At 37.4% G+C, this 139,736-nt stretch overlaps 19 protein-coding genes, 1 long non-coding RNA gene, 1 other non-coding gene and 3 pseudogenes across 26 annotated transcripts in view; 12 read left to right on the top strand and 12 right to left on the bottom strand.

Annotated features, from left to right (window-relative positions):
* LOC141821523 (putative disease resistance RPP13-like protein 1) overlaps positions 1-7,484 on the top strand; it is an 8,940-nt gene extending 1,456 nt beyond the window's left edge. Inside the window, exons 1-3 of the mRNA XM_074708925.1 lie at positions 1-1,298; positions 5,808-5,954; positions 7,344-7,484. The exon at positions 1-1,298 is cut by the window's left edge and continues 1,456 nt beyond it. Coding sequence (XP_074565026.1) covers positions 1-1,298; positions 5,808-5,954; positions 7,344-7,484 — 1,586 coding nt within the window. The remainder of the gene's footprint in view (positions 1,299-5,807; positions 5,955-7,343) is intronic.
* LOC141818151 (polyamine oxidase 5-like) lies at positions 2,689-3,897 on the bottom strand (annotated as a pseudogene).
* A 7,882-nt stretch (positions 7,485-15,366) lies between the features above and the next one.
* Positions 15,367-18,894, top strand: LOC141822003 (putative disease resistance RPP13-like protein 1). The gene is given in 4 exon segments (XM_074709412.1): positions 15,367-17,938; positions 17,941-18,398; positions 18,501-18,547; positions 18,625-18,894. Coding segments are annotated over 3 exon segments (3,039 nt in total). The 5' UTR covers positions 15,367-15,381; the 3' UTR covers positions 18,525-18,547; positions 18,625-18,894.
* Positions 18,895-19,726: 832 nt separating this feature from the next.
* LOC141822155 (polyamine oxidase 5-like) lies at positions 19,727-20,934 on the bottom strand (annotated as a pseudogene).
* Positions 20,935-42,618: 21,684 nt separating this feature from the next.
* LOC141822156 (uncharacterized) lies at positions 42,619-43,937 on the top strand. Its single transcript, XR_012601241.1, has 4 exons — positions 42,619-42,765; positions 42,841-42,936; positions 43,025-43,124; positions 43,863-43,937. It is a non-coding gene; the product is annotated as an uncharacterized LOC141822156 (long non-coding RNA).
* A 6,120-nt stretch (positions 43,938-50,057) lies between these two features.
* LOC141822154 (putative disease resistance RPP13-like protein 1) lies at positions 50,058-53,218 on the top strand. The gene is made up of 2 exons (XM_074709590.1): positions 50,058-53,075; positions 53,167-53,218. Exons 1-2 carry the CDS (start codon positions 50,058-50,060, stop codon positions 53,191-53,193), a joined length of 3,045 nt encoding a protein of 1,014 aa, XP_074565691.1. The 3' UTR covers positions 53,194-53,218.
* Positions 53,219-55,722: 2,504 nt separating this feature from the next.
* Positions 55,723-56,968, bottom strand: LOC141822418 (UPF0496 protein 4-like). Its single transcript, XM_074709863.1, has one exon. The coding sequence runs from the start codon at positions 56,867-56,869 to the stop codon at positions 55,928-55,930; it is 942 nt and encodes a 313-aa protein (XP_074565964.1). The 5' UTR covers positions 56,870-56,968; the 3' UTR covers positions 55,723-55,927.
* A 3,455-nt stretch (positions 56,969-60,423) lies between these two features.
* On the top strand, positions 60,424-62,681 carry LOC141822413 (tRNA dimethylallyltransferase 9). Its single transcript, XM_074709858.1, is given in 3 exon segments — positions 60,424-60,512; positions 61,061-62,100; positions 62,103-62,681. Coding segments are annotated over 2 exon segments (1,314 nt in total). The 5' UTR covers positions 60,424-60,512; positions 61,061-61,094; the 3' UTR covers positions 62,411-62,681.
* Positions 62,546-64,321, bottom strand: LOC141822411 (pentatricopeptide repeat-containing protein At4g33170-like). Its single transcript, XM_074709857.1, has one exon. It carries the CDS (start codon positions 64,319-64,321, stop codon positions 62,546-62,548), a length of 1,776 nt encoding a protein of 591 aa, XP_074565958.1.
* Positions 64,322-65,343: 1,022 nt separating this feature from the next.
* On the top strand, positions 65,344-66,822 carry LOC141821909 (uncharacterized). 2 transcript variants are annotated; one of them, XR_012601227.1, is made up of 2 exons: positions 65,344-66,452; positions 66,533-66,822. XR_012601227.1 is itself a non-coding variant. In XM_074709289.1 (2 exons), the coding sequence occupies exon 2, from the start codon at positions 65,542-65,544 to the stop codon at positions 66,307-66,309; it is 768 nt and encodes a 255-aa protein (XP_074565390.1). In that variant the 5' UTR covers positions 65,344-65,451; positions 65,525-65,541; the 3' UTR covers positions 66,310-66,822. The 2 variants fall into 2 exon arrangements, 1 of the variants encoding a protein (XP_074565390.1); XM_074709289.1 differs by having other exon boundaries at positions 65,344-65,451; positions 65,525-66,822.
* A 3,000-nt stretch (positions 66,823-69,822) lies between these two features.
* Positions 69,823-72,297, top strand: LOC141817958 (uncharacterized). 2 transcript variants are annotated; one of them, XM_074705565.1, is made up of 6 exons: positions 69,823-69,979; positions 70,178-70,329; positions 70,450-71,310; positions 71,388-71,493; positions 71,585-71,790; positions 71,866-72,297. In XM_074705565.1, exons 3-6 carry the CDS (start codon positions 70,625-70,627, stop codon positions 72,128-72,130), a joined length of 1,263 nt encoding a protein of 420 aa, XP_074561666.1. In that variant the 5' UTR covers positions 69,823-69,979; positions 70,178-70,329; positions 70,450-70,624; the 3' UTR covers positions 72,131-72,297. The 2 variants fall into 2 exon arrangements, with proteins under 2 accessions (XP_074561666.1, XP_074561672.1); XM_074705571.1 differs by having other exon boundaries at positions 70,178-71,310.
* A 1,656-nt stretch (positions 72,298-73,953) lies between these two features.
* On the bottom strand, positions 73,954-79,939 carry LOC141817947 (putative apyrase 7). Its single transcript, XM_074705557.1, has 3 exons — positions 79,752-79,939; positions 75,203-77,159; positions 73,954-74,591 (listed from the first exon to the last, which is right to left on the bottom strand). Exons 2-3 carry the CDS (start codon positions 76,995-76,997, stop codon positions 74,302-74,304), a joined length of 2,085 nt encoding a protein of 694 aa, XP_074561658.1. The 5' UTR covers positions 76,998-77,159; positions 79,752-79,939; the 3' UTR covers positions 73,954-74,301.
* Positions 79,940-83,134: 3,195 nt separating this feature from the next.
* Positions 83,135-89,869, top strand: LOC141821252 (fimbrin-3-like). Its single transcript, XM_074708657.1, has 14 exons — positions 83,135-83,376; positions 83,462-83,632; positions 83,715-83,953; positions 84,151-84,322; positions 85,139-85,177; positions 85,378-85,446; positions 85,533-85,649; positions 86,613-86,824; positions 87,336-87,491; positions 87,563-87,762; positions 88,908-89,065; positions 89,155-89,251; positions 89,357-89,448; positions 89,635-89,869. The coding sequence occupies exons 1-14, from the start codon at positions 83,290-83,292 to the stop codon at positions 89,866-89,868; spliced, it is 2,043 nt and encodes a 680-aa protein (XP_074564758.1). The 5' UTR covers positions 83,135-83,289; the 3' UTR covers position 89,869.
* A 1,015-nt stretch (positions 89,870-90,884) lies between these two features.
* Positions 90,885-93,873, bottom strand: LOC141822092 (uncharacterized). The gene is made up of 8 exons (XM_074709518.1): positions 93,468-93,873; positions 92,838-93,382; positions 92,470-92,586; positions 92,195-92,373; positions 92,013-92,106; positions 91,654-91,731; positions 91,435-91,536; positions 90,885-91,263 (listed from the first exon to the last, which is right to left on the bottom strand). The coding sequence occupies exons 1-8, from the start codon at positions 93,490-93,492 to the stop codon at positions 91,132-91,134; spliced, it is 1,272 nt and encodes a 423-aa protein (XP_074565619.1). The 5' UTR covers positions 93,493-93,873; the 3' UTR covers positions 90,885-91,131.
* Positions 93,874-95,875: 2,002 nt separating this feature from the next.
* Positions 95,876-97,341, top strand: LOC141816261 (protein IQ-DOMAIN 33). The gene is made up of 6 exons (XM_074704079.1): positions 95,876-95,966; positions 96,040-96,255; positions 96,334-96,516; positions 96,591-96,704; positions 96,783-97,151; positions 97,237-97,341. The coding sequence occupies exons 1-6, from the start codon at positions 95,892-95,894 to the stop codon at positions 97,339-97,341; spliced, it is 1,062 nt and encodes a 353-aa protein (XP_074560180.1). The 5' UTR covers positions 95,876-95,891.
* A 703-nt stretch (positions 97,342-98,044) lies between these two features.
* On the bottom strand, positions 98,045-98,172 carry LOC141822559 (U11 spliceosomal RNA). The gene has a single exon (XR_012601291.1). It is a non-coding gene; the product is annotated as a U11 spliceosomal RNA (small nuclear RNA).
* A 547-nt stretch (positions 98,173-98,719) lies between these two features.
* On the bottom strand, positions 98,720-103,944 carry LOC141817772 (calcineurin B-like protein 2). The gene is made up of 9 exons (XM_074705403.1): positions 103,769-103,944; positions 102,764-102,919; positions 102,359-102,441; positions 101,942-101,998; positions 100,845-100,953; positions 100,046-100,098; positions 99,496-99,576; positions 99,162-99,274; positions 98,720-98,934 (listed from the first exon to the last, which is right to left on the bottom strand). Exons 2-9 carry the CDS (start codon positions 102,885-102,887, stop codon positions 98,877-98,879), a joined length of 678 nt encoding a protein of 225 aa, XP_074561504.1. The 5' UTR covers positions 102,888-102,919; positions 103,769-103,944; the 3' UTR covers positions 98,720-98,876.
* Positions 103,945-107,193: 3,249 nt separating this feature from the next.
* On the bottom strand, positions 107,194-110,840 carry LOC141821153 (uncharacterized). Its single transcript, XM_074708535.1, has 4 exons — positions 110,671-110,840; positions 108,581-108,698; positions 108,287-108,494; positions 107,194-107,471 (listed from the first exon to the last, which is right to left on the bottom strand). The coding sequence occupies exons 1-4, from the start codon at positions 110,820-110,822 to the stop codon at positions 107,443-107,445; spliced, it is 507 nt and encodes a 168-aa protein (XP_074564636.1). The 5' UTR covers positions 110,823-110,840; the 3' UTR covers positions 107,194-107,442.
* A 545-nt stretch (positions 110,841-111,385) lies between these two features.
* On the bottom strand, positions 111,386-114,509 carry LOC141821157 (uncharacterized; annotated as a pseudogene).
* Positions 114,510-115,871: 1,362 nt separating this feature from the next.
* On the bottom strand, positions 115,872-120,239 carry LOC141821154 (ubiquitin-conjugating enzyme E2-17 kDa-like). Its single transcript, XM_074708536.1, has 3 exons — positions 120,155-120,239; positions 117,958-118,204; positions 115,872-116,287 (listed from the first exon to the last, which is right to left on the bottom strand). Exons 2-3 carry the CDS (start codon positions 118,171-118,173, stop codon positions 116,057-116,059), a joined length of 447 nt encoding a protein of 148 aa, XP_074564637.1. The 5' UTR covers positions 118,174-118,204; positions 120,155-120,239; the 3' UTR covers positions 115,872-116,056.
* An 817-nt stretch (positions 120,240-121,056) lies between these two features.
* LOC141822339 (putative calcium-binding protein CML21) lies at positions 121,057-124,223 on the top strand. Its single transcript, XM_074709781.1, has 5 exons — positions 121,057-121,123; positions 121,241-121,459; positions 122,047-122,246; positions 123,579-123,753; positions 123,929-124,223. The coding sequence occupies exons 2-5, from the start codon at positions 121,267-121,269 to the stop codon at positions 124,033-124,035; spliced, it is 675 nt and encodes a 224-aa protein (XP_074565882.1). The 5' UTR covers positions 121,057-121,123; positions 121,241-121,266; the 3' UTR covers positions 124,036-124,223.
* Positions 124,224-125,676: 1,453 nt separating this feature from the next.
* Positions 125,677-128,012, top strand: LOC141821156 (large ribosomal subunit protein uL14x/uL14z/uL14y). Its single transcript, XM_074708537.1, has 4 exons — positions 125,677-125,789; positions 125,878-126,162; positions 127,031-127,072; positions 127,754-128,012. The coding sequence occupies exons 1-4, from the start codon at positions 125,777-125,779 to the stop codon at positions 127,834-127,836; spliced, it is 423 nt and encodes a 140-aa protein (XP_074564638.1). The 5' UTR covers positions 125,677-125,776; the 3' UTR covers positions 127,837-128,012.
* Positions 128,013-128,972: 960 nt separating this feature from the next.
* Positions 128,973-135,242, top strand: LOC141821852 (uncharacterized). 4 transcript variants are annotated; one of them, XR_012601222.1, is made up of 3 exons: positions 128,973-129,081; positions 129,213-131,517; positions 134,848-135,242. XR_012601222.1 is itself a non-coding variant. In XM_074709225.1 (3 exons), exon 2 carries the CDS (start codon positions 129,277-129,279, stop codon positions 131,197-131,199), a length of 1,923 nt encoding a protein of 640 aa, XP_074565326.1. In that variant the 5' UTR covers positions 128,973-129,081; positions 129,213-129,276; the 3' UTR covers positions 131,200-131,210; positions 131,309-131,753. The 4 variants fall into 4 exon arrangements, 2 of the variants coding, with proteins under 2 accessions (XP_074565326.1, XP_074565325.1); XR_012601223.1 differs by lacking the exon at positions 134,848-135,242 and adding an exon at positions 133,738-133,996; XM_074709225.1 differs by lacking the exon at positions 134,848-135,242 and having other exon boundaries at positions 129,213-131,210; positions 131,309-131,753.
* Positions 135,243-136,833: 1,591 nt separating this feature from the next.
* LOC141822488 (disease resistance protein Pik-1-like) lies at positions 136,834-138,117 on the bottom strand. The gene is made up of 3 exons (XM_074709936.1): positions 138,095-138,117; positions 137,938-138,016; positions 136,834-137,262 (listed from the first exon to the last, which is right to left on the bottom strand). Exons 1-3 carry the CDS (start codon positions 138,101-138,103, stop codon positions 136,928-136,930), a joined length of 423 nt encoding a protein of 140 aa, XP_074566037.1. The 5' UTR covers positions 138,104-138,117; the 3' UTR covers positions 136,834-136,927.
* Positions 138,118-139,736: the final 1,619 nt, after the last annotated feature.

Here is a 139,736-nt window from a genome sequence, read left to right as displayed (position 1 = left end):
CAAATGCTTATGAATTTGGTATGCATGATGTTTTACGATCTTTTGGGCAAAAGCTTATGGAAGATGAAGGGATTCTCGTTAATGATGTTCAATTCACAAGTACAAAATCTTTGACAAAGATTCGTCGTTTGTCCATCTCAACCCAAGGTGATGTGTTATCTCTTCCCAATGTGATAATAGAGCAAAAGTGTTTAAGAGCCCTACACCTCTTTAATTGTCCTCAAATCAAGCGAATAGAGAATCATGCATTTGAAAGTTTAAAATGTCTCAGAGTCTTGCATTTGTGTGATACATCCATAGAGAGCCTCCCAAATTCTCTTATGAAATTATTTCATCTAAAATACTTGGATCTTGATCGAACAAAGATTAGAAGGCTTCCTGAATCCATTGGGTGTCTTGCAAACCTGCAAACTTTGAGTCTCTCGTGGTGTAAATCACTGCATGAACTTCCAAAGGGCATCACAAGGTTGAGCAATTTGAGGTGCCTTCGAATTGAGGATACTCCGCTCACCCATGTTCCAAAGGGAGTTGGGAAGTTGAAAAATCTCAACAATCTTGAAGGATTTTTGGCCGGCCATTGTGACTCCATGAACAGGATGGATGGAGGTTGTGACTTGGACGAGTTGCAATACTTGTGCAACCTAATTAATCTGTTTATTGATAAATTGGAAAGGGCAACAACGAGAGGAAACAGAAACTTTGTCCTTGAGAACAAAACATTTCTTAGGAGATTCGCTCTTCGATGGACAATGAATTATAATGAAAATAATGAGGAGCAAAACACTGAGGCGGAGAGGATATCCAACCAACTTAGTCCTCCACCGACCCTAGAAGTGCTAGGGATTGAAAATTTCCCTGGTCAACAGTTTCCAGCATGGATGGTTTCTACTTCTATACATGATTCATTGGCTGACCTAACAAGATTGAGGCTTTGCAATTTCCCATCATGTGTGGTGCTCCCTCCATTGGGCCAACTGCCCAATCTTAAATTCCTACAAATTGAAGGAGGAGAAGCAATCAAAAATATTGGGCCTGAATTCCTCGGCTGCAGAACGCCTGCTTTCCCAAAACTTGAGTATCTAGAATTCAATAACATGCCCAAATGGGAAGCATGGGTATTGCGTGAGGCACAGGATGTTATGGAACCTAACGAAGATGTTCATGCAACCAACCTCAATTTGTTTCCTAATCTGGAAAATTGTTTCCTCATCCACTGCCCAAAGCTGGAAAATTGCATCCTTCCGCCAACGAGGTTTTTGCAAATTGATGACTGTCCAAATTTGGAATATGGGAAGAAGGTCGGCATGTTGCAGAAATTGGAAGATATTGGCATACTTTGCATCCTTCCACAGATAGTTGCATGCTTGGCATACTTTGCATACATTTATCATGGAATGCAAATATGAAAGAGATAAAGGATGAGTTTGGAAGTTTCATCACCCTTGTAAGTCCTCTTATCATCTATTTTCTTACCATTGCTTATTGCATATCTTTCAATTTGTTAGGAAAAAAATAAAACTTGTACAACTATTTTATTCTATGGACAGGATCAACCAAGCTTCAATGGCTAATTGTTTCCTCTATTATGATCAAGGTTAGTAACTAATTAATGGTGGATTTTATAATATCATCACCAATAAAATATATATACTTGGTTCTTTATTTCTACTTGAAGGTAGCTTGTCGGAATTGGTATAATTTGATCAAGACATGCATATTTCCACTATATCATATTGATGTTTGGCGACACACTGCTTCTATCTATATATTATTTATCCTCGGATTCTAATATTTGTAGGCTTGCATCTTTGTCTTTTATTTGTCTAAAGCTAATCTGTTGTGGAAAAAGATTATTTATCTATGTATTTAAAATAAATATTTTGAATTATATATTGTAACCTGTAAGCTACTTATTTGTGCCTGCTTTCTCATATAAGCATTGAATGGTACATTGTAAGTTATGAGTTATTTATTATTTGAATGATATAAATTATTATTTGTGCTCTCTATCTATATTGAAATGTTACCATTCATTCTATTTCTTTAAAATTATACAGAACTCCTTTTTCATATGTTTATAACATGGAAGTTCCAATCTTATTGCTTTTGGATTCATGATGAGTTATCATAGTTTGTGAAGTTTAAGAAGAGAGAGAATGATAGAGATAAAAAAAAAGTTATATTTTTTCCTCTTTCCTCAAATTCTTTCACTCTTTTCTTCTTATCATCAAAAATATATATAATTTTTCTCTTCTCTTCCCAGCTACTTTCCCTCCCTCCCTTCAGCTCTTTCTCTCTTACAAAGCTTGAAAAATAGAGGGGGCACCAACCAGAGATAGGAATATAAATGAAATCCAAATGACAAACATTTGAATACAGGTTAATTATATTGAAAAGGATGCTAATTAAGATTGTACACATGCTCAAGCATGTAGTGTATTTGGCATTTCCTTTTAGCATAAGAGTGGTAGTTTTGTTCTGATTGAAAATTGCCAATGGATGGTTATCTTTGGAAAATCAGAAGACAGTACAAATATACAACCATAAACATTGCAAGTAAATAAGGCAGGTAAAAGAAATTGACAAAGAAAGATGAAATAGCGATACTTAATAAGTTCTAAGGAATGATAATAGATGGCATACCGTCCGTCATATCATAGCAATTGTGATGGTATGAGGTACATTGGTTTACATCCTAGAAATTTGAAGAGTAACCACAGCTTTCACAAAATCCTTTCTCATTACGAGTTGAAAGAGATCCGATACACCATGCTGAAGTGCTAGACGCCTTCGACAAACTCTAGCAGTCATTATTCAAGAGGTGCTAGTTCCATGGACAGGCCTAGAGTGATCATCACTTGCTACTTTACCAGCAAAATACAAATTGTGAACGAGAGCACAAAATCTCTCATACGGATCGGTTGGTTTCCCAACTAAATCACAAGAATAGGCCCTAAGAGAATCTAGATAGGTACCTCGATATGAAATCAAATGTTGAAGAATTTGTTACTAAGTTTCCATTTTGATGTTTTGAGAACTAAACTAGTGAGGGACAAATAAGATGGAAGCAAAGAAATTAAACAAACCGATTTTGTTGCATTTGGTATCATTTTCTCACAAATTCAACAGCTTCTTCGTCAGAAAATTTCTCTATATTATAAACAAATCTTCCAACAGTCATGTAGACAAGAACAAGATGTCCTATAGCTTTGTGAAGATTTAGGAAATAGCCTAAGGCATATGATGTCTGTGACACCAGTCCTTAACACTTCCACGTTAGGCCAAAATACAGTGTTAAAGCGAAGAGCGACCTTATTTCCAATGCCAACACCAAGATGATCAGATTGCATAGAGTTTCCACTCTAAAGCCTAGGCTCAAACTCTATAAGATTTCCATCCTGCACTATAACGTAACTACTATCCTATTGCCATGTTGAGTAATCCTCTTGATCCTGATCCAAAATATGGGAATTGGTCATGCATATACATTCATTAAAATTGAGCCAAAAGAAATAATAAATAGAAGGCATATCACATACTCAAGTGACTTATTCTTCTCAAATAAAATATGATGAGCCGAGATGCTAAAGATTGTTTCTGAATTAGCGAGAGAATAAATAAATTTAGAAGTTTAGGTATCAAAAAATGCATACACATGAAGACAATGTTAATATGAGAGCATATCTACAGTCAAAGGACAAAGTTATACATCACTATAAGAAGCATGATGAGATGATAAACATAAGCTAAATCCGACAATTACACCTAGAAGTTTAGTGTGTCAAAACCATACCTATGATTCAAGCGAATATCAATGTTCTTTGCAAGTGCCTGTACAATAGGATGATAGCCTTTCACCATAATTCCATGACCACCAGAAAGAACATGCTCCTTCATCCAGAAGAAGCTTAGTTTAAAAACATGTTCTCCAGACTTTCCATTTCAAGTTACAAAGAGGCCATCTAAACATTACTGGCAAAATTAAGGAAAACAAGATGATACCTCTAAAAGAGTGAAAGTACTGATAAAATTCGTATTTGTCATGAAACGATATCAAACAATATCACTGAACTCCTCTACCCTAATATAGCATAGGGATGACTCGGGTCGTCTCTCAATAAATATAACAACTGAATGATAATTTGTGGGATCGATTTATTCATAAATGAGTTTAGGGATGGATTTTAAACTGTAAATGCTAAAAGCAAACAACGAGAGACAACTTAACCTATCCTAAACTACGATCGCAACAAATCATAAAAGCACAAAGCAATTAAAGGAACCTAAGCTAACCTAACATATTTGCATCAAATAGAAATTAAAGAAAACTCAGCTAGGAATTCAACCCATGAAATCAAAAAGCAACAATGTTACTTAATCTAATCTATTGACATAGTATCAACATGGGCATCCAAGCTTAACTGATTGAAAATTAAACTAAACAATATGGAAGAGAGGAATCAACAACTAGGGAATTCCCTAAGCTTGTATCAGTCGGATCTACAATGGTGCTCGGTTGATGGCTAATCGATGATTATCTGCCTGCTGGTGAGGCTGGAGTTGATCTGGATGTGAAAGGGAATGGAATTAGGGTTCTGGCAAAGGTTGGGAATCCCCAATCTCTTTAGTCGGCTTTGGTGAATGGCGGCTTTGGGTATGCGCAGGGAGATGACTCTCGGGTTTGAATGAAGGTAGATAACCAACCGATGAAGAAGAGAATCTTCTTAACCCCCTCGGAAGACCAATTCTTGCCGCTTTCCGGCAATGGGAATCCCCATGCTCCGGTTGAGTTTAAAATTCCCGGTGGTGATTGAAGAGCTAGCGAACGACGATGGGTGAAAGAGCCTCGGTGGATTGCGTTGATGGATGAAGGTTGGAGGATGAATCTGGAATAGAGAAGGGAACCCCTTGACCCTGTTCCGGCGGTGCCTGGATCTCGGAGATGGCGGTAGAATTCCGGTCGAAGAAGAAGACGACTGTGTTCCACGCCTCTACCTTTAAATCGCGATCTGGGCACTGTAGCATTCAGATCTAATCCATCCCATGGGAGTCGATCTAATCCAACGGCTTAGACCTAGCTAAATCAATGACGATCTATTCTCTCTTAATTTGGATGGATTTGATATTTGATGGATGACTTAGATAAGATCTAAATAGATTGTTTTTCTAATTAATCTCATAATTAAGATCAATTTTGATTGATCCGACTCTTCTGCAAAAAAGGTGGATCCGCCACCATTAGCGGCCCCACACGGTCGGTCCCACGATCATATGCGATCTGGAGGTAAATCGAGAAACTGCAGTTGGTCAGGATATTGTCTGGCTTCGTCAGGATTCGAACCCTTGTCCTCATAATCTACAGATCCGACTCGATTCATGTTCCCTTCGTTGTCTACAAAGATCACAACATTCAAATGATCAATCATAATTTGAGTCTTTGCAATTTTCCAACATGTGTGGTGCTCCCTCCATTGGGCCAAATACCCAATCTTAAAATCCAACGCATTGTAGGAGGAGAAGCAATCAGGAGTATTGAGTCTGAATTCCTTGGCTGCACAATGCTTGCATTCCCAAAACTTGAATATCTAGAATTCAATAACATGCCCAATTGGGAAGCGTGGGTATCGCGTGAGGCACAGGATGTTGTGGAACCTAATGAGGATATTCATGCAAGAAGCAACCTCAATTTGTTTCCCAATATGAAAGAATGTTACTTCCTCCACTGCCCAAAGTTGAAAAATAGCATCCTTCCCTCAAATAAGCTTTTGCAAATTACTGATTGTCCAAATTTGGAATATGTGAAGAAGGTTGGCATGTTGCAGGAATTCCGAGTTGCTTTACCCTTGGAAATAAAACAGCTTCCGCAGTGGGTATCAAGGCTGATTAATGCGAATTTGCATACTTTGCAGACATTTTCCATGGAATGCAATTCACTTCTACTAGAGTTGCTTTCAGTCTTGCATTTAGTTAAGTCTTTGCTAACTTTGACAATGAGAAAAATTATATGAATTCATTCACACAAAAGAAAAGACAGAATGTACTGCATTGCCTTCCCTTGTTTACTCTCAAAAAATAAAATATAAATTGTCATACAACTTATGAGGATTTCACGGAGACATTTTGAGGTTAATTTATTTAATTAGAAAAAAAATAAAATTATCCAATTCATTCTCTTCTCATTTATTTTTGTATCCAACATACGTCAACATAACCTTCTTTACCGTCTCGCTTTACATTCAACATCCACTAAGCTGAATGTCTCTCTCATGGATCGAGAAGAGGCTTCTGTTCAGAAAGCAAAAGTCGAGAAGCATTCCAAATTTTCTTAATTGGTTCATAGCAGAATGGACGACGCTGCGCTTACAGTTACGAGTAGCAAATCCTGTATTCTTACTAGTCCACTTCTTGGTAGATGGATCTGAAAAATTCTCACCCCACAGCCTCTCCATCGATATCTTAGACTCATCGACTCCAAATTTGGAAGCATACATATATTTTAGCAAAGTTGGTCAGAGTAAAAACCCAACCATGCAGACCTGCAAAGAATGTCATAGCTAGTACCCTTCTCTGGATACACTTGGACGTCACCAAGAAGAGCATCTTCATAGGTTACCATGATAACATTGACATTCTCAATGGCACGTTGGAATGTTTGATAGGCTTCCTCAATTGAATACATGTAGGATCTTCAAACGCTTAGTTTTTGTCTACAACTTCCAAATCATCTGCCGCAAGACCATTGTCCTCCTTAGCATTAGAGAGGACCTCCTGCGAGGTCTCATTGACAGAGAAAAGGTCAAGTTGGGAACCATCGCGCTTGTTGAAGAACTTGTTGCCAACCTGCTGAAATGATAATGTCCCACGAGTAGATAGATCGTGGAGCGCACATGAGCACAGCGAGGATGACGTCGGTGGCGAAAACACTGAGCTTGTTGTCGGTTGCGAGGCTGTGAGCCTGTGACTGTCCTCGAGTTGCCTATCGCCAAAGATCAGTTTTTGCTACTCGGGAGGGATCCGTCCTGGATCCTGGCCTTTACATTGTTGATCATGCCGAGGATTCCACCTCAAAGGGTGATAGTCTTGCAGTAAGGGTTTTAAAACAGATTTGCATCTTGATCAAAGAGGAAGCAAACAGAGTGGATGCACAGTATACCAAAAGCTTTGAGCAGGTGGAGATAAAATCCACGTACATCTTCAAGTATGTTATTGTCCATTTTAAATCTAAGCTCTCAAAATTTTTATTTTTAAACTTAAATCAAAAGGTCTCATATCAATACAAATATCTTCTATCTTATAATTCCATAATTTTTTAATGTGAATTTTGATTGTATCCCAATTCCAAGCTGCTTCTGAACCTCGACCTCCTTGTCGCGACGCTGTGGCTGCTGTTGGAAGCACCAGTGGGGGCTGAACTTGGGCATGCATGGTGGGGACTTGCTGCCGACCAGGCGGAAAGAGGAGTCATCACCAGCGCCAACGGATAGGGTAGAGAACTCATTGTGAGCAAAGACAAAGACAACAACACACAACCTCCACTAACGGCCAATCAAGCAACGTTGAAGCCAAAGTTAGGGTTGAGGCTCCACTCAGCTAGCCCGCTTGCTTATCACATCTTCCTTCCTCTATGTTGTTTGGTTAATGTTACTATCCCACTAGATTGAGTTGCCACCTTAGTAATAATGCTAGATAAATATGTTACAGTAGTGGCTAGAAATAGATCCATGATAGAAATGCTTTCATTAGCGAAAGAATCAGGCTGGCTTGTTGTTGCATCATGATTGTGATAGAGTTTTGTAAAAGTAAAATCTGAATTAAGATATAGGAATTTACAATCTTTATGGTCTTGCGACGCTAGACACTGAGATAATTTCTTGATTTGTCAGATTTATTAAATATCTTATTTCGAACTACAATCACGATATGAGGTTTCCTCAATCAAAATTTGTCTGTCATGATCATGATCATTACCATGATGACTATCTATGAGATTTAAAGGCTCTGATACTAACTGACGTCAGAAAAAATAATAATTATCCTACGGGCAATATTGATTCTATCAGTTCAGTTCGAATGTGAACGTTGTAAATAATCTTCTAAAATTTATTAATTCAGAAGAATATTAGGATATAAAAAAGGAAATAGTCAACAAGATTGAAAATATTATTCATCCACCCTTAACATTCGCTAAACAATTGTTTAAATGGATCAAAAAACCTAAGATGCAAAAAGAAAAAAATCTTAACAAAAAGAAAAAAATTCTAATAGAAAGAAATTTTTTTAACAGATTTAAAATCCTAAACTGACTCAAAATTTGAATGGATTTTAAACTTGGATTTGATTAGCAGATCAATTAGATTTTTGATCGGATCAGGTGTGGAATCTTGGTTCGGCAACAAGCAAGAAGAAGAAGAGGAGATAGGTTCTTGCTATTGAATTGACATTAAGAAGCTCCCTTGCATTCGTTTAATTTTGGTTGATGTATTGAGTAGTGATTTGACTAGAGGGATTAATCGATTCAAACAGAGGGGGGTTTACTGTTATATTGGTTTGAGGTGGGGATTCTGTTGAGAAGACTTTTATCTATTCGGTTAGGTTGGTCCATTGATGAAGATGATCACTTTGTAATGGAGGGATCAATTGGTAAGAGTTGATAAATTGGGTTGATTTGTTCAGAGTTCTTAGATCTGTTGGGATATGATAATGGATTAAATTGATTGGTTAACTAAGGTTGAGCTTATCCCTTAGATTAAGTTATGGATAACCTAAACTCGGAATTCCTAGATTAACCACGATTAGTTTGATTAGGTTATGACTATTCAATCTAACGTGGGTTAATTTAGGATTGATTAAATAGAGAATTAACTATATTAATTGATTAATAAAATTAATTAATTAATTAGTTAATCCCTGTTAGTATCAACCTAAAGATTGGATTAGTCTAATCTAAGATGGATTGATTAGCTTAGGTTTGATTAAACATGAAGTTAGTGATATTGATCAATTTGATTAGTACAACTAATTGATTGATTAGTTAAACCTTTGTTAATATCGACCTAAAGATTAGATTAGTCTAAACTGAGTTAAGGTTAGTTAAAGAGGGTTAAAGTAACCCTTAGAGTTCCTTGGTTGGATTAGGATTTCTTTGATGTATCATTGCATTTAGAGTTGTTATTACTCTTTTCTGCAGGACTCTGAGCGATTGTAGGACTTCGATACGATACGAGAGTGTTTTCTGGAGGTTCTATTCGACGTGCGGTTACAGGTGGATAGTCTACTGTATTTAGTCAATACAGTTCCTTTTTCTTCTTTACAGTACATGCTTTCTTTCATTTCTAGTGATTAGAATACTTATCACGCTCTTATACTCGTTATAGATTAGATACTTTCGATACTCTTGTTTATCACATGCTTGATCATATTTCTTTGACCTTATTATCAGTTCTGTTTATACTTCTGATGCTAGAGATTATTGCTATCCATGTTTTGATTACTGTCTTTATTTTAGTGATGTTATCAGCATGTTGATACCTGTGATTAGTAGGACCTTTCATTAGTACCTACACATGTTAATTAACACGGTGTTGATTAACATGGTAGAGGATGATTATGCTGATTTGATCATGTCATCATTACGCATGAGCTTGATTGTAAATCCCGAAGATGTGGATACCCTGCCGTAGTTGGCCTATAGTGATATAGGTGGTTATTACCCTTCCATCATGGTGATGGGGACTGTATGGCCTGTACGCAGCCGAGTCAGTGGCCTGATCTCGACACCGCGATGGGGTGGTACTCAGTCTGGCTATATGGCCTGTACGTAGCCCGGCTGTATGGCCTGTACGCAGCCGAGAGTTATTCTCTGGACGAGTATTGAGGACAGCACTGGCCATAGGTATTGTACGTAGTTCTTGTCGGGACTACCTACTGAGGGTGCTACCAGGTTACTTTGTTGTAGTGCTGGATTCATAGCCCCGCTATTGTCTTACACCTCCGACTCATTAGACATGAGGCGCTGGAGTCAGTGTAGACTGATGCATTACATGCACATATTGCATTATGAGATTTATATACATGCATTGGACCGTATGTGTGTGCATTACATTATGAAGTGATTGTGTACTTGTATTGATACTTGGTTGATACATTGCATAATATGATCATGCATATGGATTACTACGTGTACCTGAGATATGACATTGCTTGTATGATACCTGTAGGAGTTACGATACCTTACATTGTTCTCCTGATTACTTCCCGTTATGCTTATTTCATATCTGCTTTATTATGATTTACCCTATTGAGCATGTACTTCTTTCTGATTATCCACTGAGTATATTTGTACTCACCCTTTGGACTCTGGGATTTTTCTGTCTTCCCAAATATCAGGTAGGAGACTACAGCTGATGCCGAGGAGATTTTGCCAGTCATGCTACCTCACAGCAGTTTGTGATTGTTTTGTGTTTGTGGACTTGGGATTGCATGTGTCTATGTAATGGTTTTGTTTTCTTACAGTTCGAGTTTATACATCGTATTGCTACTGTGGACTTTATTACACTGCTTTCATGGTATATGTGGTTACGGATTTTATTCTCCGTTTGAAATTTTAGTATATTATCTTTTCTGCTGCGTATTATCTCTTTTGCGAAGAATTAACGAGTTTTATTCGTTAATATTTTTACGGATGCATTGCATATATAGTAGGATGTGTTGAGTGGTCGTGTGGGTCACATTTAGATTTATTTTACTTGTATAAATCCATAGCCTGTTATGGATTGGCCGTGTGGGCCTTATATATGTGTATGTATCCAGGGAATTATCATAGATACAGGGGAGATGTTGCCGAAATTTTTCGGACGGTCGTCTCCCGGGTCGTGACATTTGCACCATTCTGCAACTTGGTCTTTAGTCTTGACATACTCCATATGTACTTATTTTCTCCATGTAAATTAAGCTTTCTCTCGTGCAAAGTGACAATGCACCTCTACATGTTTAGTCCTCATAATCTAGCCCATATTTTTGTAAGAGTCCTCAGACCACTGATCTTGCCTTATACTTCTCAATTGATCCTTCAAAATGACTCTACTTTATAATTCCATTTACAGATTATTGGCTTCATATCTTTCGGCGTTAGTATCAAATCCCATATTTCATTATATGCTTCAAACTATCTATTTTTGCTTCATAAATTTTCTCCATTAATTCTTTGCTTGAGAATGCCTCTTTATATATACTAGCTAGGTTTTGTTACTTAAGATTGAAGGATGTTTTCACTCAATCTTTTGTTTAATTAAGAATGTCTCTTTGTATATATCGTTATTTAAGAATGAATGATGTCTTTTCTCAATTCTTTGCGTGTGTATCTACTTCTTATACAGCATGCAGCCTCCTAGCAAGAAAGGTCAAAATGATGTTAAAGCAAAACCTACTTAACTACATCTCTCATATACATGCCATTTTGTCTATCAATATATGGATGAACGATTAGGAGATGATGCAGCAACTCTATCCATAACTTATGCTTCATCTTCAATCTTTAGTTAGTGAGGTATGTAATTACTTCAACTTCAATTCCTCTTCCTTATGCTGGATTATTGTTACTTCTCTTATATATATTGATCAGTTCAATCTGGTATGCATAAATTAATTTGGGCATTGGTAGATAATTAATTAAGGGAAATAGCTAGTTTGGCTAGAAAAATAAGGAACATATGCAAACTCTTTTTCTTTAACTCTGGAATAATTAATATGAGAAACTTTCTTCCTTAGTTTTAAGGTCCGACCATATTTCAAAATTTATGCCAAATATTTTAAATGAACAAACTCAACTACTGTTAAGCTATTCTGGGGATCCTCTTCCTTACATTTGGTATCTACATATTTGTCTTATCAAACAACTATAGAGTAATTGCTATAATGTATTAAAATAAATTATTTTTTTTAACATCAACTTAACAAATTAAAATACTATATAAAAAATTTTATTAATAAACTTGGTTAAAATTGCTTATAAGTGATTTTAGACCTTGATAAAGTGATTTTAATAAGTTTAACTAATTTTAAGTGTCGACTCGAGCTTGGTTAGCATGGTCAACCTTAATGACAGGTCAATTGCACCAATACTATTACTCAAGTTGTTCAATCAAGTTCAAATAATGTGTTTGTTGCAACGATGCCATAAGTTGATTGCTCAAACCCCATAGTCGACTCATGATAGGTAGCAACCCCCTCATACCTCTCAAATCCTTAATTCAAGATATAAGACTTCATTAATTTATTGCTTTTCCTTAGCAGTTGACTGATACCTCTGTTTATTCTTACCATGGATTCACACTTTCTTTCATATATCATGGATTTATAAAATGGAAGATATCTCTATTGGAATGAAGTTTTTTGAGTTGAGCTCAAAAATAAAATCATGAGGATTTAGGCCCAAAGTGAATAATATCATACCATTGTGGAAATATTTTGATTTCATCGATACTAACAAGTGATATCAGAGTCATGTGAAGATCCTCAGGAAAAATGAAAGAGGTAGGGGAGGTTCAGACAATGAGGATAATGATAGCTCTCAGTAGAGGGAGTTTGGACCTAGACCATGGGGATAATGGTAGGGGAGCTCTCAGTGATACTTTATTTGAGGGGAGGATTGTTGGAATATAATCGAACCCAAAATAAAATCATGAGAGCTTAGATCTAAAGTGGATAATATTCATATCATTGTTGAGATATTAAGATTGCATCAATACTAACAATTAAGACTTCTTTTATTCAACATACAATCAACTTTAACCTGTTGAGACTTTTTATTATTTAATTAGCATTGGTCCACCTTAACTAATTGAGACTTCACCATTACCTAAGATGATTTGGTCAACCTTGACATGTTGAAACTTTACCACTACCTAGCATCTAGTCAACCTTAACCTGTTAGGACTTTACCGCTATCAAACATCATCCTCCTTGACTTGTTTAGATTTTCCTTATTATCAAGTGTTCGACCAACCTTGATCTATTTAGATTTCGTGTCTCATATTAAGTGTCCGATCTTATATGACCACTCACTTGAACTTCACTTTACATGTCAAGTGTTTGATTCTCCATGACCGACTTGGATTTTACTTCTCATATCAAGTATCCGATTAATCATGATCCACTTGAAATTCACCCTTGTCGTACTTCTTGTTGGACTTCTAATCGCTAAGTGTCCGGTCCTCCATGGTCCATTTGGATTTTACTTCTCATGTGAACTCTTTGTTGGATTTCGGAGTGTTAAATATTTAATCAATCGTGACTTATACTTTGGAAGCCATCATTTTGGTTAGGACACAAGTTCTCCCTTTCTCCTTGATTTTCTTTAGATACGTCTTCTGAGAAATGGGATAATGGCAAAGTTATCGTATTATTTTCTTCCTTGTAGACATCTGTAGAATCATGAGAAGAAATCTCATCAAAGATAACATCACGAGAAACAACACATTTATTAGTCGTAGGATCCATACACCGCCAGCCCTTTCTTTGTTCGTCATAACCGACGAAAATGCATTTAATTGCTTTAGCATCTAACTTACTCCTTTGAGAATCAGAGACATGAATGTAGCAGATTGAACCAAAGACTCAAAGATATTTCACATTTGGTTTATGACCACAACTGTTTGATCAACTGTGACCCACTTCGACTTCTCTCTTGTCAATTATTTATTGGACTTCTGACTATCAAGTGTTCAATCAATCGTAAACCACTTAGACTTCTCTATTGTCAAGTATTCAACCAATCTTGACCTACTTAACTTCACACTCAACCATCCATCTTGGTCAATTTGACTCGAGGTCGATTGCACCAATAATAACTTTTTATCAAACGTTTTTGTTATTTGATGCCTCACTCTTATCAATAAACATATTGATCAAATATCAAAACTCAACTCGAGTCAACTAAGATTAATTAAATTGATCAATCATTACTTGAGGTCGATTGCATTAATACTTTCAATATAAGAAATATGGTGGGATGCTATTTTATCTTTTTATAATAAAAAAGATGTAAGTGTCCTTTTAATTTTTGCTCTTAGATTTTTCACAAATGACTTTTCTAAAATCTAGAAAATAAATTGGTCGATTGGTTGCTCCAAATCATAAAAAAAAATTAATTTTATAAAATCCTCATGTCAGATTAGTTTAAAAAATTATTTTCATTAAATGAAATATAAATATATTCATTCAAGTATAAATTTCATTTAAGCTTATAAAAGAAAAAAATGTAAAATATTTAATAATGTAAAATTATCACATCCATTAAAATATAAAAAATAAATTCATATGAAAATAATTTATAATTTTATAAAAATATTTAACACAATAAAGAAATAACTAGAACCAAAAAGTTAAAAAAAAGAGGAGAGTAAATTTGTAGAAAAATAATTTGACAATTGACTAATTTAAATTTATAAAATAAAATTAACCATATCCATATAAATATATAAATTTATAAAATATTTTATAATTTTATTTATTAAAAAATAATCTTCAACCATCCATTAAACAAAAGTATATGTAAGCTCCAAAAGAAATTTTCTGTTTTTCCTTAGGAGAAAAAAATTAAACAAAAACCACCCCTTTTTGGGAAGTGTCATTTTAATTTAATTTTTTTTTGCTTGATTAGAAAATTTGCAAAACTGAAAATAAATAGTACATCAATTGCATTTTCAATTAGTCATTTATTTGGTCAATAATAATATAATATTTAGTTAATTAGTTATCGTCGTACAAGTTTGGCTAGTCACTATTCCAACTCTGATTTTTGTGCAAGTTTGGTTTTCAATCATCTCAATTATATTCTTACTAACTGTTACAAAAATTTCTTTGACTTTAAGAAGTTTTCTTTTACATCCTTTGTATATATCTTATGTTGAAAAAGATATATCCTAAGTGGTTTTTTTATTGCCTCTATATTCTGTTTTTTTATATATTTCTTTCACATAAAAGCCATTTTAAAACAATCTTGTGCATTCATAAATTTATTCAATTAAATTTATTTATAGTTTTATTTAATTAAAAAATAATCCTGTGCATTCATTAAACAAATATAAGATCAATAATATTTGGTTAATGAGGTATTGTTGTGTAAGTTTGGCTAGCTACCATCCCAATTCTTATTGAATGTCAACAAATATTTCTAAGATTTGAGAAATTTAAATTTTCTTTTACATCCTTCGTATATTTTTATAAGTTTTTCTCAATCAATATGATCTTTCCCCCATAACTTCTTCTTCTGGTATTTCTTTCGCATAGAAGTTGATAAGAATGCAAGCATATATAAGCAGTAAGTGTTCTGGTACAAATTCAGATCTGATCTTGAACAGGTTGATTCATCCGTCTCAAGAAATGGCAGTGGTCCTAGACTTTTTTGTTAATAGATACCTTGGCAAACTATCAGATTTTATTGAAGGAGAGATAGGCAAAGTGATAGGGGTTGAAGAAGAACTTAAGAAGATTCGTGACAAATTATTAAGAATCAGTCCCTATATTCAAGATGCAGAAAAAAAAAGACGTAGAAATCCTGTGATCGACAGTTGGGTGAAGGAATTAAAAGACATCATGTATGATGCAGAAGACATACTTGAACTTTGCTTGATTGAAGATGGGAGATTATTGGCGGCCCACCCATGTTCTTGTTCGGGGGTACACTCTCCGATCAGTTTGCTTGCATCTTGCTTCCAGCGTTGTAAGTTCCGCAGAGACATTTGGAATAAAATAAAGAAAGTTAATGATAGACTTGAAGCAATCAAAGAGGTCAATACATTGGTACCCGGTGGGTTAGTAGCTGCCCAAAATAACTCAGTAAGGACGTTATCTTCTACCTCACCTGCATTTGTGGCGACAGATATTGTAGGGACACAAATTGAAGAAGCTGCCCAAAACTTAATTTCGAAGATGGAGCATAGCAAAAAAAATTGTAGTGTGTTTGGAATTTCTGGGATGGGCGGAATGGGCAAGACCACTCTAGCAAAAAAAATATTCGATAATGATGAAATGGTGAAAAAACAATTTAAAAAACAAGTGTGGTTACATGTATCCAAGGATTACTCTCAGATTGACATACTCAAACAGGTATTGAGAGGTATAGGAGGACATGATGATGGAGTTCAAAGTAAAGCAGAAATTGAAGGTAGAATTGTTCCTCTTCTTTCAGAAAGTTTGCTTCTTGTACTAGATGATATATGGAGTGCAAATGTATGGATGGATTTGCTCAGAAATGTCATTTTGAAGGGGTCCGGTAGGAGTGTTATCTTATTTACCACTAGGCATGAAAATGTGGCAAGAGCAATGAGAGCAGATTTTGTCCACCATGTTGAGAAAATGCACGAAGACAGTGGTTGGGAATTAATTAGAAAGATTGTTTTTGGAGACGAGGAGGATGTAATAATTTCTGAATTGGAAGAAGTTGGTATGGAAATTGTTAGAAAATGTGATGGTCTTCCTCTGGCAATTAAAGTGATGGCTGGTGTTTTATTGCACAAGGAAAGGACTAAGAGGGAGTGGAAAAAAGTTGTTGAAAGTGATTTATGGTCTATAGAAGAGAGTGATGCTCAACTATCCAATGCTTTATACTTGAGCTATGAGGATTTACCCAGTCACCTCAAACAATGTTTTCTTAGTTGTGCTTTCTACCGTGACATATCATTTCGACTGGACATAATCCGATTGTGGGTGAGTGAAGGATTTGTGATTGAACAATCAGAAAATTTGATGGAAAATATTGCAGAAGACTACTACAGAGAACTTATTGCAAGAAACCTTTTGCAAATTACTCAGAGATTTGTAGATGATTATGAATTTGTTATGCATGATGTTTTACGATCTTTTGGGCAAAAGCTTATGGAAGAGGAAGGGATTATCATTAATAATGCTCAATGCACAAGTACAAAATCTTTGACAAAGATTCGTCGTTTGTCCATCTCAACCCAAGGTGATGTGTTATCTCTTCCCAATGTGATAATAGAGCAAAAGTGTTTAAGAGCCCTACACCTCGTTAATTGCCCTCAAATCAAGCGAATAGAGAATCATGCATTTGAAAGTTTAAAATGTCTCAGAGTCTTGCATTTGTGTGATACATCCATAGAGAGCCTCCCAAATTCTCTTATGAAATTATTTCATCTAAAATACTTGGATCTTGATCGAACAAAGATTAGAAGGCTTCCTGAATCCATTGGGTGTCTTGCAAACCTGCAAACTTTGAGTCTCTCGTGGTGTAAATCACTGCATGAACTTCCAAAGGGCATCACAAGGTTGAGCAATTTGAGGTGCCTTCGAATTGAGGGTACTCCGCTCACCCATGTTCCAAAGGGAGTTGGGAAGTTGAAAAATCTCAACAATCTTGATGGATTTTTGGTCGGCCATTGTGACTCCATGAACAGGATGGATGGAGGTTGTGACTTGGACGAGTTGCAATACTTGTGCAACCTAATTACTCTGTTTATTGATAAATTGGAAAGGGCAACAACGAGAGGAAACAGAAACTTTGTGCTTGAGAACAAAACATTTCTTAGGAGATTCTTTCTTGCATGGACAATGAATAATAATGAAAATAATGAGGAGCAAAGCACTGAGGCGGAGAGGATATCCAACCAACTTAGTCCTCCACCGACCCTAGAACATCTTGGGATCAAAAATTTCCCTGGTCAACAGTTTCCAGCATGGATGGTTTCTACTTCTATACATGATTCATTGGCTGACCTAACAACTTTGGGGCTTTGGAATTTCCCATCATGTGTGGTGCTCCCTCCATTGGGTCAACTACCCAATCTTAAATACCTACAAATTGAAGGAGGAGAAGCAATCAAAAATATTGGGCCTGAATTCCTCGGTTGCAGAACGCCTGCTTTCCCAAAACTTGACTATCTAGAATTCAAGAACATGCCCAATTGGGAAGCATGGGTATTGCTGTGGCACATGATGAACCTAACGAGGATGTTCATGCAGCCAACCTCAATTTGTTTCCTAATCTGGAAAAATGTTTCCTCATCCACTGCCCAAAGCTGAAAAATAGCATCCTTCCGCCAACGAGGTTTTTGCAAATTGAACTCTGTCCAAATTTGGAATATGTGAAGAAGGTTGGCATGTTGCAGAAATTGGAAGTTATTTTCCCCTCAGAGATACAACAGCTTCCACAGTGGGTATCAAGCCTGATTAATGCGACTTTGCATACTTTGCAAATATTTTCCATGGAATGCAATTCACTTCTACTAGATAGTTGCAGTAAAGGGAAGCAAAATTGGCACATCATTCAACAAATTCCAAAAGTTATTATTTATAGCATTGATGGTGAAAGGCGCTTATTGCTCAGTAAGGACTCATACAAATACGAAATAAAGGATGAGTTTGGAAGTTTCATCACCCTTGTAAGTCCTCTTATCATCTATTTTCTTACCATTGCTTATTGCATATCTTTCAATTTGTTAGGAAAAAATAAAACTTGTACAACTATTTTATTCTATGGACAGGATCAACCAAGCTTCAATGGCTAATTGTTTCCTCCATTATGATCAAGGTTAGTAACTAATTAATGGTGGATTTTATAATATCATCACCAATAAAATATACTTGTTTCTTTATTTCTACTTGAAGGTAGCTTGTCGGAATTGGTATAATTTGATCAAGGCGTGCATATTTCCACTAGATCATATTGATGTTTGGTGACACACTGCTTCTATCTATATATTATTTATCCTCGGATTCTAATGTTTGTAGGCTTGCATCTCTGTCTTTTATTTGTCTAAAGCTACTCTGTCGTGGAAAAAGATTATTTGTCTATGTATTTAGAATCAATATTTTGGATTGTATATTGTAACCTGTAATCTACTTATTTGTGTCTGCTTTCTCATATAATGCTTTGAATGGTACATTGTAAGTTATGAGTTATTTATTGTTTGAATGATATAAATTATTATTTGTGCTCTCTATCTATATTGAAATGTTACCATTCATTCTATTTCTTTAAAATTATACAGAACTCCTTTTTCATATGTTTATAACATGGAAGTTCGAATCTTATTGCTTTTGGATTCATGATGAGTTATCATAGTTTGTGAAGTTTAAGAAGAGACAGAATGATAGAGATAAAAAAAACATTATATTTTTTCCTCTTTCCTCAAATTCTTTCACTCTTTTCTTCTCATCATCAAAATAAATATAATTTTTCTCTTCTCTTCCCAGCTACTTTCCCTCCCTCCCTTCAGCTCTTTCTCTCTTCAGGAGTAGACAAAGCTTGAAAAGTAGAGGGGGCACCAACCAGAGATAGGAATATAAATGAAATCCAAATGAGATCGGACCTACAACGCTACATGGTTGCTCAAACAAACACAAGCTCAAGCCAAAGAAACATGAACGTATGGTACACCATGACAAACATTTGAATACAGGTTAATTGAAAAGGATGCTAATTAAGATTGTACACATGCTCAAGCATGTAGTAGTGTATTTGGCATTTCCTTTTAGCATAAGAGTGGTAGTTTTGTTCTGATTGAAAATTGCCAATGGATGGTTATCTTTGGAAAATCAGAAGAAAGTACAAATTAATATACAACAATAAACATTGCAAGTAAATAAGGCAGGTAAAAGAAATTGACAAAGAAAGATGAAATAGCAATACTTAATAAGTTCTAAGGAATGATAATAGATGGTGTACTGTCCATCATATCATAGCAATTGTGATGGTATGAGGTACATAGTTTTACATCCTAGAAATTTGAAGAGGAACCATAGCTTTCACAAAATCCTCTCTCATTACGAGCTGAAAGAGATCCGATACACCATGCTGAAGTGCTAAATGCCTTCGACAAACTTTAGCAGTCATTATTCAAGAGGTGTTAGCTCCATGGACAGACCCAGAGTGATCATCGCTTGCTGCTTTACCAGCAAAATACAAATTGTCAACGAGAACACAAAATCTCTCATACGGATCAGTTGGTTTCCCAACTAAATCACAAGAATAGGCCCCAAGAGAATCTCGATCAGTACCCCAATGTGAAATCAAATGTTGAAGAATTTGTTACTAAACCATTTTGATGTTTTGAGAACTAAACTAGTGAGGGACAAATAAGATGGAAGCAAAGAAATAAATCAGTTATGTTGCATTTGGTATCATTTTCTCACAAATTCAACAGCTTCTTTGTTGGAAAGTTTCTCTATATCATAACTAAATCTTCCAGCAGTCATGTAGACAAGAACAAGATGTCTTGTAGCTTTGTGAAGGTTTAGGAAATTGCCACAGGCATATGATGTCTGTGACACCAGTCCTAACACTTCCACGTTAGGTCAAAATACAGTGTTAAAGCGAAGAGCGACCTTATTTTCAATGCCAACACCAAGATGATCAGATTGCAGAGAGTTTCCACTCTAAAAGCTAGGCTTAAACTCTATAAGATTTCCATCCTGCACTATAACTATTATCCTATTGCCACGTTGAGTAATCTTCTTCATCCTGATCCAAAATATGGGAATTGGTCATGCATGTAAATTCATTAAAATTGAGCCAAAAAGAAATAATAAATAGAAGGCATATCACATACTCAAGTTGCTAATTCTTTCCAAATAAAATGTAATGAGCAGAGATGCTAAAGATTGTTTCTGAATTAGCGAGAGAAGAAATAAATTTAGAAGTTTAGGTATCAAAAAATGCATACACATGAAGACAATGTTAATATGAGAGCATTTCTACAGTCAAAGGACAAAGTTATACATCACTATAAGAAGCATGATGAGATGATAAACGTAAGCTAAATCCGAGAATATTCAGAGTTACACCTAGAAGTTTAGTGTGTCACAACCATACCTATGATTCAAGCGAATATCAATGTTCTTTGCAAGTGCCTGTACAATAGGATGATAGCCTTTCACCATAATTCCATGACCACCAGAAAGAACATGCTCCTTCATCCAGAAGAAGCTTGGTTTAAAAACATGTTCTCCAGACTTTCCATTTCAAGTTACAAAGAGGTCATCTAAACATTACAGGCAAAATTACGGAAAACAAGACGATGCCTCTGAAAGAGTGAAAGTACTGATAAAACTCGTATTTGTCGTGATATAATATCAAACAATATCACTGAACCCCTCTACACTAATATAGCATAGGGATGACTCGGGTCGTCTCTCAATGAATGTAACGACCGAATGATAATTTATAGGATCGATTTATTCATAAATGAGTTTAGGGATGGATTATAAATTATAAATGCTCAAGGCGAACAATGAGAGACAACTTAACCTATCCTAAACTACGATCACAACAAATCATAAAAGCACAAAGCAATTAAAGGAACCTAAGCTAACCTAACATATTTGCATCAAATAGAAATTAAAGAAAACTCAGCTAGGAATGCAACCCATGAAATCAAAAAGCAGCAATATTACTTAATCTAATCTATTGACATAGTATCGACATGGGCATCCAAGCTTAAACTGATTGAAAATTAAACTAAACAATATGGAAGAGAGGAATTAACAACTAGGGAATTCCCTAAGCTTGTATCAGTCGGATCTACATTGGTGCTCGGTTGATGGCTAATCGATGATTATCTGCTTGCTGGTGAGGCTGGGGTTGAACTTGATGTGAAAGGGAATGGAATTAGGGTTCCGGAAAAGGTTGGGAATCCCCAATCTCTTTGGTCGGCCATGGTGAATGGCGGCTTTGGGTATGCGCAGGGAGATGACTCTCGGGTTTGAATGAAGGTAGATAACCAACCGATGAAGAAGAGAATCTTCTTATCCCCCTCGGAAGACCAATTCTTGCCGCTTTCCGGCAATGGGAATCCCCATGCTTGTTAACAGGGCATTCTCGGCATCAAGCCCCTTTGGCGTAGACTAACTGTATATAAGATAAGATAAGTACCTCTGCTACGCAGAGGCAGAGAAATAGCCAAAGGGGCTATTTCTCACTTGCGCTTGAAAGCCGCTAGAAGGAAAGAAAAGAGATTGGACAGAGCGAAGGCATTGGCACTGAGAACAGGGAGACAGGCTACTTTCTAACTGTCAAATTGGATAGTCCATTAGAACTACTAACCAGGGTGTAGATCCATTCAAGGCGATTTCCTATCCCTATCTGTCTCAAGACCTGGAAGGGAAACCTTAGTCTCGAAAACATAGCAAGAATTTACTCAGTCTTACATTCGTGGAATGAATAAGGGCAGATACCTTCGGATCCTAACACTAATTAATGGCAGTCAATCGGACATTCGGATTACAAGGTTGATTCTCAAGCTGGGGCAGTGAGGTGGCTGTTAAAGCATTGGTTTTTGGTATCTGCATTCAAAGATTCCCCTTCTGGAGAGAGATCTTTCAACCACAAGGCATAAGGACGATACAATAACAATAGGAACTAACACCCGACAGTGAGAGAGCAGCTCAACAATAAAGTCTATTTCTACTGCTGCAGCTGGGCAAAGAACCCATTCTTCAAAGAGAGATCGCTCCTACCCGAGAGGCTATCGCTTTCAGACAGAAAACCCTTTCAGAAAAAGACCGAAGTCGGGTTCGGGTTGCACCCTAAATTCTATGATTTGAAACTCCATCTGAGGAGCTTTCTTTGTCAGAATCTTTAGCCGGGTAAGTCAGTTCTGGAACAGCCAGTCAGTGATCCATGAAAGGCTGCTTAAAAGAGCCGGCGCTCGGGAAAGATCTTTCTATTTCTTCTTATCCAAATTCTCAAGAGCTCTCTTCTTAGAGCTCTAAAGACCGAATAGATCCTGCTCTCTTTCTAGTAGATGTTTCCGTTGTGGTTTGGAACCCGCCACTAAAAGAGAGATTTTGAATATTGCTTTTTACGCCACTTCGGATAAAGTCTTCGGTACAACTCTTTTTTTCTCCGTTTACTCCTCTCCTAACGCGGGCAAGGCAAGTAAATGATTGATAGCCGAATCGTTGGACTGCTCGGCTCCTGCTTCTTCTCTCTTTTCTCTATTGAATTATGGAAAGTACTTATATTATAGTAGTGACACGAATTCACCACTACTTATGACTTTGCCAATGGGGCAAACGAAGGCTAACCCGTTCTGGTTGTTATGACTGGCAAGAATCAGTAGGTTCTTTCAGTCTTGCTTGTGCGCTTTGGTCCTTCTTACAGAGACTATCCTTTGCATCAGTTCTGATCCATCCAAGGAATAAGCTTCCCCAGATAAACCCATGGACTACAAGGAAAAGATAGAACCTTGCCCGGCAACAGCAGCTGATTCAATAGCAGATGGTCTTGGAAAGAACCTTTCATTCGATGCTTCTGATTCAACTTCCAGACAACCAAGCAAGGATGTATGCACATAGGGTTAGCCCCTGCGGCAAGCATTCTCCGGGAACGATTATCCAGGAACTGGAAGAAGGTTGGCCGCCTAAAATCCCCCACAATCAATTCACAACGCTTCAGGCGAAGAGATAGCAGTTTCCGCTTGAACCCTTCAATCAAGGAATACCAACAATCAACTAAGTAGCTGACCTCTTACACGTTCGTGGGTATTCCAATTCATACATAATCTTCTCCGAAATGAGATAGATATAGTGAGAGGGCCTATTCTATAGAACAAACTCAGCAAAGAAGAATCCGTATTCTACCTCAGTGGTAGAAGGCTCAGCCTTGTCTTTCTCTTTGGGCTAGGAACCCAGAAAGTGCTCAAAACGCTGTCCTCCAACGGAATCAATGGTATTCCTTTCTTACTAGTCCTTACAAACTATTGCTTACACGGTTGAATAGCAGAAACCTTAGCTACGAATGACTGAGGTATGGCTCTCCTTTGCTCATATTCGAGCAAGGAAAAGGTATTCTAATGACTTGTTTGCAAAAAATGAAAAATCTCTTACTTAGATAAATGCAGATTCCTGCCCAAAATCAACTGCTATTGAATTGTTGCTAATTGAATTGAATCAGATCATCTGGTATGTTGGGTGTCATCCTATCCAGTACTGGATGCAGTAGAAGGGGCGAATTCCCTTTTTGAAAGGCTCAAAAGCACACTGAGTTAGGCGAGAATTATCTCAAGACTGACAGATTGACTTAGGGGAATTAGGAGTTGTTTGGAGGTGGGTACCATGGAAGAGGTAGATTATCCCTGAAAGAGGGACTCGGATAGGAATAGAGACTAGAAGCTCTTAGTCTTGGCTTCTTCTTCCTTTATGGAGACTGGGCAAGAGCCCGGGTCACTAATTCGTAGATGGACAACCTCTAGAAAGGGCCTTTTTCCCACTTCTTTTAGAAAGATTCCTAATCGAATTTCGTTGCTCTCGCTTTCAGTACAAATTCACCATGGAATTGGATCCTCGGAGAATAGAGCAACTGAGTATCTTTTCCTGGTCTCACTAGGTATGAAAACCGCCCAAAGCCTTTGGATGAATCTCTTTCGAAAGCTGAATTAGGCTCATCCGACGCCATTGACACAGGTCGATTCGATTCTTTTTTATTTATGGTACAACCGAGCTCCTTGTAGGTCTTCCAACTCGAGCAATCAGAAGCAAACGCATCCCCCCTACGGGCATTCTTTTGAAGCTTAAAAACGAAGTGTTTTTTTCTCAATCTTTTACGCACATCTAATCTCCAAGGACATGTTGATGGCTCTCTTCCTCCAGATTTTGAACTTCTGAAAGTAAGAGTCTCTCTTCTAATCCTGCTTACTCTCTCTGGACTCAGCTTGAGAATGAGAATCTAGTCATCTCATAGCTCAACTCCACTATCTTTTTTGAGGTTCTGTAACATGTTTATGATCCTTTGGGAGCTGCTACTGCCAAACACACTTGGGATGTCATTCCTGCTTCCTTAGGTACTTCGAGTTTACTTTCTTTTCCGCTTCTTGTTTGTTTTTTTGTCATGTTGTGGAATGCCCGGATTAGGCTATCTGTTAACGTAGTTAAATGCCTAGCTTTCTCTTCCACTTGATTAAATCTCGCTGATCCTAAGCTGTCCCGTTTTCTCCTTTTGATCTAGCTATATCCTTTCGAACATTCCTATTTCCAAAAGAAGAAAGGTGAAAAGCTCATTTTCGCCCTCTTCTTTCGTTGGGACAGGCCCCGCTTGCTGGCTTCTTATTAATGGTGGGACCGGCCGTGGCAATGGCAAGATCCGATTCAACTCCTTCCTGGGAAGACGAGGGTATAATTGCCGAAAGCTCCGACTTCTATTTAAGGCGAACTTCCCCTTTACAGACATCAAAAGTGAGCAGCCCCTATTTTCGGCCTGTCCAAATGATGTTCAGTGGTCTCTACCCAAGTAGCTATGGCCCATGTTGTGGAAATTCCACCCAGAGGGTATAGTTTCTATAACTAATAAGAAGCATAGTCAAGTCAGTGTAGAATATCTCTTATTAGCTTATGAAGGATTTTCTGCTGTTAAAAGCGCTATCCCATCTGTCAATTCTTTTCTTACGTCTGATAAAACTCAATTCCCCCCCCCCCCTACTGTTGGAACCGAGCGAAGTATGGTTTTCTGCTCTTACTAGTCCTATTTAGAATGGAAATAAAAAAACTGATCCTCCCTTACTGAAGGAGCATTCCCGTCTTGCTTGACTCGAGTGCTAGCTTTCTTCTTCTGTCAGAGACGGATCTTGGGCTACCGCGGCCAGTAGGCAGGGCGGTCTTAATCCACTAACTGACTTGGGAAGATAGCAAGAACTCAGAGCCTTCACATCCACCCTTTGAAAGAAGCATCTTAGAGCGATCAGCGGCTCTACGAGCTCCTGGGCCCACGCCTTCTCGATGCTACTTGCAAAGAACAGATGCACAAAAGCAGGATCAGAAAGAAATCTTCCTTTCGATCTTGTACTCTAGGGGGGGGCGTAGCGAAACACCAACCCAATCTCGATGTTTGAAAGATGTTCTGTTCACATACTCGTTTTCACACATAGGAACAGATAGGCAGGAAAAACTACCCTTTCTAGAAAGAAGGAGCCTTCTTATATACATGAGAAACGAGTCCCTCCTCTCACTCAGAACGACTAACTAGGTCGATGCCTACTCCTCCTTCCTATTAATCTAATCGACTCATCCTTCCGTTCATTCTTATTCTGACTTACCATAATAATTTTTCAATGAAAGATGAAAAAAACCTCACTCGAGTGTCACTCTTTAGGGAAAAGTGACTATAACTGATATATCATGTGCCAGTTCTTTCTCTACTATGAGAGTACAGTGTTTTGTACTTGTTCAATGGGAACACTCATCACGTTAGAGATTGGGAGTTTACTAGACTTCTTTGGGTTGCGGCTCCAGTTTGGCTAGGTTGTACACTACCCACATAGATAATGAAAACCATGATTGATCTTTTCTTTAAATTCACTTCACAATGAGATACGAAAACAACCAACATATATGATTAATCCCACTGTTCAAAATCTACCAGCATGGGCTCAAGTATTAGGTACAGACAAGTTAACTAGGTTTTGGATACGTACTGCTAAACATAAAAGGGATCTCATGTCATTCATGCAGAATGATACACAGGGTGTAAAGATGGTTCAATGTAATTTGACTCCGGGGTGTGGTGTTCTATATACATTTGCACAATGGAAACCTTTGACTGCTAAAATGCTACTTCCTTCCAATTTAGATTTCAATAGGTTACCCATACTGCGATCACCGAATAGTCAGATTGGACTACCTGATATATGCCGCGAGTAGAATCAAATTAAACTCTCAGATGCTATATTATACTCGTTTTGCAGAGATGTTCGCTTTGTTCTCTTGATTACAATCTTGTTTGGGTTTACATTATGGATGTTCATAGCCCCCGACCCCCTTTTGAATAAACCATTAGCACAGTGCTCACCCAATATCAAATTGATAATAAATGCGATCCAAGATACTTATGTTAACCATACTTGTAGCGAGCACATTGGAATAAGTAGCCCATGCGAATGCGGGGAGCCACTCAATAAGGAAACAATGGATCTATTTCCGTTAACTTCCTTTGACCCACTCGATATAGATAATATACAAAGCGGTAAGCTAAAAACAGTGGGAGTAATGGTTGCAACTATTATTATATCTCTTGCACTAACAGAGTCCATTTCGGAGTATGGTATATACACAACATTATGAGAAAAGAATACGGCATTCAATTTATACCTGGCAATGTTACGTATAGATCATATACAGATGGTAGGACGTGGGATGATATAAGTTCAAACAGTACTCTAGAAGATGTTAGAAAATGTTCTATTCATAGTCTGGTATATGAAATAAACGAGGTTTACGCTGTCTTTAAGCAGAATAGTGATGACTATGAACTTACAGATGTAGATATTCTAGGTATACAAAACCAACTTCTATCTGGTGATTACCATCTTTCCCCACTTCGCTTAGTTTGCGGATATGATGCATTCCCCAGGAAGAATTCGACCTTCAAGTTTAGCTTAGAAATCGACTCTAGCTGACGAAGTGGTTCTTGGTGGACTTGGTGGTATCTTAGTCAAAGAGTTGGGCCAATCTTCCTATTTTCGTCAATCGTGCTATAGTTCTTATAGAAAAGATAGATCATTGATCCATTACCTCGATACTATTTCAAGAATGGAGGGATATGGATGCTCTTCTTAAGCTAAATTGCTCGAATTCTATAAACATGTTCTCCAGGTCACGACTTATAGAAAAAGTACGCCCTATTGTTCACAATGATGATAACTTAGTCAAGTTGATCTCTTCTTTTTGCAACTTACCCATTGTTGATAATATGGGCAGGAACTTTTCGATCTGCTCCTCTGACTTTCATAGCTTAAATTCTATTTAATATCATTTTGGACGATATTAGATTGATTTTAGATTGTTTCTCTCAACTCTATTTTGTAATTAAGCTCAATTTAATTGATCTGACTCAATCCATGGCTCTGTCATTGTCTACAGATTAAGACCACATTCAATTGATTAATCATAATTTCATAATTCAAAGATAAATTATATTAAATTTAAAAATGAGTCCAACTATGGAAACACTATGTAAATGTGAATTTAGCACCAAAAAGATAAAAAAAATTATAAATATAGAAGCATAAATAATGTGATAAAATGATAGTTATTAAATCTCTCACATTTATTTTTGCACGTCTTAGACAAATAAATAAAATTAAAAAATAAAATAAAACTCATCTCCCTAAGAATTTCCCTAACAATACCTCAAAGATAATAAAAGATATTATTAACACTATCTAAAAATTAAACATTTATGAATTCAATTCGTACAATAATCAATGAGAATGGTGATTTCAATCCATTTAAAAAATTAAGAAAGATGCAACTCACAAAAGTAGGTATTCATTCTACTCACATAATCATTTCACTTTCACTCATAATATTTCACTACCATGAGCTTGTTCATTTTCTAATTCTTCATCATCATAAAAACATAAACATAATCAAAAGAATTTATTGAAAATTGAGATGGAGTCAAAAGAAACTAAAGAAAACAAATAGTATGATTTAAAGAAAAGAAAATAATGAAAGATTGAGAGAATTAGAGGAATAAACTTGATGAATTACCCAACTCGTTCGTGCATCAAAAAATAAATCTTGGTAGATCATGAACACTCAAAAAATCAAGAACATCATTTGTCAATGATAGAACAAGAAATCTAGTTAATCTTTCTCTGATAATTAGATAACTACTCAAAGAATCTAGCACACTGTAGCATAATCTTGATACACTTTCCTTGTGTAACTGTTCTTAAGATGGAATCAATATTTGCATTTTGTGAAATCAAAAACCAAATTCAGTGCATGCCTACATCATGGAGCACCATTCTTTGTTCTTGTTTCATGTTCAGCCATCTTCTGGATGCAACTCAGAGTGTCAAAGTTCAACAGGAACTTCAATTAAAATTGTCAGTGCTGCAGTCATACAGTTCTTATATCGCTAAATCTAAGAGATGTTGGGCACTTGATGCGCTTCCCGATTTACCCTGTGGTAAAACTTCCGTGGCTGAGATGTAAGAAACACTTGATGTTGCTGTTAAGTGGCTGATGTGAACGTCCTTATTCATATTTTTCTATATATCCAACAGGAGCTTCAATTAAAATGAACTCTTCTGTTTTTTAGAAATTATCAAAACAACATCCTTATCCATATTTTTCTATCCAAAAATACTCTTAAAGCTATTTAATTAAACTAAAATATCTCCATTTTAAAATTACTTTGACTAAGTATAATTAATTAGCTCTAAGGTGGGCTTTCGGTGCACAAGAAAAAACATTGTCTGGCCGGATAATTCAATGCTAGACGACGTCTCGTTCACGCCATATATACATAACTACCATTGACAAATTAAATTAAATGAACGGATCGAGTTCGTTCATGAGAAAATCAACTTGAGATCGATTTTTCAATTGAATTCCAACTTGTCCTTTTGTTGCCAATTTAATTAATAGCAGAAGAAGTCAAAAATAGCTGCCTGTAAATTAATCAGTTATTTGCAGATGAATTAAATAACCAACCGAAGATTGAAGTCAAGAGAGGGACTATCGATGCAAAGACATATACAAAGACAATAGAAGTTGGAGAAGAGGGAGGATTATAGAGATAATGAGAAGTTGATAATTTTCTCTTTTTCTCATATCCTTTCCCTTTTTCTTTCTCTCCTCAGGAGTAAACCAAGCCTGAAAATTAAGTATGATCTTTTTTTTTTCTCTAACTCTTAAACAAGAGAAATTTTGCTAAAGTTTGGTTGATAGTGAATTGAGAAACAGTTTAAAAGGAAATATGAGGAGATTTAACCATGACAAACCTAGCTATGAGAAGATCCAAACACAAATATGAGAGATTATAAAAAGATTTATTAACTAGACAACAAATTTTGTTCCATACAAAATATATATACCAACTGGTGGTAGGAATAAAAGAGGAATCCAAACGAGATCCGACCAACAATTCTATTGTTGCTCAGACAAACAAAGCCTAGCTCAAACCAAAGAAGCATGAACCCGTGTAATTTCTCACTGATGCAAATCCCTCCTTGCTAACGATCAATTGCTGATAGTTCATCTTGAAAACTAAAATAGGATCATGTATTTGAAAGCCTCGACAAAGATTCGTGTTATCCATACAAAGCCTCGGAAATACTTAAATTTATAAAATTGACAAACCTTAAGGCTTTTTTTTTATAGATTTATTAGAGTTTTTGGGTAAAAAGTAAAATTTTCAATAAAATAATTCATAAGAATCATTTAAAAAAAATTTTAATCATCTTCATAAAAGAATAATTTTTTTTAATTTATAAAAGAATAATTTTATAAAATATTTAATAATTTAAAAAATATCACATTCATAATTTCATAAGAAAATTATTTATAATTTGAAACAACATTTAACACACAAAAAAATTGCAACCAATTAAAGTAAAAAAAAAAAATTTAAATTTATAAAAAAAATAATTTGACAATCTCCATTGATAAAATTTTGAATTTATAAAATAAAATTAATCGTATCTTTTAAAATAATTTATAATTTTATTCAATTAAAAATAATGGATTTTTGTCGATAATATTTGATTAATTAGTAATTGTTGTGCAAGTGCGGCTAAAACAATGGGCTTTTCTCAAAAAGATATATCCAACATGATTGCATAAAAGTCATTTAAGATGTTTACTGTTGACAAGTATGCTTGTTACTTCTTCACAATTAATTAGGAGCTCTCTTTTTCTCGTAAGGGCAAACAGAAGTTTAAGAATGCTCTGAGACATTCAAAAATAATATGTTCATTTCTGATTACAAAGAAGACAACATAGATACAATCACTTGAATCTAAACCATTGACGATTACCCACTTTAAGAGAGTTGGCACTCACCTTTCATAAATTTCAAAGCATGATTAGGACAAGCATTTTTATTGAAGTACAACTGTGGTTGGTCTTAGAATAATAATGAAAGAAGTTGTCGCCTTGCTAGGAAATTTCCTTGCAGTTTCGTAGTGAAGGAAAAAGAAAAAGAAAAAATTGCAAGACCATGATTTCCCTACGAATACAATTCTATTCAACTTGCAAAAGGAATTCCAAAGATAAAAAGCAACAAAGATTAGAACACTGCATATTCCACAGATAAGGGATAATACTGTGCACAAGTTTGAGCATGATTCATGTTTCTTTTGCAGGTTGTTGCGTGAAGTTCATTCTTTGGTTCTTTGCAGATTTCAACTTTGTCATGCAACTAAACCACGAAGGTGATTGTACGTCAAAGGATGAGCAAGTATACAATAAATGAGGTTGCAAAAATTCTCAACAAAATGTGATGATGCAACATCATCTCTCTAGATTCATCTGTAGGATTCAACTTGTGGCAGTTGATCGAGGGAATCTGAAGTGGATTGCTTGACTTAGCTTCTCCTCTTCTAACAACTGGCAAACGGGATGTAGCATATGATCCTTCAAATATTCTTCAGCGCAATTGGTAACTCGCTCTAGTTTCTCCTTTTCTAGCAACTGAAAGAACGATGATTTGTGAAAGATTTGTTGGTGCTCCAGCTTGTGATTCCAGTAGTAAATCTTTGTTTAAATTGACTAAATTGTCTAACTTGCAAACAATACTTATTCTGAAAATTGAACTTTTAAATTCTAAGAACCTAAACTTAAAAAACAAAAACAAAAAATTAACTTTGTTGCACAACTTTGTTCAAGTGTGTGGGAAACCACGTTGGTCAGCAGCAATGAAGCGTAATGATGCCTCGTTTCTATCTTTGCTCCCTTAATTTGAATTGAGAGCTTGTGCAAAGTGATGTGATGCCTCGTTTCTATCTTACCTTCCTTCGCGTGTTAGCTACACTAAGCTTATTTCAAACAGATCAGTATGGTCGACCTCAAGGAGGCCCGGAGGACATTCCGCGACTATCAATTTCATAATTTGATCCTTATCTAATAGTATAAATCTATACCATAAGAACCAACTCGACTACATCATGAGAGTCATGTTAGCTCCACAAGAACCTAATAGGACTACAGCTAAGCTGATAAATCAAACTCTTTTTGATGCAGGAGCATTTGGCAGCACAAGTTAGTTTATGTTCTCCGATATAATTATATTCTCCTCTGAATTGTAACAAGAAGAACTTGAGACTACCAATCTCCTTTTAGATCTTGAAGAAGGACTGTTAGGACTACCGCCAAAGGAAAATGACCAATTCATGAATTAATAAATTTTGAAAAATTATTTTCGACGTTCGTAATCGAATTAACGGATTTAATATTACCCCTGAGATAATCGTTGTCTCATCCAATGTCACTTTCTAACAACTTGCCCAATTGGTCTGACCATTCGGTGCACAAGGAAAAACATTGTTTGGCCGGATAATTCAAAGCCAGACGCCGTGTCGTTGATGCCATGCCTACCATTGACTAACGAACGGTTCACGTTCACAAGAAATCAACTTGAGATTTTTCTATTAAATTCCAACTTGTCCTTTTGTTGCCAATTTTAATAGCAGAAGAAGTCAAAAACCTACTGCCCGTAAAGAAAATTAGGGCATGTTTGGTATGGGGTAATCAGGCTTGTAATGTAATCAGGATTACATTACAAGATGATTTACTTTGTTTGGTAACATTTTAGAGATATAATGTAATGTAATTGGATTACAAAAAAGGAGCCAAGATATGTAATCTGGATTACAAAGGAAATAGTATGTAATCCGATTACATTACAGATTCTATTTTTATCGTACCAAATATACCCTTCCACTTTATTAATAAAATTAATAATTTTATAAAATCAATAATTTATTAATTATAATTAATAATTAATTATTAATAAACTTAATTAAAATAATTAATAAAGTATTAATAAAATAATAATTATTAATTATTAAAATAAGTATTAATAATTATAATTAATAAAATAATTAAAATAATAAAATTAATAATAATAATTATTAATAATTTAAATAAAAATTATTTATTATTATTATTAATTAATAAAATATTTATTAATTATTTTAATTATTTTTATTTTATAATTTTAATTAATAATTAATTATTAATAAAATTAATTAAAATAATTAATAAAAGTATTAATAAAATAATTATTATTAATTATTAAAATAAGTATTAATAATTATAATTAATAAAATAATAAAATTATTAATAATAATAATTATTAATAAAATAATAATTATTAATTATTAAAATAAGTATTAATAATTATAATTAATAAAATAATAAAATTAATAATAATATTTATTAATAATTTAAATATAAATTATTTATTATTATTATTAATTAATAAAATATTTATTAATTATTTTAATAATTTTTATTTTATAATTTTAATTAATTATTATTTAAACTAATTAATTATTTTAAAAATAAAAATAATTAATTAATTATTAATAATTAATTTTAAAAATTAATAGATAATAATAAATTATTAATTATTAAAAATTATTAATTAATTTTAATTAGTAATTAATAAATATTTTAATAATTTTTATTTTTTATAATTAATAAAATTATTAAATAATTATTAATTTTATTAATAAAAATTATTAATTTTATTAATAATAAAATTAATAATTATTAATAAAATAATTTATTTTAAAAATAATAAAAATAATCTTTATTATTACATTTATTTTTATTTTATTTTAAAAATTAAGAGGGTATTATTGGTATTTTATAATAATAAAAATTAGATTCTTTATTGAAAATAATGTACACCAAACACTGTAATGTAATCATTCTTGTAATCAAAGATTACATGCATTCCTTCAACCAAACGTAGTAATGTAATCAAGATTATATTACATTACATTACAAACTTGATTACATTACAAGCGTGATTACATTACGTCGTACCAAACGTAGCCTTAGTGTAATGCCGTCACGCCAAACATTGCAGACGAATCAATTAACCAACCAACCGAATATTGAAGAGACAAAAGATACACGATAGGATTAACAGGCAATATATTTGCATAACAATTTTCTTCATGGAGCTCCAGACATGCGAACTTATATACAAATATACTTGCCCATCTGTTACAAGTACCTAATAAAAGGTAAACAAGAAAAAAAAAAGAAAACACATACAAACTTTCGTAATTAAGACTAAACTAATTCTTTTTTTTCTTTATGATCTTTGATATTTTGATTTTGCATATCGCCGCGGTGAGATCGTGGTACTCCTTCGCCCAGGGCAGGTCGGAAGGGACACGGACGGCGGCGAGCGGCTCGCTGCCGCCAAGGGCGGCCACGAGGCCGCCGACGATCAGAGAGGAAACTGCCTCGAAGCCGTAGATCGCTCTCCGGGCGACGGAGATCTTGCCTTTCGGAGGGTTCGTCGGGGCCAGGGATTTCACTAGGTCGACAGCGGATGGCTCGGCAGGAACGCAATGAGTTTGTGAAAATAATTATATATGCAACCTTTTGGGTAGGTTGGTTCTTCTAGACAAATGTCTTGAAGGCGAACATAGTCGAAGTCAAGAAGCTCTACCTCAGAATTGAAGGAACTCATTCCGATTCCTTTGGCTTAATTAGTACTTTGAAAAAGACCATATATTCAGGTCAACTATTTGGTACTTTGCCTTTAAGATTAGAGAGCTACTTGAATCTGTTTCATTGTTTGGGTGTCTTGCAGACCTGCAAGTTTTTCGTGGATAGATGAATTGGAATAGGCAACGGCGATAGGACACGCTGTGCTTGCGTTTAATTTGTTTGTTTGTTTCTTCAATGGAGGAAGGCTGATGAAAACAATGAGGAGCAAATCAGATATATATGCAACAAACTCAGGAGTCATCCAGGGATGCTACAATCTCTTTCTATCGCGCTGACTGTGGAACTTGTGTGCTTGATTCTTTTGTTGACCTGAAACGTCTCTTCTCCACCACTGCCCAGACCTGAAACGTCGATCCCTCACAGAATAATGTTAAATGATAACCCAATAGAAAGATCATCTAATATTAACGCAGCAAAAGTGAGGGGACTGCAATTTGTTGTTATTGTAAGATAAAGCTGATCAAGTTTTGTTTTCATAGGTTTAAATTCACCATATAAAATCTGGTTCAGAATGTCAGCTGATGCTTTGTAGACTGTGCAAACCATTTGCTCAAGCAGCTGATATGGTTTCAAAGTTTCAAGGTAATGGCGTATCTTTTCTCTTTCTCGGATTGGATCAAGAAGAGGCTTCTGTTCAGAAAGCAAAAGTGGAGAAACATTCCAAATTTGCTTAATCGGTTCATAGCAGAATGGACGACGCTACGCTTACAGGTAGCAAATCCTGCATTCTTACTAGTCCGCTTCTTGGTAGATGGATCGAAAATATTCTCACCTCACAGCCTCTCCATCATCTTAGACTCAATCGACTCCAAATTTGGCAGCATACATTTTAGCAAAGTTGGTCAGAGTAAAAACCCAATCATGCAGACCTGCAAAGAATGCCATAGCTAGTACCCTTCTCTGGATACACTTGGACGTCACCAAGAAGAACATCTTCGTAGGTTGCCATGATACACTAGCATTCTTACAAAAGGTGAAATCTGTCACCTCAGCAGGATCACATGATCGGCTCCAGAGGAAGTAAATCGAAAAACTACAGTTGGTCACGATGGAGGAGAGTATTGTTTGGGCTTCACTGAGATTCAAACTCGTGCTTTCTTCTGCAACTCTGTTCCGTCGTAACCAACTCAGCTATGTCCGGGAGCTACATTAGCATTCTCGATGACACGTTGGAATGTTTGATAGACTTTCTCTTCTTATGCAAAAAGATAGAATCTGCCACTCCAACGGCCCTACACGGTCGGCTCCACGACTTTGATAGGCTTCCTCAATTGAATATATGTAGGATCTTCAAATGCTTGGTTTTTGTCTACAATTTCTAAATCATCTGCAGCAAGAGCAGTGTCATCCTTAGCATTAGGGAGGACCTCCTGCGAAGTCTCATTGACAGAGAGAAGGTCAAGTTGGGAACCATCGCGCTTGTTGAAGAACTTGTTGCCAACCTGCTGAAATGATAATGCCCCACGAGTACATAGATCGTGGAGCGCACATGAGCACAGTGAGGATGACGTCGGTGGTGAAAACACTGAGCTTTTTAACGGATTCAAAATCCGTTAAATCCTAAACAAACTCAAAATTTCAAAAAAAAACAATAAAAAATAACTCTAAAAAAATAAAATCTTTGAATCCTCCTACATCAATAGTTGAAACGTTTGGTGTAGGCATGAGGGAGGGAGTATGCTAGCTTATTGCGGACTGAAGGGATGTGACACGAACTAACACACCCCGGAATTCGTCGAATGACTTTCTTAAGACTATAATAAAATTTTCACAGCGGAAATAAACAATCAAAGACAAGAATCAACACCGAGATTTAACGTGGAAACCTCCTCAATGTGAGGAGTAAAACCACGGCCTGAGGCACCACCAAAAACTTCCACTAAATCAACAAAGAAGTGGGTACACAAGTGTTCTTCTCTAGCCACCAACAACCAGCACATAAACTTCTTCTTCTACTCAGCGTAACATCAAGAACTCGTCTTGGTAATCATACGCTTAACAACACAAATAGAAGAAGTTAAAATCAAGAATACCGAATCTGACAGTTTCGAAACAGGGACGAAATCACCAGCTAGAAGACTCCAATGACGATCTCCACCGTTCAGAATGAAGAACCTCAAGTTGGGAATACTCTCTCAAAATTTCAGGAAGATCCAACGGTGCAATTGGCGGCAACACCCGGTTAAGTGAACGTCGCGCAGGCTGAAACAGTGCTGCACGAAATCTGTTTTTCGGCTCTTGCTTGGCTGCGTTTTTCTCTCTTATATCATCTAAAGATAACCCTAGATGACCCCTTAATATAGATGAGGGCTTGGGCTTCATCCGTGTAAAGAAACACGGGCTTGGGCCGCTCTCACATAGGAGAGACCAACCCAACAAATCTCCCCCTCTCGACTATGTGGAGGAGCTCGCCGAAACACCGGCGACTTGACGACAAGCAATAATCCTTTCTCTTGAAAGCGCCTTCGTCATCATATCCGATCCATTATCATCGGTGTGGATCTTCTCAATATGCACCGCCTTAGAATTCACAACATCTCGAATCCAATGATATCTCATATCTATATGCTTCGACTTCGCATGGAAGGTTGAATTCTTCGCAAGATATATAGCACTTTGATTATCACAAAAGAGGACGTACCGTTCTTGATTGAATCCAAGCTCTTGGAGAAAATTCTTCAACCACAATAGTTCTTTGCACGCTTCCGTGGCAGCAATGAATTCCGCCTCGGTGGTAGATAGTGCAACACATTTCTGAAGCCTAGATTGCCAAGAAACAGCTCCCCCTGCAAAGGTAATCAGATAACCTGATGTCGACTTACGAGTATCAATATCTCCAGCCATATCTGCATCTGCATAGCCAATCAACTTTGGCTCACCACCTCCGAAACATATACCATAGTGTGCGGTACCACGCAAATACCTCATAATCCATTTCACCACATTCCAATGCTCTTTTCCAGGATCAGATAAGAATCGACTCACCACGCTAATAGCATGCGCTATATCAGGTCTCGTGCACACCATCGCATACATCAAACTACCAACAGCAGAACTATAAGGAACCTTTTGCATGTACTGTCTATGCTCATCAGAAGAAGGACAATGATCGTGGCTCAACTTAACACCAGAAGGAAAAGGAGAACTTACTGCTTTAGCATTTCCAATATTGAACCTTTCCAACACTTTGTGAATATACCTCTCTTGTGATAAGAAGATCTTCTTCTCTTCTCTTCTTCTGATAATTCTCATGGCAAGAATCTGTTCTGCAGGACCTAAGTCTTTCATAGCAAAAGACTTGTTCAATTGCTTCTTCAACTGATTAATGCGTGAAATATTCTTGCCAACAAGGAGCATATCATCCACATATAACAGAAGAATAATGAAGTCATTATCACCAAACCTCTGAAAGAAGACACAATGGTCTGTATTGGTTCTGGTGTAGCCATGCTCCCCCATAAAGGACTCAAATTTCATATACCATTGCCTTGGGGCTTGTTTCAAACCGTAGAGACTTTTGTTGAGCTTGCACACAAACTCTTCTTTTCCTTTTACTATGAAACCTTCAGGTTGCTCCATGTAAATCTCTTCGTGCAAGTCACCATGAAGAAAGGCAGTCTTGACATCCATTTGCTCAATCTCCAAGTCAAGGCTGGCAGCTAAACCCATCACAACTCGAATGGATGACATCTTCACAACCGGAGAGAAAATCTCATCAAAATCAACTCCTTTCCTCTGACTGAAGCCCTTTACTACCAATCTTGCTTTGTATCGTGGCTTAGAGTTGAGTTCATGCTTTATCCTGAATATCCACCTGTTCTTCAAAGCACGCTTACCCTTAGGCAACTTCACTAAATCATAAGTATCATTATCATGAAGTGATTTCATCTCATCATCCATGGCACGAACCCATTCTACCTTTTGCTCACTCTCCATGGCTTCTTCAAAATATTCGGGCTCTCCCCCATCAGTCAACAGAATATACTCATTAACTGGATACCTGGTGGATGGTTGTCGTTCTCTCAACGACCTTCTGAGTGGCATATCACTTGGAGTTTCAGTTGTTGGTATATCCTCAACAACTTCGGTTTCTATTTCATCTGTCTCATGTTCATCATCTTGAACTTCACTCTGCGATGAAATTGACATAGGAGGAACAATACTCATATCCAAGTTCTCACTACTAGAAACAAAGGAAGATTTCACCTTGTCAATGTCCTCTATAGTATGATCCTCTGCAAAAATTGCATCTCGACTTCGAACAAGCTTCTTTGAGATAGGATCATAAAATCTATAGCCAAACTCATCCTGACCATATCCGATAAAAACACACTGCTTTGACTTCAAATCAAGTTTACTTCTCTCATCACTAGGAATATGCACAGAAGCTTTGCATCCAAAAACTTTTAAGTGATCATAAGAGGGATCCTTACCACTCCAAACTCGATTTGGAATATCAAACTTCAAGGGAACACACGGTGTAAGATTTAACACGTGAACAACAGTGTTAAGAGCTTCACCCCAGAAAGACTTTGGTAACTTGGCATGTGAAAGTAGACATCTTACTCGTTCAACGAGTGTTCTATTCATTCTCTCTGCTAACCCATTTAACTGAGGTGTCTTGGGTGGCGTCTTTTGATGTCGAATGCCCTGCTGTATACAATACTCATCAAATGGCCCCAAATACTCACCTCCATTATCTGATCGAATGCACTTGAGCTTTCTTCCAGTTTCCCTCTCAACTGAAACATGAAACTGTTTGAACACATCTATAACCTCGCTCTTGTGCCTCAGAGTATAAACCCAAGTCTTTCTCGAATGATCATCAATGAAAGTAACAAAATAAAGAGATCCACCCATAGTCTGAGTCTTCATAGGACCACATAAATCAGAGTGCACTAGGTCAAGAATATTTTCTTTTCTACCAGGCGATGAAGACTTAAATGAAATACGATTCTGCTTTCCTGCCAAACAATGATCACACCTCTGCAAACTGACATTCTTTAAACCAGATAAGACATTTTTCCTGCCTAAGAGAGAAAGACCTTTTTCACTGATATGACCAAGCCTTTTATGCCACAACTCAGATATAGCCACATTTTCTACCACATTCACTGCATGATTCACAATCTTAGCATGCAACATGTATAAGGCCGAAGATCTCTCACCTCTGGCCACAATCATCGAGCCTTTGGTAAGCTTCCATCTTCCATCTGCAAAGGTACTACAATAACCATCATCATCTAGCTTTCCAGTCGAAATCAAGTTCAACCTAATGTCTGGGACATGCTTCACATCTCTTAGAATCAACTTAGAACCAGTACTAGTCTCCAAGCATATATCGCCAATGCCAACAACCTTTGCTTCACCATCATTTCCCATCTTCACAAAACCAAAACTACCTGGCGTGTAAGAAGTGAAGAAATCCTTCCGAGAGGTAGTATGAGTAGAAGCACCACTGTCAATCACCCAACTGATATCATGATTAGTTAAATTAACCACATCATAGTCATAGACAATCAGGAAATCTTCAGTGGTAGTGGCAGCGCGTTCCGTATCACTACTTTCGCCTGATTTCTTGTCTTTGCCCTTCTCTTTATATCTTTGCTTATTCTCCTTCTTCAATAGCCTACAGAAAGGCTTGATATGTCCCTTCTTACCACAATGATGACATTCAACATCAGTAAATTTTCCTCGAGACTTACTTCTGCCATTGCCATCTCTACTCTTCGGTCCACGGTTATAATTTCTCCCTCGTGACTCGGTAACCAAAATATCTGACTTTGAAGAAGAATTAGAATCAAGAGACTTTCTCCTCACCTCTTCATTCATGCAGCTAGCCTTCGCCATATCATATGTAATCACTCCTTTTGGAGCTGAATTCGAAACTGATGTTCTGAAAGTATCCCAAGTGTGCGGCAAACTACCAAACAACCACAAACCAAGCAACTCGTCTTCAAATTTAAGACCCATGGAAGACAACTGATTAATATGACCCTGAAAGTTGTTGATATGATCCGCCATTGAAGAACCATCCTTATACTTCAATCCCAACAGCTGATTCATCACATACATCTTGTTGCTTCCTGTATTGCTTGCATAAAGCTCCTCAAGTTTACTCCAGAGAGTCCGAGCATGGTTGATTCCACTGACATGATTTAGCACATTATCCTCAACCCACTGTCTGATAAATCCACACACTTGCCTATGAAAGATAGTCCACTGCTCCTCTGTCTTATCCTCTGGTTTTTCTGTAGAGAAAACAGGCATGTAGTAATTCTTTACATAAAGCAGATCTTCCATCCGAGACTTCCAAGAAGAATAATTCGAACCAGTCAACATAATCATCTTGCTCGTATTAGCCTCCATCACTCGACACAAATCACAACCTGGCTCTGATACCACTTGAAGGGATGTGACACGAACTAACACACCCCGAAATTCGTCGAATGACTTTCTTAAGACTATAATAAAATTTTCACAGCGGAAATAAACAATCAAAGAAAGAAATAACACCGAGATTTAACGTGGAAACCTCCTCAATGTGAGGAGTAAAACCACGGCCTAAGGCACCACCAAAAACCTTCCACTAAATCAACAAAGAAGTGGGTACACAAGTGTTCTTCTCTAGCCACCAACAACCAGCACATAAACTTCTTCTTCTACTCAGCGTAACATCAAGAACTCGTCTTGGTAATCATACGCTTAACAACACAAATAGAAGAAGTTAAAATCAAGAATACCGAATCTGACAGTTTTGAAACAGGGACGAAATCACCAGCTAGAAGACTCCAATGACGATCTCCACCGTTCAGAATGAAGAACCTCAAGTTGGGAATACTCTCTCAAAATTTCAGGAAGATCCAACGGTGCAATTGGCGGCAACACCCGGTTAAGTGAACGTCGCGCAGGCTGAAACAGTGCTGCACGAAATCTGTTTTTGCGGCTCCCCCTTGGCTGCGTTTTTCTCTCTTATCATCTAAAGATAACCCTAGATGACCCCTTAATATAGATGAGGGCTTGGGCTTCATCCGTGTAAAGAAACACGGGCTTGGGCCGCTCTCACATAGGAGAGACCAACCCAACAGGCAACTAGGTTTAGCTAGAAAAGTAGGGATCATATAAATGCAAACTCTTCTTCTTTTAAAACATTATGCATAACTAATACGCTCGACCATCTACAAATATATGTTCTATTGATTATAGGAAGAAGTTGAAAGAAGAACTTTTACTATAGTAAATGCAATTTGTACGGAGGTATATGATCATATTTATGATCAATCAATACTCTTGTTTTTGATAAATTGATAACATGATTCAATTTAAACTCTAACACAACTTAATTTAAACTGGAACATATACTACTAGATTTTTCTTTAAAAAATATTTTTAAATTTATCCAATAAAAATTCTAATTGATTTTTTTTCTAAAATTTATCGTAATAAAACTCTAGTTCTCTATAAAAACCTTAAAGAGTGTTAGAGAGATGGCGATTCTGTAATGCTTCTCGTCACTGACTACTCTCTCTTGGTGTATGTTTGCTTATCATACGAAATTATTTTTTTAAGTTTTTGAACTTTTGCTGTAAGATACCGAAACTTTTAAGGGTTAAATTGTAAATAATTTAATTCTAATTGGGTATGATTAGAAATTTTATTAGTGGAAGGGAATGAATTCATCGTATGAAGACGAAATAAACGAAAGTGATTTCGTTCAAATTAGAGGTCATTTAGTTGGTGAACTAAATGAACCGATTTTGAACCAAATTGAACCAACTTAGTTTGGTTCGCAATGGAAGAGGTTTTGACAAAATAAAAGGGATGAGAAGATTCGTCTTGCGAAGACGAATTAAACAAAATTAGTTTGGGTCAAATCGGAATTCGATTGGTTAGTGAACCGAGCAAACCAAGATTAATCCGATTTACTACCGTAATAATCTGAACCGAACCAAGATCAGTCTGGTCTGAACCCAAATATTAATAGGTTATTGGGTTTGATTGATAGAATCCGGTTATCCAATCCATTAACAAAGATCCACCCGTTAAGAAAAGCACAGTGGCCGCGATAATCCTCACGAGTTTCCTCTGTTTCTCTCCTCGGTTTTCTTCGATCTCGGCAGACGACGGCAGAAGACGAGAGTGTAGTTGGTTCTGAGGTCGCCGGCGAAGAGAGGAGATGCTGTGGATCGAGATCTGAGGAGCTAATGGCAGGAGATCAAGCTGACGGCGATCGGTGACGCGAGCAACCTAGATCGGAGGGAAGAGTTGGAAAAGGTAAGATTCGGTCGGATGCTTGGATTCCTAGGTTCTCTTTCTCGAGGTTTTCTTGTGATTTCGAATTAATTCCAGATCTGTGATCGGAGATCATAGCTTGATGTGGAATTTGAGTTGATTCCCTGATCCAGCTGTGAGTGAAGAAGAAGAAGAAGAAACCGAATCTGTAAGGTAAGGGATCGGCTTAGATTTCTAGGGTTTAGATCCTTGTTTAGGGATTTCTTCTTGAATGGATTTTAAACTTGGATTTGATTAGCAGATCAATTAGATTTTTGATCGGATCAGGTGTGGAATCTTGGTTCGGCAACAAGCAAGAAGAAGAAGAGGAGATAGGTTCTTGCTATTGAATTGACATTAAGGTAAGCTCCCTTGCATTCGTTTAATTTTGGTTGATGTATTGAGTAGTGATTTGACTAGAGGGATTAATCGATTCAAACAGAGGGGGGTTTACTGTTATATTGGTTTGAGGTGGGGATTCTGTTGAGAAGACTTTTATCTATTCGGTTAGGTTGGTCCATTGATGAAGATGATCACTTTGTAATGGAGGGATCAATTGGTAAGAGTTGATAAATTGGGTTGATTTGTTCAGAGTTCTTAGATCTGTTGGGATATGATAATGGATTAAATTGATTGGTTAACTAAGGTTGAGCTTATCCCTTAGATTAAGTTATGGATAACCTAAACTCGGATCTAATTAACCACGATTAGTTTGATTAGGTTATGACTATTCAATCTAACGTGGGTTAATTTAGGATTGATTAAATAGAGAATTAACTATATTAATTGATTAATAAAATTAATTAATTAATTAGTTAATCCCTGTTAGTATCAACCTAAAGATTGGATTAGTCTAATCTAAGATGGATTGATTAGCTTAGGTTTGATTAAACATGAAGTTAGTGATATTGATCAATTTGATTAGTACAACTAATTGATTGATTAGTTAAACCTTTGTTAATATCGACCTAAAGATTAGATTAGTCTAAACTGAGTTAAGGTTAGTTAAAGAGGGTTAAAGTAACCCTTAGAGTTCCTTGGTTGGATTAGGATTTCTTTGATGTATCATTGCATTTAGAGTTGTTATTACTCTTTTGCAGGACTCTGAGCGATTGTAGGACTTCGATACGATACGAGAGTGTTTTCTGGAGGTTCTATTCGACGTGCGGTTACAGGTGGATAGTCTACTGTATTTAGTCAATACAGTTCCTTTCTTCTTTACAGTACATGCTTTCTTTCATTTCTAGTGATTAGAATACTTATCACGCTCTTATACTCGTTATAGATTAGATACTTTCGATACTCTTGTTTATCACATGCTTGATCATATTTCTTTGACCTTATTATCAGTTCTGTTTATACTTCTGATGCTAGAGATTATTGCTATCCATGTTTTGATTACTGTCTTTATTTTAGTGATGTTATCAGCATGTTGATACCTGTGATTAGTAGGACCTTTCATTAGTACCTACACATGTTAATTAACACGGTGTTGATTAACATGGTAGAGGATGATTATGCTGATTTGATCATGTCATCATTACGCATGAGCTTGATTGTAAATCCCAAAGATGTGGGTGTATCTTGCCCGTAGTTGGCCTATAGTGATATAGGTGATTATTACCCTTCCATCATGGTGATGGGGACTGTATGGCCTGTACGCAGCCGAGTCAGTGGCCTGATCTCGACACCGCGATGGGGTGGTACTCAGTCTGGCTATATGGCTTGTACGTAGCCCGGCTGTATTGCCTGTACGCAGCCGAGAGTTATTCTCTGGACGAGTATTGAGGACAACACTGGCCATAGGTATTGTACGTAGTTCTTGTCGGGACTACCTACTGAGGGTGCTACCAGGTTACTTTGTTGTAGTGCTGGATCCATAGCCCCGCTATTGTCTTACACCTCCGACTCATTAGACATGAGGCGCTGGAGTCAGTGTAGACTGATGCATTACATGCACATATTGCATTATGAGATTTATATACATGCATTGGACCGTATGTGTGTGCATTACATTATGAAGTGATTGTGTACTTGTATTGATACTTGGTTGATACATTGCATAATATGATCATGCATATGGATTACTACGTGTACCTGAGATATGACATTGCTTGTATGATACCTGTAGGAGTTACGATACCTTACATTGTTCTCCTGATTACTTCCCGTTATGCTTATTTCATATCTGCTTTATTATGATTTACCCTATTGAGCATGTACTTCTTTCTGATTATCCACTGAGTATATTTGTACTCACCCTTTGGACTCTGGGATTTTTCTGTCTTCCCAAATATCAGGTAGGAGACTACAGCTGATGCCGAGGAGATTTTGCCAGTCATGCTACCTCACAGCAGTTTGTGATTGTTTTGTGTTTGTGGACTTGGGATTGCATGTGTCTATGTAATGGTTTTGTTTTCTTACAGTTCGAGTTTATACATCGTATTGCTACTGTGGACTTTATTACACTGCTTTCATGGTATATGTGGTTACGGATTTTATTCTCCGTTTGAAATTTTAGTATATTATCTTTTCTGCTGCGTATTATCTCTTTTGCGAAGAATTAACGAGTTTTATTCGTTAATATTTTTACGGATGCATTGCATATATAGTAGGATGTGTTGAGTGGTCGTGTGGGTCACATTTAGATTTATTTTACTTGTATAAATCCATAGCCTGTTATGGATTGGCCGTGTGGGCCTTATATATGTGTATGTATCCAGGGAATTATCATAGATACAGGGGAGATGTTGCCGAAATTTTTCGGACGGTCGTCTCCCGGGTCGTGACATTTGCACCATTCTGCAACTTGGTCTTTAGTCTTGACATACTCCATATGTACTTATTTTCTCCATGTAAATTAAGCTTTCTCTCGTGCAAAGTGACAATGCACCTCTACATGTTTAGTCCTCATAATCTAGCCCATATTTTTGTAAGAGTCCTCAGACCACTGATCTTGCCTTATACTTCTCAATTGATCCTTCAAAATGACTCTACTTTATAATTCCATTTACAGATTATTGGCTTCATATCTTTCGGCGTTAGTATCAAATCCCATATTTCATTATATGCTTCAAACTATCTATTTTTGCTTCATAAATTTTCTCCATTAATTCTTTGCTTGAGAATGCCTCTTTATATATACTAGCTAGGTTTTGTTACTTAAGATTGAAGGATGTTTTCACTCAATCTTTTGTTTAATTAAGAATGTCTCTTTGTATATATCGTTATTTAAGAATGAATGATGTCTTTTCTCAATTCTTTGCGTGTGTATCTACTTCTTATACAGCATGCAGCCTCCTAGCAAGAAAGGTCAAAATGATGTTAAAGCAAAACCTACTTAACTACATCTCTCATATACATGCCATTTTGTCTATCAATATATGGATGAACGATTAGGAGATGATGCAGCAACTCTATCCATAACTTATGCTTCATCTTCAATCTTTAGTTAGTGAGGTATGTAATTACTTCAACTTCAATTCCTCTTCCTTATGCTGGATTATTGTTACTTCTCTTATATATATTGATCAGTTCAATCTGGTATGCATAAATTAATTTGGGCATTGGTAGATAATTAATTAAGGGAAATAGCTAGTTTGGCTAGAAAAATAAGGAACATATGCAAACTCTTTTTCTTTTAACTCTGGAATAATTAATATGAGAAACTTTCTTCCTTAGTTTTAAGGTCCGACCATATTTCAAAATTTATGCCAAATATTTTAAATGAACAAACTCAACTACTGTTAAGCTATTCTGGGGATCCTCTTCCTTACATTTGGTATCTACATATTTGTCTTATCAAACAACTATAGAGTAATTGCTATAATGTATTAAAATAAATTATTTTTTTTAACATCAACTTAACAAATTAAAATACTATATAAAAAATTTTATTAATAAACTTGGTTAAAATTGCTTATAAGTGATTTTAGACCTTGATAAAGTGATTTTAATAAGTTTAACTAATTTTAAGTGTCGACTCGAGCTTGGTTAGCATGGTCAACCTTAATGACAGGTCAATTGCACCAATACTATTACTCAAGTTGTTCAATCAAGTTCAAATAATGTGTTTGTTGCAACGATGCCATAAGTTGATTGCTCAAACCCCATAGTCGACTCATGATAGGTAGCAACCCCCTCATACCTCTCAAATCCTTAATTCAAGATATAAGACTTCATTAATCTATTGCTTTTCCTTAGCAGTTGACTGATACCTCTGTTTATTCTTACCATGAATTCACGCCTTCTTTCATATATCATGGATTTATAAAATGGAAGATATCTCTATTGGAATGAAGTTTTTTGAGTTGAGCTCAAAAATAAAATCATGAGGATTTAGACCCAAAGTGAATAATATCATACCATTGTGGAAATATTTTGATTTCATCGATACTAACAAGTGATATCAGAGTCATGTGAAGATCCTCAGGAAAAATGAAAGAGGTAGGGGAGGTTCAGACAATGAGGATAATGATAGCTCTCAGTAGAGAGAGTTTGGACCCGGACCATGGGGATAATGGTAGGGGAGCTCTCAGTGATACTTTATTTGAGGGGAGGATTGTTGGAATATAATCGAACCCAAAATAAAATCATGAGAGCTTAGATCTAAAGTGGATAATATTCATATCATTGTTGAGATATTAAGATTGCATCAATACTAACAATTAAGACTTCTTTTATTCAACATACAATTAACTTTGACCTGTTGAGACTTTCCATTATTTAATTAGCATTGGTCCACCTTAACTAATCGAGACTTCACCATTACCTAAGATGATTTGGTCAACCTTGACATGTTGAAACTTTACCACTACCTAGCATCTAGTCAACCTTAACCTGTTAGGACTTTACCGCTATCAAACATCATCCTCCTTGACTTGTTTAGATTTTCCTTATTATCAAGTGTTCGACCAACCTTGATCTATTTAGATTTCGTGTCTCATATTAAGTGTCCGATCTTATATGACCACTCACTTGAACTTCACTTTACATGTCAAGTGTTTGATTCTCCATGACCGACTTGGATTTTACTTCTCATATCAAGTATCCGATTAATCATGATCCACTTGAAATTCACCCTTGTCGTACTTCTTGTTGGACTTCTAATCGCTAAGTGTCCGGTCCTCCATGGTCCATTTGGATTTTACTTCTCATGTGAACTCTTTGTTGGATTTCGGAGTGTTAAATATTTAATCAATCGTGACTTATACTTTGGAAGCCATCATTTTGGTTAGGACACAAGTTCTCCCTTTCTCCTTGATTTTCTTTAGATACGTCTTCTGAGAAATGGGATAATGGCAAAGTTATCGTATTATTTTCTTCCTTGTAGACATCTGTAGAATCATGAGAAGAAATCTCATCAAAGATAACATCACGAGAAACAACACATTTATTAGTCGTAGGATCCATACACCGCCAGCCCTTTCTTTGTTCGTCATAACCGACGAAAATGCATTTAATTGCTTTAGCATCTAACTTACTCCTTTGAGAATCAGAGACATGAATGTAGCAGATTGAACCAAAGACTCAAAGATATTTCACATTTGGTTTATGACCACAACTGTTTGATCAACTGTGACCCACTTCGACTTCTCTCTTGTCAATTATTTATTGGACTTCTGACTATCAAGTGTTCAATCAATCGTAAACCACTTAGACTTCTCTATTGTCAAGTATTCAATCAATCTTGACCTACTTAACTTCACACTCAACCATCCATCTTGGTCAATTTGACTCGAGGTCGATTGCACCAATAATAACTTTTTATCAAACGTTTTTGTATTTGATGCCTCACTCTTATCAATAAACATATTGATCAAATATCAAAACTCAACTCGAGTCAACTAAGATTAATTAAATTGATCAATCATTACTTGAGGTCGATTGCATTAATACTTTCAATATAAGAAATATGGTGGGATTCTATTTTATCTTTTTATAATAAAAAAGATGTAAGTGTCCTTTTAATTTTTGCTCTTAGATTTTTCACAAATGACTTTTCTAAAATCTAGAAAATAAATTGGTCGATTGGTTGCTCCAAATCATAAAAAAAAAATTAATTTTATAAAATCCTCATGTCAGATTAGTTTAAAAAATTATTTTCATTAAATGAAATATAAATATATTCATTCAAGTATAAATTTCATTTAAGCTTATAAAAGAAAAAAATATAAATTATTTAATAATGTAAAATTATCACATCCACAAAAATATAAAAAATAAATTCTTATGAAAATAATTTACAATTTTATAAAAATATTTAACACAATAAAGAAATAACTAGAGCCAAAAAGTTTTAAAAAAAAGGAGAGTAGATTTGTAGAAAAAGAATTTGACAATTGACTAATTTAAATTTATAAAATAAAATTAACTATGTCCATATAAATATAAATATAAATTTATAAAATATTTTATAATTTTATTCATTAAAAAATAATCTTCAACCATCCATTAAACAAAAGTATATGTAAGCTCCAAAAGAAAATTTCTGTTTTCCCTTAGGAGAAAATTTTTTTAAAAAAAAATCACCCCATTTTGGAAGTGTCATTTTAATTTTTTTTTTCTTGATTAGAAAATTTGCAAAACTGAAAATAAATAGTACACCAATTGCATTTTCCATTAGTCATTTATTTGGTCAATAATAATATAATATGTAGTTAATTAGTTATCATCGTACAAGTTTGGCTAGTCACTATTCCAACTCTGATTTTTGTGCAAGTTTGGTTTTCAATCATCTCAATTATATTCTTACTAACTGTTACAAAAATTTCTTTGACTTTAAGAAGTTTTCTTTTACATCCTTTGTATATATCTTATGTTGAAAAAGATATATCCTAAGTGGTTTTTTTATTGCCTCTATATTCTGTTTTTTTATATATTTCTTTCACATAAAAGCCATTTTAAAACAATCCTGTGCATTCATAAATTTATTCAATTAAATTTATTTATAGTTTTATTTAATTAAAAAATAATCCTGTGCATTCATTAAACAAATATAAGATCAATAATATTTGGTTAATGAGGTATTGTTGTGTAAGTTTGGCTAGCTACCATCCCAACTCTTATTGAATGTCAACAAATATTTCTAAGATTTGAGAAATTTAAATTTTCTTTTACATCCTTCGTATATTTTTATAAAATTTTCTCAATCAATATGATCTTTCCCCCATAACTACTTCTTTTGGTATTTCTTTCGCATAGAAGTTGATAAGAATGCAAGCATATATAAGCAGTAAGTGTTCTGGTACAAATTCAGATCTGATCTTGAACAGTTGATTCATCCGTCTCAAGAAATGGCAATGGTCCTAGAATTTTTTGTTAATAGATACCTTGGCAAACTATCAGATTTTATCGAAGGAGAGGTAGGCAAAGTGATAGGGGTTGAAGAAGAACTTAAGAAGATTCGTGACAAATTATTAAGAATCAGTCCCTATATTCAAGATGCAGAAAAAAAAAGACGTAGAAATCCTGTGATCGACAGTTGGGTGAAGGAATTAAAAGACATCATGTATGATGCAGAAGACATACTTGAACTTTGCTTTATCGAAGATGGGAGATTATTGGCGGCCCACCCATGTTCTTGTTCGGGGGTACACTCTCCGATCAGTTTGCTTGCATCTTGCTTCCAGCGTTGCAAGTTCCGCAGAGACATTTGGAGCAAAATAAAGAAAGTTAATGATAGACTTGAAGCAATCAAAGAGGTCAATACATTGGTACCCGGTGGGTTAGTAGCTGCCCAAAATAACTCAGCAAAGACGTCATCTTCTACCTCACCTGCATTTGTGGCGACAGATATTGTAGGGACACAAATTGATGAAGCTGCTCAAAACTTAATTTCACAGATGGAGAATAGCAAAAAAAATTGTAGTGTGTTTGGAATTTCTGGGATGGGTGGAATGGGCAAGACCACTCTAGCAAAAAAAATATTCGATAATGATGAAATGGTGAAAAAACAATTTAAGAAACAAGTGTGGTTACATGTATCCAAGGAATACTCTGAGATTGACATACTCAAACAGGTATTGAGAGGTATAGGAGGACATGATGATGGAGTTCAAAGCAAAGCAGAAATTGAAGTTAGAATTGCTCCTCTTCTTTCAGAAAGTTTGCTTCTTGTACTAGATGATATATGGAGTGCAAATGTATGGATAGATTTGCTCAGAAATGTCATTTTGAACGGGTCTGGTAGGAGTGTTATCTTATTTACCACTAGGCATGAAAATGTGGCAACAGAAATGACAGCAGATTTTGTCCACCATGTTGAGAAAATGCATGAAGACAGTGGTTGGGAATTAATTAGAAAGATTGTTTTTAGAGACAAGGAGGATTTAATAATTTCTGAATTGAAAGAAGTTGGTATGGAAATTGTTAAAAAATGTGATGGTCTTCCTCTTGCAATTAAAGTGATGGCTGGTGTTTTATTGCACAAAGAAAGGACTAAGAGGGAGTGGGGAAAAGTTGTTGAAAGTAATTTATGGTCTACAGAAGAGAGTGGTGCTAAACTATCCAATGTTTTATACTTGAGCTATGAGGATTTACCCAGTCACCTCAAACAATGTTTTCTTAGTTGTGCTTTCTACCGTGACATATCATTTCGACAGGACATAATCCGACTATGGGTGGCCGAAGGATTTGTAATTGAACAAGCAAATAGTTTGATGGAAGATATAGCAGAAAACTACTACAAAGAACTTATTGCAAGAAACCTTTTGCAAATTACTGAGGGATCTATAGCTGATTATATATTTGTTATGCATGATGTTTTACGATCTTTTGGGCAAAAGCTTATGGAAGAGGAAGGGATTATCGTTAATAATGCTCAATGCACAAGTACAAAATCTTTGACAAAGATTCGTCGTTTGTCCATCTCAACCCAAGGTGATGTGTTATCCCTTCCCAATGTGATAATAAAGCAAAAGTGTTTAAGAGCCCTAGACCTCGTTAATTGTCCTCAAATCAAGCGAATAGAGAATCATGCATTTGAAAGTTTAAAATATCTCAGAGTCTTGAATTTGTGTGATACATCCATAGACAGCCTCCCAGACTCTCTTGTGAAATTATTTCATCTAAAATACTTGGATCTTAATGGAACAAAGATTAGAAGGCTTCCTGAATCCATTGGGTGTCTTGCAAACCTGCAAACTTTGAGTCTCTCGTGGTGTAAATCACTGCATGAACTTCCAAAGGGCATCACAAGGTTGAGCAATTTGAGGTGCCTTCGAATTCTGGATACTCCGCTCACCCATGTTCCAAAGGGAGTTGGGAAGTTGAAAAATCTCAACAATCTTGAAGGATTTTTGGCCGGCCATTGTGACTCCATGAACAGGATGGATGGAGGTTGTGACTTGGACGAGTTGCAAGACTTGTGCAACCTAATTACTCTGTTTATTGATAAATTGGAAAGGGCAACAACGAGAGGAAACAGAAACTTTGTGCTTGAGAAAAAAACATTTCTTAGGAGATTCTTTCTTGCATGGACAATGAATGATAATGAAAATAATGAGGAGCAAAGCATTGAGGCGGAGAGGATATCCAACCAACTTAGTCCTCCACCGACCCTAGAATTGCTTATGATCGAAAATTTCCCTGGTCAACAGTTTCCAGCATGGATGGTTTCTACTTCTATACATGATTCATTGGCTGACCTAACAACTTTGATGCTTCAGAATTTCCCATCATGTGTGGTGCTCCCTCCATTGGGCCAACTACCCAATCTTAAATTCCTAAAAATTGAAGGAGGAGAAGCAATCAAAAATATTGGGCCTGAATTCCTCGGCTACAAAACGCCTGCATTCCCAAAACTTGAGTGTCTAGAATTCAAGAACATGCCCAATTGGGAAGCATGGGTATTGCGTGTGGCACATGATGAACCTAACGAGGATGTTCAGGCAACCAACCTAAATTTGTTTCCTAATCTGAAAAAATGTTTCCTCTTGCACTGCCCAAAGCTGAAACATAGCATCCTTCCGCCAACGAGGTTTTTACAAATTGATCTCTGTCCAAATTTGGAATATGTGGAGAAGGTTGGCATGTTGCAGGAATTTGAAGTTGCTTTTCCCTCAGAATTAAAACAGCTTCCACAATGGGTGTCAAGCCTGGTTAATGCGACTTTGAATAGTTTACAGAAATTTACTATGCTATGCAATTCACTTCTGCTTGATAGTTGCAGTGAGGGGAAGCAAAATTGGCACATCATTAAACAAATTTCAAAAGTTAGTATTTATAGCATTGATGGTAAAACACGCTTGTTGCTTAGTAAAGACTCATACAAATACGAAATAAAGGATGACTTTGGAAGTTTCGTCGCCCTGGTAAGTTATCTGATCATCTATTTTCTTACCATACCTTTCAATATTGTCAGGAAGAAAAAAAACTTGTACAACCATTTTATTCTATGGGCAGGATCAACCAGCAAGCTTCCATGGCTAATTGTTTCCTCCATTATGATCAAGGTTAGTAACTAATTAATGGTGGATTTTATAATATCATCACAAATAAAATATACTTATTTCTCTATTTCTACTTGAAGGTCGCTTGTTGGATTTGGTATAATTTGGCCAAGGCACATATTTCCACTAAATCGCATTGGTGTTTAGTGATGCACTGCTTCTATATATATATATATATATATATAATTTAATACTACTCTTTTGTGGAAAAAGATTATTTGTCTTTGTATTTAGAATAAATATTTTGGATTGTGTATTGTAACCTGTAAGCTACTTATTTGTGTTTGCTTCTTCAGAGATACTTTGAATGATACATTGTAAGTCATGAGCTATTTATTTGTTTCCTCTTGTATATATTGTTTGAATGATATTTGACAAACCTTAAGTTTGGATTTTTGTCCAAAACAATGGAAATAGATTGCAAGAGAGACATATCAGGAGCAATTTGAACTCTTACTTTCTCTGTCTGAGACATTCAAAAATAATGTGTTCATTTCTGATTACAAAGAAGACAACATAGATACAATCACTTGAATCTAAACCATTGACAATTACCCACTTTAAGAGAGTTGGCACTCACCTTTCATAAATTTCAAAGCATGATTAGGACAAGCATTTTTATTGAAGTACAACTGTGGTTGGTCTTAGAATAATAATGAAAGAAGTTGTCGCCTTGCTAGGAAATTTCCTTGCAGTTTCGTAGTGAAGGAGAAAAGAAAAGCAGAAAATTGCAAGATCATGATTTCCCTACGAATACAATTCTATTGAACTTGCAAAAGGAATTCCAAAAGAGTAGAAAAGAAAGGATAAAAAGCAACATAGGTTAGAACACTGCATATTCCAAAGATAAGGGATAATACTCTGCTGCACAACTTTGAGCATGATTCATCTGCAAAAGGTTGGAACCGCCATGATAAGGGGGAGGTTCATCACGGTGAATGCGGGCCCAGCCAGGACACGGGGGCGAAGGGCAATTTGCATAGCGGAGATTGATATTATCGCAACTGCCGCTAGGGACCTTCGAACCCACGACCTCAGCTGCAAGTTACCGTGTCCTGACCGGCTGCTCCCGCCCGTGAGGGCCAACTTTGAGCATGATTCATGTTTCTTTTGCAGGTTGTTGCGTGAAGTTCATTCTTTTGTTCTTGGCAGATTTCAACTTTGTCATGCAACTAAACCACCAAGGTGATTGTACGTCAAAGGATGAGCAAGTTTACAAAAAATGAGGTTGCAAAAATTCTCAACAAAATGTGATGATGCCACATCATCTCTCTAGATTCATCTGTAGGATTCAACTTGTGGCAGTTGATCGAGGGAATCTGATGTGGATTGCTTGACTTAGCTTCTCCTCTTCTAGCAACTGGCAACTGAAAGAACGATGATTTGTGAAAGATTTGTTGGTGCTCCAGCTTGTGATTCCAGTAGTAAATCTTTGTTTAAATTGACTAAATTGTCTAACTTGCAAACAATACTTATTCTGAAAATTGAAAATTTAAATTCTCAGAACCTAAACTTAAAAAAAAAAACAAAAAATTAAAACTTTGTTGCACAACTTTGTTCAAGTGTGTGGGAAACCACGTCGGTCAGCAGCAATGAAGCGTAATGATGCCTCGTTTCTATCTTTGCTCCCTTAATTTGAATTGAGAGCTTGTGCAAAGTGATGTGATGCCTCGTTTCTATCTCAGCTTCCTTCGCGTGTTAGCTACACTATGCTTATTTCAAACAGATCGTCGATCTCAAGGAGGCGCCGAGAACATTCCGCGACTATCAATCTCATAATTCGATCCTTATCCAATAGTATAAATCTATACCATAAGAACCAACTCGATTACATCCTGAGAGTCATGTTAGCTCCACAAGAAGCTAAGGACTACAGTTGAGATGATAGATCAAACTCTTTTTGATGCAGGAGCATTTGGCAGCACAAGTAATTTATGTTCTCTGATATAATAACTATAACAAGAAAAACTTAGACTACCAATCTCCTTAAAAAAAAATGATAATTCCAGTAGTCATATCTCTGTGGTAGCCTGATCAACCAATCTCCTTTAAATATTTATGAATGATGTTTAGAGAGAAGATATTTTTAATTTAATAATATTTTTTGACATAGCAGTTTATTTTCTTATCTTTTAATATTTTTTAAATTAATAAATTTAAAAAAATTATTTTTAACGTCCATAATCAAATTATTATCTCATCCAATATCACTTTCTAACAACTTGCCCAAGTGGTCTGACCTTTCGGTGGCCGGATAATTCAAAGCCAGACGCCGTGTCGTTGATGCCATGCCTACCATTGACTAACGAACGGTTCACGTTCACAAGAAATCCAACTTGAGATTTTTCTATTAAATTCCAACTTGTCCTTTTGTTGCCAATTTAATTAACAGCAGAAGAGAAGTCAAAAACCTACTGCCCGTAAAGAAAATTAGTGTAATGCCGTCACGCCAAACATTGCAGACGAATCAATTAACCAACCAAATATTGAAGAGAAAAGATACACGATAGGATTAACAGGCAATATATTTGCATAATAATTTTCTTCATGGAGCTCCAGACATGTGAACTTATATACAAATATACTTGCCCATCTGTTACAAATACCTACTAAAAAACACATACAAACTTTCGTAATTAAGACTAAACTAATTCTTTTTTTTTCTTTATGATCTTTGATATCTTGATTTTGCATATTGGTCCTCGGACAAATGACTATTTGCAAGAGCCGACGCGGAATCCTTGCAGCGCCGCGTTCCGCAAACCTAACGCCGAGTGAAAAAGGCCGTTAACGGCGTTAGATAACTCGTCCAGACCCTCCGTCAAAGCACCCGTCGCTTTCTTGGTGTCTTCCATGGACTTCCGTAACGTCTCCGTCTTGTCTTCGCTGTTTTCTGAGATAACGTCCGTCAAATTTTTAACGGCCGCTTCGGCCGCGTCCAGCTCCGCGGCGAACCAGTCGCCGACGAGCTTGTGCGACATCGCCGCGGTGAGATCGTGGTACTCCTTCGCCCAGGGCAGGTCGGAAGGGACGCGGACGGCAGCGAGCGGCTCGCTGCCGCCAAGGGCGGCCACGAGGCCGCCGACGATCAGAGAGGAAACTGCCTCGACGGCGTAGATCGCTCTCCGGGCGACGGAGATCTTGCCTTTCGGAGGGTTGGTCGGGGCCAGGGATTTCACTAGGTCGACAGCGGATGGCTTGATGGCGCGGCGGGGACCCACGGTCCACTCCTCCAGGGAGCCCCGCGCCTTACGCAGCCTCTCAGCGTCGCGGCCTCCATCGGAGGACGCGAGGACGTGGAGGGCGAAGCGGAGGTGGAGGCGCCGACGAAGGAGGCGGTCGATCTCGGCGGAGGCGGCGTTGCAGGCGTCAAGGAGGGCAACGCCCGAGTCGAGGTGGCCGGCGAGGGCGTCGCGGTCGGAAGAGGAAACGGGGGCGTCAGCCAGGAGGGCGGCCGCGTCATCGAGGATGAGAGCGAGGACGCGGACGGCGCGGGTGAGCCAGGAGAGGGAGGCGGTGTCTCGGAGCAGATCGGCCAGGCGGGCGGCGAGGGCGACTTCGAAGGGGCGCGCTAAGGAGGCCGGCGGCGATTTCGGCGGAGACGAGGCGAAGAAGGGGAACCGGTGGGCGGAGGCATCCTTGTGCACGAACAACATGGTGGAGGACTTGTCGGTGGAAGATTTGAGATGAAGAAGAAGAAGAAGAAGAAGAAGAAGAAGAATTTTATTCGTGCCTCAAATCACTACGAGGAGAGAGAAGAAAGAGGGCGAATATAAATGGAGAAATAGGCGAAAGGAAAGAGGCGAGAAATAGGAGGGAAGTGACGTGGACAGCTCATCCACCGCTTGGAATTGTCCGCTCCAGACCTGCGTCGCGAGTCGAGTCGCGAATTAAGGAACGGGTTGATGTGCAAGCACATGGTTTTGGCGGACGGTGTCCGGAATCGCGACTAAAGTAGCGTGAGGAGCCGTTGCGTGGTCAACGCAGCATCAATTTTTAGTAAAAATTTGATAAAAATAGTTCGACAAATTTCCAAAAAGGTGCACATGGAATTTCTGAATTTCTAAAAGAAATACCGAATTTTCATTATACTCTTTTCTCTTTGCGCTTAAATTAAATTAAACTAATTTAAATCATTTAAATTTTAATAAATAATCCTCTAAATCAATACAAGAATGAAAATTAAAAAAAAAATGCGTTTTTAATTCTTATCAAAAGAAAGATTAACACGCAAGAACAATCAGAAGCCCAACCTAAAGCTACCCGTGCAGATTTTGTACGTTGCTATCACGGAACTCGCGCATACAGTGTAGCAGGTACAGTTTGAGTAACCGCCTTTTAGGGGTTCGTATTTTTATATAATTTTATTTTTACCCAGAAAAACTTTCCACTCCCCTTTTTTAAAAATACATTATTCAATTATAAATATTTTTTCTAAAAATTGAATCGTTCGATGAGATATATTTATAAAACATAAATTTACTCATTTAATGGGAACATGGCCTCCAACGACTTGTATGAGAAAGCCAGCCAAGTCTCCTCTCTTTGTTATTGGAGCACGATGTGGGTCCGGTAGTGGGTGAGTTTAATCATATAATTTTCTGTACATCGATTCAATCCATAGAACCCATCGGTTCGCTATCATGCGCGTGAGGTGGTGGGTCCAAGCGGGCCGGCAGTGAAGAAAAAGCCGAAATAGACCGGGTTATTCAGACCATTAATTTAACACGAATGACGACATGGAGCGACCGACCGTGTGGGCCCGCGCTCGCGTTTGGCTCCGTGCTGGAAATCAATAGCCACCGAAGCCACGTGGAACGTTTTGGTTGGCGGAGGCAGCTAATGCCGGTGCGTCGTGATAAGGACGAAAAGGAAAAGGAAAACAAAAACCACGTGATCGGTTCCACAGTTTGAAAGTTGGATTGGATTGAATCCGCAGTGACGGAGCAAATAGCTCATCTCCCGGTTTGACTTTTAAACGATTCTAGTGCCGTTGACCAAGGAATTGGTCAAAACGCCACTCCGTCGAAAATCAAAGACCGCGTTGAAGGAGCATCATGCATGGCGCGTTTGGAGTTGGACGAAGGTCGCGAAGCAAATAGCAATGGAAATTACTGCTGCTCTAAGTTCTAATTATTTTTCATGATCTTGTTTGTTCTCTGTAAAGAGAAAGAAAAGAAAATGCATTTCATGATCTGGAGCTGCTGGCTTGGTACGGAGAGAAAGCAGCCCATTTCAAGTGCTCGATTGAGGTGTCGTAAATTAATCCACGAATTAAATTAGTTTCTGTGTGGGAAAAGATGCCTTCGACTTTTGGCTGGCCCTGGCGCATGGCTTCTCATAACAGGCTTCGAGTGCTAAGTGAATGGAACAGAGAAGAAAGCTGCAGGGTCAATGAATCGACGCCTGAGACACTGTGTTTCATCTTCGTCTTCCTCTCTTCATGCAAAAAGAAGGTGGCGGCTTTATAATCTCCTCCTGCAGCCACCAATTGCTGCACATTTTGAAGCGTAATGCTTTGGCAGATGCGTTTTCAATGCAAGTGAATTCAGAATAATGAGTTTAAGAGTGATATATATCGACAATAATAATATGAAGAACATTTGCAATTCTTCTAAACATTTGCAATCTCTCTCTATGTATATATATGTTGACATCTATTTAAGCCGGCAGTGGTCCGGCCTTCTCCCACTGCTTTACTTCTTCTCCACCTATTTTTTTTTCTTGAGCTGTCGTTCTTCCATCTGAAGTTGCAGCTGATAAAATCTATGAGATTGTGGGAATGTTCTCCACAGGCTTTCTTGAACTGTGAACACTTTAGCTCTCTTGTTTTCAGTATGCCAAGTTTCAAGGAGTTGATAGTTCAAGAAAGCCCTTGGAGAACATGACCAATCTTTTCAAGTTCAAGTCCTTTCCCCTCCTTCTTGTTCATAATTCAACCCTTTTGCTCATTTTGTTTTTCAGAAAAAGAAAAAAAGAGGAGGATCTGAGTGCTTCATGAAGATTTTAACTGAATTGGACAAGTTCAGTTCCTTTTCTTTCATTCCCTTTTTCTTAGCAATGAAAACACTGAGAAAGAATAATAATAAGAAGGAAACAGAGATACAAAATCCAGTCTTCGAATCATTGCTGATGTTTTCCTAATTCTAAATTTTGACTTGTGCAGAATTCTTCTTCAAAAACTTAATGGAACTAATTAATGAATGACATTAAATTTTGATGGCAGTAAAAAAATGTGCAATTTCAGTGTAAGTTGATAATCAATTGCCTGCTGTCTGTTAATTAATTATATGCTAAATTTACACATGAATTTCTGAAAACACTCTTTGATGATTTTCATACATGAAAAAACTATATATTTTCTGAATCTGAAATTATCAGATTGATCAAGAGAAACCATTAGAACAATGCATCCACAAACATATGATGTTTTCTATCAAAATTCTAAACTGTAGCCTGAAAACTTAAAAAGAATACTTTTCCTTCCATTTTTCATTTAGTCAGATTCGTCAAATAAAACCAATTGGAAAAAGAAATGCTGGATTGTTTTCTCTGAATTAGTAGTATTCAGATTGATCATCACAAATATGAGTCTCATTAACTTTTCTAACTACACCTTATTACTAGTATTCAGATTTATCAACATAAAGAAATGCTGGAGAATATGAAGGCATTCATGTGTCATCTACTTACACAAATATGTGAGAAAATTTTTTCTTGCTCAGTTTGGTTATTTATGAAGTCTCTGCATATTGCTGGCAAACCGTTAATAAGCTTATGCAGCCTTTGAAGTAATCAAGGCAAGAGTAATCGTATATTTAATGAAGAATTTATTCAAATCATACTATTTACAAATGTTTGCAGTGCTTTAGTAGAGCAGAGACCTGCATCTTCCTTGAGTGAAAACTTAGACAATCAGTTGAAATGGATTCTATTTGAAGGAAACTGATTCAAAGGTTTAGCTCCAGGAGAGAAAACAGGAGCAGTAGAATAGGAAGAAGAAGAAGAAGAAGAAGAAGAGGCATGAACAGAGCACTGAGTTGTGTGTGTATTGTTCCAGTTGAGAAATTTCATAGAATAAGAAGGTCCTATTTGAACATTGTGAAATGTCGTAGTGGAATATCAAAAGAAGTGAGGGCCTTTTTAAATCTTTTGCCTGATTTTTAACGTAAAAATAAATTAATTATTTAATATTCCTACCGCCGTCTCAATCACCGGCCGATTCATAGTCTCCTGCTGAATCCTTTCCGAACCAAGACGGTCGCCGCCGCCGATCTCCGAGCGCCGCCCACGGCGACGGTAAGTAGTTCGTATGGTTTCGTTAGCTGTTTTTACGGCCATTACCGGCGCAATTCTTTCCCGCCTCTCTATAATCGATTTGAGCGGATACCGAAATGCCCTGCCTTTCCAAAAGCAAGGTACCAAAATCGTGTACTGTTTCTTCTGCTCGCTCTGTATTGGTATGCAAAATCAAAGAAAATCTATCCAAACGAACATGGATTATGGATATGGTTCTTGTGCTCAGTTCCTGCTTTCTCTCTCTCTCTCTCTCAAAAAAAAAGGGGAAAAAAATGGATTTTGGCATCAATTTGTTGTTTTCCTGCAACAAGAGTCGATAGATTTTACAGAGTCATTCTCTTCCTCCTCCATCAGGTTCGATTCTAGGTTTTTGCTTCCAACAGTATTGTTTGCTCACAAATTTTTTATCCGCCTACCAATTGTTTGACGGAATGCCTAAACATTTCACAGAGTTATTATCTAATTTCGTTCATGTTCAGTTTTAGTACTACAATTTGATCCTCGTTGCTCAATCTTCTGAAAATATTTCATTTGTCAATTTGCTGTAGATTAGCTTAGTGGGCTGTGAGGGTGGCATCAAGCATGAAGAAGATGAGTCTTCCTATTTGGTCATCACCAAAACTAACTCCAATATCTCTTTTTACAAGAAGGAATGCTTTGAGGACTACTTGCTCCATCTCTGAATCAATGAAGAAGAAGGTCATTGTAATCTCTGGTCCTACGGGAGCAGGAAAGAGTAGGCTTGCGCTGGAGCTTGCGAAGAGGCTGGACGGAGAGATTATTAGTGCTGATTCCGTGCAAGTGTATCGCGGACTTGATGTGGGATCAGCTAAACCTTCAGCTTCTGAGAGAAATGAGGTGCCTCATCACCTGCTCGACATCTTGCACCCTTACGAAGATTATTCTGCAGGGCAGTTCTTTGAGGATGCAAGAAAGGCAACACAATCTGTTCTGGAGAAAAGCAGAGTGCCAATTGTTGCTGGGGGAACTGGATTATACTTGAGATGGTATTTGTATGGAAAGCCTGATGTCCCAAAGGCGTCATCGGAGATAACTTCCAAAGTATTTTCAGAGCTCATGGAGTTGCAGAAGAACAATCAATGGGATGCAGCTGTGGATTTGGTGGTTAAGTCTGGCGACCCCAAAGCTCAGTTTTTTTCTACCAACAACTGGTATCGATTACGACGCAGCCTTGAAATTATCAGATCATCTGGATCGCCTCCTTCAGCTTTTAGTGTACCCTACGATTCATTTCGTCAGGCGGACACTTCAGTTGCTAATCACTCTTACGATGAGAACGACAGCCATCATCATCCAAAGAATCTGGACTATGACTTCATTTGTTTCTTCCTTACAGTTCCAAGAGTTGATCTGTACAGGGCTATCGACTTGAGGTGCGAAAATATGCTCATGGAAACTGAAGGACTACTCTCAGAAGCATCATGGCTTCTTGACATCGGTCTTCGTCCCGACATGAACTCTGCGACCCGGTCAATTGGATACAGGCAAGCCATGGAATATCTGTTAAGCTGTAGGCAACAAGGAGGAAGTTCTCCCGAAGATTTGTATGCTTTTTTGTCTCGATTTCAAAAGCATCTCGAAATTTTGCAAAGAGGCAGACAACTTGGTTTAGGAATGAACAAATCTACCATTGGCTTGATGCTTCAAAACCATTTGAAGAAATTACTGATTTTATTTGCAGTGCGTACCACACTGAAACAAGGAAATTGGCAGTGCCTGAGTCACTTCAAATGAAGAAAGAAATCACTCAGAGAAGGGAAGCCTATGAATTGAAGTCCTATCAAGCGCAAGTGAAGCTGTTTTTGCATGATGAAGATTGTAATCATGTTTTAGATTGGATAAGGAGTACCCAGCATCAGCCAGCCATGGCTGTCTGAAATATGCATGCTATACAGTTTGCCTTCATCTATCAGCAAATTTAGAGTTGTCTAGAGAGGTTGTTTTGCCATTTAAACTTGATGTTAGCGTTTCCAGTGATTATTGAAAGGTTCCATCTTTCACAATGGAAACCTTCATGATCTTATCCAACTAGATCCGAGCATTTTCCTGACTTCCCTTTCCTCCATTAATTCTCGAATCCTTGCTGCTGTATCCCAATTTCTTGCATCAGCATACATGTTAGAAAGCAAAACATAAGTTGATGGATCCTTCTTCTCCAGAGCTAATGCTTTCTCGGCCGCCCTCTTGCCGATCTCTACATTGCCGTGAAGTTGACAAGCACCCAGCAATGTCTGCCAAACAAGCAAACCTGGTTCGAAAGGCATGGTTTGTATCAACTCCTCTGCCTCTGCAACATGCCCTGCCTTCCCAAGGAGATCCACCATGCATGCATAGTGATCCTCTTCAGGGAGAATGCCATGCTCGCGCACCATTGAATCGAAATAGCTTCTCCCTTCATCCACGAGTCCACCCTGAACACACGCATACAAGACACAGATCATCGTGATGAAATTTGGCTTCACGTTCTCAGAGACCATTTGATCGAATGCCTTCACGGCTTCTCGAGCAAGACCATGTTTTGCAAATCCGATGATCATTGAAGTCCATGAGATAACTGATCTATCCTTCATCCATTTGAAAACCTGCTTTGCGCTGCTCATGGAACCACATTTCGCATACATGTCGATGAGTGAATTATCGACACACTTGTCTACATTGCTGCCCATCTTAATCCTGAAGCCATGGGCTTTCTTCCCTTCTTCCAGTGAAGCCAAGCTAGAACAAGCATTGAACCATGTTGCCATGGTGAACTTGTTCGGCATCACACCGGCCAACTTCATCTGCTCCACGATCCTCAGTGACTTCGCCGGGCAGCAGCAATCTAAGCAACCGGCGGCCATCTGCGTCCATGAGACCACATCATGGCGAGGCATCTCTTCAAAGGCTTTGATGCTGGAAGCCAAAGATTTGTTCTTGGAGTACATTTCAACCAGTGAATTCCCCACGCAGAGATCGTCGCCATGGCCGTGCCTTATGACTTGGCCATGGACCTGCACGCCGCACCTCAAGCTCGAAGCTTTTGCCAGTCCCGAGAGAACGCTGCTGAAAGAGAACTCATCCGGCCTTAAACCTGCTTGAATCATCCGGCACCAGAATCTCCAGATCTCCGAGCATGAGGACTGCAAGTAACCAGCGAGCATCGAGTTCCAAGTGACAACATTGCTGCCCCCGATTTTACCAAAAACCTCCGCCGCTTCCTCCATCTTCCCACTCCTAATGAAGGACATGAGGAACGCGTTCATGAGGAACTCGTTGGACCCGAAGCCGAGACGAAGAACCAGAGAGTATATTTGTTGAGCCAGAGCGGCGCCGCAACCGGCGAGCGAGCTCGCGTTGAGCGCACTCACGAGGGCGAACTCGTTAGGCCGGGCATCGCCCTCGCGAAGCATGGCGGAGAAGACGGAGAGCGCGCGATGGGGGCGGCCGGACTGGATGAGGCCGGCGATGGCGGCGGACCAGCTGACGGCGTTTCGGCGGGGCATGCAGTCGAACAGGCGGAGGCCAAGTGATGGATCGGGGAAGCACTTGAAGTACATGTTGAGGAGGTGGTTTTGGAGGAAAAGGGAGGAAGGAAGGAAGGGGAGAATAAGGCATCGCCGGAGGAGGCGGGAATGAACGGCGGCGCCGAGGCGGAGGTCGGAGGTTAAGGCGCATCGACGGAGGAGGCGAGCGTAGTGGTCCTCTAGGGTTTGGAGGTCCGGCGAAGGGAAGAGAACGGTCGAAGAGAAAAGCCGATGACGAACCGCCCGGTCGATTGAACCGACGAGGGGTCGCAGGACCCGAGTCATTTGGGTTGAACGGATATCGCGTGGTCCCGTCTCATTTATAGGACACAGACCCGATCCGATATGGTTCGATACAATTCGAAATAAATCGATTTACCATTTTTTAATTAAATTTAATATCTCTCTTCATTTAGAAATTTGATATACTGCACGCCGTGCCTACGCGACTTTTCCCACCCAAGCCCATTGTCGCCGCGATTTCATCGCCGTCCGGTCATCTCCGACCGTCGGACCAGGCCCGATCGATACGTCACTTGCCGGATCGGACCCGATCGACGCGCCAAATTCCGGTCGGAGACCGACCAGGGAAGGATCGCTGGCGACTGCCGGTCCTTCCCCGGTCGGAATTTGATCGGATTCCTACTGCGATTTGGTCGGAATCCGCACCAGTCACTGTGGTCTTGGATTTCGGCCAAATTCACCGTCATCCCGCCATCTCCAGCCGCAGGACCGACTCCGATCGATGCGTCGGCGAGTGGCGCGTCGATCGGGCCCGGTCCGGCGGGCGGAGGTGGTCGGACGGCGATGAAACCCGGCGGTAGTGGGCGTGGGTGGGAGAGCGGCAGATTCTGACCGAATTCGCTGTCGTCCGGCCACCGGCGGCCGTCTGACCGACGCCGATCGACGCACCGGCGAGTAGCACGTAGATCGGGACCGGTCCGGCGGCCGGAGGTGGTCGGACGGCGAAACGGGAGTGATGGCAGTGGGCATGGGTCGGATGTCACGCATGGGTCGCCGATGGGGATATCGTGCAGTACATCACTTCTCTCTTAATTTAATACAAATAAATAAGGTGCCGTGTTAGTTGTGATTTTCTTATCGATATATTTTCATTTTTAATGTTTTTTAATTATTAGTTAGCGTTTGATTATGACGTAACAATAAACTTGTCATCAAATCGTATTAAATAGATATATCTTAATATTAAATATTTTTTAAAAACAAGAAATATCCAGAGCTTCTCCCTCTTCCACTCCACGTTAAATAATCGAACACTCTGCTTCGAATTCAAGCCACCACTTTTCTCCTCTCTCTCTCTCTCTCTCTCTCTCTCTCTCTCTCTGCTCCAGAGAATTTCTAGAAGCGGTGTCTACTTTCCAATCTACTGCTCTAATGGCGACCCTTTAGATTTGGTATAGTGTTCTTCGTTTCTCTTTCTGGTTGTCTATGCTTTGGATTCGAGTTGAAGGTTGGTTCTAGTTGAAGGTTGGTTGTTGCTGGAAATGGCGAATCCGGGACCGAGTTCTTGGACCAGGGGAGACGAAACCCTGATTAGGGCATCAAAGATCGGTTTTTTGCTGCTTTGCGTCCTCTCAGCTGGCGCGGCCGGCAGAGTGGCGGTTCCCGCCGCCGCGGAGGCTCTGGCCGTTGCCTTGCCCGGCTACCGGGCCGCTCTCCGTTCCTGGCTCGCGCCGCCGTACCTCTTCGTCGCCGTCCATCTCATCATCTTTGTCATCTGGAAGCTCTCCGATCAGAAGCAGCAAGACCGAGAGCAATGGGCGGCGGAGGCGAGGATGGTGGACTCCGGGAAGCCTAAAAGCTCCAATTTTTTGGGATCTCCGCCTGTCTCTGGGCTTTTGGGGAAACCCTCCCCGTACACCTGGCGCCCCGAGATGCCTCCGTCCTCGACGGCGGCCGCAGTTCTGGCGCCGGATCCCGTCGAGAGTTCTCCATCGGACGCGTCTTGCCTCACAACAGACTCCGACGAGGTGCGTGCAGTCTCGTCGGCGGTCACGGGCAAAAAGGCCTCCGAAGAGGAGGACGAGGCGGCGGCAGGGGAGATAGCGAACGAGTCGATGGAGGCCGCCTGGAAAGCTATCACAGAGAACACTCCTCGTTCTCCGGCGATGTCCCGCCGCAAAGCCAGTCAACCAGCGGAGGCTCCCTCGTCGTCGGCGACCCCTGACGAATTCAACCAGCGAATCGATGATTTCATCAAGAAGACCCACGAGCAGCTCCGTCTTCTTAATGGCCGCGGCCGGCGGCCCTAGGAGATCCATCGATGAACAAATAAAAACCTAATCTTTATCCTTATCTTCTTCATATCCCTTCAAAACCCTTCTGTCGAAAGCTTCCAACGGAGGAAGAAGGCAGACAAAATCAACACTGCTCACAGACAAAATGACTTGATCTGGTAGATGAATCTTCTGATACCCCTCTACTGCGCATGTAGTTTCTTTGCTGTGCTACTGATCTGCTTCTTTGTTCGATCAGGATCGTTCTATCTTTCTCCTTTCTGCTCCACGGTAACAATTCTTGGCACAATTTGGTAAAGTTTTTTTTCCCCAGAAGTTGTTTCATGTCGAGCACGCTTTTCCTGCTCACTGTCCTCATCATGCAGAAGGGCAGTTGCAATTACCTATCAAAGAGAAGAAGAAGGGCAGTTGCAGTTTGCTAGGACTGTAAACCACAGCTTATATTTATGTTCATATTATTCAGAAGTTTATCATTGTGTCTGGATCCAAGTAAGTAATTCCAAGGTTCCTTCTACTTGTTTGATAGAACATGTCTGTTGAAAGGTCACCATCTTGTTTGTGACAAGCAACACAAGGCATCTCAACATCATGCCCATGCTAAAAAAAAACAACAAAACATTTTTGTGGCATCCATTCCTAGTGCCCCTGGAATATCCTCTTGGATGGTCCTAATCTCTCGACCCAGATTAGGGTTCTTACAGACTCTGATTGTCCTGATTCACCTACTCTAAAGACTTGCAGCTGTCCTATGACTTTCTGGTATGCTACAGATGATCTTGTTCTTGACTTTCACAAACATGCATAAACAACTCGAGTTGGGTTGCATTGCTGTCTCCACTGGTCGATCGATCGATGTTTAATCGACAAGTTATTCTTTCAATAATTGGTGCCTTTAAATGGAGCTGCAAGAATCATGGCTGATGATGAACTTAGCTTGTGGCTGTCTGCTAGTTTTGAGACTGAAACTGATTGATAGATGCATAGAACAATAGCATAGCAACATTCAACAATTAATATGATCGATCAGTGGCTTGTTGTGTTGATGGTGAGAGACCTTGAAAGGTACTCTCCAACAGGAGAAGATATGGAGCTTGTGATCTCTGCATCTACAAGTGTAACTTGGTTTTCTTCGCGAACAGGGTGGGCAATTTCCGGCCACTGGAAAGTATAATATATTCGTGTTATCTTAATCTACCACATAATTATCTCTATTCTGGCCGGATATCGTGGACGGTTAAGTCATCAGTCAATAATATGTCACCTCACACATGATCGCCCTTACCGGTGAAGGGACCTGAAGAAAAGCTAAGCAAACGGATTAGTAAGGTGTCAGGAATTTCCGACAGACCACTTCAACACTTAAGTTAGTACAGAAAGAAGAAGCAAGAAATGTATGAAGTTGCTGGAAATCAAGAGAGATATCTTTATACATGCGGGAGAGATTTATATCCATGAAAAAGAATATCCACGTCGGCATAGGAGCAAACTCATGTCGTGTTTGAGGGTGCAAGTTCTGAACATTACTATCATGTGACACCAATATGCGATATCTAAGGGACCGGATCTGTCAACCTCGTAACCGCCCTATGGCTCGGCAGTGTGGATTCTTCTTACCTTTTAGTCGTAGGCACAAACACGAGGGGATGCAGGGGATCAAGCCTGACAACCTCGTAACCGCACTGATCCTCCGGCATGGCTCGCACGCTTGAGAATTTTTGGCATCTTTTGGAATTGGAATGGCTGAGATGAGGATCGAGTGACCGAGATGGTCGAGGTCGGAATGACCGAGACAAGGACCGAATGACCCAAATAGTCGAGGTCGGAATGATCGAGACGAGGACCGAGTGGCCGAAATGGTCAATGTCGGAATGATTGAGATAATCCACCTATGGTTGACTATTGACTCTCTGACTCACCACATCGTTCGACTTCTTAACCTTCGCTGCCACGTAAGACTATTCAGGATCTGCCACATCAATCTCTAATTCGAATATGGTTTCTCTGATAAAACTGTTGAATTGAGATTATTTGAACTTAATACTGAAGTTTAAGTTGTTTTTAATATCATACTTATTATCGCTAAGTATGGCCTTATGTTAAATTGAGATTAATTAAACTAATTTGGGATCAACTTAGGGTAATTGGAGTTTGTTGTAGCTGTTTTTTCGGATCAAATTGGGCAAGACCATTTCGGATTGGGTTCATTAGTGTGATTGGTGTCAACATTCATTGCATTAGGATCATATTAGTCAATAATTCAATATTTGATTCGATAAGAGTTTATTTATGGTTTTAGATATTGAAAATAAATAAACTTAAACTATGAATTAAAAGTCATTAAATGATTAATTGAATTAAAAATAAGAAAAACAACTTCTAAAACACAACAAACATTAATAACTTGAATTTAAAATTAATTTGAATTCGTCTTATTCTATTCTAGGTTGAGTTTTAACTTATAGTATTTAATTTTGATAAATTTATTAAAATAATATGTTTTAACTTCCTTGATAGATATCATCTAATTGATCATTTTTTAGTTATTTATGAATTATATTAAAGCTACATCGTTAGCAATCAATATAAAACTCTTTGTTGATTGCTCAAATTCAAATTCTTTATTATAATAATAATAATTATTATTATTATTAAAACCACATGCTCCTACATTAAATAAATATTGATCGAGTTTGGTCAACTTTTAACGACACAAATTTTATTTTAATTTAGTTCCTACTACCATATATTTTTATAATTTTCTTCCATGCATTTTTTTTTTTAATATTCTCCATTTGTTTTCTTAAGGCAAACTTGCGCAATTAGTCTTAAACAGCCTCAACTTTTTGACCAAATACCCCAAAGCGTACTACCATTGACCTAATCCTTAAATATTAATATAGAATTAGTAGATAAATAAATCGATCTGTGATTCTTTTCAATCTTTTGAGTTAAATATTAGATAATTAGAAACTAGGCACTAAGTTTTAGTTAACTTGGTTTTATATTATTAATTTTCTTAAATAAATTATGCCAGAGGCAATAATATCCTTCCTGATGGCAGCTTGCTATTCCAGCCGTCCATTTAAGATCGAACGAGTAGGAGAGCACTCACGACGATCTCCCGGCGGCGCGGTCGCTTGTCGCTCCAATTTAAATCTCCTCCGTCCGATCAACATCGAACGGCTTATCCAGCTTTACCCTAATCTAGCTCCGCGGTGGCGCCGTCGTGGTCGGCTCCTCCTCGATTCGTGGAAAATCTAGATAGATTCGGTCCCTGACCAAAATTCCCATGATCTTAATTCGGAAATTCGAAAATAATCTGAGGTATTTATTGATTAAAATATTATAAAAGAACAATTTTTAAGAAAACGCTCCAGAAAATTCCCACCGTTTATTATTTATTATTATTTTTTATTTTCACTTTCCCAAAATAAATTATATTCTTCTCGTTTAAAAATGGCATATACCAGGGATCTAGCAGAGGTCGCGTGTGTTTTTATACCTGTAAATGAGACGGATTCGGCGAAACCACATTCGCGGAGACGCAACGCTATCTCTTCCTCCTCGCTTTGCGCCGCCCGCATCTTCTTCCCCAAATCCAGACGCCTTTTCCTATTTATAGGCCTTCCCGTTTCGTCGGAGCTCCTCGAGCACCTCCTGTTCCAGCCACCTGAACAAAAGAGAGGTCCGTTTCTCTCATCGAAAGTTGGGTTTTTTTTTTTCTGTTTGTGTTTCCTTGCGTTGTCGTCGTCTTCGATCCAGTTTTGGGGGAATGCTATGATTTTGATGATAGGATACGTGATTCTTTTTCGTCGATTGAAGCTGCGTAAAACGCTAATCGTCTTGAAATCCTGTATCTAAACCTCCGATGGCTGGTTTGCAGATCGAATCAAGAGGAACAATCAAGAAAGGAGAAGAAAGAGAAGCCGACTCTATTTCTTGAGTTGTCGTCGACGAAAGTATAGGGCTTGGCTGTCAGCCAAAGGGATTTGACAGCCAGCCCTTTCTCTTTCCCCCAAAGCTCCTATTTCTCACGTAAGAATCGCATTTCCCCTTGTTTGTTGGGATTAAAAGCCCTAATTTCTTACTTGACAACGACGCCCTGGTCAATGGATTCGACCGAACATTTATTGTTCTCTTCGCTGTGTCCTCCAGTTTGACTTCGCTTCCTGTCCGTGTTCATCGTGTTCAATTCAATTCAATTCCAACGCGTATCCGAGTAGCCGGCCGCGTCCTTATCCTGCAAAAGGAGCCCCTTTTTAATACCTGCAACGCCCAGAAGTTGGAGCAATTCTTCTTCTTCTTCTTCTTCTTCATTGATACAGTTCCAATGGCTTCCTTCTCGGGTCTTCTGCACCGGCCTCTCTCCGCCGCCGCCGTAGTCGCCATCACCGCAGTATCATCTGCCTTCCCGGAGCACGTATCTTCTCCGTCACAACCCGATCTTGCTGACTCTGTTGCCGCCGCCGCCGCTGTTGCACCTCGCCCTGTCTCATTCTTGCCTGCGGACAAGATCAAGCCTTTATCTCATGTGCCTGCTTCAGTCTTTGGCGCCTCCGCTTTCCCCATTGCCTCCCCCGCCGCCCTCTTCGCCCCTTATCAGTACGCCAAGCTCAGCGGCCCTCGGAAAAATGTCGAATTGCCGCCGCCGCCGCCGGCGGCCATTGCATCTTCGCAATCTGATGTGCTGTACCGGTGGCATTTGCCGCATCCGAATGCTTACGATATCGGCGGAGCCGATCCGAGCTCGAAAGCCAAGTCTCAGACGGTGGTGGTGCTGCTTGGGTGGCTCGGAGCGAGGCAGAAGCACCTCAAGAGATATGCAGAATGGTACACCTCGAGGGGGTACCATGTTGTGACTTTCACATTCCCCATGGCCGATGTGGTTAGCTACAAGGTCGGAGGGAAAGTCGAAAGGGATGTCGAGTCGTTGGCTGAGCATTTGGTGGATTGGGTGGCGGAAGAGGAGGGGAAGAACTTGGTCTTCCACACTTTCAGTAACACAGGATGGCTGACGTGAGCTTTCTTTCTTCTTGCTCGAGTCTTTTATGGTTTTTGGGGAATTCAGGTGTGACATTTGCATCTCTCTACAGATATGGAGTACTGCTCGAGAAGTTCAGGGAGCAGGATTCTTCTGCCATTGCCAAGATCAAAGGTTGCATTGTGGATTCAGCTCCTGTTGCGGTGCCCGATCCTCAGGTAAAGGCGTCATTTTGCATTTATGATTCAGTAGCTTCTGGGGTATCACTTGATCTCGAACTAAAACTAATCCGACTTTCGAATGTTGCAGGTTTGGGCTTCAGGTTTCTCTGCTGCTCTTCTCAAAAAGCAAAGTGTGGCGGCAAAGGGCAACACAAGATCAATTGTTTCAGGGTTAAATGTAGGGGACTCTGAAACCATATGCGCCGGTCCCAAACCGGCAGTCGCCGAGAGTGCCTTGTTAGTTGTCTTGGAGAAGTTCTTCAAAGTGGTCTTGAACTTGCCTACTATCAACAGGTAGAAACCTCATTCATCAACTGTTTTCCCCCTGACAGTTATAACTGAAATATATCTTGTGGAAAACTCTTGCAGGAGACTGTCTGATGTCTTGGATCTACTAACTTCAGAGCAACCCAACTGCCCTCAATTGTACATATACAGCTCGGCTGACCAAGTTATTCCGGCAAAGTCGGTCGAGTCGTTCATAGAAAGGCAAAGGAGAGCTGGCCATGAGGTCAGGGCATGTGATTTCTTGTCATCACCTCATGTGGATCACTTCAGAAACCACCCAGCTCTTTACGATACTCAACTTGCTAGCTTTCTGGATGACTGTGTTCTTTGCAACAAAAACTCCTAGTTGCAAAGACACCTCCTGAGATTTTTTTTTTCCCTTCCTACATTGCTGTCATTCTTTTCTCTGGCTGTTGTTTTACAAGTGCCATGAATATAGGTTTCTCTTTATTGTCTTGAAACTGTGTAATGACTGCAAAGGCATATACAGAAAAGTAATTGATCAGACAATTATACCGATTTGTCGGTATATTTGGCTTAGATTGAATAAATGCACCTCCATTCTTCTAATTATAGGTCACCAAAATTGCCCTAAACTACGGTAATCAAAATACTATAGTACTATCAGCTCAAGGGCTTGAGCAATGCTTGTAAATCAAACCTTCACCGTGTGGGCTCCTGTTTCTGAAGAACTGAGATCTCCTGCTTGAAAGATTTCTCTGACCGTCTGTGGGGTGTCCAGGAGGATCCCACACCATTGATAAACTGCAGTTGGCCTAAGCTAACAGATGAATAACTATGATAACTGAAGGTTCTTTAAGTTGAGTGTTACTGCCTCCCAAGGCATGTCCCATCCTAAGTGGGTGCTACTCAGGAGCATCAATTGTAGGACTGAGTGGTGCTTTTATCTTTCCTTCATCTGCAGTTTAAAAATACAAAATGAGAAGGCTTAATATTCTTTCATCAACCCATGAGTTAATTGAAGGCTAGCAACGTGTCAATGAACCATAAGTTAATTAAAATTGGCCATTCCAATATTTCAACTGAAAAGTTTATAGGCAAAACTAAACTGTAACATGGATGCAAAAATGGAAAAGAGGAATCACATGGATGCAAAACGGAAGAAATTGAGGTGAAGTGACACCAAAGAAACTATACTCACATCAGTAACAAGGCTTCAAATGGATGCACAAGGAAAAGAAATGAAATAGACAGCATCAGCCCAGGCGTACAACTTGAAGCTTCCTCCAGAAGGTGCTCAATTCTGTTGCACAATCAATCAAAAAGATTAAACTAATTTCAACCGTTCAAAATGAAATGGAGGTCAAAAACCAATCCAAATCAATATTGGATCTGGATTAACTAAAAGGAACCATCAAACTGGATGAAAACTAGTCAAACCAGAATGCAAAACTTCATCCTTAGAAACACCAGCACCATCATCACTAGGATCAAGCTGAAGTTGATAGCTGAGTTTTGATCTTCTGCTGAACTGAACTCCATTAAATAATCTGTGAATTTATTAGTTGCACAAGGAAGATTTGATCATAAAAATTCCTTAACCAAGGCATGACATTTCTCTGGCAAACTCAACCACCATATAGTTGGAAGAATATTTAAAGAAAATCCATTAGTTGTGAAAGTTTCTGAATTTAGGAAATTCTATGATTTCATGAATCTCCATAACAAAGGTATAAAAATTTCTATGAGAATACAACAAACCACTAACTCTTAACAATATAAATCGCGATGCTTATTGAACTGGCTGAAAATGTTTGAACCAGCTAGCTTAGCAGCAGAATTGTTGACTACAGTGTTTGCAGTAAAAAAAGAATTAAGTTTTAAAAGTGACAAAACTCTATTCATCAGAAGGGAAATTGATCCCCCACCTCATTCATGTCACTACGTGACAACAATTTGACTGTTTTTCCACATGCGTTAAACACGTTAGTATAACCTTGATAGTTGGAGGACTGAGCTGAATTTCACATTCACATGTGTAAAAGCATAAAGAATATTATTTGCAGATTAAACACTGTCAGTGCATGAGTTTCGAACAAGTCAGCAACTGCAATTTTATTCAGTAAATTTTCTTAAATAGAATGAAAAGCAATCTAATTGATTCTCCGGAGTTAGAAAACAATGTGGCAATGTGACAAGGCAACAGACTTATGGTAAACGAATACTACAGATATATAAATTGGCAAATCATTGGGGATCCAATTTATTACATAAGAACTGAAACCTTTGGATACAGAACAATGTGTATAGTTTCCTGTGTATAGCTCCCCAGGATTTAGGAAATATGAAAGTGATTCTCATGTTAATTCGAAAATCATCTATTTCTCCCCAGTACCCTTCAGTTGTTAAATCTGAGAGACAATTGGATAATCCCCTTTTTTTACGTTGAAGGTATTCTTTATAAGGAAAGGCTTTTACACTGAAGGTATTCTTTATAAGGAAGGCAATCAAATACAAATAGTACTATCAGTCTCAGGGATTGTAGCATGCTTGTAGTCAAACCTTCACTGCGTGGACTTCTGCTACTGAAGAACTGAGATCTTCTCTTGACTGAGATCTCCTGCTTGAAAGTTTTCTCTGACTCCCATGGGGTGTCCAGGACGATCCAGCACCATTGATAAACAGTAGTTGGCCTAAGCTATCAGATGAATAACTATGAGCACCGGCTAATGGATTCACTGAAGGTTCTTGAGTGTTACTGCTTCCCAATACATGTCCCGTGCTAAATGAATGCTGCTCAGAAGCATCACTTGTAGGACGGAGTGGTGCTTTTATCTTTCCCTCGACTGCAGTTTACAAATACAAATTGAAAAGCCTCAATATTCTTTCATCAACCCATGTGTCAATTGAAGGCTAGCAACATGACAATAAACCATAAATTAATTAAAATTGGCCATTCCTTTACTGCAACTGAAAAGAATGCCAAACATTAAAATCTATATGTAAACCATCCTCAGACAAGTTCTTGTTGTAGAAATGTTGGTATTCATTGATTGACTATTGAATCAACAAGCATGCAAGTCAATGAAATGCACCCACACAATTCAACCAGACTTCCTGGACATATTAAAGATAGAAAAATCTATGGACAAAAAGATAGGATAAAAATATTTGAAATGAACTAGCAACCAACTATGCAAGAGCTGATAGAGCAAATATCATATCAAATATATCTATTGGGATAGTTTGAAATGTCATAGCAAAATTTTGCTAAAGAAAAAATGGCATTGGATCGAAGGGAAAGAGACCAAAATAGATTCATGATTTGTTATCTGTGCAGTTCAGAACTATCAGATGTATATCAGTGTCTAAACCATGATACTATTCACTCTGACATAACCAATTTTTCCAACTAAAGCATGGGAGATGGTAAAGCCATTGAAATGGAGACTCTTACCAGAATTAATAGGACTCCACCTCTGGAAGGGGATGCTAAGAACAGAGCTCGGCACACTATTGTGCCTGTGGAGTGGGAGATATGATCGTCGGAAAAATTTTGGAATCATTTTTCTTATGCAGTATAGTGCATAGCAAAGAAATAAAACAAAAAACAAAAGCATTGCCACAAGGAAAGCTGGATGTATGTCTGTTGGCACAATGTTATATCCATGCACTTCAGATAAATTTGAAAATGTCTGTCCAGCCTCCAACAGGGCTACTGCCAATGTCCAAGTAATACTACCAGAGCCAATAATCACCTGACTATCATTGATATGCAACCCATCTCTCAAAAGGGATATGACATAAGGAGCCCTAAAACAATATTGCTCTATGTATGGTTGTGGTGCAACACTATTCATTGCAGCTTTCCATGGTTTAGCACAAAACTCCTGACCCTTTTTAAGTACATCTTCAAGAGAAGCCTCAGAAGATAAACCAAAAAACTGGAAAACCACAAAGAAACCTGACATGGCATAAAATTTCCCATGAGGATGCGGTAAGTCGTCACTGAGAGCACATGGTTTAAGTTCACAATCAACTGTAGAACTTGAATGCGTCCATGCTGAGAGATTAACAGCTAATTTTGCAAGGGCATTACACTCCTCCCACTGAGGAGTGCCAAGTAATTCGACAACTGTTCCAGTTCTCATTCCAAACCCAGGGGTTCCTTCTAGGTTAGGGGTACAGCGTGAACATGTATATTCTTCCTTATAGCCACTATTTAAGCAAGGATGTCTAAGTTGGAATTTCTCATTGCTGAAACCATCTGAACTACCAACAACCTTTCTGAAAAGATGAGCCACAGATTTGTCAAATGCTTCATTCAATCCAAAACCTGACAGAGAATAGGCACTAAGATAGTGGCTAGTAGATGCAATCCTCAAACTTATACTTGTATCATGATGTGTTAGTGTCTCTGTCTCAAATGTAACTTGTAATGATGAACCCCCAAGATCCAGTGAACCATAAGTCTTCCCAACTGGCAATGAACCCAATAGACCCATGTGATAGTTAAGAGCTATCCACCCATAGTATGCTTCCTCCATACCAGATATAATCTTAACCCAATCTCTCCTGCATAAAAATGATGAGTTCTTCAAAACATCCCATGCTTTGTTTAGAAGCCAATCTGAATCAGATCCAGGCAACCTGCGTACTCCAGCAGTAGCAAGTAGAAACACAGATGTGCCTCTGTGAGCATGCTTTGGTATTTGTTTCTCAGCCCACTGAAGGAGTGGATGCAAAGCAACCCTTATGCCTGATTCATTATGAACAAGTTTATCAAAGCCAGGCTCAGTTTCCATACGCTGGTAAGCACGGCCACTTTGCATTCTAGGATTTCTTCCAGGATCTTCAGGCAAAGATTTCAATGCAATAGGAAAGTTTTTATCGCCTTTTTGGTCAATCAACCACTTATAGACATAAGCACGAGTACCAGTACTGCCACAATCAAGAACAACATAATACCTAGATGCCTCTTGTGACAAATAAGAATGAACAAATTTGGAACATACAAATACCAATGATAGCAATAATAGAAGCATGGTGATGCCTAGAGTTGCCCGTACCCATTTTTTTGGTTTAGGTGGAGTTGGTGGTAAAGATTTCTCCTTCACTAGGCTAGATGGGATAATTCCATTTTGAAGAGCATGAAAAGGTTTTGAACGCCCATAACTCCAGTCATTTTCATGTTCATCTGAATTTAGTTTAGAGAATGATTTCAGATCTTGGAGAGACAAGGAAAGCCGCATAATGCTTGTCTTTTCAGGAGATCCAGCACTGCAATGCAACCAGATTTTGCAGATAAAAAAAGAGGTAGTGCAGTGAACTTAAATATTCATTCATTCAACTCCACTTTGATGCCAACACTAGATAGAAGCAATTTGTAAATTTCTCTGTATATGGTTATGCACCTGAAAATAAATTTGGCAGCAACTGTTGTGAATGAAATTGGATTATTGTATCACTAATAACAAGACAAAGAACAAGCATCTTATGTGAATGTATTATTTACCAAATAGACATACTTAATGAAGTGGATAAATGTAATGGCTCTGGAGTGAATGTAGTAGGCGTAGTGATTATGCATTGGCTGCAGTGGAATTTAAAGATTGCATATAAAGTGTATCATGACAGAAGGAATCAAATAGTGAATAAGTTTTTTTTTTTTTTTCTAATCTCAGGCATATTGATGAGTTCTTTCTTTACCTTATGAAACCATAGGCAACATAGGAAGAGGAAAAGGAAGAATAATAAGTTGACATAGTAATGTCTTATAAGTGGTTAAAGTAGACACATATTCACTAGAACAGTATATGCATATGTAGTGCTTCACCTCATCATATATGCATGGTATGTGATGCAATCACTTTGATTAGCTCATCTAGACCAAGCTAGTCTATAAGTTTCACCTTAGAATATTTAGGAATAAAGTTAATAGATTACACATGAAGTAGATGATTTATCTACTTTATGTTTTATTTCTCCTGATACAAAAAAAAAAACAAAACAAAAGAGAAAAGATCCTTAGAATGAAGGGATATAATAAGTGAAAATAACTAACTCTCTGATGGCTTAAACCAAAGGAGGTCAAATTTGTATCTTTTAAGGTTATTAGAGGATTAAGATCTTACCCACGAATGATCCAACCTAGGAACAATGAAAGGTACATAGTATGATTAAATTGTAAGATTGTAAGATCCTATGATTTAATATTTTTTGAAATTGTATTTAAATTTTACAATTTATTTTATTATATATATTATTATTATGAACAATTTAAAATTTGTATCATTTGATATTATAAAATATACTATTCACGTAGAAAATAAATGAATAATGTAATATGATTGTGAGGCATTGAAAGCTAGTTGACTCTCGTACTACTTTGTAAATTTAACTAAATCATTTTTTAATTTTTTTATAAAATATATGATAATGAAAAGGACTATTTGTTCTACTTGGAAGTTATACATGCTTCTCATGTAACTTAATTGGATGGTATGGTATGAAAGAGCTGCCTACTTTTTATTGAATGTCAAATAATATGAATGTCTTTATTAGATTAGAATTGTGCGGATCAAGATCCTACCTAAGAATGGCAAGAAAACATAGAATCGGATTGTAGGTTCGCAAAATCCTGGTCCAATTAAAATCCAACTTGAGATTTGGATCATATTTTCCAATTTGAATGTAATAAGATCCTAACATGCAATATGGACAAGCATAATGCGGAGAGTTAATGAGCCATATTGACCAAGAAAAATATTCAAAATTTACTTACATCTCAAAGTAGAAACTAATGGATCACAAAATAGTAGATATGAGGAGAGAAAGGAGTGTGGTGATTAAGAGGAATTCAATGACTACTTAAGGAAGATTATTAATTGTACCTACTAATGTTTTGATTTTTTATACAATCAGTTCATATGTTTCTTTGGTCTAAATAGTAAGTTCATATTTAACTTATTACATATGAAAAGAGAAGGAGGGTGATGATTAAGAGGAAATCAATGACAATCACATTTCTTAAAGAAGATTATTGTTGCACCTGTCAATGTTAGTAAATTTTTTGTATAATCAGTACATATTCTGCCTATTGATACTTGCTAGAAACATTGATCTTATTTATGTTTTGTTATCCAAAGCAAGTGTAGATTATTATTTGGGATGTCTTATCAAGTCTTTAACAATCTTTTAATTATTGATGAGTATGCACTATATATACGCAGCCCACTGCATCTTACCTGAATTTGCAATCTAAACCTTCCATCAGAGTACTCATTTGTGATATTGTCTAGGATCATCCAGAATAGTAGTTCCATGATACTTGAAATTAGACTTCCCACATTATTGTGAATTCAAAATTGGCTCGACCAATATTGACAACTTCTGTCAACAGTATTTGACAAGCAAGAGAAGTAGAATTTTTCAACCTCATGATGATGTGTACTTATAATTCTTAAAGTTTGATGTCAATCAAATTGAACTTATCTCGGGAAGACTTCGAGAACTATTACAACCTAAACTTGAGGATAACAAACCCGGAAACTGTTGAAATTCAAGGAATTATTAGGAGGCTAATATGCCGACTGCCAATACCAATTTAGAGCCCCTTGGCTTGGACAACAGTGCAGGTATCTCGTTCACCGACTAAGAAATTAATTTTGGCAGAACACCATATTAAAGGTGAAGATCAAAGCCCATCAACCATGGGATCTGATAGATTCCATAGATCGTGCTCGATCATAGAAACAGTTGCAGAAGTAGCACAGGCGAACCTCAGTAGTATTAATCATACCACATGAGACCCACTTTCGCATCAAACTGAGACAATCAATCCCAGATCTACAAGGTAGTAAACAAGGATGGTGGGTGCTTCTTATGCGACACATTTAACACTTGAATACGATACGACAATGCAAGTGGTTGGGTGTGCCTGAAGATTCCATGTCTGCATACTAGTCCACGTTCATATCAAACCAGAAAAGAGATCTAAATAATACCTGTCCGAAGACGATGCGTGTCCACGGCGTCGACTCCCGCCGGTTGCAGCCCGCGGAGAGACGAAGATCGATGAAGACTACCACGGCTAGAGGTGGAGCTGCGAGCGTCGAACGGACCCCGTGCACCACTCGCCGATCGCCGATCGCCGATCGGCAGAGACAGCGCGGGAGGACGGCTACGGATGCAATTGGTGGGCAGGCGTCGTCGGAGTGGGGGAAGTAGAAATAGGGGATCTGGGCGTGGGTTCGTGAAATCGGCCGTAATTTGAGTCTCGAATAATTAATATTGAAATTTACGAGGTTATTAAAGAAAAAATAAGAAGGACAACAAATAAGAAGATATTTTTTCCCATTTTTATAAAAAAAAAAAACACTTCACTCCCATATAACATTATGTTTTTTTTAATCATCTGAGAGACACCTATTTTAATTTTTTATTAAAAATAATACTCTACTCTTAATTGTAAAATAACACAATTATCCTTTAATACTATTTTTATTATTATCTAATTTATATTTCCTATTTAAATCATGAATCAATTAGATGTATCGTAGTAGCTACGAAATATATAATTGCTACACATATTATAGTAATTACAATTTTATAATTATTATAATATAATAGTTGATATCAATTATGAAATAGTAACTATTACTATATGAAAAATAATATTAAATAAAGAGTATTAAAATTCTTTAAAACTTTTAAAAAATCTTTAAATAATATTTTTTTATCTAAGGTTGAAGTCATTATTGGTTCTAACTCAATATTTAGATGAAAAATTTAAGAGAATTAATAATGAGAATAATATAATGAAAAATAATTAAATAATTATATATAAATTGAAACACGTTTTTGATAAAATATCAAAGTGAGACGTCTGATTCCACCTTCTTCACCATCAGGGAAAATTTGATTCTGCTGCCGGATTTGTTAATAATTTTATTTCACCCTCTAAATTTTGTCCATTTTATCGCTATTTTTATCTCGAAGAATAAAGAGAGAAAAATAGAATTGAACAAGAGTCAAGCTAACGTTCTTTATTTACTCGAAAAAAATTTATGAAAATGATATATTTTAAATTAGTTTGTAAATCAATTTTAGTTATATATTTTTTTCTTGCATTTAAAATTAAGTGAAAGAACTTTTATTTGCAAAACTCTCCGAAGCCAACACATCAAACTCATTGAGCTTATATATGGTGTGCTTGTGGGAAGCTAGCAGCTATAAGCTCACAACTAGCCGCGAGCTCGCAACTTAAGATTGGCCGCGAGCTTACACGGACCGGTCATGACTCGCGGCTACAAGTTTGTTTGCCGAAATGTGAAGGTAGCAAACAAGGGATGAGCTTGGAAAAGTATATTGCTCGTAGACAAGATCACAATACCAAAAGCAGTACAATGGGTCAAGCACGACTTGTGGATCAAACTAGCCGAATTGAAAAAGACTAAAATACTTTTCAACTTAGAAAATATATTGAAGCCAACTTTTAACTTAAAATTACTAAATTAGTCTTCAGGAATATTTAAAAATTCTCTATAAATTCTATATTAATAAATTTAAAAGTATTACTTTTATATATTTATATAATTTTTCTTATTTTTCATTTTATAAATTGTTTGCTTTGTTTTTATTTTGCTTATTTTTAAATATATTTTTATTTTATTATTATTTAATTTATTATTGTTATTTTAAATAAGTTTTACCTAAATGACTACATTCTATGCTTAAGAAACTAAGCATAATTCATTAACACCACTAGAAAGCAATGCTAAGTATCAGAAGAAATTTAATATAATGGATGTAGTTTAATTGGTACAATGTGTAACAATTTGATACAAAAAGTCCCCTTAGCTGACCGGCCCTGCCCACCGCCTTCAATGAGATTCCCCACAATTACCAGCAAAAATAAATAAATTATTCTTTCTCATTGGAATTATCAAAAGACATCATTTTTTTCGATGCCACGCCCCATTATTAAAATAATATTTCATATCAGTATATTTTTATTTTAAAGTTTATGGAGAGGGAATGATTATTATAGTAGCTACAAATTTAAATTAATATAATATAATTAGTTATCAATCAAAATTATTATTACAATTATATAATTATTATAACTATAATAATATCAATATTAATTAAAAAATAAACTATCTACTTTATAGTAACTAAATTTATAACTATTATAATATAATATTAACATGATAAAGAGAAAATGCTCGTATTATAACAATTATGACATGTAAGTGTTATAATATAGTATTATTAATGTTATCAAAATTGAAATATCTATGTTGTAATAATTAGAGAACATTTTTATAAAAAAAATGATAATCCCAGTTAATTGTGATTTTATAGTTATATCAACCTAGTATAAAAAATAAGAATATTTTCATAAAGAAAATACCTTTAGGTGGGTTGAAATGATATACTATTTTGATAATAAATAAAAAATAAATGCTCTTTTAATTTTTGCCGTCCGTAAATAGTTTAAACTTTAACTGCTGAAAACCACCTAAAATAGTTTCAACCTATAAATAGTTTCATTAAGTTAAAAAAAAAACATTCAGTAATTCATGAATTAACAGTATAATAGTTTACAAATTAATATAACAAGATTTGTAGAACTTCAAGGATTATTTCAACAATTCTAAAATTTAAAAAGATATTTCAAAAATAACAATACAGTATAATTTAAACTAGTATATATTTAATAAAAAAATTAAAAAAATGTCATAATACAATTTAAATATACAATGTGCTACCGACTTACCTTAATTATTAAGTTAAATTATTTATCTCAGATTGAAAATATTGTCATCCTTATTGAAATATGTAATTTTGAGGGAGCTAGACAAAATATCCCTTTATTTTAATAATAAATTAATAAAGAGACAAAAATTGCCACGTTTCGATTTAGGAATCATGATTCATCATTTTGTATACGTGTGCAAGCTCGCAGACGGACGCGTGGCAGCGAAGAGGAGGAGGCGCCGCTTCGTCCTCGGCGCGTTAAACTGACGGCATCCGAATGCGCGGCACCACGCAACCACAGCGCAGCACCATCGTTCGTTCTCTTTCCACCACCACAAACCAACAACGCAAGCCTCCTCCATGATCTCCTTAATTGTCTCCATCTCCTCCCCTCGGCGCCAGATTCCAACGAGGAGGTCACTTTCCATCTCCTCCTCCTCCGCCATCGGCCACGCCGGTCCACAGATCCCCAATCTTGGCGAAAGAGGGAAATTTAACAGGAGCCGAGAGGGAGAGAGAAAAAAGAAAGAACTTGAATCCGATGCCGAGCAATGTTGCCAGTGGCGGAGCATAGGCAGCCTCATTGAACCCCAGCCGCTCGGAAATCCCTAATTCCCTGTTCTTTCGCGTTGATTGTCTGAGATTTCTTCGCTCAAGCGAGAGAAAGTTTGCAGATTTACAGTTGTGTAGGATTCGATGTGGAAATTGATCGTTTGGTAATTTAAAGTGAAGAACTTTGTACCATTGCCAATTGAGTAATCGCGATTTAAGGAGGAGGAGATGTCGGGCTACGTCGGCGTTATCGTTTCCGATGCCGGGCTTCAGAGCCAATTCACCCAGGTCGAGCTACGAGGCCTTAAATCCAAAGTAAGCATTTTGAACCCAGTTCCCATTTTTTCCATAGCGAAAATGTCGTTTCTTAGCAATGAGTCTTGGATCTGGGATCGTCTAGTACCTTTCAGCAAAGAAGGATTCGGGGCATGTCACAGCTGCAAATTTGCCGCCTGTTTTGGCCAAGTTGAAGGCTCTCCGTGGTGCTTTTACGGTGGAAGAGATATCTGAAATCCTGAAAGCTTCCGATCTAGATGAAAACCATGAGTTGGACTTCGAGGCATTCTTGCGGGTACACTCTGTTGGCTGCAATCGTGTATCTTGCGTCTTACTTTGGCATTTGTTTACCTGAATGGCATTCTTTCATTGCGCAGACTTATTTGGAATTGCAAGCGCGGGCTTCCAACAAAGACGGCAGCGTGAAGACTTCCTCATCGTTCTTGAAGGACAGTACCACTACACTTCGTCACACCATCATAGAATCTGAGCAAGCTTTTGCTGTAGCACATATTAATGGTTATCTTGGAGATGACCCGTTTTTGAAGAACTATTTGCCACTTGATCCAGCTTCGAATGATTTGTTTGACTTGGCGAAAGATGGCGTCCTTCTTTGGTGAGCTGTAGCCATTTTAGGCTATTGTATTATTGAAAGATTTGAGTCTGGGTCTTGGGCTATGAGTGACCTATTTTCATATGAATTTTTCCTACATTGCACTGTATTTAGGACAATCACTAAATGTTGAATTGGAGTTCCTACTTTTTTAAATATATGTATATATCTATTGATGTTTTTTTGTTGATTTTGGTTAGTAAATTAATCAATGCGGCTGTTCCGGGTACAATAGATGAAAGGGCAATCAACACAAAACGAGTGCTGAACCCATGGGAGAGGAATGAAAACCATACTCTCTGCTTAAACTCTGCAAAAGCAATTGGATGCACAGTCGTTAACATTGGCACACAAGACCTTATTGAAGGGAGGGTATGTCAGATTCTTTCTGGTTAAATCAAGTTATAGTATTGTTCTTTTTCGTTTATCAATTAGGAAAACAAGGAATGCTTAAAATTGGAACATATCATCTTTAAGGTTTTGTGGAAATCCCTTTCTATAGGAACCATGGACTAGTAGTTGTGCTGACACACGATCATAATTTTAGTTATAACTTGAATCATTCTTTGTTATAGTATATAAATAATTCACACATGTATTCCATGTAGACTCGTAAGGTACATAAATATTGGTCTTCGATCCTCTCCCTATCAATGTAATTGCATTAGATTCATATTTTGAATCATGCATACTCACTTTATGGTATGCTGCAGAGAAACATGATTGAGATTTCTGACCTGGCCATCTAACAGAGAAATGCTAAGTTATACACTACAGAAATTTGTTTCTCTAGTGAAGTTAAAGACAAAAGCTTCACTTTGTGTTTTCGAAGAGGTCACAAGAAAAATAACTTACTCTAGCTTTTATAGTCTTGAGAAAAAAGAACTACTGCTTTCTGTAGACCAAATGAAAAAAAATGCTTTGAATCTTAACCTTTCTTTTTGCACAAAGGCAAGAGAGTTTATACATAATGCAAAAAAAGATGTAATTGTGCTAGTCTATCCTCATTAGAAATTTGTAATTGTTAGGTTCAATCTTATTAATTTTTCAAAAGAAAAATGCAAAATGAGTACCCTTCGTCAAGTATAAAGCTCCCCATACATTCATGTCCCTCTTACTTTTAACTTGATTTTGATCTATTTTGCAAAACTAATTGAATTTTCTGACATACTAATTTTTCCAATGCAGCCTCATCTTGTGCTTGCTTTGATATCGCAGATCATAAAGGTAGTTTCTTGATCCCTCTTTATTCTTCTTTACCATTTGCAATTAGATTAGAGCCAAAAAAAATTGAGACCTCTATGTCGATGCTTTGATCCATTTGCCACCTGTGTTCTTCAGGTAATATTAATTTTATCAGGTTCAGGCACTGGTTTCTATATGCACAGGCTATGCATACTTAATTTGTTACGTGGATCTCTTCTCAGATACAACTATTAGCAGATCTTACCCTGAAGAAGACACCTGAACTTCTGGAGTTAGTAGATGAGAACCAGGTATGCCCTTCTTGGTGTTGATTAGCTTGTTTGCTGATTTATTGCAAAGGGTAACATTGCTTTATTGATATCTTCGTCTGACACAGGATGTGGAGGAACTCTTAAATTTATCACCAGAAAAAATGCTGCTCAAATGGATGAATTTTCACCTCAAGAGAGGAGGATACACAAAAACTATAACAAATTTTTCTTCGGATCTGAAGGTATTATGCTTGGTAAATAAAATAGCAGATATAGTCCTGAGTTCATGTTTCTACTTCAAAACGAAGTAGTTCATGCTGTATTGATATAATGAGATTGACATTCACTATTCTATTCTAGCTGTGTTTTTGTTTTCTGCCTGTAGCCTATTAAAAGTAATTCTCACATCTCAGATATTTCAGATTTCTATTGTTCCTTGAACTGAATGCATCGTCTGCCATACTGCTAATGCATAATCCAATCCAACTGTAATTCAAAACAAGGCTTATCTTGAATGTTTCTTATGAGGGTAGATTTTACGTAATAAAGCTAAACCTTTTCCTGCAATAAGGCAACAAAGTGGTATTCATCTGCCACTTTGCCAGCTGATTTATATCAACTCCAAGTCAAAACACAACTAGGACATAACCATCTTCCATTTTAATTCCTGCATTGCCAATAGTTCCTCTCTGCTTGCACCCTAATACAACAAATCCAACTTCTCAGGATGCCCCTCCCAATAGTCTTCCGCACATGCCTGCTCACTTAATAGCTAACACATTGCATATTTTCTGAAGGAGAATGCAGTCATTGTTAAGGTAGTGTCCTTCCAGAGTTGTTATAGTTTGAGGCTAATTTATGCTTATATATACACCTATATGTACCATGTGTAATTGCGTGGATAATTTTACACAGCTCCTATCAGGGACAAAAGCAGAACTTGTTAAAAAGTTCAGTAATACCAGTTAACTTGCAATTCATGCTACCTTCCTGCCAATTTTGTTATGAGGGTAAATTATGAGTTATTTTATCAAACAAACATGGATGTCTATGAAATACTTTAACTGAAATTTTGAGCAAGTTCAGTCCAAGTATACCTTTTCTTGATGCAAAATTCATTGTGTTTGAGAAGACCACAAGTTGATTTCCAAATACTGTAAGGTGAAATGTGCAGTAACTGAACTTGCACTTGGAATCATTACTAGGATGCAGTGGCTTACGTATATCTGCTTAATGTTCTTGCACCTGAGCATTGTAACCCTGCAACACTAGATGTCACTGATCCAGCAGAAAGGGCTAAAATGGTGCTTGAGCATGCGGACAAAATTGGATGCAAAAGATACTTGACATTTGAGGATATTCTAGAAGGCATCTCTAATCTCAATCTTGGGTTTGTTGCACAGATATTTCATTATAGGTATGAATTTATAAATCAGTTATCTTGTTTTTTTGCATGCACTTCTTTTAATCTGAAATCTCAACCTTTCTGGATAAATTTAACTTTGTTTTTACTTAGTGTTACCTTGCACTTATTTTCTATGGTGTAACAACAATATTAAAAATTTCTTCTTTTTTTTTGTAAAATGGAAATTTATCTCCTATGTTATTTTAAGGAAGTTTTGGTTTCTCAGATAATATAACCATTCAACTGTATTACTTGGCGAGTCTATGTCACTATGGAAGCTGCTAAAATTTGACAGGATGTGCTAAGCTTTTAACTTGAATTTCGTGATGTCTAGCCATGAGGAAGATGCACATCACAAGTATGGTTTCAAAAATAAATAAAAAAGAAAAAATGGTGGACCCTTGTGATTTCATTTAATGATTTCCCTTGATTAACTTGCATGCTTCCATTGCCTTTTTAATTTCTCTTAGCCACTAACTCCTGCATTACCTGAAGGTAATAATCCTGTGATTGTGCCATGCAGGAATGGTCTGTCAATAGACAGCAAGAAGATTTCATTCGCTGAAATGATGCCGGATGATGTGCAAGTGTCTAGAGAAGAAAGAGTTTTCAGGCTGTGGATCAATAGTCTTGGAATACCTACCTTTGTTAACAATGTTTTTGAAGATGTTAGAAATGGGTAAGCATCTAACTTTATGTGAAATGACATTTCGTTTCGGTGTTGTTCTTTGCTAAATTTTGACTCTCCAGGTGGGTTCTTCTGGAAGTTCTTGACAGGGTCTATCCTGGGTCAGTGAACTGGAAGCAGGCGACAAAGCCACCCATCAAGATGCCTTTTAGAAAAGTGGAAAATTGCAATCAAGTAATACAGATTGGTGAACAACTGAGATTTTCCCTCGTAAATGTCGAGGGCCATGACTTTGTTCAAGGAAATAAAAAACTAATTCTAGGTGAGTAGGCTTCTTGTGATGAGACAGTTTGATGACATTATCTTCAATTCAGTTTCAATCTAAATCTGCTACAGCATCAGTCTTGCCTCTTCTTTTTGGCTTCTGTATGAACTTTTACATGCTAAGCTTAGTCCTAAGAAATATACGCTTTCTAACTTGGTTATTGAAGTCTCTACTAGAGATCTGTCTTCTGATGAAATCAAATCATCTAAACATTGTAATTTTAATTTTTAATTATTTTTGGCAATCTGTTCTTTGAAGCTTTCTGACCATTAGGGTTTCCTGATTTTTGTTGTATTTTTACATTTTTATCATTGCAGTCATTCCATGCCAACTTTCTTCTTGTAGGGGTCAATAGAGTCATAATTCTATTGTTGAGCAGAAGCTCTAGGACAAATGTTACTGAGTCATTCATTCTTGTTTTGCTTCATTTGATATGCTTCATCATGACAGTTCATCTGCTTAATTTACTGATTTTTGTCACTGAAGAAAAATATCATATATTCATAAAAAAGACATGCAGTGCGAATTCTTTCAGAGTGCTCCTCACGACTAATGATCCAAAATCTTGTTGGGAAACTAAACCCTACAAATCTTCAAGTATTCTTTGTTTTATCACCACTTTATAGGCTTGACATTATCAGAGTTTTTTTGTTGGATAAGATTACACAGTTATGTGTAGCCTTCTCCATAAAATGGTTTTCCAAAAAGTTGTCAAAACACTGAGAAGGAAGAAGAAGAAGAGAGCAATTGGAGCTTATCGGAAACTTATGTAGGAATTTTAATCCCACGTCTAGTTGGAGGGAGTTTGGGATTTTAGATATAAATGTACCCATCAAGTTATATGTTAGAAAAAGTGGAGTTAACAGTGTCACACATGAAAAATTGCCAGGTAGGAAGTTTCTCTGCCTGGCTGCCATCCAGGCGACTAGTCCACTAACAGGTTGCAAAAGAGTAAATGATAGCATTGTATCCTAAACAAAATTCATTGAACACCTATTGCAAACCCTTGGTAGAGGGGATTAGTTTTTTGGCATGAGTTGATCTATTTGATCAGAATGCTATGATGACATTTTTTTAGTGTGATGTTATTAGAATTATTTGCTCATGAACCTGATTTTCCTTCATTATTCCTTTTGTTATAGCTTTTATGTGGCAGTTGATGAGATTTGATATATTGCAACTACTCAAGAACTTGAGATCTCAATCTCAAGGAAGAGAAATCAAAGACGCTGATATCCTGAAATGGGCAAACACCAAAGTGAGGAGCGTTGGAAGACGGTCTCAAATGCAGAGTTTCAAGGTTTAACATATTCTTCAGATTGTAGAACATCATACCCTAATGGCTTTCATCATAAGGTCTCTTAGCTTGCTTTTCCCTGAGTCTGGCAGGATCCCAGCCTTGCAAATGGCATGTTTTTCCTGGAACTTTTAAGTTCTGTGGAGCCGCGGGTTGTCAACTGGAATCTTGTTAAGAGGGGTGACAGTGGTATGCAATTGTCTGTTTGTGTTCATTTTGTTCCTCTTGACAATCATTCCTTTTCTAAGTGTAGACAAGTGAAACACTTTTGTTTCTCTTGTCATTTGTTTGCAGACGATGAGAAGCGCCTGAATGCTACATACATAATAAGTGTTGCAAGAAAGCTTGGATGCTCCATCTTTTTATTGCCTGAAGATATCATGGAGGTAATATCACTATGAACATCCCAAACAGTTAATAAAAGTTTATTCTGTCGTTGAGCTCCACTTTGAAGCTACAAGATGATATTTTTCGTTTGATAAAAATACACCAACTATTTGTCTTTGAACACCTTTTTGTTTAAGTCGTTTAACTTGTATTCTCTAACATGGCTAGCATCTTTGGTTCTCCAGGTAAATCCAAAGATGACCCTCGTCCTCACAGCCGCCATCATGTATTGGAGCTTGATCCAACTGCTGGAGAACTCGGATGACGATTCATCCTCTCACAAAGCTCCATCTGAAATGTTTCCAGATGATGGCATCTCAGCATCTGATGGAGAAGGTGGGAGTTTTGCCACGAGTATCATATCGACCATCACATCGGAGGATGGTTCTTCGGCAAGTTCAGACGTAGAAGATGGTTGAACGGCAAAGGTGCACCTGCATGAAGCCAAATTAAGAAAGTTCAGAGAAGCCGATGAACGATCGAGGCATGCATGAACTACTATTTTTTTTTCTTTCAAATATTGCGTTCGTTGCACTGTGTTCATATATGTGCATATTTACCAGACGATTCTCTTTGGAAGGGTGTATATTTTATCTGATGAAATTCTTGTAATCCGTCTTAAGTGTGATCCTGTCAAACATATTGATCTTGCTTGTCAGATGTATTGATCTTGCTGGGCATATCTTCAATATCTTCTTTGTTTTGTTTTGGGTTCAATGAACTTGAACTTTTTTCTCCTTTGAAGACTATAAGAACTCGACCGGCATTGTTTGCAAGATATAAAACAACTCTTGTGCATTTCAATCTCCACAATTGTTAACAAACTCATCTAGCCATCTAAAGTTGGGGACTCGAAGATGATGCAACACCATACCAACTAAAGAGAATGCATCCAAGTTTAAGCGAATACATGATCTGCAACTGTCTACTGGAGGGAGAGCTAGCCATCTCTATCCATCCAAAGGTTGGCCGAAAAGGCTCCTAACAAAGATGAAGAATGAAACAAACATCATCCAACCTTAGCATTCCTCTATGAGAAATGAAACTGTAAATCGAATTACTAGAATGCAAGACCATCGCCAGACCGTTACGATAGAACTCATCCAGAATGCTACAAACCATCTGCTTAGTTCAGGTCTCTAGTTACATCCTCTAGTAGAGCATCTGTCAAAAGAATGAAAAGAAAAGGGATACATAAACCTTTTCGACATCTGAACCATTAGTCTACTTGATTGTCGATAGTTGTTGCGCTGAGCTGATGAGATAATACTCGATATCCATAAAATCAAGAGCCTTGAAAAATCCTTGAAGGGAAGGACCTATTTAGAGCATCTCAACAAACTCAGGTACCTTGATGGTACATATCACAAGTTAAAATTACAGTAATGAGATCCAAATTTCTGGACTTTCTTTCTCTTTAGCAAGGTTAGATATTTATAACAAAATTTCCGTAAATTATAACTTCTATTTGTCTGTCACAGAACACCAACATATGTGAGAAGTTCATTTCCTTGGATTCACAGTGGAGAACAAATTTTACACCTTTCAGCTACAAGTGACAAACTCAATTGACATTTCAATACTTTTGGTCTTTGCACATAGGGATGAAACCTTGCACCATCTCCGGAGTAGCATTGACCAGCCACATCAACATTCATGAAAAGTAAGTTGCCAATGGGTGATCACTCATTTGTCTTCAACGAATTGAGCCGTCGCAGTCTCTGGTCAAGCTCAGCCATGACCGCCGGCTCTTGTTTCTTCCTTTCCTTTGTGATGGTGTTGCTAGTCATAGACCCAATTTTGTCAAAAGCTACCTATTTACGGAAAAACAGGTAAAGATGTAATGGTCAGTGTTCAACTGGTAGATTGATGATTGCATTCTTAGGTTAATTCTAAACGAAAATGAATTTCGAGTTGTATCTCTCTCTCTCAATCATGGAATTTAGACAACTTATGTAGCATGAACAGAGTTATTCTTATCTTACCCTCAGCAACTCATCAGGGTCATACATGTGATGGATGGTTCTTTGTAGAATATGAATAACCTCTCCGATTTGTTGAGCATTCAATATTACTTCTTCATTCATCTGCAATTACATTGAAATAGTCTTAAGCAAGTCTGTGATTGATGCACAATTATACACTTCTTTTGATGCTCTTTTGCTGGAATCATTTTGTAGCATTTGATACATAAAAGTTGGTACCTTAAAGATGGCCAAGGCGACATGGAAAAGGACCTTAGCTCCCTCGTTGAAGAGCACATCCCAGACCCGCAAAGTTGTCTGAAAATACTACTTATAAATTAGTCTTTGAAGACAGTTAATAAGAAAACAACAAGATGTAATTCCAGATAAAAGAATCTCCAGCATTTCGGTGTTACATCTAACATGAGATCATCGGCTTATTGGTGTTTACCAAGCTAGAATGTATGACGATAAATTTAAGATTACGAATTGAAAGCAAATGACTTCAGTGGATATGCTTCCACCAAATTAACATAAATTACAACTAGATCGGACTCATATCTGAATAAAGTAGAATATTTCCTCGAAATTCACTTTACCTCAGAAGGCAAGCTTTTTGCGAAGAGGCATAGGAACCATTCTGTGGCAACAATAGTGACATCAAATCCCATAGCTTCCAAATGAGCAGCTATCCTGTAGTTTAAACAAAGTTAACCCACATATTAAGTTTGTAGCATTCAAAAACTTGGTGAAAAGGAGGTGAAAAGGAATAAAAATGGACCTAGGGCACTTTTTGGCAAGGAGATCTCTGAAAACCCTTTGCTCCACATGGCATCCCGAAAGGTTATCGGTGTAGCAGTCACTAACCAGAACATTTTCCAGAAGGACTGCAAGCATCCAAAAGGCATCTTCTTCGGTTTTCATTACAAGCAGCAGCAAAGCAGCTACATAATTTAGACCCTACACAGTGTGGTTCAAAATTTTCAATATCATGGATAGCTAGGTTCATGCAAAGCACTATTTTTAAGTGTAAGTGAAAAACTAAATTCCACTTACCTGGCAATAACCAACATCTGAATCTCTAAATGAATACCCGACAAGCACCCGCCGAAGAGATGCCTGACCTTCGGGGCTGTTCAACCATGGATGAGATGGAAACGTCCGTGGAAGATCCTGCATATATTCCAAAGAATTGATCAAATTAGTATAACCACAAATTTACCTCACAAAGTCTTCATCCAATTGCAAATGAAAGAATTATCTAAATACTTCTTCCTTGATTGAACACAATGGGTACGACAGATTATCATGGTAGTGAATTATTATACTGATCAAAGAACCATTTCCATTTAGACTATCAGTTGTTTTCCTCTGAATTTTATGCAACATACAAATTCTTCAATCAATGAGATTCAAGAACTCACATGATCGATTTGTCGCATGGCAGGCGTGACCTTCCCTTGTGTTGCGCTTATCAGTTCATCGTAATAGCTCTCCGGCACGGTGGATCGCTTCTTTGCCGCGCCAGACACAGAAAGCCACACCTTCGGCCGCAGCACCGGCGGTATCCCCTTTCTGACGAGCTTGTTCAACATGAAGGTGTTGGTGAGCTTGGAGAGCTTCAGAGAGGAAACCCTAATGCCGTCTCCGTTCCAGGAAACCTGCGGCTGCTGCAGGTACCAATTCACCCCCTTGCTCGCCTCCAGTTCCCACCAAACCCTACCCTGCCGCCGCACCCTCTCCCTCACCTCGTTAAGCACATTTACGTCGTCGATGTTCCCCTCCACGGTGAACCCGTACAAGTCCTCGAATTTAGCGGGAAAGGTGGTTTCCTGAATCGAAGGGGTGATCGAGACGGGAGCGGTGGATCTAGGATTAGGGTTCGCGACGGTGGTTATCCAATACGACCTCCCCGGCGGCGTCGCAAACGTCCCGCCTTCGCTGTCCTCCAGAAATTGGTACCGAATGCCTTCGAAATCCAAAGAAAGTTCGCTTTTTTGGATCAAGAACCAAGAAGCATTTGCTCGAAACAACAACAAATGTAGAATAAATACCTGGAGACAAAAAGGATCGGTACATCTTTAAGCGACGAAGAAAAGTTGGGGCTTTTCACAATTCGCCTCCGGAGATCACCATAAAATCAGCAATGTGGAAATTTGAAGCTCGGATTGGTAGAAACGGACTATCAGGTGCTCAAAGATCGAAGCTTTACGAGAAGAAACCGCCCAAATCGAAATCTTCCCCACCAACAACTTCGACAGGACAAAGCGCCTCTTTCTGGATTGATTACCAGGTCCGAGAGAAGCCATGGGAGGCGACAAACTCCATCTTTTCGCGAAAAAGGTTGGATTTCGATGGCGGATCTTCCAATGGAATGAGAAGGAGAGGAAGAGGAAGAGGGCAGGAGAGGAGAGGATTATGGCCGGCGAGCAATGAGAAGAGGAGTGGGAGGATGATATTGCGACCGCGTCCCATGTCGATGAAGCGGGTTGTTGGAGATCTTTCGAGGATAATCTAAGTTTGGATCATTTCCAGATCCATGTCATGTCAACTGTAGGTGGAATGACAAGATTGCCCCTTGTCCTCATTCCAACAGCGATGTTTGACTTTTGTGAAGAAGGGTAAATTTGTCCGCATGCTGTCGTTGGTCCACAATTAGATTCTGCTAAAGAAATCTGAGCTTGGCTAAATATTACGGTGCCAAAGATGGCATTCCACAAGGTAAAGCCACATTTTCTTTTATATATTTATATATATAATTAAACTAAACTATTAATTTTAATTTTGTAAGTCATTAGCTAGTTGCAACTTATAAATTAGAAGAAAAAGGACAGCACAAAATTTTTTAAATTTGGAATTTTAAAATTAAGACACGTGGAGAAAAGAGGAATAGTAGGTTAAATTATGCATTTGATATTTACAAAGAAAACATGCTGCATGACCATTTCAGCACCTAAACATGTTCATTCAATGATTGCGGATGGATGACTTTTTCTAATCTCACATGCATGTAGAGATGTCAAATAGATCGTGCCTAGATCGACCTATGCTTCAACTCGGTCGATAAATAAATCGAACGTTTATAAATAAATTAATTAAATGAACAAGTTTAAATAGATCATTAAATTGAACGAACAAATTTGAACACATATATATTTAACTTATTAATATTTATGTGAATTATATTCATGAATAAAACTTTGATACATCTTAAATAAAAAGTTTATATTATCAAACTTAATAACCAACTAAACAAATTTAAAATATAAAAAATTCAAATAATCAAACAAGTTTGAACTGAGAACTCTATAACAACTAACGAATCAAACTCAAGACAAACTTAAACCAAACTCAAACTCATAAAAAGAAATCAAGTCAAGCTTGAACAATTATTTTAGACTCAACTCAGTTATCTTATCAAATAAGTTTGAATACTATAAAACTTTAACCCAATTTGACTCATTTACAATCCTACTTACTTGATAGGTATTAGGCTTCACCAAAGATCCTAGTCAAGTTGGGCATGATGACCATCTACGATAGTAATAGCTTTTTTTAGTATCATCCTTGAATCCATATTCCCTTTTCTTCTACAAAAAAAAAAAAAAAGAATTTGCCACCCTAACGACTTTACACGGTCAGCCTCACGATCATATGTGAGGAGATAAATTGAGAAACTGCAGTTGGTCACGACGAAGGAAGGTATTGTTCGGCTTCATTGAAATTTGAACTCTTGTCCTCTTCTGTAAGTCTGTTCCATCGTAACCAACTCAGCTATACCGCGGGGGCACGAATCTATATTACCGTTTTAGAATTGTGTTACTTTTAAATCACAAATCAATCGAGACTAAGAAAGTTCTTGCCTTTGAGTCCATGTCTATCACAACCCCACTTTTTAATGCGTTTCCTTTTCGTTTTCGATCCACACGTGAAGAATCATGAAAATGAAATGGATCGATGAAGTGTACCGCTCTCTCTCTCTGACAACTGCTCTCGAAATCCATGAACTAATAATCCACACAAACTAAACAAATCCAAGCGCAGTTACACCAATTCATGCAGGCTGGGCTACTACTATACGATCGAGCTGAGAGCGTGAATTAATTAATGGAGTAGTAGACAAATGGAGGGGAGGGAGCTGAGGAGGAGGAGGAGGAGGAGGGGCAGGTGAAAAGCGATATGCCTACTCCCAAGAAGAAGCAAAGGAGCTAGCAGCACCAGTTAATGCTGCAGGAAGCAGGCCATGTGTAGAGATCAAAAGCACCCATTTCTGCTTTCGCTTTGTGGCTTTAACAAACGCCCAGCTCCAGCTCTAAAGCTCTTCCACCTTGTAAATTCACCCAACACATGCATCGACGCAACGCAGCTGGTCCAGCGTCCGCGCATTTAATCGCTCAGACCTGCTCCAGTTCTTGGCTTCTAAAGGAGGAGGAGAAGAAGAAGAAGAAGAAGAAGGTGAGGCAAATCTGGAGAGGAGAATGGGGAGGTCTGGAGGTCTCGTCAAGCGAGTCTTTTCGCGGAGTCGCACTTCTGCTGCCATGCCCAAGTGCCAGGTCTGGATTGCGATTGCGATTGCTTGCTTGTTTTCTGAGTTGTAATTCACTCTTGGTCGATTATATTCCTCAGCATGAAAGGAGCATGGTGCTCGACAAGATCAAATGGAGCGCCATTAAACTCTACCTCTGCGGGGAAGAATTCAGCTCTGTTCTGGTGGAGGATGATTTGGCCTCTTGCAGAGGCTCCGAAGAGAATAATGGAGATCATCGAGAGGTCCAACTGGAAGATGTTTCTGACAGAGAACGCGCTGCGATTCTCATCCAAGCGGCTTTTCGAGGGTTCCTGGTAGCGTTCAGAATTCACCAGGCGGAGGAGCTTTGTTCAAGTTTAATTGTCACTGAACATTTGTCGATCTGTTTACAGGCGAGGCAGCAATTCAAGCAGCACGACAAAGGGAGCGATGCCCGATCTCTGGACTGTACAACATTCGAGAACACATCGATCGAGGTTCAAATGGGAGATTCTGTGTGTGCTCATGAAGCGAGTGTCATCACGCTGCAGAACCATGCTCATCGAAGAGCTAGATCTCAAGTGTTCAAGCCAAAGGTAATTCATAATAATAATCCATTTCCACTTGGAAATCCAAAAATAAAGCTATTTTTCATGCTGAATTCTTGCAGGAAGAATGGGATGACAGCACTCTCAGCAGCAGCATCTCGAAACTGAGAATCCAAAACAAGCTCGAAGCGACGACCAGACGAGAAAGAGCTCTCGCCTATGCCTTCTCCCAGCAGGTAAGTCCAGAAACAGATTCAAGAGCTTGATGCATAATTAAAGATGATCACAAACAAGAAAGCTGAGCTTCAATGCAGCTGAGGACTTGCATGACGAAGAGAAGAAGATCAGCGAAGCCGAACCCGACCGAGCTGAACTTGGGGTGGAGCTGGCTAGAGAGATGGATGGCCACGCGACAGCAAGAACACGCTTCAGAATTCAGTCAAGTTTCGAGCCTACAGAGGACGATGGTCGTCAGAAAGAGATCCAACGCGGCAGTGGAGGAAAAGGAAAGCTGCGGCTCGAACGATGTACCAGTTAACCTCGATGCATCTTCTTTCGTAGCTTCTCAGAATCCCAGAAATGGCTGTCAACCAACTAGCAGAAGGAAGTCCAACTGCAAACGAAGTGCCTCGAGAAGGAAAATAACAGCAAGCAATCACTGTGCTCCTCACTCGAGCAGCAAGGTGAGCATGTCTTTTGCTTCCACTGCTAGCTGAATAGAACAAATCAAATAGAAGTTTAAACGCATCTACCTCACTGTCTTCGTAGATGAGCAAAAGGGAGCATGAGGAAGAAGTAGAAAGTGAGACGACAGGCAAGAAAGGGAAAACGAAGAGCAGAGATGCTTTTGAGCCTCCATCAGATTACCAATGAACACCATTCTGAAGACATGCTTAGTAGCTACACTTGTGTATCACTATCCTTGGCTGGCAACTCTTCGTGTAACTAAATTATCGATGAGTGATGCCACTCACTTTCTTCTCTTTAAGATATTGTTTACGAAATTAAGAAAATGTACTTCTATCTCTTTTTTTTTTTTTTCTTAGAGTTGAGCAAGAATTCTACTTTCAATCTCTTTGTCTAATTTAGTTCATCTGATTTATTATGGCCTAATCTACTAAATCATTTGCAATTGATTGGTCAGCTAACATTACTTAACATCACTTGTAGTTAATTGATGCTAACATTATTACTAACAATACTTAACAACCCTTTTAGTTTATTAGTTAGTCATCAACTAATGATCCTTAACAACAATGATTAAGAGAGTCACAGATCCAATTTAATAAATTAAAAAAACCGTACTTAAAAATAGAGAAGAAAAAGTCCACCGTTTTAAAATGGATAACAATAGTAGTACATATTCCAAATAATTAATTCGGCAAAGAAAAACCATTATCCAATTTAATAAATTAAAAAAAAAAACCATTATCATTGCCCACAATTTTGATAAACTTAAAAACAGAGAAGAAAAGTCCACCCATTTAAAATGGATAAAATATACTAGTAAATATTACAAATAATTAATTCGGCAAAGAAAAATACAATTTATTTTAAAAATTTTAGAAAATTAAATTGTAGGGTCGGCCGAGCGAGCCAACCCCATTTGATTCCACAAATTATGTCGGCCATATGTCTTGATAACCATACAGCACTCATCAATTAAAAGACGAGCGTGGCATACATAGCCAACCGACCCTTTTAATCTTTCCGCTACCCATCTCCTCCTTATTTATAGCGCACAGCTCGGAGCACCTCTCCCTCGCTTCCGATGTGGGACTAAAATCTGGCCTTCCTAAGTGGTGTTGTTGGCAGGCGCGCAGCTGCTCGCCCGGGCCGTTCGTCCTCCCGCTACGCTCCGGTGCGTCGGCGGAGAACCACCACTCCTCCTCCTCCGCAGGCGGCCTCGCGTGTCCGGTTGCCTCCCTCTCCATCGACGCTGCTAACCCCGCCCAGAAGTCCTTCAGGAAGCTTCGATAGGTTCGGCCATCAATTTGACTACGAAGTGCAATATGGAAAGTTTTTGGTAGTGTAGGCGTTTCAATACGCAACGAGGCTCACTACAGCCCATTCAACTAGTTTCGATAGGTTCATGAGTGATTGAGGAATGAATGCATATCATTCTCTCGACCAGTACTCATGTGAGATACTCAATCGTTAGATTGGAATTGCAAACCTTGATCAACACAATACAAGGTGTTGCAAACCTTGATCAACACAATACAAGGTGTTCTTGCAAGAGCCAATGGCATCCAGCGTTCACATTTAACACAAGGAATGATACATATTTCAGCAGATTTAACAAATACAAATTAAGAGACTCCGAGCAATTCATTCCGAGGACAAGGATCTCGAAACAGCAGTCGCGTGTCGATCTTGTTCTTGTAAGAGTGGAAGCTGAGGCAGTCCTATGTATCATTAACTTGAGAATGAAAAATGAAACTCGGGAATGTTGTCGTGATGTCCCTGTTCATGATATAGAAACTAGAGTTAATAACAATGGGAAACAACAATGGTGAATTCTAGTTAGCAAAGGCGACTACTATAGTTGATGCTTATAGCTTCTATTGGATTATGTTGATATCTTACAATTTCATAGAATTAGCCTCTTTTTTTTTGGCAGATTTAATGATCTATAAAGCTACCATGTAATGGCTAGGCACATAGACAAAGAAGAGGGATGCTACAATTACTTGAGGTATTGCAGAGTCATATTCTTCAGAAGAGAGGGATGGTGCAAGACAAGATTGCGCCATTCGTCTTTGTCGATTCTCCCATCATTCTTGGTGTCTGCTTCCTCAAACGTCTGCACAGAAGAAAGGAGAAATAAAACTGCTGAAAATTTCCAATTTTAATTGAATGTTATTATTCCGTTTTCCTTAATCTCGACTGGAAGTTAGCCAGCAGCACCAGATCTCGGATACAGATGCAATTACTGATGAGGAAAAGCAGAGAGTAAAACCAATGCGACACAAATCTAAGCGAGGCAAGGAACACAAAAAGATGATCAAACTAATGAATGTCAACCTTGTCAATGATGCTTTCTATGACATCATCCGAAAGATTCATTCCGGATTCGGCGAGGGTTGCCACAACCATTTGCTTCACCTGGAGCAATTTTAATGGGAAAATTTAGTATCACACAATTGCAAGTAGAAGAAAAGATGTGAAATATCTTGAGCAGAAAGAAATTGTTATGCAAATTGGCACATCTTTACCAATATAGAGACGCCAAAATATCAGTGTGAGGAGATGCTTTGTCTAATATCGATTTTCTTGGCATAAGTTAGGTGTTTGATTATTTTGATATCAATGTTGCCAGTCCACCTTTTGAGTATCAGAAGATGGTATACAGTTGACAAAATGATGATATCAAGTTGTTTGATTATTGTGATATTTAAATGGTTCCAGACCACCTTTTGAGTATCATAAGATGGCATGCAGTTGACAAATCGATAACATTAAGTTTCTGCAAGACCAAGCTGCATGAATCGGATCAGTTTCAGTTTTTTCTGGTCAAGCTTTTTTACATCTCTGGACAAAAATGACAGGTGAAATTTGAGAGGAATGTTTGTACCTCTTGACGTTCAATAAAACCTTGCTGCTTGAGATCGTATAACTTGAAGGAAACTGCATCATAAAATAACACCATAATGATGCAAAAAGAGAGAGAACGAGCGAAGTCCAAAACAGTTGATATTAGCTTAAATATCTAAACTATCTTAGTGAAAGTACGAGTAGAACGGCCATTAGTAGAATTGCTAAGAAAATGAAATGCAACAAATTGGTTAAACCTAATACACGTGCATCTCTAGCTCGATGAACAACAATGAATTGACCATAATTTAATTCACATGCATATCTAATTTAAATGTTCTGTACTTTGCAAGCAAATTTTCATAGGAGAGAACAACTAAAGAGCAGTTTCAAGACTAAAGCTTTTTAAAACTTGGAGAGAGTAGACAAGATATGATGTAGAGAAAAGGACCCGGTAATAGTAAATGTACTATGGAGTAGGAAATAAAAACAAGTTGGATCATGATTCAAATTTCAAAAAATGCTTGAGACGACTGCTTTTGAAAACTAAAAGTAGCAACTTGATCCTGCTTTTTGACACTGCTATCATTCTACTATCTGATCCCATAAAGCTCTCATCATTTCTAAGTAGGAACTTGATCCTGAATCTTAATGCCTATGCAAATTATTGTTGTATGATGTATTTAATAGGTTCTGCTACATTTACAATAACCAAGAATATGCAAAAGACAGGCCACATCAACCACTCAGGCTCATATGCCATCTGCTAGACCTTAAAACTAAAAAACCTCGAAAAAACAATGCAAAAAAGAGCAACAATCCAGATCAATCTTACTTACAGTCAATTTTGTCACCAATAGGAGCACTTGGATGGAAAACTGACATGGCACGTGCAAACTCTTCAAACCCCAGTACTCCATTGTGCTTTGTGTCAAATATATCAAACACCTGAAGTTCATTCACAATAATACAGAGCCCAAACTCATGATGTTTACTATCGCACTATAAGCAAGTAATTTGTTAAATTTGCTTCTGGGATAAATAGCATTATGAAGACACCTCATAACTATACTATTCAACAACCTTTCTCCTTCACGTTTATTAATTAACATAAACAAAAAAAAATCCATTTTATAGTGTTCCCTTGCTGAAACAAAACTATTTCTCAGTCATAAATCATCAAGATATGAATTAATTGAAACAAGCACACCATGTGGACTAAGTGGGGTTCTCTGGTACCCAGGGACCAATCCCACTGAAAATAGTTAGACATTTAAGTGGGGCTCTCTAGTACTTAGGCAAGCACAAGACTTTGTTACTGTACCTAGAACTTCAATTAGCTTCCATCTTGGTCAGCAAACCGAGCTCTGTACTATGTAGATACACAGGAAGTTGAATCCAACACAAAGCACCTAGGTATTTAGGTAGGGACCGTAATTTTTTAAAGCATGCCCGAGACCATACTCTGGTATGTAAGTGAAGTCAAGGAGCAACCATGATTTTTCTTTGTTGTATGGGATTTCATTTAGCAAATCGAGGATCCAACCCTGTCTCCCTTTTTTCAGGGGGGAAAAAAAAGGCAACAAAGATGCGTTGTGGATTTTGCCACAACACATGGTAAATTGGCAATAATTGTAATAAAATCATAACCCAATATACTTCAAATGAAACACTAAGAAGCTAATTCAAGAACATTTGTAACTTTCCTAGCAACAAAAAAAGCCCAGCCTCATGAGAAGCGATAAGCTCAGTGTAGAAGAGAATTTAAGAATATATTGTGTATAACTTTCTCTAGAATATAAAAAAAAATAGAACTGATATTTATTGTTGCAAGTACACACCTAAGAAATGGCATCAAAATAAATAAAGTAAATTGAAATTAAAGCAGCAAGTGCTGTGTTAGTAAAATCATTAAAAGAAATAGAAACCAAAATACCCTATCAGCAAACAAGCTCTCCTTTTTAGTCTTAAATAATGCCAACTGGAATTCTTCCTGCAGAGAAAAAGTTGAGGCTATTAAAGAAACACAGATCAAATTGTCGAATATCAGAAATTGACTGCTCAAAGCTATAGTGAGAAAACCACAGACAATTGCAACAGTAACTAGATAAATAAATATCTTTTACTACTCAAACCTGGGCTTTCCTAAAGTAAGATTTGTTAAATGGAATGGGATGCCTTTCCCATCTAAATAAATGAAATGACCAACTAATAATTCTCTCACAGTTATGCATGAGGAGTCTATACGTCTGACATGACTGTTCAAGAGATTAAATTAGATGCACAGATATTAAGAGAGATTAAATCCAAATGCTACTATTTGACTTGAGAGAGATTGAATGAACTTCCATACCTTGTGGATCAACCCAGCATCAATGACAGCAGTACTGATCCCTTTAAACAGCTCATACAAAGCTTCTATTTCGCTCACGCTAACTGCAAAGTCAACAAACAGAACTTCAGGTGGAAACCTTATTTAAAGCCAGCTTGAACCCCTATTCCTTAATAAAAGAACACATACACAGAGATATATGAAATCTTTGTCAACGACCCTAATAGTTGGGACATATACTGATCTGTTATTGTGTTTGATGCATGCGTATACACACACACACATATATATGAAGATCCACACAGTTAGTTGATGATGATGTACATATATTTAATTGTAAATATGAAGAGGAAAAGAGGCAATTATTTCATAAGTCTATCAAAAAGGTAGAATGAAAACATTCTAAATAAACATTAGTCAACATACACACAGTTTCTCTGGCTAACTGTTCGAGTTCCTCGATGCCTCTTTGGGGCTTGTACAATTCAAGATCACAGCACTTCCCAAGGATAGTGATCAAATGCTTCAACCAGTCTAGACACAGCACCATGATTTTTGCCACTCATAACAACACTCCATAACCTGCATTCAGATTGAACAAAGAGAATTATGCTTTTATGCTGATTCAAAGAAACAGTGCTTCTTGGTATTGCATATATGCATGGTGAAGGAAGTAGTATGAATGTATGATATTTAATTCTTAAAAGGGCATTCAAATGAATGTGTTGGATTAGGAAGGCATTCTTGAAACGTTTTCACTAAGAGTATACACTTAAAATTTGATGGACTTGTTACTACAGGAAGAGTAGATTAAGAAATTTCTACTCATCTTTACAAGAGCAGTGAGGTTTCAATAAATAGAATCAATGGAGAGAAAAAATCAATGTAGCAAGTCAAATAACTAGAATTTTAAAACTTGTTGTCAGGCTCAAGCAAGCAGGTACTACAAAGATCGATAATTATATCTGATAGAAATTATAACTCGTTATAATGCTTGTATAAAGTTCAAGAAATCCTGTAATAAGCAAAACTCAGGAATGCAAAGCACTTATCTTCATAATGCATACCATTAACTTTTTTCTCCAGATCTTTGGACTTCATATTACGATCCAAGAAGATACTCAGAACATGAACCCTTCCAAAGAAATGAATGAGTTTGACCACATAGACGCACATCAACATTATGATCTCAGTCAAAACATATTATTCCTTACTTTTCACCACATGATTTTCATCACGACAAATCCATGTTCAAAATTTAATTAACCAAATAACACAAAAAATCCATTTTCAATCTTTTAGCGACAAAACACAGAATCAAATATACGACGCCACTCGAATCCAAGCGGAATAAAATCCACGGAAAAGCCATTTTTTTCCAAGATCTGAAGATTGGAGGGGGGAAAACAAACTAAACGGAGAAAAACTTACCGGATTCGGAGCCGACGGAATCACCTCTCTTCCTGCTCAACTCCAATTCATCGAGAATTGGAGATCGTCTAGGGAAGCAGAAGATCTTCCGATGATTGTGGAAACAGATTAAGAAAAAAATGGACCTAAAAGGAACAGGAGAAGCCGAGATTCAAGATCTCGACCATTTTGGTCCAAACGACGAGGAGCGGAATCGAGATAATTACCCTTATTTTATTTCCATGATGAATAATTAGCGCAAATTCCCTGGAAAATCAAACAAATAATAAAATTCCTAAATGCCAATTTAAAAATAGTTCATCCATTTTTACATTCTCTCTTTTTCTTTCACATCTCAATTGTTTTCTTATAACACACGTATCTTATGTCTATAAAAAGTGGGCAATCTACCAAAAACCTTCTATATTAGGTGTGTACTAAATAAATGCCAATAGTAGCATTCACAAAAATGGAAATTAATAATATCTCTTATTATTCTCTCTGTTCTACCATTCAATTCGAAAAACGCCTCCAAATTTTATTCTTCTTTTTTTTTTTGCAAATTAATTTGATATGTTGAATTCCTTTCAAATGAGGGCAGACATTATCCACCAATAAAATGAAACAAATCACAACATTGAAACAAAAGGCAATAGGTCTTGATTGAAACAAAAATACCAACTACGAACAATTGGGATGGACCAATGTGCATCAGTTCATGTTACCACAGATGAACATGAACAAGAACAACTACTCTGAACGTTGTCCTCCCAGCTCTCTTCCACACCATGCTCACTCTAACCATCAGACATCTACTGTTAAGATGGTTATTGCTACCTGCCACTTGAAAATGCCACAAACCAAGGGGAAAATTTTGATGACAAGCATCCATCTCTATGGTTCTGCGGATCTTTGCATGCAGCAAAACCATTTCCTCTGTGGTTACAGAAGATCAGAGAGTGTTAATTGATCCAAAGGATTCATACAAAAGGAGTTGATGCACATTGGATACTTACAGAAGGTGACCTGGATGAATAAGTTCCAGGTTTAAAATTTGGATCCTCCTTGGATGGAGAGTCTGTTTCACGTGTATTGGCACCGGTTTTCTTCTCGTCGCGTGCTTTGTTGAAGATCACAGTGAACCCCTCTGCAGAAGCAGGATCGTTGACATCCCACTCGCCAAACTTTGGCAAGGGCCTGCCTCTTTCCTCCTGGAATTTACAACCACTTTTTTGTAAGTAGTGAAGTGAGATGATATTCAGTTGTTCTTCATGTTTTATCATAGCAAATTTAGAAGAGAAACAAGAAAGCAGAGCTCATGCTTTTAGAATTGAAGATTAAAGGAAGTTAAAAATACTACAAATGGAGAACGAGATGAAAAAATGAGATAAAACACTTTAAAAGAATATGAAAATACTCAAAACTAAAAAGAACTATAGTGTAGACAAGTAGAATGGATTAGGATTAAAGATGTGACAAAATGATAGAGAAACAAAAAACTGAACTTTATCAATGTAGATAAAATGATTTAAAAAAAACACTTGAAACACCCCACCTCTTTGTTCTTTCACTCATCTAAGCCAACATTCACCAAAAATCATAGTAATTTCAAATTAAGTTCTCACTGGTCTTCCTTTTGTTCTCTCAGATCTTATATTAGAGAAATCAAATATTGCCCTCGAGAATCTCTATAGGCAGCAAAACATCTGTAGCTGACTGAGAGTTTTTATGACAGGCCAATTAAGGAGGCCGGTTATTGATCAAATTTCAAATAGCAATCCACATGGGAAAAATTCCAAAGAAGTTTGGTTAGCTCAATAATCAGGTAGGGAATCAACTGAACTCCAAAAAACACTATAGAAGTGGTAGAACATCAATTTTTTACCACTTGCATGTTAAAAACACATGAAAAAAATATATATTCTACATCCTCTATTAGATCCCTGATCCTTCAAAAGTCTAATTCCTTGATATTTTATCTACACACTTTATTGGTGAGCATAGACTAAAATATTTTCTGTTTCATCAAAGGGGTGTTTTGCCAACTTAGTTCTCAACTCAAATTAATGTGGATTTTCATGCTAATCAGAATGGCTTAAATGGTCGGAAGTATCTAAAAGCATGCCACGGCAAGTTGGGCAAAAGGGGTTTAAGCCAATGCTAATCAGCATGCCATACAAAAAAGTATCAGAATATGATGCGATGCCAATGAACAACCACACTCTTGCTGAATGACGATCTGATATAAACAAGAATTGTACTCTTTTCTTGACCAGTCATCTTCACTTCGACTATAGGGTAAAATTGCATGAGAATGTGTCATTGCAAAGGGCAAACTACATCTATTTGCAGAATGCACTCGACCCTCATCGTTCATGAAGTCCAAGGAACAAACACCTTGTGCTATGGCTCTTCGTTCCTTCATAACAGAAACTCTTGTACAACAAAGTCTACACAGCTCAGGAACCTTACAAAAGTATGGTTTAAGAAGCAACATAAAGCAGCTTTTGCCAACCCAGCCCCGCACCACAAGAAAAAACAAATAAACCAGAAGTTTCGCATGAACAAGACCTAGATCATCAATTACTCAACAAACAAAGGGGAAGACGAGCCGAAAAGAGCAAGAAAAGATCCCTCTCAAGATCAATGTCATCCAAAATGAGACAAGCCCTTCAAGATCAACCACACCGATCACCGAATCAGGAAAAAACAAGAAAGGGAGCAAGGCAGGAGGAGTTACCACTTACCGACATCAACTCTTCCGGCAAAGCGATCGAGCGACTGAGATCGACGGAGCGAGAGAGGTGGGCTTGAAACAAAAGGAACACTCCCTAGGCCGGGCAGCGGTGGCCGTGGTGCCCATTTATAGGATGACAACGATTCCGTCCAAGCGTCAACGGAATCGCAAGGTTCCGTTAGATGGCGAGACGGAACCGTCAAGTTCGCTTTCCTCTGCAACTAGTTTGCTAGCTAAGCTCCATTGCGGCAAGGACAAAGAACTGGAAGAGCGGCCTTCGGAATCACAGGCAAGCGCTGCAGCAACAGCCTGTCTCAGTCGCTCGTTCCAAGACGAGACGACAGAAAAAAAAAAAGCGACATGGAACATTGTGGCACAGAAACTAGCACCAATTTGTCTGCACATTTGATCGCAGAATCACAAAGGGATTGCAGAAAATGGCGCAAAATTACAAAGGGATTGCAGAAAACGACGCTGATGGTTGTCTCTTAGAACGAGTTTGAATAATTGGAGACCAGTCTCGACTTCTGCTGGCATTGCTGCTGCAGGAGAGGACAATGAACAGTCTGTTGGGTGCTGCCTGCCAAGGCCAAGCTGGAACCCACCTAAGCATTTGGATCCTCTGTTGGCCAACAGACTTGCTGTTCTCAAGTATAAACATTGATTCAAAATATTTAAACATGAAATAGTATTGATTTGCTCATCTAAACAAAAACAACCTTGTTCAGAGAGATTGATGTCAATTTCTGCAAGTAGAGATGCTCAGAAATGTGATCACCTCAGCTGTTTCAGACAAAATCAATAGGCTAGGAAAATAAACAAATATGTTCTCGGCAGTAGCAGTGTAGTTGCAAGAAATGGATAATAAGCCCGCTCTTTTGTGAGTTCACTTTAAAAAGAAGAAGAAGAAGAATGTAGCGAGCAACTCCTTGAGAATCTGATGCCCTTGATGAGTTCTCTAGACTTTTATGCGTACCATGAACGAACCTGTTTTTAATCAGAACCAAAAGTTGTTTAGACTATTAGACATAAAAAAATAAAAGCCATTACTGAGAAAAACGGCACTGCATCAGCATTCAAAGAAAGGCTAACAATTTGGTCCTTTACCTGTCAAAACAGTTTGCTTCTAATCATTTTGATGCATAATTAATCAGTTCATAACTAAAGAGAATTTCCATATCTAGATCATGTTCAGATATAAAGATTATTCTATTCTCATTTTATTTTTAAACATCAATTTATTATTTTGATGAACTGAGTCTATTTATTGGATTGTAAAAGCCTATATAAAAGCCTTAAGGCTGTTGTTTGAGGATAATTTGTTTTCCATCAGCGAACAAAGTTCTGATAGCATGATGTATTTGGTGTTCAAGTCACAATCATGGAAACTACTATGTGCTAGCAAAGAGAATGCCACAGATTTTTATGCAACACACCAAACAAAGTATTAGAATAAATCTGTGTGGCAATGCTACAATGTTACGAGATAGTAGAGAAAATATCTAGTAGAAATTTTTGTATTATTGAATGGATGAATATAACAATCAGATGGAGGGATTTTATAGACCTTTTTAAACATGAAACTAAACTTGATATGCTAGAAATACAAAGGCAGACAAATAAAATTACATTTTAAAACTTTTAGAAATAAATGAGACTGAATTTAAACCTGAACTGGTTGGATTAATTTATTTCTAAATGAATTGTTTTCTATTTATTTGCATGAGTAGCATTTCCAACTTCATGTGAGAATGCAATCTAGATGGAAAACTTCAGTGCAAAAACAATTATGCATGACTTACATGAGGGGAGATTTGATGCGTCAGCAGAAACAGCACAGGAAATTCCCACATTTGACAAGGCTCCCCTTATAATTCCACATGGGAAGTGTAGAAGCATGCTTGTGGCTTCAGATGAAGAGCCCTGAGATGCTTCATTGTCTTCTGATGAAGGGTCAAGCAATACACGAGTAAACCAACGGAACCTGTTGTCTTGCAAAACAAAGGTGCCCTGAAGCATATTGAAAATAGTTTGTATTATTTTTAAAAAAAAAGAAAATTCTACAGTGTTATTGAAATTCTTATTAAGCTTATTACCCTGTGATTGGTCTTCAAGTTATCAATCTGCTTCTTGAACAGTTCTGACCAGAAATCTTTGCATATAAACTTGATTGCCTCAAGATGATCACTAAAACGAGGGCGTTCCACAGTATACCTGCTCAGAGATAAGTGATAAATAAAAATTATGTCACGGATTTTTAAAATAGACAATATTATTTTTTGATCTCAGAAACCATGTCATACTGATATCGTTTGAGGAACAGAATTATGGGAATTTTCAGAAAAAAATATTTAGATATACAAGGTACACGATCAATTCTTTTATGCAACCTATGATGTCCAGTGTATCTTAGCTAGTAAACGAGAAATTCTCTCTCAGGAAATGTTGCTAAACCAAGCATAAAAGTAGCATAACAACCTATAATTTAAAGTCATTCTTTTTCCTCAGGAAATTTGAGTGGTTGAGAATCAAGACAATTACCTAGTGGTACTTTCTCATTTACCAAGAGTCACTTTTTTTTTGAAGAAAATTTCTCTTATTTCCTTTAACCGGTTATATAGAATCTAGAATGAGTCGTCTCCAATATTGTCCAGTAGAAGCTCAGATCTGGTTAGCAGTCTATTTTTTTTAAGAATCATCCAGCCTAGATTTTTAACATGCAGATGCAACTGCACTCCATGGAGCAGCTGTCCAGGTAATTTTCCTATAAAAGAAAGAATCTCATAGACTAATAGCGCAGACAATGCCCAAGTCATGGTAGAAATGGGTCATGATGGAAATTTGCTATGTAACAAAGGAGTTATATCATTTCAAGAGGGTTTACAGTCTACCAGAAGATGATGTTCCAACTAGTCTATACAGATTGCTCTTCCAATGCAACTACTCTCACAGGATGGCATCCAATGTGGATTCTAGGCAAACCAAATGCACATTGAGATGTTTTGCTAAAGTGTTTACTGGATCCACCTTGAAGAAACAAAATAATAATATAATAGCAATAATAATAATAAATAAATAAATAAATCAGACAACTAATTACTAAGACTTGGCTGGATCTAAGCCAATGTGTTAGGGGCACAACATGAGAATCCTCCATTCCTGAAAAGTGAGATCATATTGAACTTTTAAACTAGTTATCTCATGTCTATGTGGACTGGGTGCCATGTGATGGAATGTTAATCTGTTATAACTCTGGGTAGGATGTTAAATTCACTCTCCATAAAACAAAAGATGTACTTCTGAATTTCTTTTGTTGTATCAACCCAGCAATGTTTGTGACCACCATGATGCAACCACGAGCTTAGCAGTAAGATTAGTGTCTGCTAACAACAAGATGCATATGAAGCAATCCAATACCAATCATGCTTGCTTGGAGTACATCCATTTGATAATTGGTTCACTTCAAGCAGCAATCAGCCAAAATATATGCAAGTAAATTGAAATCATGATAAGGCCCAAACATGATAACCCCACTTCCATAGTTGCTTGACCATGCAAACAAATTTTATGGGACAGACACTATAATTTCAATCTTAACAAAAACACGCAGAAAGAGAGTATAACTTCCAACTAAAATAATCTGCTAATCAACTTGAGTATGCTTCTTTTGTACCCTCAGCTCCTCATATTAACAAACGTCCCGCCATTAATAGGGTCAGATTCTAACATTCTAGAAGTGATGATATGAAGCGCTATAAATAGCAATGTTTTACTAAATTGTGATATTAACCAATTAAAAATTCTCCATGTACTGATTCACCCCTGCACTTTTCAAATTGTTTGCTTTTTCAACTTTCATTAGCCATATGAATCATGATAACACTTATAGGATTGGCCCAAGTAAAGGTATCCATGATTGTACAAATAAGAGAAGTCACAGTCCAATTACAATGTCAATGACCATGTTTATCCCATCAGCTACTTCGTGGAATCTCTATTCCTCTGACATTCGCAGTTATCGTCCAGAAAGGACCGCTCTTGCTAACTAAACCGAAAATACTCAACGAAGTCACACAATCCGCGAAAAAAAAAAAACTAGGGCACAATGATATGGAAGGTAAGGAAGCGAAAACCTAGGAGACATCTGAGAAGAAGGCTTCAAGCAATACAAAGAGCGGAGGGAAACCTCTCGATGAGCTGGTGGCCGACCTGAAAGCCGATCGCCTCGATCCGGCGGGCGGCGAGGTCCGGTTTAGTGGCGTAGAACCTCCGGCCGTACGCCGACACCATCTCGATGATCAACCCGTCGACGCAGCTCTCTGCTACCTCCCTCCCCATGATCTGTTTTGTTTCGGTTCTCCCTCTTCCTCCTCTCCTCCCTTCTGCCTTGAAGAAAGAGGGGAACAGTTTACTAAGCCTCACGGCCCAATATTAATTGGGCCGACGATGGCCCTTATTCAAAATTCCTTAAAATTTAAAATCATCAAATATTCTTTTCTTTTATTTTTAACCATTAATATTATTATTTCATATAATAGAATCATAACACATATTTTTCATAAATAAATTTGAAATATTTATTTCCAATAATATTTTTAAAATTTTAGAGTTAATTAAATTTTATTTGTTAGACGACAATTTAACCAAATTCACAAGAAAATTGTGTTTAATTGAGCTCTAGGAGGTTTTCATGAATAGCATGAGAAAGTAAAGAACAGATAGCTCTCATAAGGGGGAAACACTTCATGAGGATGAATGCTAACATCATCCTACTACATTATGCACAAGTTTTTTGATAAATAATACTTCAGTAAAAAGTAAAATCTATCATCTCAACGGCTCCATACGATTGGTCTCACAATCATCTGTGAAAAGGTAAATCAAGAAGCTGCAGTGACTATGACGGAGAAAATAATACAATTCAAGGATAGATTAAGCAATGAAAATCTAGGTTAGGAATCGTCCTCCACAGAGGATGATGCTGCCGGATTCTATTCTTTGCCTCTGTATCAGCCTTTCGAAAAGAAGATCTTCAGCTTGCTTCAAGTTCAGGTACTCATCCATGTCGAATGAAGATGGACTTGCTCTGCCATTGGAGTGATGATCTCCCAGTCTGAACTTGCTATGACTTCTGTTGAGAGAAGCTATGGAAGAGTTTTCGATTCCTCCAGGGCTCCAACTCCCCAAACTGCTCACGATCTTACTGTCATTACTGATCTCAGCACCTGCCTCCTGGGATCAATCATGGCATGATCATTGTTAAACTATAAAGCATTTTTCTCCTCAGCTAATAAAGGAACTGTTAGATTAAGTAAGGCCAGATGGTAACCTGTGCCAGCATTGTTGCAGCAGCAGCAGCATATGAGTTGTTTCCTGTGGAAAGTGGAACTCCAGGCTTGTCTTTGCAAGGCGAAAATGGACTAGTACTAGTTTCCCATTGCAGCCAAGGAAGCAGAACACCGTCCGCATCAGCAGGCACTGGCCTAGTTCTCATCGAACTGTCATGAGTTTCTGTTTTGAAGTTGCTTGATCCAGGATCTCTTATGCTTGAGTTTGTATCACTCCTTTCTCCATCGAAGGAAGATATATCCGTATCTTCAACATTACTAAGAAAATCTGCAAAGTACTTCTCTGCTTCTTCAGTCAACCGTTTAGACATTCTTGTTCTGTCGTTGCTCCTCTGAGAAATTTATTAACCAATTAGTTGTAATACCGGTAAGATACATTTGCCATTTAGTATAACAGAATTCTTACTCTTCTCGACCGCAATTGCCTTTCTGGAACAGCAGGACTAGTTGAAGGCAGCAAATCTTTCACAATTTTGCAAAGCTCCTGACCACGTTCCTCTTCCCAAGCTAACTGAGCTAACAAGTCTTGCTTGCGCTTCTCTGACTGAATTAATTTCAATGAAGGATTTAACAGAAATCAGAAATTTTCAAAGATGATCAGGCATCTCAAAATATCACAAAAGGTTAGAGATCCCACGAGAAACTACAACAAAATTTCTAGGTACTTCGAGAGCAAAGCATAACTGTAAATTCATTGCATGTCCATGCTAAACGAAGAAGACATGTTGGGTAGGAGTTCAAGTTCAAGAACATACTTTGTATCTCACAGCACTTTAAAAAAATAACATAGATCAAGAAGAGAGAACATTTTAAGGTGAATGGCTTAAACTGCCATTTATAGAGGCTACATAGCCCATAAAGACAAACAAACTGGAATGAGTATGATAGAAATTTGAAGACGAATGTGAAACTGATTGTATCTCAAAATATAATATTAACATGCCTGTTCAAGCTTGGTTGTGTAGTTTCTTCTGATTTCGACAATAGTTTCCAGAGCTTCAGAGCTTTTTGGCTGAATGCTATTCCCATTAGAATACTCTGACAATTCTTTTGTAGCCATGAGCTGTATAGAGAATGATAAGGATAGAAAAAATGAATAAATACAATAACCAACCATTAAAATCAAAAGAAAAAAAATACCACACAACATTCAACATTAGATCAAAATTATCAAATTAGGTTATTCAGGTAAACTACTTTATTAACCCTTCAAAATTACAACGAGAGAAACAGATTTTAGTTTGTTGGAGACCAATAACCATTAGAATTAAAAGAGACAAATGTTCAGATTAGGCTGAAATAATGATCTTGATCAATGTGACAAAACCTTTTCCTGAACATAGATTGTTTGGATTGTCTTTTCATCCCCACACATTTTTAAACGGAAATCTCGAGCTTCGTCATCAGTTAATGAAGAAGAATGGCTCTGTGACAAACAAACAACCAAAGAAAAAAAAACATCTATTAGATATTTGAGTAATTGTAAGCCAGACACATGGTTAATATGGTGAAATAAAAAACTTTTCTCTACCAGAATTGGAGTATGACGACTCTTTGCCATTCTTTCTAAAGTATAGGAAAATTTTTACGACTATCTCAAATGACAGAAAGAATCAAGTTCATGGAAAGTATGAAATTACCGAGTAGCTATCTTGCGAATGGTAAAAATCCTTTTGACTCATAGACCTGCTCAGAACACCGTTCTTCATTGCCCTATGTGATGAAGACTGCTGCAATACATTGTTGCCAGAAGTTTTTGGTTTACTTTTAATGCTAGAGCTTTGAGATTCCACATCATTCTGTAGTGAATTGAGAGGGTCAATATTATACGCATGCTTGGTTTAAAGGCTCTAAAAGAGTTCTGTTTACAATCTAGTGAAAAACAATGCAAAAGCAATCATTGATGGCACAATTTACTAGTTCGTAAAGGGTAATGTGTTAAGGAAATCAAAGCTTTTAGCAGCAAAATAGATGCTTCTCCATGATGAAATATGTGTAGATACATCTTTCATAAGAGTTTCAATCTAGTAATCGGTGATGACTTCGTTGCAGAATGCCACATTGGTCGAAACTAAAACCAGCAAATTCAGTCAAAATTGACTTCGTCAAATACCTCCGAGTCGCTGTAGTGATGCCGAGCAACCGAGACGGATCGCCGACGCCTCGAGACGCTATCGGGCACGCCCTTCGGCAGCACTGCCCGGCGATCAGGAGGCCTCGAAACGGACCTCCCGCGCTGGCGAGACGACTCCGTCCCTCTCAAGTAGCTAGCGACAGAGCTCCGGCCCCGATTCCTAGCGTAGGAAGCGTCGCTTTCCTCATCCGACTCCGCCCTCGCCCGAAAGAACTCCTCTGCGAGGTCATCGACGCTGATCTCGGGGACACCGGCCCCGCGGACCTTGTTGACGAACCTGCTGCGGGGGGTCGCGAAGTCGTCGGTGCCAGGAGGGGTGGGGGGAAGCGTCCGGAGTATCGGCTGAGGCTCCTCGACCTGCGGTGGGTCCCGCCGCGGCCGGACTTGCCGGCGCCTCCAGCGGAGGGGGCGGCTTCGCTGCCCTTGCCTACCGAGGAGCGCCCCGTGGCCGACCGGAAGGACGCCGTAGCCATCGCCGGCGGAATCCCAGTAGAAATGGTAGATTAAGAACGCCAAAGCGAGGGATTTCGGGACGACGGTGGTAGGCGGCGAGAGCGAGGAGCAAGAGGAGGAGGAGGAGGACGGCGGCGGAGAGACCGAAGATTTTTGGATTTCACTTCTAATTTCTTCCTTTTCTATAATTATTTTACTTTTTTTTCGTAGAAAATTGTCGATGGAATCACAGGAATGCCACTGATTAATTAACACGCCGTCCTGCCGTCCGGCTCAAATCACGGATTAATCCGAGCCGGTCACGAGCCGGAAACGGTTCGAATTGATTTTGGAAATTGCGAGGCGTTTTGTGATTAAGGAATTAATAAAATTATGGATATTAAAATAAATAATGGAAATTATTTATGGTTAATGATTTAATGTTGTTATTCTCGAGCATTTAATGACGACTTTTGTTTTTTTTTTGGAAGCGTCTTAATATCTTCCATTGTCGTTAAATCTTGTGATTTTTAATTGATTTTTTTTTATTTTGAATTCTGTGGAAGAATAAATTAACGAAAAGAATTGTTACGCCGTTATTTAAAAATAATTTTTTTTAAAAAAAAAGAGGGATTAGAAATGGCGCCAAATTTAAAAGAGAGTGGTGGGGCCCAACAACTCAAAAGGCCCAGCAAACATGGTTGACAGAACTGCGTGGGGAGATGGAGTCAGTGGGCCCCAATTGAAATATATTAAAACGTTTTTGATTTGGTCACTTATCAAATTAATCGATTTTTGTTTAAGATAAAAATTAAAAAGATATTTTTTTTTCTAAATTATTAAAGGAGGTTCTATTTTATTTTTTTATCAAAAATATATTTTATTTCATCAATCATGTATAATTACTCAATTATTTTTTAATATTATATATTTGTCATCTAATTTCTAAATCGATCGAGTGCATTATAACTGTTATAACTGTAAAAAATACAATCAAATATTTAAAGTCCTCAATCTATATATCATAAATATCTCATTTCTCATGTTTTCTAAAAATATATGAAATCAAATATAATTACTATCAACATAAATAAAAATCTCAATATTTAATTTCACATTTTAAATTTATATTATAAAAAATTATCATAATTGCTAATTTTTTTATTAAACACCAACTAAATATCTCATTTTTATTTAATTCTAATTATTATATTATAAAAATAATATAATAATTAGAAATCACTCGGCAAAACTTTTTGCCCAGTGATTTCTTAACGATTATGTAGATTCTGATAGATTTATACGTATCATTTGCATAACAATCTACCACAATCCTCTTCTTTATCCAAACTTAAAACCAGACACCACAGAGTTCATTCGTCCTAGATGAAGTTTCTACTTTTGTCTAATTATAAAACACAATGCAATATTTATGGCAAACTTACGAACAAAATTTAGGAGCAAACCAAAAGGTTCCAAGGAAAAAGTGTCAATTGGCAATTACATAACACACAGGAGAATGTGCTAAGTACAACAAATTGATGTCAGAGACTTGTGTAGCACACACTACATGCACCAGAACACACACAGACTTGAAAGTTGGATTTTAGCTTTCAGGTAAGCATTACAACACTTGCAGCAACTTGGGCTCGTCAGTTTCATCCCATGGCATACTTTTGGGTCCATGCTCGAGCAGTCTCCTCGTATCGTGACCTCTGCGTCTTGTAGATATGGGCGATCTCAGGGACGAGGGGGTCGTCTGGGTTCGGGTCAGTCAGGAGAGAGCAAATCGAGAGGAGAACCTTGGAGATGGTCAGTGCAGGGCTCCACTGCTCCTTGAGGATGTCAAGGCAGATGCTTCCATTTGAATTGATGTTCGGGTGGTAAACCTGCACGAGAGAGTGAGTGACTTCATGGTGATAATAACTGAATCCTGCCTCCACAGATACTACCAGTGTATAGAGATGTAATCATCATATGGGTTAGACAAACTTCAGAATATTTCTCGGAAAGTTATCTTGGAAGAACAAAAAATGTAGATAGCATCGACACCAAAGTGAATAAATAACAACTCTTTAAAGAGTGATTTGTAGCATTATCTTCATGTAGCTTTTTAAAGCTTTGTTATGTAGAATACTGAAACTACCCACAATAAGAAAAAATTGCAGTAAACAAATCATGAGTTCTAATCATTTTTAAAAAGCCTTCTTATTACTTTTAATGAATTCATATAGAGTTAGTTTGCTACTAATATCCAAATTATAAATTATATTTGCTTGTTTTAACTTTTAATAGGACTTTCTTTAGGCTACAGCATACATCTTTGTTTAAATCCGTTGGATATCACATATCATCTTAAATCTATTAAATATCATTTTATCATCTAATGGAATTTCTCCTAATCGATTACAGATAGTCTTTTTTTCTTAAATTTTCGTTTTTTTCATTAATTCCAACATTTTTAACCCATAAAGCATAAAGTATGACTAAACATGTAGCATGTTTTATAAATTTTCCTTTTAGCTATGGGGCACAAGATGATTGTGCAAGAGATTTGTACTTTCATCAACTATCATATTTGCATTTGTAAATAACACCTACTAAAGAGATTTCTAATTGATAAGTATATCTAGTATAATCATTTAAGTTACTGATTTAAGAGAGACAAGCTCAATAATGACATGTATGTATAAGACATTATGTTTTGGGAAAATTAAATTTTGAAGTGATACATATGCAAAATAATAAATTTATAAGGGTATATGAGCAATTTTATTTGTCTTACTAAATATTCTCTTCGCCTTGTAATTCACCATAATAACTATTTAGATACTCTAACCATAATTTTTTTCACAAATTATAAAAGAAACAAGTGAAAATTTTCCATTTGTTGATATTTCTCCAGTAGTTGTCTTATGAGTCTTATTAAATAAATGACATTTATAATTAATTGCGTTAAGAAGAACAAAATTGCAGTTGCTACCTCATAAGGTTACCAAATTAGATGCATCTTAAACAGGAAAACTAAGAGATGTTAGTGGATTCTTTTTTCAGGCTCCATTATCTTCATAAAGATATCCTATCAGGATAACATCCGGGGAATAGAACAAATGCACTGACCAAAGTCAATAACTCATGAGCTTGAAGCGGATTCTAGATCTTCATCTACATTTAAGATGCAGCAAAAATTGAACATGAAAGCCTGTGAAATTATAATGAACAAAATCTCAATGATTTAATTGTCTACTCTCTGATATTTTGACATTAGAATTGTAGAAATACATCACAAATTGAAGGTGTGTATAATTGCTACTATTCGGTCAAACAAAGTTATTTGCTCAAATTGAATGAAAAATACTCAACAACTTCAATATATATTTAACATATTTTTTTTTTTTTAACTTGTGTTGAAAATAAAAACAATGGTTTTAACCATAGTTCATCAACAACAACTTCACAACTTTAGAATTGACAGATACCACTGAATGCAGTTGCAAACAGGAAGGGGAGACAAGCAAGGAAAAAATGGAACAAAAAGGCATATATTCATGTGAAATACCTTTGTTTGGAAGTTGACTTTAGGAGGCTTAAATGGATAGTCCGGTGGGAAATGGATCTTAACAAAAAACACTCCTCCTGAATAGGGGCTGTCAGTAGGACCCATGATTGTTGCTTGCCAATGGAACAAATCTTCTCCAACAGGTCCAGCACTGCATGATGTAGGAGGATCCTTCTGCAAGTCCAAGAGCTCCTTTTGAATTCTTCTGCTAGCCATTATCTTTTTTTTATTTATTTAAAGGAAAACTCTGTAAATGACAAAGATCTCAATTATTTGTAGATAAATGACATTTATCAAAAAAATTGATTCCATACAGAAAATGAAACAACTAAAGCGTACAAGAGCATTGTCAAAGAGATAATAAGAGAAACAGCAAACTAGACCCTACAGAATTGTGAATACCCCTACCTAGTGATGCCAACACTTGATTGCATAAGAAAAAGGGAAATGGGAAAAGAGAGTGTTGTTCACATAACTAAACTAAAAGGTCAACTAGATAACCCTTCTCTAAAGTGAGTGCTGTTTACCCCCCTCAATTTGTTTTTCCAAAAAAAAGAGGGATTTCAAGATTCAGTTCATTCACATAAGCACTCTTCTCAAAGTTCTCTAGTTAAAGCACAAAATTACTATTGAAAATTTACTATTTTCTTGGGTTTGCATCTGCCTTGAATAATTATAGAAACCTACATAGGTAATTACGAGGATCTAGCATATAGGCTACTTGAGTGCTCATATGTAGGAACATACTTGCAATGTTCCATACAAGTATTTTAGTTTTGCCATGTGCACTGTTATTGGAAAACTCCAGCAATATACCATCAAATCAAAACATTCAGATGGTTGAATAAAAAAGTGATTACAAAGTCAAGTCATGTAACTTCAGATGGTTAGATAAAACAGTAATTGCATACTTGAGGCATCTAACTCATGCATTACCTGAATAAAAGGAAGCCAATATATTATTGCCTATCTATCAAAATTAGTCGTGAAATCAGTAGTTCTCTCCTTTTCTCTCTTGACAAGCTTATCAATTCCAAAAAAAAACAAACAAGAAAGATATGTGCCTTTGGCTTATATAAAAGCAATCTGGTAGTCTTGTAAGACAATGATCACCACCCTTTTCCGGTCTTCTTTTTTCTAGATAATCTTGCATCTTGTCACTGTTTACAATAGATTCTATAAATTTTGATATTATTTCAACATGGAATCAACATTTTGAAAAAAAAACAAAAATGGAATGACCAGTGAGTTGTTTAGGTGCAGGTGGGCAATGAAACTCTGCCAGTGGACTGGTTAAAACAAGACCAGGTGCAGACAGTAACCTTTAGAAAATCAAAGCTACACTTGCATCACAATCAGCAATTATCATGCATTCGACAACAGTCACCACACCTATAATTCTTCACCCTTGATTTATTTTAAGGTTAATGATAAAAAGACTAGTTTCAAAATGCTCAAACACGATCATCATTTCAAAAGGTTCCTATCAAGGCTCCAATGAAACAAATTCCTAAAATTATTTTTGCTTTGGAACAATGCTTTTGGTAAAAAGATTATTTTGATTTAATTATGAGACTGTTACTTTGATTCAAAAAATCCTGATACTATCAACAATATAGCCTTAGATTTCAAAGAAGGGATAAGATCCGTGCAGGCTTATTCGATGGGAATTTTTCAAAAACGGGAACTTATTTGAGCCTTTTAAAACAGAAATCAAATCCTTTTTGAGCATTTCTCCAATTATAAGTTCAAAGGCGATCTTTTTTTCTCTCTCTCTCTCTCTCTCTTAAATAAGTCCAAAGACCTTGTAAGCGTGTAAAACAATAAATCAATTAAATCCTCTCATATTCAAATGCCATAAAACTTAATCGTTCATATCCAACAAAAATAAAAGATCAATGGGTGGTATGCAAACAGGAAAACTAACACGAGCAAAGCAAATCAAGGTCAACGAGTTTCATCCAAACCAACCAAAAAAAGCATGAAAAGGTCATCGGCCGGCAGATCCTTCAATCTAACAAGATCTCCACGAATCCCAGAAGTAAATTTCAAAAATTGCAACTAGACTTCAACGATCCAAACTTGCCCCGACTAAAATCCCCCCTCTCCCATAAAAAAACCGAAAAAAAAACCCGACGAGGAGGAGAAGATGATCCTTAAAAACAATCTGCATGGAAAGGAGGAAGTTTTAGCTCACGTAGCAGGAGAAGTCGATCGGAGCGTTCGAGCTCAGGCCGCAGACGAAAGTCTCGAGGTCTCTCAATCGCAATTCCTCCTTTTCGATTAAAGAGGGGAAAATTTTCCCCATCAGCCCAGCAATTGAACCGATTTGGTGTGGCCGGTTCAGCCGCCCAAACCCGGTTCAGCCAATGTTGGTGCTCATGATTGAGAAATCAAACTGGGTAGGGCCCGAAAAGAGTGTTGCCTGTTTGCTTCCTACAGCAAATCCTAGTCCAGTCAAATAAGCGTCCTCCATGAACAATGCACCCAAACTTTGCGGGGGCCACCAAGGACCACCTATCACATTGTTGGTAGGGATGAGTAACTCTGTGAACTATTTTTAGCCTTCGTTAACGGTACCTTTCAATCCCGATTCCGTTCACTGCTCTCGTCCCGTAGGCCACAGTCAAGCCTTCTCCCTCTCCCTCTCCCTCTCCCTCTCGAATCGGAGCGAGCGACCGAGTGGAACCCTCTCCTGCGATCCACCAAGCTCTCTCTGTCGTCTGCCATTGCCCTCGTGCGGTATCGTTGCTTGATGGAGTGTGAAGGATCGGGCAAGTGCCAAAAACCCGTCTTTTGTCGCGACTTCTTTCTTTATAGTCCTTGATTGCTCTGATCCATTTGTTTGTATTACAATCTTCGATATTTGGGTTTACTGTGGTACGTTTCCTTGATTCGTATCGGCTTTTTCGATTCGAACACTGAAACATGTTACTGAGGCTTTTTCGACGGTTCAAATTGTTAACCTATTCGTGAATTATATGCTTTCGGTCTTCACGAATTAAAGGTAATATATGAAAGCTGCCATCTTTCGTTCCGTGGTAATTTTTTTTTCTTTGATGCATATATTTTTCCATTCTCATTTTGCATAGTTTGACCAACAGCCAGAGTTTGATCATTCACAATCATTTCCTTGGGAAGATCTACTTTAAATCATAGTAGTTTGGTGAGTTTGTGTCTTATATCTTTTTTTTTCATTTATTCTTCACAGGTCGATCATTTGAGTATTGTTCTAAAATGAGTTTGTGTCTTATATCTTTTTTTTTTCATTTATTCTTCACAGGTCGATCATTTGACTATTGTTCTAAAATGGGCGCAACGCTTGGAAGGAGCAATTCGTTTAATGGTGTTCTAGAATCAAAACTTGATGCGAAGATGGTTGAGGCTATGCAACGAAGGGCATTGGAAGGAACTAATGTGAAATCATTTAATAGTGTCATTATGAAATTTCCAAAAATTGACAAGAACTTTAGAAAATGCAAGTCCATTTTTGAGCAATTTGGTAAGTTATATATTCGTTGCAAACTCAACGAGTTTTGACACTGGTTAACTTGATTTTTAATTCTTGCATTTGACACCCAAACGTTTGAAACTGAAACTAAAAAGGTTTGGCTATTGATACATGCTCTCAGTGGGTAGCCTATAACTACCTATAGCAGTCAGTTCTTTAATCAAACTCAACATGGGGGCAATAATACATGTGTTAGCTTATAGTTGGATTGCATGGTAGTGTATGATTCATGCATGATGAGGCCTTTCTAATGTGGAATATTGTTATATGCAATATGTATGCTAACAATGTAAGATATTCCTTATTTTCTCTTAGTTGTTCATTGTATGGGCTTGTTGAGAAAAGTTACAACAAGGATTACTGGAGGGAAAGGAATAGAAACATGATTCTAATGGTCTCAATTAGTTATAGCCCGAGGCTACACCTAATGAAACCTGCCCTTATTTTTTAAATTTAATTTGTTTTAGAAAAACCAATTGAATTCGAGTTATTTTTATGTATTAGCTATCCTCCCTTTGACAAACACTCTCCATTGTAAAATTCTGCTATTTATGCTCTCTTTTTTGTAATCAATTTAGATGAAGATTCCAATGGTGCAATAGATCTAGAAGAGCTTAAGCACTGCTTTCAGAAGCTAGAAATCTCCTGTAATGAGGAGGAGATTTCTGATCTTTTTTTGGCATGTGACCTTGATGAGAATATGGGTATGAAATTTAATGAGTTTATTGTTCTTCTCTGCCTTGTTTATCTTCTCAAGGAACCGACAGTTGCAGAAGCAGTATCCTTCATAATGTTTACTTCTCAGCTATTTTTTTCTTGGATTATTATCTTTTTTTTTTGTCATATTATCATTTTTACAGTTGGCATTGTGCATCCCATATGCGAAATGTTGTTTGGAGAAGTATAGGTGATTATAGTATCATTTTTGTAATATCAAATGGATTAGATTTTCTTAATGTGTGTACGTATTTATTATAGACTCATCAACAAAATTGATGATTGTTGCTTGTAAGTATTTGATCAAGAAATATAGGGGTAAATGGTGTATAATTTATTTAACAATTTAAGGATTACACACCTAACAAACATGGAATGCCTCCCAAAGTGATTTACTCATTTCAAACAAGAGATTCTAAACCCCTTTAGGCTGGAAGTGATCTTCTAAAGTATGAGGTTTCAACATTCGTGGTCTGGAACATTGTGTGCAAGTGCAACCTCATTAATAAGCCAAGGAAACCCATCTACTACATTTAGATTTTATGTAGTTCGTGAAACAGTTAGAAAGTGGATATGCTTCCTTATACAAAGTACAAAATTGTAAGGAACTGACTTGTATTAGGGATGACCATTAGTACCAAGTATGCTTAATAATGATGCTTGGGTTTGCTTAAAATTATGGATACATTCACATATTTTTTCTATTTACATTAGATACCGATACCCAGGTCCCCATTAAGGATATTATTTAGATGTATTCAAATACTGGATATTTAGTAAAGTACGACTTGGGTAATACCTAAAAATGTGGTATCCAATCCATTGCTGTCCCTATTAAGAGCTATCTGATTAATTTATATTAATGTGCAGAAAAGCTCAAGTTTAAGTCATCAATGGTATACAAGATTCTCTATCAACATGTTAATACGATGACCTAGTCATGTATAGACCATGTTTCCGTGATGAAGGCCCTGAGGAGCTGGGTAATTTTTCCTTCAAGATGATCCTTGAACAAAATTATTGGCATGCATTTACATTTTACACCCATCTGCAAGCACACATATTTTTATAAGCATTAAAATTAGCATATATGGAATAGGTGAATCGGTTTAACAGTGCCTAAACAGCTAGTGAACAAGTAAAATACTACAAAATAAACATCAAAGCTTTATGTGCAGTAGTAATGACAGTCTCAAGCATGTGGAGTGGACTTCTCAGTGTCATTAACAGAAATCTTCTATTTTAGTCAATTATCACTCATATGAGTGAATTTGCACAGAGTGATAATTTCATCAGCATCAGGAACTCTGTGTTTCTCTACTCTTGAGAATTTGCAAGGTTGTGCTATAGAACCGACAAAAACAGTTTGATTCTTCCATGACCAAGTTGCTAGCAATCACGGATGGGTCTGGCGGATCTTGAGACAACATTTGAGGCACTAGTTAATGCATTTGTGTTCTTGGACCAAAACAAGGATGGGTATGTCAGCAAGACTGAGATGGTACATGCTATAAATGAGACAACTGCAGGAGAACGCTCTTCGGGACGAATAGCCATGAAAAGATTTGGTCGGTCGCTTTTCCCTCATTAATTATCTGATTTCATACTTAGTTTAAATTGTCATTTAAAGCAACACCTGATTTGCTAGACAATTAAGGATGCATTTCACTTCTACTCAACCAAACTCCGATATAAAGATCATTCCAACATATTTGCTTAATCTTGTTGTTTGGTTTGCCGCAGAAGAGATGGACTGGGATAAAAATGGGATGGTGACATTCAAGGAATTCCTCTTTGCTTTCACCAGTTGGGTGGGGATGGATGATGAAGTCGAAGAAGATGAGGAATGATTTCTTGAGTGTTTCAAATGTTCAGTTGCCTCCAAACTCACTTCGCGCCAAAGCAAATGAAGAAGAACATATGCTCGAAGGCGCTTTGTGCATACATTTATACTTCTTTTTGATCTTCTTTTGCAATAATGGCGACTGTTTTCAGACTGCTCTTTCACATTAAATGCTCAAATTTTGAGTTCTAACATTTTTTGCTCCCCTGTTGTTTTATATATTGCATTTGTATTATGTACTTAAATCGACGATCCTTCAATCATCAGACTAGATATTTAATAACATTTCTCTATATGCTTGGAATGGTTTCAATATTGTCGACTTTCTCGATGAATTTCAAAGAAGTTTTAGACGAATAGAATATGACGTCATAAACTATATTAAGGTTGTGAATTATACATGAATTATTCCATAATTTAATAGATATTGGGGGTGAAATTTGTATATGCTTAACATCTTGTTGATAATCTAATAAATGGACTAATTTATCAATATATTTGTTAATAAAGAATTTAAAATAATTTGATAATCTAATAAATGGAGTAATTATTTTTGTGAGCCGGAGAAAATTTCCAATTCGCCAGTTCGAACCGCCATATCCAAAATAATTATTGAATCATGTGAACAAGTTTCAATATTATTCATTTCATGTCCTTGAAGGCAAGATTGAGTTAGCTACTGTGAGCCATGTATAAAGTACTTCGAATTTTGATGTCATGATCAATGACAGTTTCTCGATTTACCTCTTCCCAAATGGTAGTGGGGCCGATCGTGTGGGGTCGCTAAGGTGACGGATTCCACCTTTTTGCAGAAGAGTTAGCTACTGTGAGATACAATAGACAAAAAAAATTGAATCTTTTGATAGATAATCGTAAAATTGACCGTGTGAATTTGTTGAGATGGCGAATTACACTTCTTGCTATAATATTATCCGTTTCACATACTCCAGTTTTAAAATTTTTAAAAAATATATAGCACTTTCCCATTATACCTCTTAATTTAAGCTATCAAATTCAGATCTAAAACGACACTTTTAAGCAGTATATTGATTTAGTTTAAAGTAATTTAGAGTTTTCTAAATTTATTTTTGAATAAAATTGATGAATGGACCTAACTCATTTAAAATTTAAAAATTTAATATTTTTTAAATCAAAAAAATCATAAAAACTCATTGGTAATATTGATTAGTGAATATTATTATCTTAAATTTTATAATAAATTTGTGATAAATTTTATCACATCTTTATGAATTAATCATTGCTTTCAATTTTACGTTATTAAATTTAAATTTGAAGACATAAATAATTCAAAATTTTTTAAGGTCATCTATCAATTTCAACCAATTTTATTTGAAATTAATCCATGAAAACTTTGAATCTTTTTAAATCAAAATTAATATATTTTTAAATTTTTTTAAAATATATTCATGTCAATTTCACAACATAAATATAGTAAACTTTTGAATGAATAACATAAAAAATTTAAATATAGATAAAAAAGGGAGTATAATGGAAAAAAGCCCTATATGTTTTTGAAATTTGGATGCCTGAAATGGGATAATACTAATTTGTTCGCGTGGTTTAGAAAATACTGAAATAATAATTTACTCCCAAGTCTAGTGGCAATATCGTCAAATCATGCGTCGTAAAAACCCTAGGTCCTGTGTCTTCGAGCTATAAAATTCAAGCGAGGGTGAGGCGATCGACTGCTCTTTCGGTGGCCGCGCGGAGCTTCCTGCTGTTCCAACATGTCGAAGCGAGGTAACCTCCTTTGTTTAGTCTTTTTGAGGTGAGGGTTTGCGGCTTCGTCCGGTTTTTGATTTGGATTTGTGGCGTCTGGGTCTTATAGGTCGCGGAGGAACTGCGGGTAACAAGTTTCGGATGTCGCTGGGTCTACCGGTTGCGGCGACGGTGAACTGTGCTGACAACACGGGGGCAAAGAACCTCTACATCATTTCCGTCAAGGGGATCAAGGGTCGCCTCAATCGCCTACCCTCGGCCTGCGTCGGCGACATGGTTATGGCCACCGTAAAGAAGGGGAAGCCTGACCTCAGGAAGAAGGTCATGCCGGCTGTCATCGTTCGTCAGCGTAAGCCATGGCGCCGAAAGGATGGCGTCTACATGTACTTTGAAGGTATGCTGAATGATCACCATTTGCAGATCGATTTAGAATATAAGTTTGTCTTGGAACAGATTGCAGATTTTCTTTGAAATCTCTATCCATTGTTTCTCCTATGTGATCATAATTTTGACCTCTACAAACTGCAAAGTTTAAAGCGATTATGCTTAGCAAACATTCAGCTTTCATTGGTTAAAGCAAGTAATGCATTTACTAGAGTTACGGACTACACAGCGTAGGGACAGGCTTGCATATCCCAAATTCTTAGGATTTTCTGCTTATTATTATCCTTGTCATCACTGCTCTTTATTATTTGTATGTTTTGGATACTTGAACTTTAAGCTGTTATCAAACTTACATATCTTAGAGCACTAAGTTGTACTACGATGGGTAAGCTCAATTTATATTTCCTAAAATTCACATCTTTGAGATATGCTTTGTTTACTTAGGGTGATTTAGGAGAAGGCTTTGCTTCTTGCATTTGGTAACATTGAAATAGACAAGCCATTACCTTTTTTTATTGTTACTAGTAAATTTTGATCCTGCTCCTTGCATACAGGATTCTACTGTGAATTTTTGTCCAATGAAATTTGTTTGTCTTTGGCTCATTGTTTCTCCTTTCTGTCTGCTTGAATGGATGTCTGTATGGAATGCATTGTTGTTCATGGTTGCATAATTGCTCTTTTCTATGCAAGTTTCCATTGGAATTGTGTTGATTTATTATTGTAATTCAATTACTTGATGTGAAATTTCATCCATTTAATGATCTTCATATCCTGATCAAGTTTTCTGGTCAGTAACATTGCTTTTGTTTTGTTTTGTTGGACATCCAGATTGTCTTCACATATATTCAACCAACTAATGATTTTGATTTTTTTTACAGATAATGCCGGAGTGATTGTCAATCCGAAGGGTGAAATGAAAGGTATGTAGATTTTTTAGTGGCATTATATTGTCCTATTCACTATCATATAAACAAAGTACAAATCAATTTGCAAAATTCTTGACCATTTAACCCTAGCTTTTCATGCCATCAAACAATCTTGACTTCAAACATGTTGCCTTGTTTTTCTAGGCCTGATTTAATTGTTCTTTTTTGGGAGGAGGGTAGAGGTCAACACCAATTTAAGATGCCCTCCCATGTTTACTCTCCAATTTAAGATACTCTCCTCTCCATGAGGCTTTTTTGGTCCAAAATTGTATCTGCCCAAAAAATGGAGTTGGGTGTTGTGGAAGGAAGGGGAACATGTGGTTTCCCTTCCATTCTAGCAACATGCAAGGTTGGTATCAAGCAGGTGAGGTTGGGTGGTGTCCAGGAGGTTGTTGAGTGTGGTCACTTGTCCTCACAGATGTCGTGTGGGTGAGCCCGATACGCTGTAGGGGAGGTTAGTGTGTGAGATGGCTCTGGGTGAGCTCTGTTGTCAAGTGCCTGGCTGGTTAGGTAATTTTACCTCTCGTTGCAATCTTTGAAGTAAACAGAACCGTAGGAATTCGTTTTTCTTCTCTTCTTTCTGCTCCTCTCTTCTCTTCTACCTGCAGCAAATTTGGCCTTAATTTTGTCACTTAAAAGAATTTTCTGAAATTTTGCACTATTTGTTTCCTTCAGGATCTGCCATCACTGGACCCATCGGCAAGGAATGCGCAGACCTGTGGCCAAGGATTGCAAGCGCAGCAAATGCAATTGTGTAATTTGAAGAATCTTGGGATCACTGTTTGACGTTTTGGTTTCGGAGTGCTTTCACTTCTTTCAGGATATAGTTAAGAATCAATTTCTGTGTCGACTGTTGCTTAGCAGTTATTTTCCAAGAACATATTCACTGTGTGGATCCTATTTCTCATAATTCCGCCATTTGATTTTTGAACTCTATTAATAATTTTTAGCCTTGTTCATGAATGCCTTATACAGTGCTAGTTAACGTTTATTGCTAGTGGTATGGTCTGTTCGTATTGTTTTTAAAGTTCGGTAATATACAATAGAGCAATATTTATGTACTTGTGGTTTTGATTTTCTTAACTTTATAATTAGTTTATGCTTATCTTTAAATATAAAATGATTATTATATCTCTATGTATACATACATGTATATTGTAAAGAATATCTGAAAAGGAAGAACAAGGAAAATCAAAATATCCTGGAAATTATTGATAAATTCGACTTAAAATTTTGATTATTTTATATAAATCAATGATTTTTCCCACTAAAATAAAATAAGGGGAAACAATATTAGAATTGATCTTTTCCCTAGCAATTAAATTATAAAATAATTCTTTTTTGATTTATCTAGTTCTCACTTAAACCCTTTAATGAAATACTTTTATTTAATAGAACAATTTAATGTTAAAAAAAATTATTTATAAACAATGAAAAGAATTTTTCCTATTTTCAGGATACGGATAAGATACTACATTGAATATTTTATTTTGAATATAGTATATATTTTTTTTAATGAGAAAGAGAAAGAGTATACGGTGTATCCGGAATCTCTATTTTTCCTATTTGAATTAAAATTAAATATTTTTATGGAGTATTTTGAATATAATATGTCTCTTTTTTATGTGCTTCAACTCTATTTACTTATTTTTTTTTCAAATTTATCTGAAAAATTATTAAAATAAATCATTTCACGTTTAACCATTAATATTATTTGGTTTATTTAAAAGAATAATAACGTGGCAAATTAATGGATAAATGATTAAAATCATAAGAGCTTAAATTTTTTTGAATTATTTAATTATAGAAAAAAATTAATACGGAATATATTACTCAATCCCTAATACCGCAGGCCTCCGCTCGGCGACTCCTCTTCCGTTTGCAGCCACCGGAAGTCGCCTTACCGACGCCGATCGCCGATCGCCGATCGGTGGATTCGACGCCCTCTCCTCTCTGCTATTCTCCTTGCGTCGATCACCTCCGTCGCCGTCAGTGTCCACCAGGTCTCTAGAATCACGATTTCCCGTCTATGTCATTGACTTTCACACAATTTCAGCTTCCTTTTATAGGCTTCTAAGGATATGCAATTGTGCTTCGTCAAATTTTGATTTTTATCTGATTTCATCGATTGCAGATATTTGTGGAAGTTGTCGCTTTGAACTTAACCGAGAAGATACGGTAGTTTTACTGTTTCGAAGATGGCATCAGCTATAATTTCTTATCTGCAAAAATTATGGACATTGTCAACGTTTAAGGCTGATGATTTGAAAATTTCTGATAGATTAGTTCGCAAACTTTCAATACCAGATACAGCAAAGCAGTTTGTTTTGGCTCTTCGTGAACCTGATACTGATGCTGTAGTATATATATTAGCTGCACAAAACTTGTCATTACAATCTGCCTTCGATGCGGAGGATCTAATCAAAGAAGTTAAGCCAAAGACTGTGGTGGCTCAAATTTCACTGTCGGCGTTGGCTGATATCCAAGCCGAAGAGAAAGATGTACGAAATGATCAAGCAAACCTTGTGCCAACTTCATCAATTGGGGTGCTTAAAAGATGCTTCATTGAAAAAATCAGCAAGGATCATTATGAAAATTTTGCTGGGAGGCAGGTCTTGCAAGAGATTTTTGGGGTTGGATGTTATGGTCACTTCTTGTCCGCAAAGAGAGCTGCAGAAGAGATAGGTTCGCATTTTATGTTACTGGAGTCACCATATGATGGCAACGAAGGTGGACATGCTGCAACATGTCCAGACAATAATAAAGATGGAGGTCAAACCTTAGGGTTGAGAATACAAGCAATCAACTTACTTCCTCCAAAAGTTACTTCGGCTACATACTTCAATTCTAAAAGATTGTGTTTAGATGATGCAATTAAGGAACAAATGGTTAAGATGGTGATTCCATTCCTTGAGTTAGCAGTCTCAAAAGGAGGTCAACCTGTCTCTAATTTTGAAGAGGGATCTGGAAAAGATCAGCCAAAACTAGACTATAAAGTGCCAGCATTTGCACAGTCTTTCTACCCTTTATTTGCAGATCTACATGACATATTCATTGACCTTCCATCAATTGAAAAGGCTATGGTTTCTGTACAGAGAATGCTTGCCGATATCAATGATGGAAAACCAGTTAATACTCAAATGTTATCAAATGCATACATTTTCAGGATTGCAGTTGAGGGTTTAAGGATTGCCTTAAACAATGCTGCACATCGTCCAATGGAAAAAACAAATAAAGCCAATCCTAGCGAACTGGATTTTTTTGAGCTCCCCTTGGAAGAGAAAGCACATGTTCTATTTGTACACGCTCTGAGGAACCAGGCAAAGAAGTTTGGATCAATTGTTGCTATAGTTGACACTAGTTGCTTGGCTGGTCTGCGCAAGCATTGGAACACTTCTGTGCCTCCCAAGGTGGTAGAATCAACCAATTTAGGTTCTACAGAATACTATGATGATGATCTTGAACATGAAAAGGTGATAGAAAACATGAAAAGAAATGGTCTTCTGGTGGATAAGCCTGTAGTGGCAGTTAGTGCTGGAGCTACAGTAGTTTTGGGCGCATCTTCATTGTCTAAAGCAGTTCCTATGTCCACATTAATTAAGTTTTCCATGTATAAGATACCTGCTACTTTGAAATTAGGCTTAGCACAGCTGCAAAGAACAGCTATTATGAGTCTCAGTAAAGTTTTTGCTGTGAATCCCTTCACACAAGTACTTGCTAGTGCAGGAGCCAAGACCTCCGCTATGAAGGTGACTACATCAGCTGTGAAAATCCGTTCTGTGACACACACTATGATAGCAGCAGCTGAGAAGACAAGTTTGTTGGCTATGAGAACTTCGTTTTATGAAATTATGAGGAGTAGGAGTGTCCGACCAATTAGGTTTGCCCCATTGGCTATGTTTGGTTGCAGCATGGCTGCATGCACTGGGCTTCTAGCTTATGGCGATGGAATTGAATGTGCTGCCGAGTCATTGCCTTCTGTTCCGATGATTGCAACTTTAGGTCGTGGTCTTCAAAGTTTGCATCAAGCATCCATGGATGCGGGACAGACACATGGCACCAAAATGCAGGAGGCTTTGCAGTCTTTAGTGCACAATTTGACGAAGATGAGAGCACAATGAATAAACTTGAGGTATTTATTGGTTATTTGGTTCGTGTAATAAGTGGCCTGGTACTAAAAGGATTTTAGGTCTTTTGCAAAGACTGTAACTTCTGTTTGTGCTTCTGCAGTATTGAAGCCCCTTAATTTGCTATCTCTGATAGAACACTGTCATAGTGATTGAGATTTCATTCATATTGGGGCCGCTAAGATGGCGGATCCACCTTTTTGCATAAGAGATTTCATTCATAATGGCTAAGATGGGTTCAAGATCAAATGGATTTATGATGTATTGAAGGTTTACCAAGACCACAGCAAATGCAATTCTCCTGGAACCAAGGTATTGCCACCATGATAAATCTTGCTCTTAGGTCTGCAATGTAGGATATCGCCATGCTGCAGCTTCTTTGGTGTTTTAAAAAATATACTTGTATTCATTATAATTTTTCTCCTCTTTGTAAACTGAAATTGGTTTCCATTGGTCTTTGGATTTGAAGTATCATGTAGCTTGCTTTTAAAGCTCAGAAGCTTTACGATATTGGATATCATGAATGTTGAGTGAGTTTATTTGGTTAACAGGGTACATAAAATCCCTAAGTAGTTGATTATTTTATAAGAATTATCCCTAAGCAGTTGATTTCTTTTATAAAAAATTTACTATGTTAGATTTTTAGGATCAATACTCTAGTGTTATGTTATTTATAAAAGATGAGAATATGTGCAAATAAACTCTATGATAGTTTATTAAAGTCTTAGCGGCCATCTGTTGGAATTTATTTTCGATTGATCCAAATTCATGAAACGACATGTAGGGTCGTTAGAAAATTTTTTGTGATATCAAATACCTACGTGATGCTCCTTAATCAGCAAATAAACTAACTGAAGGAAGTGACTTTAATGCGTGGAATGAGTAGAAGGAAGACAATTCTTTGATATCCATTCTAAATATAGTTCTAGTTAAGAATACATATTTATTGACATGGATAACTAATGAAATAACTTAATTATTAGTCATTGTGGTTTTGATTTATTAGAATATCAAAATTGTACATATATGGATTCATTGCAATCAAACATAGGAAATGTTTCCGATATCCAATTCAAATCTATGGATACATAGGAAATGTATCTAATGGATTCATTGCAATCAAACATATATGCCGTTAGTAGATTGACTGATGGTGACATTGACTAAGCAGCACAAATCCATATAAACTAACATATTGTTATTTTGAGAACTATTTGATAATTATAGTTTACAATTATTTGTTAATTAGTTATGGTAATACTATTGCTGCTATTTGAAATTACTATTAATTTAATTTCATATCAACTCAGTAATAGGTGATTTGATAAGTTCGGTATCTTACTATTATTGTTATTTTTTCCATAAGATCAAACAAATTTTTAGTAAGTATTAACCAAGATCAAACCAGTTGGTAAATAATAGTAATAATTGTTAAATACTAAATAATATTATTTCAATATTCTAATTAATAAATTATAATTATGATCATATTATTATAATAGAATTTGTAGCAGTTAATGGAGCCTAATATTTGGTGTTCTTAGGAAGTTTTAGTCTTGTTCTTATATTGTACATTAACATTTTTTTATAATATTCCTTTTTTATTTCTTTGTCCAATTATGATCCCACCAATCCAATATGTTTGATGTATAGATTTTTCGACTAACCGATTCCCATAATGATTCCACCAACTATGGAATCAATGACTTGTCAAGCGTGTGATGAGGAGCTATGTATCCTCAAGTTAGCTCGATTATTAATTATGGTGAGAAACTTGTTGTCCACAATAGTTTCATATATTCATTATCATGAATTTGCTCATATGAATACCTGGCTGTCTAAGTACTGTATTAGTCGTAGCAGTAATGAATTTCATTTTACAGCCATGGAGTGCCAAAGAGAAGAATTTCTGTTATTTTATGCATTGTCATCACTGGAAAGTGTGTTAAGACCAACTATTTCAAAGTTGGCTACATAGATCTTATCCTCCATAGACTATTTCATGTACTGTATCAAAATGATGGGTCAGAGTGATTGACTTCAAGATTTATCTCAATGAGTTCAACAAGTGAAAGATTTATGCATCTCAAAAGGTCACATTTTCCATTGTAGTGTTTCTTTTGTCAAAAGCTAAATCTGAATAAATTCATTAACATATCAAAACACTTTAGGAAGAGTTATCTGACACTTTGATGAGTTTGATTTCTGTTGTTCTGTAAGCTTTTGAGGTTTATAGATCATTGATGACCTTGATTGGTTGGTCAAAATATGATGATTCATTATGTTGATTGAAACACACTAGTGTTGTCTTGGATAACTCATGTGCAAATTGTCGATGAGTATTCTTGATTCTCTCAGAAAGGATCATATTGCTGTGGGAGATACTTGTCCTACAACTTTGATTATAGAAACAAAATTTTTAACTCCTAGAAGTCGGCACTGAACTGTCAATCTGGTATTTGATTGTGTATTGCATTTTATTGTCTTCAATCATAACAATGTTCTTTCATTTGTGGCATCTTTTTCATCCAGACCAAACGAACATCCTTGATGGAGGCAATAAACTATTTCATGTACTGTATCAAAATGATGGGTCAGAGTGATTGACTTCAAGATTTATCTCAATGAGTTCAACAAGTGAAAGATTTATGCATCTCAAAAGGTCACATTTTCCATTGTAGTGTTTCTTTTGTCAAAAGCTAAATCTGAATAAATTCATTAACATATCAAAACACTTTAGGAAGAGTTATCTGACACTTTGATGAGTTTGATTTCTGTTGTTCTGTAAGCTTTTGAGGTTTATAGATCATTGATGACCTTGATTGGTTTGTCAAAATATGATGATTCATTATGTTGATCGAAACACACTAGTGTTGTCTTGGATAACTCATGTGCAAATTGTCGATGAGTATTCTTGATTCTCTCAGAAAGGATCATATTGCTGTGGGAGATACTTGTCCTACAACTTTGATTATAGAAACAAAATTTTTAACTCCTAGAAGTCGGCACTGAACTGTCAATCTGGTATTTGATTGTGTATTGCATTTTATTGTCTTCAATCATAACAATGTTCTTTCATTTGTGGCATCTTTTTCATCCAGACCAAACGAACATCCTTGATGGAGGCAATAAACTATTTCATGTACTGTATCAAAATGATGGGTCAGAGTGATTGACTTCAAGATTTATCTCAATGAGTTCAACAAGTGAAAGATTTATGCATCTCAAAAGGTCACATTTTCCATTGTAGTGTTTCTTTTGTCAAAAGCTAAATCTGAATAAATTCATTAACATATCAAAACACTTTAGGAAGAGTTATCTGACACTTTGATGAGTTTGATTTCTGTTGTTCTGTAAGCTTTTGAGGTTTATAGATCATTGATGACCTTGATTGGTTTGTCAAAATATGATGATTCATTATGTTGATCGAAACACACTAGTGTTGTCTTGGATAACTCATGTGCAAATTGTCGATGAGTATTCTTGCTTCTCAGAAAGGATCACAACTTTGATTATAGAAACAAAATTTTTAACTCCTAGAAGTCGGCATTGAACTGTCAATCTGGTCTTTGATTGTGTATTGCATTTTATTGTCTTCAATGATAACAATGTTCTTTCATTTGTGGCATCTTTTTCATCCAGACCAAACGAACATCCTTGATGGAGGCAATAAACTTTCTCCTGAGCCATGTTCAGGAACTTCGACATTAAGAGCCCAGCTGAAAAGCTTCTTATCCACTTGACCTCATTTACATGTACATAACTCGCCGGAAGGTCGCAGAACACTAGCTGTCGAGATGAAAGGTACCATCCATTTGCATCTGCAGAAGGTCCCTATTCTTGGGGAGCCAGTTTCCACCTTCCTGGTCTTCTTGCCCTTCTCTTGTCATCGACAGGGCTCTTCGTATCACAGTTAACAGTGAGTACATGTAACTTCTTTAACCTTATTACTCTTAGATGCAAAATTGTCTGTGGCACTGCATATTTCAGGAATTATTTTCTTTCCTTGTTTAGATAACATATATTGAAGCTCCTAAGCCACCATTTCCTTAGACCTTTGCCAACAACTTCTACGACCCTTACTGACATAACATACTCGGGAACTATATCTTCTGAAGCAGGAGACAAATCGAAGATTCTTTGCTGTGCTTATAGAAGGTTGAGCTGACAATGAATGGAAGAGAATATTATTCATTTTTTCCTCCTCAGTTAGATTTATTTTCTTTCTCACTTATTTCCTTCAATTTAACATCACCTAACAGAGATAAATGATGATGGATATAAGGATCTCTTCAAGCCCAACCTTCAGGTGATTTTTTTTCCTATTTATTCATTCATAGATGTGAAATAGGATATTTGTGCAGATTAGATTTGAGTGAGTGATTATAATTATAGGTAATTATTCCAATATCGGCAACTAACCTTGACTATTAATCCCAAGGTCTTCTATATGCAAACGAAACATGTGCCACTTTGTCCAACAGTATCTTTGTTTGATTTACAAAGGCGAAGATTATTCAAAAAGTGCATTTATAAACTACTGAATTTCATTTGAAAAAAGGTTATAAAATTGCAAATGTTTAATATTATTTGATGTTAATCACAGATAAATCTGGACACGTCACACGCGCTCATTTAAGGTGTTAGCGCCATTTACAAGTAATCCTTCGATCATAAGATATTTGTGAAGATGTTGCTTTCAAAGACTTTAAGCGAGACAGATCATGGGCCGTCCATGAGTCCATCAAAAAATAATAAAAAAATATATATAAAAATTAAAAATTTTAAATTTGAAGGGTAGATTAAGCCGATAAAATTTATGAATTTTTTATTTTAATTTTAAATTTTAAATTTTAAAAAAATTCAACTTATGGATCAATCTGAGTCTACCATAGGTTGACTTGTAATTGATTGCGGATCTAAATGGATTAGTCTGTCTGGATCCCTCTTAAAATGTATTGATAATATTTTAATCTAATTTATTTAAATTATTTAACAGATAAATCAATTTGCGGATCCAATTTAAAATGATGACTCTTTCTAATTGCATACTTTAGTGTTACTTTAAGGTCTTTTTCATCTATTGTTATATTCACTATATATATGAATTATTATATTCACGGTATGAATTGGTATTTTTATGTACATAAATTCGCTTCCATGACTATGGTATGAAGGTATTCTATAATATTATAGTAAAAAAATAAAATTTATCATCCTAACGATTTCATGCATGACTATTTACGAGGAAGTAAATCAAGAAATATATATAAATTTACTTCCATGACTTTTTTCTTGTCTTCGGTAATACCAATGAGTGATTATATATGATTATAGGTGATTCTTATCTATTGCTAATTAATTACAATTAATTAATTCTAGTTTCTAAAAGTCAACCTTGTGAGTGAGGATAGTCCAATGTCGCCATCTAAAGTTGGACGATTAATTCCAAGGTCTTCTATCTGCAAACGAAACATGTGTCAATTTGTCCAACAAGTAACTGGACAATATCGATATGTTCTTTAGAAACATAAACATAAAAATGAGTATGTTAATTCATAAGTACATGATAACCTATGAAATAGAGAATCAATCATTCATCTAAAAAGTAATTAATATGCTTCTCAATCAAAGAGTTGACCTCAAGATTACTTAAATTACTAGATTCCCAAGATCTAATGAAGTCAACTGGATCGTGCATGCTAATCCATGACACAAATCTCTACATGATGCTGCAGTTCTCCTGGTCAGCACTGCGCGCCTCGTACGGGTATGGATGATAGTACGGTTGCAGGGGGGCTTGGTACGCATAATTATAGCTCACCGGCGGTGGCGGCGCCGGCGACCAGCTGGTGCTCTTGTTCTCAGTCCCCGCCACGGACGACGACGAGGAAGACGAAGACGGCTGCCTGATCTTGTCGTCCTTCCGGTCGTCGCCGACGCTGAGGAGCTCGACGGGGCCCATCTTCTTCCGCAGGACGACGGTGAGCGCCACCGAGTCGATCCCCTCCCCCACCACGGTCAGTCGGTCTCTGTCCAGCGACACCGACACGACGCCTGCGGCCGGAACCACGATTAATCAGCACTTAACGACGGTGAAACTGTTAGAATCAGCCCTTAGTGTCAATTCGGATTGAGTTGGACTCGAGTTGGACTCAAGTCAACTCAGATTGTGTGAGACTCGAGTTGGACTAAGTCACACAAGCCAATTCGAATTTATCAAAAGATTATCATGCATGAGATGCATGATCTTCCTTAAAAGAAGAAAATGATTATCATGCATAAGATGCATGATCTTCATTAAAAGAAGAGAAAGATCTTCATGCATGAGATGCATGAGAGTTAATAAAATATTAATTTTTTAGATCACTAAAAGTCAAAAATCCTTCATCCCATGGTGGGATATAAAAAAGGGTGAGAGACTCTTGATGAAGGGGTTGTTGGATGCTCTTGCTCTCCCTCTTCTTCTTCTCTTCCACCTTTGGTCGAATCTTCTCTTGTGGCTAGCACCACAGTTTGGTTCTTCTCCATATCAGTGTTCGTGTGGATACCGTGGAGGCACGAACGCACTGATCATGCTGAGATCCGCCGAAGGGCACGCATCGAAGGTAACCTCGATTCTAGTAAGTAGAATCCGGTCTCTGTCCAGCGACACCGACACGACGCCTGCGGCCGGAATCGGATTAATCCGCACTTAACGACGGTTAAACTAGTGATTAGCGAATTAATTACCGGGCAATCCTACGGCCGTCCGCAGAGCTTTGGATCGCCTCTTTGCATCCTCCATCGGCAACCTCATCACCACCTTCTGCTGAACAACAAAACACAGAACTATATTTAAACTCACAATGAAATTAATTAATGAATTTTTGAGAAATTATCGACTCACCTTAACCATCTTTGGTAGCTTGTTTGTTCATTTGTAGCGTGGAACCAGCAACTGAAAGTATTTATAATGTGTGTATTTAAGGAAAAGATGAAACAATTAATTTTAATCACACACGCCTTTAACAATTAAACTCTTCTACACTTGGCTTTGCTTTCCCTGACAGCTCCCGGAAAAGTGGCTTCAAGCATACGATTATGAAGAACTATGCGACGCGTGGATTGATTTCTAACATTGCTTGCTAAAACATCTTGCTCTGCTACTCGCTGTCCACAAATCACTTCTGTGGTTGACTAACGGATGCAATTTTTGCTGTGGTAGGTTTTAAATCTGAGAGATTATTGATGCGGGTGCCGTGACGAACGTTGGAAGTCATACGGAGGTCGAAGATTAGGGCGATATGGTGAAAGTCAAAAGTCACACGGGGGTCAAGATTCCGATTGATGTGGTAAGGCAGGTCAATACGAACCCAACTCCATTCTATTAGGTTGAGATAATCGGCATCGTAGGCTCGGACTATACCAAGGGTGTCGCATGGGCTCAGTTTTAACCCACCCAGTTGGGCCCCCTAGGCCGCATCGGCTAGTCTTGTCTCAGACATATCTTGTCTCGGTCACCCCAGTCGTCCCATCTTGGACATGTCTCATCCATCTCAAGCGGCTCTTCTTGGCCACCTCACCTCGCTCCGCCTCATCTGGGATTCCCGTCCCTAGGCCTTCGGCGTACCAACACTTTACACTTACAGGCAGCCATCCGTGGGAGAATATACCAGCAGGAAAACGTTCCAGTGGCAGTTACAGATTCGGTCTCCTCTAATACCCTTTGTTCTGCGCATAAGGTCAAAAGGAGTACCAGATTGTCAGACTCGATTTCCTTCGATACCCCCTCTTCTACGCGTAAGGTCAAAGGGAATGCAAAGTTGTCAGACTTGATTCCTCCCAATGCCTCCTTTTTATGCACATAAGGCCAAAAAAGAATGATTATCGGAAGAGATTTCCCTCTTCGGTAGGCGGCTACAGGCGGCTAGGAGGACGTCACCCTACTCGACATGGAGGGATACAGATTATAAATGAACCAACCCATCATCATATTCGAGATTCGACCCCGAAAACTCTGCTAATACTACTTTCTCTCTTGTTTTACACTACATTCATTGGAATCTTAACTTGAGCGTCGAAGTGGCTTGTCGGAGCTCTAACCTCTTCTTTGAAGTGTGCTTCAGGTTCGGTTCAACATCCGCCCCCCACGCTCAATCCGAAGGTTGCCTACGTTGGACGGTTCGTTAACTGATGGCTTGACCATCTACAATATCTAACCGGAACAATAATTATAAAGATGAACATTTTCATAACCAATCGCAAAAGATCGAAAAACACATAAATTTCATAAAATCACAGCTGATCGCTGATTACAAGGAGTCGCTACAAAAGAAGGAATGCTGTCTCCGGCCATGACTACGACCACGAGCCTTGGCTCCGAAGGCTGCACTGCCACGGCGATCTCCGACGGCCTCTCGCCGTCAGCGGAGGGCGACTTGCGATCGGAGCAGAGCAAGACGAGGAGAGCCATGGCTACCAGAATCGCCATTGCTGTGATGCCTCCGAAGAGATAAGGAGTCGGACTGTGCCACGGTTTTGATCCTGCG

This window comes from Curcuma longa, chromosome 2, assembly GCF_044706935.1.
Source record: "Curcuma longa cultivar G26 ecotype Majalengka, Jawa Barat chromosome 2, ITB_CL_G26_1.1, whole genome shotgun sequence".
NCBI classification, from domain to species: domain Eukaryota; kingdom Viridiplantae; phylum Streptophyta; class Magnoliopsida; order Zingiberales; family Zingiberaceae; genus Curcuma; species Curcuma longa.
The sequence above is the reverse complement of the archived record's forward strand: the minus strand, read 5'-3'. Positions and strand labels throughout refer to the sequence as shown.

Coding starts and splice junctions, on each gene's coding strand:
- LOC141822154 (XM_074709590.1), top strand. CDS start 50,058: ATGGCAATGGTCCTAGAATTTTTTGTTAATAGATACCTTGGCAAACTA. Junction 53,076..53,166: donor TTGGAAGTTTCGTCGCCCTG/GTAAGTTATCTG, acceptor TTCTATGGGCAG/GATCAACCAGCAAGCTTCCA.
- LOC141822418 (XM_074709863.1), bottom strand. CDS start 56,869: ATGTTGTTCGTGCACAAGGATGCCTCCGCCCACCGGTTCCCCTTCTTC.
- LOC141822411 (XM_074709857.1), bottom strand. CDS start 64,321: ATGACTCGGGTCCTGCGACCCCTCGTCGGTTCAATCGACCGGGCGGTT.
- LOC141821909 (XM_074709289.1), top strand. CDS start 65,542: ATGGCGAATCCGGGACCGAGTTCTTGGACCAGGGGAGACGAAACCCTG.
- LOC141817958 (XM_074705565.1), top strand. CDS start 70,625: ATGGCTTCCTTCTCGGGTCTTCTGCACCGGCCTCTCTCCGCCGCCGCC. Junction 71,311..71,387: donor AGTAACACAGGATGGCTGAC/GTGAGCTTTCTT, acceptor ATCTCTCTACAG/ATATGGAGTACTGCTCGAGA. Junction 71,791..71,865: donor AACTTGCCTACTATCAACAG/GTAGAAACCTCA, acceptor AAACTCTTGCAG/GAGACTGTCTGATGTCTTGG.
- LOC141817947 (XM_074705557.1), bottom strand. CDS start 76,997: ATGCGGCTTTCCTTGTCTCTCCAAGATCTGAAATCATTCTCTAAACTA. Junction 74,592..75,202: donor GTGGAGTCCTATTAATTCTG/GTAAGAGTCTCC, acceptor TGTAAACTGCAG/TCGAGGGAAAGATAAAAGCA.
- LOC141821252 (XM_074708657.1), top strand. CDS start 83,290: ATGTCGGGCTACGTCGGCGTTATCGTTTCCGATGCCGGGCTTCAGAGC. Junction 83,377..83,461: donor TACGAGGCCTTAAATCCAAA/GTAAGCATTTTG, acceptor GGGATCGTCTAG/TACCTTTCAGCAAAGAAGGA. Junction 83,954..84,150: donor AAAGATGGCGTCCTTCTTTG/GTGAGCTGTAGC, acceptor GATTTTGGTTAG/TAAATTAATCAATGCGGCTG.
- LOC141822092 (XM_074709518.1), bottom strand. CDS start 93,492: ATGTACCGATCCTTTTTGTCTCCAG. Junction 92,374..92,469: donor CAGATGTTGGTTATTGCCAG/GTAAGTGGAATT, acceptor CACACTGTGTAG/GGTCTAAATTATGTAGCTGC. Junction 91,732..92,012: donor CAAAAAGCTTGCCTTCTGAG/GTAAAGTGAATT, acceptor TAGTATTTTCAG/ACAACTTTGCGGGTCTGGGA.
- LOC141816261 (XM_074704079.1), top strand. CDS start 95,892: ATGGGGAGGTCTGGAGGTCTCGTCAAGCGAGTCTTTTCGCGGAGTCGC. Junction 95,967..96,039: donor CTGCCATGCCCAAGTGCCAG/GTCTGGATTGCG, acceptor TATATTCCTCAG/CATGAAAGGAGCATGGTGCT. Junction 97,152..97,236: donor CTCCTCACTCGAGCAGCAAG/GTGAGCATGTCT, acceptor CTGTCTTCGTAG/ATGAGCAAAAGGGAGCATGA.
- LOC141817772 (XM_074705403.1), bottom strand. CDS start 102,887: ATGGTGCTGTGTCTAGACTGGTTGAAGCATTTGATCACTATCCTTGGG. Junction 101,999..102,358: donor ATGCTGGGTTGATCCACAAG/GTATGGAAGTTC, acceptor TTTTCTCTGCAG/GAAGAATTCCAGTTGGCATT. Junction 99,275..99,495: donor TAGAAAGCATCATTGACAAG/GTTGACATTCAT, acceptor TCTTCTGTGCAG/ACGTTTGAGGAAGCAGACAC.
- LOC141821153 (XM_074708535.1), bottom strand. CDS start 110,822: ATGGGGAGGGAGGTAGCAGAGAGCTGCGTCGACGGGTTGATCATCGAG. Junction 108,699..110,670: donor GGCCACCAGCTCATCGAGAG/GTTTCCCTCCGC, acceptor ATCTCTGAGCAG/GTATACTGTGGAACGCCCTC. Junction 107,472..108,286: donor CGCATCAAATCTCCCCTCAT/GTAAGTCATGCA, acceptor GATTAAAAACAG/GTTCGTTCATGGTACGCATA.
- LOC141821154 (XM_074708536.1), bottom strand. CDS start 118,173: ATGGCTAGCAGAAGAATTCAAAAGGAGCTCTTGGACTTGCAGAAGGAT. Junction 116,288..117,957: donor AAGTCAACTTCCAAACAAAG/GTATTTCACATG, acceptor TCTCTCGTGCAG/GTTTACCACCCGAACATCAA.
- LOC141822339 (XM_074709781.1), top strand. CDS start 121,267: ATGGGCGCAACGCTTGGAAGGAGCAATTCGTTTAATGGTGTTCTAGAA. Junction 121,460..122,046: donor GTCCATTTTTGAGCAATTTG/GTAAGTTATATA, acceptor TAATCAATTTAG/ATGAAGATTCCAATGGTGCA. Junction 122,247..123,578: donor AACCGACAGTTGCAGAAGCA/GTATCCTTCATA, acceptor CCAAGTTGCTAG/CAATCACGGATGGGTCTGGC.
- LOC141821156 (XM_074708537.1), top strand. Junction 126,163..127,030: donor CGTCTACATGTACTTTGAAG/GTATGCTGAATG, acceptor TTTTTTTTACAG/ATAATGCCGGAGTGATTGTC. Junction 127,073..127,753: donor TCCGAAGGGTGAAATGAAAG/GTATGTAGATTT, acceptor TGTTTCCTTCAG/GATCTGCCATCACTGGACCC.
- LOC141821852 (XM_074709225.1), top strand. CDS start 129,277: ATGGCATCAGCTATAATTTCTTATCTGCAAAAATTATGGACATTGTCA.
- LOC141822488 (XM_074709936.1), bottom strand. Junction 137,263..137,937: donor GACGGCCGTAGGATTGCCCG/GTAATTAATTCG, acceptor TTCCGGCCGCAG/GCGTCGTGTCGGTGTCGCTG.